Source organism: Leptodactylus fuscus, chromosome 5 (genome assembly GCF_031893055.1).
Source record: "Leptodactylus fuscus isolate aLepFus1 chromosome 5, aLepFus1.hap2, whole genome shotgun sequence".
Lineage (NCBI taxonomy): Eukaryota > Metazoa > Chordata > Amphibia > Anura > Leptodactylidae > Leptodactylus > Leptodactylus fuscus.
In genome coordinates, this window is record NC_134269.1 from 191,338,221 (window position 1) to 191,482,399 (window position 144,179).

At 43.0% G+C, this 144,179-nt stretch overlaps 1 protein-coding gene across 2 annotated transcripts; it reads right to left on the reverse strand.

The window, feature by feature from the left end:
* Positions 1-8,492: 8,492 nt before the first annotated feature.
* SYNPO (synaptopodin) lies at positions 8,493-99,497 on the reverse strand. Of its 2 annotated transcripts, XM_075274950.1 has the most exons (4): positions 99,390-99,497; positions 72,309-73,153; positions 21,562-23,405; positions 8,493-9,208 (listed from the first exon to the last, which is right to left on the reverse strand). In XM_075274950.1, the coding sequence occupies exons 2-4, from the start codon at positions 72,715-72,717 to the stop codon at positions 8,666-8,668; spliced, it is 2,796 nt and encodes a 931-aa protein (XP_075131051.1). In that variant the 5' UTR covers positions 72,718-73,153; positions 99,390-99,497; the 3' UTR covers positions 8,493-8,665. The 2 variants fall into 2 exon arrangements, 1 of the variants encoding a protein (XP_075131051.1); XR_012716124.1 differs by lacking the exons at positions 8,493-9,208; positions 72,309-73,153; positions 99,390-99,497 and adding an exon at positions 41,525-41,820 and having other exon boundaries at positions 23,276-23,405.
* Between the last annotated feature and the right edge of the window lie 44,682 nt (positions 99,498-144,179).

A 144,179-nucleotide genomic window follows, 5' to 3' on the forward strand; every position in this document is an offset into this window, starting at 1 on the left:
CAGCCATGATTGAATGGCACAGCCGGCACATGTCCGCAAAACCAGACAGGAATAGGAAGTTTTGTGACCCAGACTGTTGGCCTGAAAATGGGACTGTGTAATACATGATCGTCTGCGTGGGCTGACAGAATTGAATGGCTCAGTGTGCTATCCAGAAAAATTCCAGTTAGGACACTGACCCATGCCATTTATCTGAAAGGGGCCTTACTAGGGAGAGATTACAACCTTGGAGCCCGGACATGGACAAATCTGCCAGAACCAGAGTCCAGAGTAGGTGAACCAACATACCAGTAGGCAGGAAATATCAGTGACAAGCAAAGCCAAGGTGAGTTCCTAATCAGTACCGGCATCCCCAAACAATCCCCCATGTGAGAAGGACACAGAGGAGACAACCTTCCCAAATCTCATTGTGGAATGGACAGTTGTGATTGTTCTCCGCTGTAATCTTCAGATCCTGAGTCTGTAGGTTAGGTACAAGTTATGAGAAAAGTCATGCCCTCCACCCTCCTCCAGGTATGTGGCTATGAAGAATGACGTTAGTAATGTCCGTCTTTATGTATCTGCCCCAGTTGTGCACAACCCCTTCAAAGCATGTCAATGAAGATCACATGGGGCCGGGGGAACTCTTGGCTCTCTTATTTTGGGGGGTTAACTACTTACTATTAGTGACTGTGTATAATAAAAATGGTAGATGCAATAAAAGTGCTCATGCGCCCGTCCTGTACATCTCAAAGATGGGTCCCCAGAATATTTTCCTGCGGTGGTACTAAGGTATTTTAATCAAACACTTATGATGACCAGGACACCAGGACTTAAAAAAATAGATGACAGGGAAGGCGACACCTTAAAATATAAGGTGATAGTTGTGGTAGCAGTCATAACACAAATTTTATCAATGTCACTGATGTCTTGTCTGGTTTTGGTAAACTATGGATTTATTATGACTTGTGTGCCAGAAAACTGGTGAAGAAGTCATAAAAAGGTTACAAATATTAACTTTTATCGAGACCGACGTGGAAAATACCAGATTTCCATTGGTCAGTAGATTTTTTTTCTAGATCTTTATCAATTGTGCCACCAAGAAATTATTAAATAGACAAGGAAATTTCTTATTTTAGTGTAAGGCATGGCGCTTCTTAAAGAGGACCTTTCGTCTGACTGACCTCTATGGGTTACCTGATGCCCGGTTTTGGTCCCGTTATGGTGTACTCTTCCTTTCGGACCTGTATGAGCAGGGGGTCCTTGTTTCTTTTGACTCACTATCTTGCTCACACGAGATTCCCCGTCACCAGTTTTTTCAATTTCTTCAAATTCGTCACGCTCTCTCTCTCTCTGTTTCCTGCCCAGCCGAGTGTCATTTCTGAATACCCTTTGATTGGTGTGCTACGTCATCAGGGTCCGCGGGGTCGGACTTCTGTCCTTTATGAATATCTGATTTATGCTAAAGTGTCCTTGGCTGAGACCCCAGCCCTGACGCGCTGGCGCTCCAACATCCCAGAGCTGACGGACAAGACGTTCCAGGATATTTTGGAATCTCCTCTCTACGTTTCTCCCTCAGCTAACAATAAGTTGATCCAATTGTTTATCTTGCATCAATGTTACCTGACCCCGACCCCCCTTCACAAGATGGGTCGTTTGCCTGCCCTGAATTGCCTCAGGTGCCCGCACCTTTGTGCGGACTTTTAGCATATGATATGGAACTGCCCGATTGTACAGGCTTTCTGGAGGGGGGTGGTGGATCTCCTGGCAGACGTCCTGGGCCATCCTATCCCATTTTCTCCTGAAATTTGCTTATTTGGTGTCCTAGACGATGAGGCTTGGCACCGCACCGTCACATCCGGATCTTTCTTCGGGAAAGTCTATTCTACGCCAGGAAGACTATTGCCCTTCGGTGGATGGCCCCTCGGTCTCCGTCGGTGTCTCAATGGCGCAAACTGGTTAATTCGATCCTCCCCTTTAACCAAATTATATACAAAGGTAGGGGCTGCCCCCAGAAATTTACTAAGGTCTGGGGAGCGTAGTGCGCCTCCCCCGTCACCCAATATTCTGCCCCCTTCAATGCGCTCGGCATTAGGCGCTTACATACCCTGAGGTGTGACGTCTGCCAGGTGGATCCGTTGCCCCTTACTTGTTGGTAAAATTGTATACTTGCTGACACTGTAATGACTTTTGCTTTTGCAGTTTTCTCTGCTCGTGGTGGAGGGGCAGGGGTGGGATGGTGGCGTGGCAGTTCCTTGATTGTTTCTCTGTGTTGTTCTGTTTCTATGTTTTACCCTTTTTGTTGTTCTGTACATGTTTTTCTTGATTATCCTGTTTATTTTGTTGCATTTCCTTCAATAAAGCAAGTTTAAAAAAAAAAAAAAAGAGGACCTTTCACGTCCTCGGGCACATGTGGTTTTATACACTGCTAGAAAGCCGACAGTACGCTGGATTCAGCGCACTGTCGACTTTCCCGTTATGTGCTCCTGGTGAAAAGCTATTGGTGTAATTACTGACATCCCTTCACTGTCAGAAGTGCATTCCTGACAGTCTAGCTGGAAATATCCCTCCAGACAGTACCGTCTGTAGATCTATACTGTCAGAGGGGGGGTTCCTTACCTCCCAACCATGAATTCAGCGGACGTTGGCTTTCTAGCGGTATATGAAACCACATGTGCCCGAGGACATGAAAGGTCCTCTTTAAACTAGTCAGGCAGATTGTTGGCCTGTCCGGAGCTGTGATGCACTATTGCCAATATACCATGACATGCTGTCATATGTTGTAAATGGCTCAATGCAGGATTGAGACCAGCACCTGACGTCAGCCTACAGAAGAGTGATTGGTCCAATGTTTCCACTATTTAGTCATAACCTTGGTGTAAGGGCAGATGGCGGACATCCCACTGGTGTGAACTATGCAACTGCACATGGGCCATGTAGGGAAGGGGGCCCTGTTGCCTTTAAGGCAGCAAGCAACATCCTTATTTTTTCTTACATTGCATGGGCCTGAGCTGAGGCAATAATACTATAGCTCACACATACAGGTAATTTTTAGGGATGGTTATAAGTTGTTGGACAGCAAGGGGCCCATACACAGTATCTGGTCCCTGTACAGGGATCTTCTTCTGTCTGTTCGCCCTGGTAGTAAGTTTCCTGACATCTTTTTCCTTTTCTGTATGTCACCTGGCTTATCAGAACTTGCTGGCTTATGAGTACCCATGTACTGACCCCGACCTCCTAAACCTGTCTAGTGATTGTAAACCTGACTGTTACTAGTCATGATCCTACATCTTACTTTGCTCCACGACCGTGTATTGGAGACTATACTGGGGCTATGAGCTGGCAATCTCCACATGAGGATGGAAGGATACCTTAGACCCCATACTCCAGGGTAACCAGCTCCATCACAGAACATTTGTTGCTAATACTGTAAAACTACATTAAAACTGGCCACTATATAAATATATATATATATATATATATATATATATATATATATATATATATATGTCGGAAATATTTTGTCTTCTTTCCGATTTAAATATTCTTGGTTAGTCTATCAAAATTCACGAACAATGGAAATGAATGTGAAAAGAAAAACAGCAAAATCTGATTTTTATTTAGATTTTTTTTATGACAAGCTGACAAAAATGATTCCACAAAGTGAGGCCGATCTCTCATTTCTGAGCTACAGTAAACATGTGAGAATTTCTGCACTTGCTTCAATGCTTGTCAAGTCTTCACAATGGATGTCAGGTTCCCCACTGAGCCGCATTGCTGAGCGTTAGTGATGGATTCTTGTTTAGAGGAATTGTGACCGGAACACAAAGAAGACACAAGCGGTAAAGCATGAAATAATGTAGTTTATTCAGAAGCTGGCTATACAAGGTAAACACAATGATGCAAGCACATACATCGCATCGAGGGACATATACCAGGTGATCCCTTATAATATCGGCATTTAGCCAAGAAGAAGACACAAGACTAGGCCCAGAATGCATTGCAGGTCCAGCCAGCAGATTAATGCATACAACGTTGTGCTTGCCTGATGGGCTACGGATGTGTTTGGAATGGTGCTCAACATCGCTTTAAATAGAGTAACTAGTTCTTATGGGGGTTTTCATTCCCAAAAGAAATATTAGTGGATGGTAGTAAGGGGTTAATATAGAAATAGAAGTCGAACCCACCTGTCCTTTGCCCCATTATGTCAGCTGCGGCTCGCCTGGTTCTCACATTGAGCTCCAAGATGGTTGTGAGAATAAAACATTCCTCTTTTAAAAAATGTCCTCATTCCCCAGCAGAGGGCGCCATAGTTTGTTTTAATTTCTCACCCTGAGTAATGATATCCGTAATGAAGTAATACAGAGCGGTTTTGTCTAAAATCTGTTCTCAATTTTTTAACTTCTTTAGGTTCACACTTGCCCAGGGATCTACATCGTATGGGTCTGTCCGGGGACTCGAATGACGGAGACCCAGTTCACTAAAACAGTGGTTACTAATAGACTATAATGGTTACATCAGAGACTATAATATGGCCCCCAGGTTTCCATCGGGTTTCTGCCGTTTTTATACAGAAACCGTGCAGGATTTTTCTCTCTGCGGATTCTCCTATGGATGCGAATCTAGGCTTAGTTGACTATTTCAAGTAGGACAATACAAGGGTACAATATTACTCACCATATACATGACTTATAGGGTCTTTTATAGTATCTTGACCTAATTTCCCTAACATTAGTTTTCCTGGAGTTAGCAAGCACTCACTACACAATAAACATAAATTTACAGAGAAAGTCTAAAATTGTGCTGCAAATTACAGTAAATGTCCACCTTCTAACCCCATGTCATACAAATGCGTCCTTCCTTACTATACCTATTGGCTGAACATGTCCATATACAGTATATTTCACAAGATGCTTTTCAAAACAACATGACTTTGCTGTCAGGAGATGTCCATCCTATATGTGTGGCCACCCAGTGGTTGTGATGTGTATTACAGTTTAGCAAGGGTTTTGCTAACGTATTAAAATGATGAGTCTTTCACCAAACCTGAGCCAAAGTAATGATGGACACCTCTGTAGATCTGTGGGGTCCTCAAATATCACCAGATGTCCATATATATTTAGAATTCATTTGACACAAACTCCATGTGCTATTAAGTTACAATTCTCAATATTATTAATGTATACGTAGGTGGAAACAGTCCATAGAAAATTATGATCGGTATTGACATTTTTTGACTCTCCCGTTGACCCTCGTAGGTGTTTTATGTAGACATCTGTAATGCGTGCTGTCCAAGTATCCATGACCCAAGTGCCTCAGATGCTTGGCTCGGCCTTTAAAGGTTACAGTACTAAAATAGAATGAAGACATTTCATCATGGTGGAACATTGGCACCCAGAACGATTCAAGGGCCAGGAGCTACTTACATAATGGCTGCAGGGATGAAGGATTAGAGGGAAGTGGAAGTGATGACCGACACCAAGAGCACCAGCCGTGGCGGAAGTCACCGCTATCTATTACTATGTATACGTCTCTTACAGTCATGTACAGGGAATTGCCCTAATGTGTCCTATGTACCTCACTTAAAGGGAAAATGTCGCCATGAAAATTTTACCCAGTTGGCATGTTATACAGAAGGAGGAACAGAGATTGATAGATAATTTTGCAGTAAAATAAATTACAGAATTTGTGACTGATTGATATAAATCTCATTCTGGACTTAGGAGTCCAGTGGACTCAGAAATAGCTGTCAGTCACTGAGTAGGACTGCCCACTGGACTCCAAATTCCAAAAGGAGTAGAGATTTAGGTCAATAAAGTCCAGGTTATATTAAATATTCCCCTCCCTCCACAAAAAGATATCAGCTTCTCCTGCTCCTATAACTATGGCTGAAATTTCTAACATGACAGATTCTTTAAGTCAAGTAAAATCGGAAGGACCACCATCTTAAGAAGGCCACCACTGACTTACATCATTTATATAGGTTTGGAAAGTGTCCTAAATTGAAAAACCATCCTTAAATATCAGGCTTGTTTTCTTATTAATACAGAATTTAACATTTTTGTTAATTTATCGAGTAATATATTCTTTACAAATCCCCTTTTAAAAAGGAGTAACATTCTGGCTACCTGTCGCCACCACTAGAGGGAGTCTAGGAGCTTATTCCAGACTAAAGTTTACATTGAACTCAGTAATAAGTTGCATACAGTAAGCTCCTAAAGCTCCCTCTTGTGGTGGCAACAGGTAGTGCAAAGTACTATCAATTAGTTCTGTATCAAAGGAGCTCCCATCAGTATTACAATTTATTAAGAAATGAAGCTTCCTTAGCCTATTGCACTGGGCTCTATGTGTAGTGATGTTGAGCAGCACTCTGCATTATACATTCTGGTGACCTGTATCTGCGTCCACACAATGAAGATTAATAATAAGCACATCCCTTATGATACCGCATGGACCAAAATGGCGCAGTGCATCAAACTGCATCTCAGTGCATTGGTATAAACCTGCCTATCATACCCACATGTCTTTCCCACACTCATTTCCACTCTTCTTTTGAGGAAGGTTAAAGGACCACCAACTAAAGTGCAAGTTGCCAAAAAATGTATATATGAGTAATATAAAAGAATACAAAGTTCCCAGATATTATAATGGAGAAAATTTAATTGCAATGTAAATCAGTATCTTCACTTGTAAGATGCGTCCTGGGGCTGATCCTGACTATGGGAGCTTGTCCATACAGTGGGGCTGCACACAAGGTCCCTTGTCTTTTAAAGGGCTTTTCCACTTACAATTGTGACCATTTTTCATTTTATGTTTGTGGTCCTTTAAGCAATCCACTTAGCTACAGCTATTCCCAGTTTATAATCTCCTCAATGGAGGGTCTCTTGGGACAGGGCTAGGCTACAAGGCAGAATGTTTAAAAATTATAAGCTCAGGAACAGTTGGAATCTTCTCTCTAGACCCACCATTCCTGAGCAATCAGTGCTTATATACAGTACTTGATATACAATTTAGACTCTGTACTGTGAGAAGGAGGCGGTGTCAGGCAGGGGGTGTGATTCAGAGCTCCAATCAGAGGCAGCCAGTGACAGAGCTCAGAATCACACCCCTTGTCTACACCTGCCTGACACCGCCCTCCTGACAGTACAGAGTCTAAATCATATATCAGATACCAAAATTAACAGCACTAATTGCTCAGGAATGGTGGGGGCTAGAAAGAAGATTCCAACTGTGCCTGAGCTTATTCTGGAGGATTCAAGGTTTAGAATACAAGCTTTTTTTTTGAGAAACAGCTCAACCACCTCTTCTCAGGGAGTGATATCATATCTATTGGTCACGTGGCATTGCAGCAGCTTAGTCCCAATGGATGTAATGTCACTTACTGAGAAAAGAAAGTGGGGCTGTTTGTGAAAAAAAAAAAAAACAGGCATATTTTCTTATGCTGGATAACCCCTTTAAGGGGTATTCCCATGAACAGCAGTTGTCACTTATCTACGTGATAGTTGATATATGTGTATGTACATGGAGCCCACACTACACAAGATTGGGGTTCCAAGCCCCTTGTTCTGCATGGAGCAGTGTTTAGATATGCACATCATCAGGTCTATCTGATGGGGCTAGCCTACAACAGTCCTTGGCTACCTCTGACATTAGAATGGAGCAGCAGGACACATATGTGACCACACTCCTACAGAATGGGGTGCTTTGGACCCCTTCTTAGTGATCAGTGGCTCTTAGCATTCACGTACTTATTTCCTATCGTGTACATAGATGATGTTTTTGTGCACTGTCGCCTTTAGGCTGGGCCTACACAATATAGTGAAGTAAAGATCAGCCTTGTAGCTTATCCCATATAGCTGGCTAGAGATACACATCCTTCAATTCAGTGTTGTCACATTCACAAATCCATCTATTATTTTCCTTGGCGTTTCTTGTTTCCACTCAATTTAGTCTTTTACCCTTTCCTTGTCCATATATTGAAGCCTAGTATACTCTCCTGTTAGTGGAAAGTTATCCGCCATTGTAGTGCATTGATATATGCGCAGTGAGGAGCCTATGCATAGAATACTGAGAGGTTTATATCAGTGCAAAGGCAAATATCAAGTTCCAAATCTCAAGTCCATTCCATATCCCGAATATTGTCCAGCTACCAGGCCATAGATCACAACCTCCCGAAAGTAGAACAGTCCCTTGTTGTCATCTATCTCATCCTTTGACCAAGCGACTTCCAGAAGATCTGATCCCAGCCAGTCTTTGAAGAATGGAGTCATGATACAGTTAATGGTGAGTAATCTTAAGTATCCATCCGCAAAAATGATTCCGTAAAGTTCCAAACCTGATGCTGATATTTCATAGATCGTTTCCCGTTTTATCACCCTGAATATAACTATTACTTCTCACAAATGCAACCACTGGATCATAGAAAAGGACAAAAAGAAAAATAACATGAAAGCTAATTTAGAGGAAAAAATCACAAAAAATTACAAATTTTTCAATTTTTTTTTTGTCTAGTCCACATTCTTTACAAGGACATTTATTATACTCACAATGATATATGGTTTAGTATTTTTTGCTGATATTTGCTCTGTGGAGACTGATCTGAATATTTGGAATATTTTATTTTTGACATTTCTATTTGGCAGTGTGGGGCATCGTAGACTTTTTGAGCTATTCCAGACAGAATAATTTATGGGGTGTATGGGAAAGGTGAGCTGGAGGGTAGACTCTCTCTCTTCAGCCGCAGGCTCCCATACCATCCTTTAGGTGAGAATGGGTAACTCCGGAATCCGGGAGATTTGGCCCCAGAATCTTCTGACTCTATAGAAATGTCAGATCCTGTGGGAGATCTTCGGCCTCTTGGTGTTGCTGGCAGAGAAGATCCATTGCGTACAGTGGGGCTCCAAGGGGAGCTCATGTTAAGAGGGGACTGAGGACTCGTGGCTCCCCATGGTGACGTGCTCTTACGCTTTGCTGCATTGATGATATTACGAGCAAGTAAAGCTTTCATTTGCTTCCCGGCCTTGAGGTCATTCTCCATTCTTAGAGGCGATGGTGACTGGGAGCGGTCACTCCAGGCAGGTGACATGGAGCGTGGTGGTGGAGGACTTCGAATGACTAAACTTTCATCATAACTGTGTATGGATGGTGAAGAACTTCCCCATCCATCCAGTGATCCTCTGTGTTGAAGTGCTCTGTTGTATGAGGGTCCAGCCATGAATTCCCTTGGTTTCTGTAAAGAAAATAGAGATAATTTTACTATTTATAATGTAATTACACCAAGAAACGCCCCAGTTTGTAAGTAGTCTTAAAGGGAACCTGTCAGGGCGATCAGTTACATCTATATAATTATATCAGACTCATCTTTGATTCCAGCACATGCTCACGTAACCCCCATCATCACTGCGCATGCGCATGAGGACCTGCACATCTGCAGTGAAGCTGCGCCATACTTTCACTGATCCATTGCGCTTCGGGTGGATAAGTATAAAGGTTTTCTTTTTCAATGTTAGCATGGACAGCTTTATAACAGGGCTATTTTGGACACTGAACCCCATTTCCATAAGGCATAGTAGGAGGATTAGTGTCCCAAATCCCCCTGACAGGCAATTTAAAAGGCAGGAGAATATTAACACAGGATCAAGTTTTTATCTCTATTTTATACACCCTATAATCTTACTTGCTTTTCCTGCAGCTGCTTGACACTGAGTGCTACTTGTAACCCAGGTCTTTCTCCTGCTTCCCCTGGTTTTATACTCTTAAAGAAGGAAAGCAGTAAAAGACATAAATATCCAGATATATTTCCCCCAATAGCTAACCAAGGTTGTCTGACAACCTACTCAGAAGTGACAAGGGCTTACAGAACCCCTGCTGTGGCATAGAGTCCTATGGATGTATTCTCCCCTAGTAGCAATGCCCAGAAGACCAGATAGGGAGCCACAGATGTCCAGGCACTTAAAGGGAGTCTGTCAGGTCTAAAATGCATCCTAAATCGTGCAGTGTCAGAGCCTTTATATGGAGTAGAAACATATCTATGTGATCGAAAACCAATGAAACAACACAGAGACAATCATCTTATGGATATACAATACAGCCTACAAGTGCACTGGGGCTAGACCCAATATGGCAGATCTTCCACAAGTGTGCAGGCTCTCCTCTGGCAATGCTCACCCTTTAGCTGTGAATGACATTACACTTCTACCTATATCATAACTCTCGGTAAGCAAATTTGGCCCCATCCCCCGCGCACTTGCAAGGAGAGTAGCATGTCTAAAATATAATGGTCATCTCTGTATTGCTTTAGCTGTTGAGATGGGTGAACTGATTCATCACATGCCCGGTTTCACCAGAATATCCCAAATTTTTCCTGGTGAGGTCATGCGCCCAGTGATTGGGCCACAGCAGTTACATACGCACCATAGGACCAAAGGAGTTGAGGGAAAGTAAGTATAAACATTTTTATTTTTTACACCTTCACTGGGCCTTCACCTATTGTAGTCTGAGGCCTGGAGAGACCCCACAGTATAACAATTTCACTTCTGGTTCTCTCTCAAACTTGTTCTACCGAACAAATCAGGAACTCGAAATGAATCTTGAGAGGTTTGGCTATCTCTGTTGAACAGTTTGTGGCTACAAAGACATGTTTATGCTCCTAATAAAGACATTATAAGTTGCTGTGACACGTGCACCATACTGTATGGATAGGGTGTAACCTAAATACAAAATCTGAAAATTGGTCCTTGTGCTATTTAAAATAGTGTCATATTTTATGTGGCAAAGGTAACACACATATATATATATATATACATTTTTGCTGGAAATGATTCATTATATGGCTACATTTACATCTGCGTTGGAGACTCCGTCACAGTCTGTGTCCAAAATCTCAAGACAAAAAAGTACTGCAAGTCCGACTGTATTTAAATGTTGGTTTCAGTGTAAAAGAACGGATGCCCAACAGATACCATTATTGTCAATGGGTCCGTTAGTCTCCGTATGCAATCACTGTTATCCTACTAATATTATACAGTAAATGTGAAAGTTTGTGTGTTTGTTACTCAAATCATGCAAAAACGGCTGAACGGATTTGATTGAAATTTGGCACATAGATAGTATGTAACCTCGATTCACACTTCGGCTCCTTTTTATCCCGGTAAATGACATGGCTTTACGACTGTTATGAATTTCTGTTCATATTAGCCTCTGCTCACGACATCATCTGCATGTTGTTGGTCCGCCTATATTCAGCAAATTACTGCCATCGATGCTTCACTTGCTCCAGCATTTCGGCAGCGCTCAAGCTGTCCTCGCGCTGTGCCTGTGATTGTTCCGGCATCTCAGCAGCTGGCTGGGACGCCAAAAACACACTCATTATATGGCGTCCCAGCGAGCAGCTGAGATGCTGGAACAATCACAGGCACGGTGTGAGGAACAAGTTCAGCAGCAGGACAGCTTGAGAGCTGCCGAAACACCGGAACAGGCAAACCATCGACGGCAGCAATTTGCTGAATATAGGTGGATCATCGACCCCAACAACACGTAGACAAAGTCGCGTTCGGAGGTTAGTAGCTTATATCTTGTTATGGTCCTCTGATGGAACAGAACAATGGATAGGCTGATGCTAGTGTGAACATATGGCAAGTTCCCTTAAAGCAGCGTGACTTCTTTATAACCCCACCTTATAATGTCTGCACACAAAAGCTTGACCCTTACAATTCTGCCTTAAGGCATTACTTGGACTCCTTCATTGTATGTTGCTGCCAACCTAAGGAAAGGTCATTGCTGTGTGGGCAGAAGACTTTGAGCTATGTTAGCACCCTTTAACACCTGACTATTTGCTGCTGTAGCAGTCACAAGAGACAGGTATGACCATGTTGTTCACTCCCTCACAGGCCGTATACATTCATCCTGGAGCCTTGTGCTGTTTATTGACTCCTGGCAGGATCACAATGGCTTCTTCTACCCTCAGCTGATTCTGGTAGCGTTATATAATGAAATGGGATCTGTGTATAGTAAGACGTCATGGCCAGCACCACCCTCTCCATTACACCACATCATAATATTACACCATTCCATTGTCCGCTGTATTAATGCGTGAGTGAACTGAAGGGCCGTCAACCCAATGTGACAAGTGCAACAATGACGACTAGTCAGGGCAGGGGAATGACCTAATACAAATATATTACAGCAATGCTTATGATAGTCAGTTCACATGCAAAGAATCAATGATTCTGGAAGGAATCTCTGCCTGATATCGATACTACTGATTCTGAGAGAGTCTGACAGAGATACTGTATCTACTCTCTCAATGGTACATCTATATACACACTGTCCTGTGGATCATATTAGTGACATTTTTCATGTGATATACAATCCATTAACCCATTTGGGATAACTCTCTGTGTATATTGTACTGCTCATGACTCCACCAGCTCTGCGACTGAGATACTTGTGTGGCCATCTGCTGCTTCTGTAATAGGCTGCAATAGAGCACTAACATATCATACCACCTAAGAGTATGGACTGAAAAAGGGAAAAAATTTGTGCCATGGTGAGGTTTTATAAAGTAATCCACCCCCACTTGCAATTTGGTTCCACATATTCCCATCCGTGTCCCTTTGTGCCCCCACACAGTATAATTCTCCTACAGTGGACCTGACATGGTATAATGTCCCCTTGAAATACCTATGATAATATCCCCCAGAATATGCCACCACCATATAATATCCAATAACTGACTATGAAGTACCAGATTTTTAGAGTCTGGATTAGGGTAGGCCGTTACATGGTTTGGGGGTTGGTAGGCCATGTGCTCCAAAAGCTGAATGCCCTTAGGGTGCTAACAAGCCACTTTACTTAGCCATGGCATAAAGGTATAATGAGACCTGTATTTACCTCCATCTCATTAAGAAGGGAGATCTGGGCATTCACTTTTATTTCTTTGGGATCCCTAAAAGTCCTAATATCTGCATAATGTCTTCATTTGACCTATCCTCTGTAGATAAACAATATATCCTTGTCTGGATCATAGGATACACACATATATATATATACAGTCCTATGAAAAAGTTTGGGCACCCCTATTAATCTTAATCATTTTTAGTTCTAAATATTTTGGTGTTTGCAACAGCCATTTCAGTTTGATATATCTAATAACTGATGGACACAGTAATATTTCAGGATTGAAATGAGGTTTATTGTACTAACAGAAAATGCGCAATATGCATTAAACCAAAATTTGACCGGTGCAAAAATATGGGCACCTCAACAGAAAAGTGACATTAATATTTAGTAGATCCTCCTTTTGCAAAGATAACAGCCTCTAGTCGCCTCCTGTAGCTTTTAATCAGTTCCTGGATCCTGGATGAAGGTATTTTGGACCATTTCTTTCTACAAAACAATTCAAGTTCAGTTAAGTTTGATGGTCGCCGAACATGGACAGCCCGCTCTCAAATGATCTGAAAACAAAGATTGTTCAACATAGTTGTTCAGGGGAAGGATACAAAACGTTGTCTCAGAGATTTAACCTGTCAGTTTCCACTGTGAGGAACATAGTAAGGAAATGGAAGACCACAGGGACAGTTCTTGTTAAGCCCAGAAGTGGCAGGCCAAGAAAAATATCAGAAAGGCAGAGAAGAAGAATGGTGAGAACAGTCAAGGACAATCCACAGACCACCTCCAAAGAGCTGCAGCATCATCTTGCTGCAGATGGTGTCACTGTGCATCGGTCAACTATACAGCGCACTTTGCACAAATAGAAGCTGTATGGGAGAGTGATGAGAAAGAAGCCGTTTCTGCACGTACGCCACAAATAGAGTTGCCTGAGGTATGAAAAAGCACATTTGGACAAGGCAGCTTCATTTTGGAAACAAAAATTGAGTTGTTTGGTTATAAAAAAAGGCGTTATGCATGGCGTCCAAAAAGAAACAGCATTCCAAGAAAAACACATGCTACCCACTGTAAAATTTGGTGGAGGTTCCATCATGCTTTGGGGCTGTGTAGCCAATGCCGGCATCGGGAATCTTGTTAAAGTTGAGGGTCGCATGGATTCCACTCAGTATCAGCAGATTCTTGAGAATAATGTTCAAGAATCAGTGACGAAGTTGAAGTTACGCCGGGGATGGAGATTTCAGCAAGACAATGATCCAAAACACCGCTCCAAATCCTCAGGCATTCATGCAGAGGAACAATTACAATGTTCTGGAATGGCCATCCCAGTCCCCAGACCTGAATATCATTGAACATCTGTGGGATGATGTGAAGCGGGCTGTCCATGCTCGGCGACCATCTAACTTAACTGAACTTGAATTGTTTGTCCAAAATACCTTTATCCAGGATCCAGGAACTGATTAAAAGCTACAGGAAGCGACTAGAGGCTGTTATCTTTGCAAAAGGAGGATCTACTAAATATTAATGTCGCTTTTCTGTTGAAGTGCCCATACTTTTGCACCGGTCAAATTTTGGTTTAATGCATATTGCACATTTTCTGTTAGTACAATAAACCTCATTTCAATCCTGAAATATTACTGTGTCCATCAGTTATTAGATATATCAAACTGAAATGGCTGTTATAAACACCAAAATATTTAGAACTAAAAATGATTAAGATTAATAGGGGTGCCCAAACTTTTTCATAGGACTGTATATATATATATATATATATATATATATATATATATATATATTATATGTATCATTCTTTCTTTATACGGGGGATGAGTAAAATGTGACACCATTCTGTGCCAACCCTGACTGTAGTATGAAATTATCTACTTGTGGGAGTCACTTAAGGCTAGTCATTTTGAGGATTCAGATTTGTCCTATGAGTGTTCTGTGTGTTTTCTTTTGTGGTGCCCCCATATCCCCCCTGTAGTGAGCAGGATTTTACAGGATATACATGCACTGTACATTATATGAAATCCTTTGGGAGTACCTAGTTTTGCCTGTAGATGGCAGCAGCTTGAGCTTTTGCCCTTATGAAGTTGTAAGATGCTGTTGCTTTACATGATAGTAATGGTTAATTAAAGTGACCTCCAGATGTTATGTTTCCTTCTCCACTTACTAAGCTGTTCTCCTGATCCCTATTTTCAATCTCTCTGATTACATTATATCTATCTCTATATTCAGCCTTACATGTACAAGGCTATAGAGCAGGGAGGTGCTGAGCAGAATTCTCCTGCTGGTTAATTGTTTTGTTGCCTCATTCTGTGTATTATCAGCCTCTTATCTACAACTTAGTAGTGCTAGAAATGCAAGGAACATCAGAGTATAACGGCAGCAATTATATGAGTGTCTTTTCTATCCTACCTCCCCTTTCTTCCTAGACAAATATAGAGAAAGTAACTGCCTAAGAGGTGGAGAAAAAAATATATTTCCTCAAGATACATCACAAAGTTTCTTATTTTCATCTACACAATTCATGTATGAAAAGTTGTTTCTAACTGGAGGTATGCGTTAAAGTTACCCTCTGGTCACAATAAAACATACTTGCCAACTCTCCCACCATGTTCAGGAGGCTACCAAAAAAAGGGGGCATGGCCGATACATTCCATGCTCACATCACAAGAAAGATGATGTGGTCACTGGCAGCAGTGATTCCTATTATTGTGTGAAGGCAGCCAATAAGAATCAGTACAATAAAGGCATTTCTGGTCACTGAATACATTGGGGTGACTTTCTGAGAAAAGAAAATCAGGAGGTGACAAAACAAGTATGTAAACGTATAGAAAAAGTGGATGGGGTGGAGTTGGCGTCTGCATGAATGACTGTGGGCACGGGTCTTGCTCTTACGGTAGGTGAAGGGTGGGTCATCAGATACATATTGTATCACAGACCCTGTGGGCTGGTAATAAGTGTCTTAACAAGTTAGCAGGGAACTTCTGATCTAAATCATTGGGGGTCTTACTGCTGATCAAAAGAATGGGACTCTTGAGACCCCCATTTGAATAGAGCTGTGTTATGCATGCAGGGAGGTCTCCAGGTTGTGGCAGGCCCTTGGGCGACAGAGTCTCAATAGGCCTCCTGTCAATCATGGTAAGAGACCCAACCCATCAATTTATATTCACATCTGCTCTTTCTGAACAGTTTAGTTCTTTTTAACATTACAGTGAGTTTCGGTGGATACAAATGGAGGGCGCAGCGTCTGCAATTCTGTCAGAACAAAAAACTGAAGTGTGTGAACCTCACCTTACCATCCATACAATAAAAAATACAATCTGCGACATAGTGTTGGCCTCATATTACAGCAGATACCACCTTTGCCCACTAGATCCCATCACCTTACAATGTTGCTGCTTGAGTTTTATCATTTCATTCTTTTACACTATGATTCCTCATTACAACTACAGGATTAAAACTTTCCCTGCTCATGTATCATCTATGTGTGGTCAGTCACATACCAGGTGTCACAGAAGTACTATACATCACCTCAAGCTGACAGCAGCGACAGGGGTCAGAGATTGGAAATTCTACAACACAGGGGTTGCAGGTGGAGAACAGCAAGTTTAGCAAGGGTTGTGTTAACAAAAGTAGTGTTTTGAGTTCTCAGCTCTCAAGACTTAAACCCCACATAGCGGGCAGCGGAAAAAACCCGCTGCAGTCAGGCTCCTTGTGAGTGTGTGGTGCGAGCGCTCCTAGTATGGCCCCGGCCTTCACCTAAAGATATATGGAGAGATATTATATTGTCTAGATTATGGCACTTGGATAAGCCCTTTTTCTCACAATCGTGCGCATATGTTCTCCCCGTGTTTGCGTGGGTTTCCTCCGGGTACTCCGGTTTCCTCCCACACACCAAAGACATACTGATAGGGAATGTAGATTGTGAGCCCTATATGGGACAGTGACTGACAATATCTGTAAAGCGCTGCGGAATATGATGGCGCTATATAAGTAAGCATAATAAATAAATAAACAAATATTCCAACTCTATTTTTATACTAGAAATGTGCAGAACATTTTCCAACCTCAGAGACGTGTCAGATCACGAGCGGGTGACTATCAGGTCTATGTTTTTTGTTTTTTTTAGGAATGCAGAAGTTTGCAGCCATTACCCTGACAGTAATGGAGACATATGTAAGATTTAGGTCTTTGGCAATGTGACATCTAGATCTAGCGGTATTAATATGAAGATGAAATGTCTTTAGATTGTATATTAGCGTCATACCCGTTGTCTATGTAACCATTTGTGGTGATGATGATGGATGCTAAGTGCAGTTTTCCCATTGTGGGGAAGCCGAGAGTCTTTTTTTTTTAGTTATGCATTTTGCTCAATAACAACAGTTGAGGGGAGGATTAAAGGGGATGTCTTCTGGAAAAAAAAACACTGAAATTACTGGGGGCGCTGTAACATAAAATAATTATTACACGCCCTGCAAAGCCATATCTGAACTCCTGCATTGGACACCATCTTCTCTGCTCATTTCCGTGTTAGTCATGTGACGGTGTTGGCCAATCATCTTTCTTACTAATATGACTCCTAACACTAGGTTCACACTAGCCTCAGCTGCCCATTTCTCTGGTCCATTGTAACCTGAACTAACTACATTATAGTCAATTATATGTTGTTTTTAGACTCAAAGTAGCAGCTGAAAACACAGTGTGTGCTCAGGATTTCAGACAGACACTGCAACGGAGTCACTCTGACGCAAATGTGAACATAGCCTAAAACTAGCCATTGGTGCCAATAGTCCCATACTGGCTAAGCATTGCACCAGTTAAGCCGAGAGGCCCTAGACCCCTTTAAGGTTGTTTGATCCTTTAAGCCCCGGAGAACCAATATGGTGTGCACTCCCTTCCCTCACCTGGGACCCAGACTCCACCTAACCCTCTATTTCAGTCACATTGAGAGAGTGAGACACTTATGTATATGGCCTCACTACTAAAGATTATGCACAGAGGCAAAAAAACAAAATGCAGCTGACTCTCTTATACCCCTCACCAGTCACTTACTTAAAGGGGTTGTCATGGGAGTGGTTATTCACCTACCTGGCACTAGACCTAGGGGTTCTAGTGCCATCATGACCTCCAGGTCAAGGGATCGAAGCGTCGCTTTTCCCCCTTTTTTATCTCGATCTGACAGGTAACTAATTATATTTTATGGGGCTGACTATAGTAAAGTGGGTCGTGCGACCTGGGGACCGACCACTGCCTCTGATCAGATGACCCGGGGGTTGTGATGTTCCTGGAACCCCTGGGTATCCCAGGGCCAGGTATGTGAATAAATACTGCCCTGACCACCCCTTTAAGTACAAGCGCTGCGGAATAGGATGCCGCTATATAAGTAAGCAAAATAATAACGCCCTTGAGTGTGTACAAGTGTAATATAAAGTGACCCTGCCACATCTCTGGGGGTGTCTGTTTCAGTAAATGCTGCCTTTACCTATAAAGTAACAATTCTGGGGTATCTTTTCTTATAACCTAATTGTACTGTATCTCTGTTACTCCTCCTGGCCATCAAAAAATTAACAATTAGTTGTTACCATCCCCCTTGTGTGCTTGTGTATAAGGTTAAGCGTCTCTACTATAGTATATTATATATTCGCTTTCATAGGAATTCAGTCACTGGCTTTTTAATAAGTTAGTCTTACTTCTGTCCGACCATGGCTGTAACCCATTTATGAAGGAGTTAGAGTCGGAGCTGTGCTATGAAAAAATAGTCGGTGGTCGGGTCTACGACACTGCCAGTGCTTATTAACCAGTGTTTGCTCACATTTCATCTTCCCAAGTCACATATAAAATGCCTGCTAACCTGGACGTGCGGGAGATTTGTTTGCTTTGCGAGGAGTCCTGAAGGTCCCACCATTGTTGGGAGCTTTTCAGACATTACGGGAACTTTGGCAAGTATGTATTAGGGTGCATTCACACTACGTTTCCTGAAGCTTATTCTGAATGTAAAACACGTTCAGAATAAGCGGCGTATAAAGCAGCTCCATTCATTTCTATGGGAGCCGGCATACGAGCGCTCCCCATAGAAATGAATGGGCTGCTTCTTTGACTGCGAGCAGTCCCATTGAAGTGAATGGGAAGTGCCGGCGTGTACGGCTCGGCATGAGCAGAGCTTGCCGTATACGCCGGCACTTCCCATTCACTTCAATGGGAGTGCTCGCAGTCAAAGAAGCAGCCCATTCATTTCTATGGGGAGCGCTCGTATGCCGGCTCCCATAGAAATGAATGGAGCTGCTTTATACGCCGCTTATTCTGAATGTGATTTACGTTCAGAATAAGCTTCAGGAAACGTAGTGTGAATGCACCCTTACTGTGATAAATTCTACCTCTGCTTAGGCTACCTTCACATGGGCACCAGAGTCTCCATTGGAGACTCCAATGCAGAAACTGACAAAAATTGTCAGAGAAAAGTCCTACATGGACTTTCTTACTTAAACCGGTGGACACCCAATGGACAAATGGCGGACCCATTATATTAAAAGGGATCTGGTAGTATCTGTGTGTAATCGCTCTTCCGGCGGTCCGCATCTCCATCATTTCTGATCCTCCAGAAGACCCGAATGATGGAGACCCCAGTGCAGAAGTGAACCTAACCTTACAACTCACCAGTGGTCCAGGACAGTGACAGATGAGCAAGTGTGACAGGTTCAACACAATGGAGGTAGTGCTGACCTAAGGGTGAGACCTTTGTGTCTGTATAGGGTGCATTTGTTGCCCCTATCGAAGGGGGCATCAAGATGGCCTGACACTACAGTATTATGTCTTGTAGACATTGTATTGCTATTACATTACTTTATATATGAAATTTTTATTTTGTCCTTATGTTGGTCTTTTTTCAGCACTGTAGGGTGTAGTGAAAGATCTTTGAGAAGGCCATCCAAAATTGTATAAAAAGTGGGTTTTCTCAAAGAAAATTGCCAACATGCTTAATATATGGAGAAAATGAAAATCTGTCACAATTCTGGTCTAGGTAAGGGGTTCAGAAAGGTGGTCTTCTGGAGAAGAGTTACTGCATTTACTTAGCTACTGTGTGTGCTAATCTTCAGGCAGGGGAAATGTGTACCATTGTTATTTACTTATGAGGCTGAAGCCCAACGTTGCAAAAACTGACTAATTCTTCCACACATTGCAGAAAGAATCTGCAGTGGAAAAACTGTGTATTCGAAGACTCTGCCCCAAAGCAATGAAAAACACTGCGGAAAAAATGTGATGCATTTCCACTGCATTTTTTTCCGTACCGTTTTTTTTTTTGTGATGCATTACACTATTTGGGGCCTTAGGGATTGTATGGTCCTGTAAGTATCATGATTCACACCAGCACTCATTCTACATTCAAAGATTCTATCCCTGAATCCATTTTTCAGGAAGAAAACCGGTGGACCCCATTATAGTCTATGGAGTGTGCGTGTCTCCATGGGTAACCACTTTTTAATCAGATTGGGTGTCCATTTTTTGGGTCCTCAAGCGGATCTGAAGAACGGAAACCAGGAGCAGGTGTGAACCTAGAGTAACAAAACTTCTCATATCTTAATAATGGCCCCTGGAGAGGGTGATATTGGAGTTATATTGAATGTTATATGTATTATAGAAATTATTTTACCACCAACTCTACAGTCAGAAGATCCTTCCAAACAGTTCCCAATTTCTCAGCTTTTAGGACTTCTGTGTGTAGGTTGCAGATAATTGATCTGAGTGATAACACAACCCAAACTGTAGCACTGGTGACAAACATAAGGGCCTACAGATATATAGTAGGTAGAGATGAGCGAACACTGTTTGGATCAGCCGATCCGAACAGCACGCTCCCATAGAAATGAATGGAAGCACCTGTGACGCTGACTTTGCCGGCGGCCGGCCGGCATCACAGGTGCTTCCATGCATTTCTATGGGAGTGTGCTGTTTGGATCGGCTGATCCGAACAGTGTTCGCTCATCTCTAATAGTAGGATATATATAATATGAAATGTGACAATGTGTGTTCTCATCATGCCGGGTGTTCATCTGCTGCAGATCTATCTGAAATCACCGAACAACAAAGTCCTGCAAGTTAAAAATAATGGAGACTCAATGGACACCTAAAGGGCCCCATTATAGTTAAAGGAATCCCTTGGGTTCCATTGGTATCCGCTATTTAGCAGTCTGTTTTTCTAATCCTCTGATGGACCAGAATAATGGACACCCGGCAATAGTGTTAACCCAGTGTAATAATATGTAAAATTTTAAATAAAGGACAGAAAGACGCAAAGAAAAGAGGCAAAAACATACACACATATGAGAAGAAGTCTCAATCATACAGAAATATTCTCTTTAACATAGCCATAGCAAAAAGTGCATAAATGATTAAATAAAAGAAAGCAAGAACTCAAAGAGCCAAAATTATCCAGAAATGGTGCAGAAGATGTGAAAGATGAAGAAGGCAGGAGAACTTTAGAAGTCCAAGCAGTAGAAGGTCTTAGAGGAATATTTTACATATTTGTGGTTGCATGTAACGGTCTGGCTATGTCAATTATGTGTATTGAGTTTTTGTAGAGATAAAGCATCATCTGACCTACTTTGGTCTCGATGCCAAAGACATCACCACCACTCTTAGTAAAGTTAAAACAGGTCAACAATATTATTTGTAATATGGAGAAGGTTTCCACACCTGTGATTCCAAGCCTGCAGTTTTGGCAGAAAATGTTGGCCTTGGAGCTTGTATAACAGTCTTGTTTCGAGGTGATGAAACCATTGTGCTTGAGAAAGGAACTGGAGATATTGGAGAGACATGGCTAGTTGGTGTCCTTCTTCCAAAGCTGGGAGGTGGCTCAGATGCTGAAGATGGTGACATGTTGACAGATGAAGGTGATCGGATAGACTGGAAATATGATGGAGAATACATAGTAGGAGAAGGAACCGGAGGGGAGGTTGGACATGAGGTTTGTCTGGTAAACCGATGAGATTCAGCCACCATGAGTTTGGGTGGAGGTGCAGCTTTAGGAAGGCTGCTCACGGGATCTTTAGCTGGTGAGAGGATGAACAAAGATGACTGAAGTTGATATGGCTGACGTTTAGATATTTCAAGTTCCTTTTGGGATTGCACATTCTCTGAGGCAGTATTAGCAACAGGTGTAGAGACAGGAAGTTTAGGTGATCTTTGGTTGTTTTTGGGTTGTTGACTAAATGGAGGAGGTGGTGTTTTATTGGCATACTTCCAAGATGGTGGCAAAGACATCGTAGGAGAAGGAGATCGAATGGAGTCTATTGGTGAAGGGGATTCTAGCACAAAACGTTCCATTCTGGATTGTCTCCTTGCAAATAGTTCTGCACCTTTACCTTTATCCTCAGAAAGGGCTTGCACAGGCACAGGTGGTGGCTTTGGACTTATACCAGGTGACTTTAGACTGGAAGACCAGTCTGGCATTGCATTGGCTTGGTCAGCATTGGTTGCTGCATTAGTTGATTTATTCTGAAAATTGGAAGCTTCTGCTCCAAGAGCAAATGGCTCATCTTCAGTAGATACATCTCCACGTCCTTTATGTTTTCGTCTTTCATCTGCATTTTGCACCATGTTCAAGAGTTCCGGATTAGGTGCCATCTTTGGCTTTTCAATAAATGTGAACATCGATTTCTTAGGTCCCTTACGTGCCGCTATGGATTCAAGTACACCAGTTTTTGGCTGTGGAGTAAGTCTGGTTTCTCCATGGGTAATCACTTGTTGTACAGGAGTAATATGTGCGGGCTCTGTGGGATATAAAGCTGAGTAAGCAGGAGGAGATCGAATACGTGTGACTGGTGGAGGGCTCGACAGAGTTTCTGCATAAGTAGGTGGTGGAGGGAGGTCAATAGTAGGACTTTTTTCTGAAGATGACAGGTTTATCTTGGCAGATGATTTACCTCCAAAAGGTTTAGCTGTTCGGTTAGCTACAGATATTGGTTTTGATAAGGTTAGATGAACTTCACAATATTGGGTGCTTGGTGAGCCATTTTGTTCTTTTTTTACTGGAGGTTCTACTTCCTGGTTCGTTTCAATAACTAAACCATTAGTGTTTGAGTTTGATATTGTCAAAGTTTCCTTAAGATATGCACTAAGAGGTCCTTGATGGTCTTCCTCTGAAGCACTTGGGGAAGGTGCCCGTTTATCTATAGAAGGAAAATCAGTTTCTTTGGTCTCATCTCCCCACACATCATCTGTTTCCCCTGTGCTTCTATGGTTGGTTGAGGTCTCATCCATACTGTAGAAATGTGAGGGTTTCTGGGAGCCAAACTGAAATTCTGCCTTTTTCAAATCGGCAAGTTTTACTCCATGTTGGGCCTGGTCAGGCCTTTGTGCTCCAGATTGTTGTGCAAGTTTCTTCTCCTCAAGGGCTTTAAGTTTCTGACGACGTCGGTGAAACAACTGAGCCCCCCTCGAACAACTTCCTGAAGGGTTTAGCTGGGAAGCATCGTTGTCACTAAGCAACTGCGCTTCCTTCAACTCTTTCTCTGTAAGGCTGATGCTTCTTGGAATATCTATGGAAAAATAAGAGATAAAACTTACTAAACATCAAAGTAGAAACCAAAAAGAAAGAATTAGCAAATTTATAGCGAATCTTAGAGAATCCCAATACTCAAGCTCACTATTGTTATTTCAGGTTTGATTCTCCATTATAGAGTCAGACCCATCGCCTAATGGATATCAACAGACCCAACAAATCTGACTGTCTGTCTTCTTGTCTGATACTCCTACAATATACTGTAAAAATTCTGTAGTATCTTTATATAACTCTGTTTAGTGCTGTTCCTCTGTTATTCCTGCTGGAAATTTATGAATATTTTGACAAATGGGTAATATTATTTGAGGTTGTGTCTCTGATTGGACACACCCCTTTGACATATGGTAAAACCCAACTGACAATTTCATATGTTTTCAATTGGAACACCATAAGACAGAGTTCTAAGAAAATATACCCCAGAAATCTAATTTTATGGGGACTATAAGTATTTACTGACATATGTTAGCCTTCAGAGCACTTGGTCTTTATAGCTAGAAGGTAGAAGTAGACGACTTCTAAGACATCCATCCTAATATAGCTCAAGAATGAGTGGAATGCCAAGACAGTCAAAACATATATTATATTTCACAATATTATTTGTTTATGGCCTTTGTGTCTGGTGAGCTTGAAGGCTGTGGCGCTCTTATCTCGCTGATGTTGCTTTGTTTACAGGGCGCTCTTTTGTCTGCTCTTTGTTCTTCCAAAGAAAGGAGTAACCCGACCTACTGAAGACTTATCAGGCAACTCCATAGGACAGGTGGGATAGTATGGGCTATGAAGCAGCACCCGTAGAGCGCCCTACTTTAGGGTTTGTATATTTGTTCTATATACACCACTATAAAATAAAGATATTATAGATTGCAAATTGTGACCTTGATGGACAATAAAGCATTTCCTCTATAAACATGTCACGCACGGTATAGGGACCGTATATGGTGTTTATGGCAGATGATGTGATCCTGCTCATACAATTGCAATGTCTTTTTCTTTTTTTGTCTTTTAGTTGATGTGACTGTAATAAAGATCATTGTAACTGATCACTACGATTGACGTATACCTCCATTTTTGTCGGACATGTTGGTTGTGCCAGACACAGGGATAACTGGTATCTAAGTGCTTAACCAATGAAACATTCTGGTTTGCCTTTAATACACGTCATTGAGGATATTTACAAAACAGGCATTGATTTATAGGGTGCCGGCATTGATCTATACAACTTACAAAAGGTGGCGCTAGAGCAAGGTTTCCTTTTTCAATCACAATCTTATTTACATATTCTTTTCCCAGTATTTTTAGCAGAGCATGTATGATCTGTAAGACTTCAAACACTAAAAGCTGGCCTGCTAAGGTTGCCTCCTATGGTGCAGTTAGTAGTAGTGAAACACAGATAAAAAAATAAAACGGTGCAGAAAAAATGCTGTAAAAACTCAATGCACTTTTTCTTCTGCCGCTTCCATTAAGTTCTCAATTCCACAATGATCCCTGACAGTGATGTAACAATCGCAGTTGCAGGGGGTGCGACCAGGCTCATAGGCATAGAGGGCCAGCACCTATTTGGAGATGGTCAAGACTCTACAGTACCATGATAGCAGTTGGGGAAAGCGTGGTTCCTTAACTGCTAGACATCTAATATTATCACTCATCAGCGTTATGGGGTCCACAGCATTATGCGATGTGTGTACTTGCCGCCGGGTTCCTTTCCAATAGAAGCCTGTCTATGAGAGGTGATAAGAAATAAACAATTTATACAAACACCTCTCCTGGGCTTCTGATGGTCCCCAGTGTGCTCTTCCGGATTGGCGTGGGGCACACTGACGTCACAATGCCATGAGCACCCAATCACAAGCCCCAACAGTGAACCCCTGGGGTACAAGACATAAGTCGCAGGCAGGAGAGGCCCAAAGAGTATACTGGAGAGAGCCAGACAGAGCGAGGATACCAAGGAGAGGTGAGGCAAGTACTTGTTCTTTATACTTGCCTCACATGGAGACCCCAGTGTATAATAACAGCATCAAAACAACATGGAGGATGGAACATCGCGAATAAGTGAGGTTTACAAATATTTGCCATGAACAGCACAGTAAAGAATTGTAAGAAAAGATGCTCCATGTTATGGGAGATACAAGAATTTACTAAAACAGGCATGTCGGGAGACGGGAAAGGTCGGCTTTAACCGACTCCTGAGAGCTTTAAGACCTGAGCCACAGGGTGACTTGTAAATATGCGCAATATGGTACAATCTTGTCACAGGACTGTTATAGTTTCCTAAAATATAATTTTAGTTGTGTCCTTATAGTGGTCACTAAAAATCCAATTTAGTTAAATTTATGTATTTATTTGATTATTTTCTCGGTAGTGGTATTTCCGCACTACTTGCACATTTAACGGAATACAGCACAATTGTTTATCCGGATTTAAATGTAGTCAATGGCTCCAGGACAATATGGCGTACTTTATTATTTCCACATAGGCTAATTGACTTCTGTTGACATAGCGGTGCGCTCATTCCAATCTAAATTGTTACCGTCAGGGCACAGGAAGCCTGGACCTTGCTATGTCTACATACAACAAAAGTGCCATATACTGCCATTATCTCCAGTCCACTAGACGTCTATACGTCCTGAATAGAAGCAGAGGACGGCTAATTATTCAGGAAGTCACCAGCAGATTGTAAGGGCGATAAAGGGTAAAGGCTGAGGCAATGATGAAGAATGAAAACCTGACGTCACACGGGTGCCTGCATGGATGTCAACTGAAGTCATGCATCATTACGGTGGTGCAGACAGACTTCTGTGGGATATCACCCCAATAACAACATGAATCTTGTTTTTCAATCTAAAAATTCCCTAGGAAATGCTTGTTTGTGACAACTGAAGCCCTGTCACCAAGCGGCGCCCGCCATTATTTTATATGACTGGTTATCGCTTTTGCCAACTGATTCGGGAAGCTGCAAGTCTTAAAGTATGTCTTAGGAAGGTTTCTATTTTTTTCCCAAGAAAAAGTGCCAATCATTGGTAAGTAATGGCTATGTAGTATAAGAGTATATAAGCTTACATTTATATACTAGGGACACATGAGCCCTAGAGAAGGATGTTCACAAGGTCAGAATATGTGTACAACAAGGTTCATGTCTCTAGAGACCTTAAGAACCCTGACTTTTCACCTACTGAGGAGCTCTTCTTCAACCAGGAGCATCGCTATAGGGCGTGCATTGGTAGTAGTGAGTGAGGGGGCTCCAAAGGTCCTTAAGGGGATGTTCACACGGCAGAAAATGAAGAGCAATTGCTCTTCATTTTCCACCCAGTATTTGGCTGAGGTCTAGCAGCGATGGGATGCCGATTCAGGGCATCGGCAATCCATTGCGGCTTTCTGCTGATTTGGTTCACATATATGGGACTAATCAGCAGAGAGTTTGAAGCCGTGGAATCTGCGGCAAGATTGAGCAGGACGCTTATTTTTTCAGCCTCCTGCTGCGATCTCTACCTCTCATTGAAAACAAATCCGCCCCCAAATCTGCAGCAAATTCCTCTGTGTGAATGTACTCTCAGCATCATAAAATATACCACAATTCTGAATGACACAAGGTAGTAGGGGCCCCATCGCATATCTTGCATTGGGGCCAAGTTTCAAAGTTATGTTTCTACCTTCAACCTTCTACTTCTACTACTTAGCATTTTACAGTTTTTTTGTTTTAGCTACGACTTGTTGCCTACTTTATCTGCCCCCATGCTAAGTATCGTCGGCCTGTCGGCATAGTTGTGGCTATCAAACCACCGGCATGGTGTGGTTATTAAACCACTGGCAGGACTCCAGGCTGATGTCACCAGTGACATCCCCTTTGTGCTAGGTGACCACTTCAATCACAGACCTCAGTGGTGACCGCTGAGATCTGGGATTGGCTGCATCGGTCACCTGGGACAGACATCTGGGGGACCTGTATACAGAACATCTGCTGCCGCTGGAAACAGGGTCCTGGGGAGAGGTGAGTAAAGTTTTTGTCATGTTCAGCAATATAAAGAAACAATTTTACAGTTGGTCCAGGTGACTAGATTTGAGGAGGGGTCTTGATTAACTTGTTGAAAATCTATGCAAAACTGAACTGCAGTTTTTCTGTGAAATTTCCCTTTAAGGCTTAACCTATCGGTAGACTTTAGTTTCCTTCAAAGCAGCCTTCAATGTGTATCAGTGTCTTCTGCTGGAATTAATATGTGAAGAATAAGAAGATATATTATATCAAGATATATCCAACAGTAAGTAAAGCTAAAAATATAGATAAAGTGACACTTTTACTCCATTCTTCTTAGACTGAGCTGACATTTCCACTGGCTGCCTGAAAGTGAGTTTCTTGGAATATGGAGCTATTTTAAGGTCGGCTTATACGGATCCATAATTGGCACCATGTGCGAACATATGTGGCGGGAATGCGAGGGAAACAGGTCTGTGGTATAAATCTGCAATATTGTTACTGTGTTGGTAACATATAATATGATGTATACGGGCACGTGCATGAAATTCCTGGCTATTGTTTTTTCGTTTATCTGTGTCCACACGGACATTATGGCTCCTCCGGTAGATATACAATGTCAACGGGACTAGATTTACAGACATAATATATTTCCAATATGTTTAATACAGATCCATTATTCTAGTATTCTGGTAGACAGGAGCAATGGGCAATTTCATCCGTAAAATTCTACCCAGCTGTTTCTTACACTAGGTTCATGCTAGTATTACTAGTATACAGCGGTTACATTGGGAGCTAACCGGCCACATTGACTATAATGTGATCTATCGGATGTCCATTGTTTTTAAACTAAAAACGGCGGAGGCAGTGGCATACCTAGGAACAGCCGGGCCCCGTGGCGAACTTTTGACATGGGCCCCCCTCTTCCTGACCGACACCGAAGACCTTGACCGACCAACCCCCCGCCGCATTCCTGCGTGCTCTATTATGCCTCATAGTCGCCCCTGCACACAGTATTATGCTCCATAATGAACACCCATGAACAATTATTATACTCTGGGGTCTGTTCAGACCCCAAAGTATAATAATCGGAGACCAGGGGGAATACAAATGTAAAAAAGCCACTATTACTTACCAATCTCCGGCTCCCTTGCAGTCTTCGGTGGTGTCGGCCTTCTTTAATGACGTACTCACGTCACATGACCCGGGACGCAGGACGTTACACAACTAGGCCTGAAGCCTGCCCGGAACGTGAAGAGGTAAGTAACACGTTTATTATGTTCCTTTACTTTTCTGGGGCCTCCAATCATTATACTCTGAGGTCTGAAAAGACCCCCGAGTATAATAATATTGCTTGTGGGGCCCACGGAGTCACTTACTGATCCCGGCCTCTGCTAGGAACGCTAACTAAATAGGGCCCGTTACTCCAGTTGGTAACGGCCTATTAAAAAAAGAAAAAAAACGCAGGGGTAGCGGCTGTCGCCGGGACCCTAATGTGCCGGGCCCTGTAGCAGCTGCTACCCTGGGTGTTATGCCACTGGGTGGAGGAAAAAAAATCCTCCGTGCAGGACTTTTTCCTCCACAGATTTTTAGCGGACACTGCAACAGGGTCTCTAACAGATGCTCAGATGGGAACATAGTATAAGGCCATACATAGGAAAACAATTTTGCTATGTTTATAGTTTCATACATGTGGCCTTAGGCCTCATGTGTGCACTGTCTGCAGTCTCTCCACTGTCTCCACTATATACCAGGAACAGTGCCATACATAGTACAGTGCCTTTGCCTGGTATTACACATTTCCAGTAAAAGAGACTGAGCTGCAGAAGGAACATGAGAATTCATAGTCAGTAAGAGGAAGCCACAGTGCGTTCCCAATCGCTGCGACTTCTTCTATTAGCAGTTCGGCAGGGCTGTTGAAGTCAGCCCCTCCACTAATTGGACAATGATTAAATATCCTACGGGTAGGTCAATATGGAACTTTCCGAAAACCCCTTTAACAACTTAACTCAGAAGAAATGTTGCATTAAACTCAATGGACTGTCCAGATCACGCACAAACTTGTCAGGTCCTCCGGAACGAAAGACACTCTTTGTAACCACTATTTGCTCCAATAATATATACCGGTCCCTAAACATGTGCCCACCCCGTCTCCTCCACGTTTTTGATATCAGATGACCCATTATAGACAATATGAAGAGAATAATACATATTCTACTGTATATTTTCAACTCCATGACCCGTCATTTAGTGAAACCACGATCTATGGAGTATCCGAAGACAACTCGCACAGTTTTACCTCAGAAATGCGGCTGAATATTCAGGAATACCACAAGGAATGTAAAATACTGTACTTTATGTTACTTTTGAGACAAACAATTTTAATTCGATATCCGTCTCTTTTCCTTTTTGTCGTGGCCAAAACCAATGTATTTTTATTGGCTGCACGTGCAAGTAGAGAGACAAGCAAAACAGAATTGTGAAGCTTGGCCTCAACAATATGGCCGACATCTTAATCCAAATCCTGCAATTTGCTGGATGATAAAAGGGCGGGTGTGAGACACCGGTAATCGCACCCGCTTACAATAATACAGGGGTATTAGCGGGGGTTTTACAGCTGACATTTAATATTATAAATGTACAAATCATTAAAGTCTGTCTGCTGCTTTCTAACAATGGAGGCGGCCATTTTTAGCTGCCTGCTAATGTGATGCAGATGTCGTAGGGCTGAACCCAACCATTGAAGTTACTTATAACTTGTAATATTACGATTCCTTGAAACAAGTAGTTTGTAAAGGTTTGCTATGTTATTAAAGAGATTTTATGTAAATAATGCTTAAAGGGGTTGTCCAGGATAAACTTTGTTTTATATTTGACCAAGGAAGGTGAAAAAAAACCCCACTCAGCCGTCTCTGATGCTCCGGTGTCTCCCAGTGCGGTCCAGTCCTGCTGCGCTGGTGTTTTCTTCCAGTGGAAGTCCTCAACGCATGTGACCACTGAGACCTATAAGAGGCCTCAACAAAGGCAGTTTCCGACGCGTTTTTTTTCTGCTTCTTCCTAACGTGCGGCCCCGGCCTACAGGAGTATTTTGGTAACAACATATAATGATTTAGAAGGTAAATATGGGACAACTTCTATTTCTAGGGGTCTCTATAATGATTCGACATCTTGAGACCCCCTCTAGAGATCCTCTCTATAAGTCTAGGGCAGTAGTTAAGCATGTATATCACTATTCTATTCTAGTGCTATATTCAGGTTCTCCCCAATAGCCCCATAGAGGATCATTTGGAAGGACAAGGGACCTCTGTCCTCATGGTTAGGTGGGATGGGTCTCCAGATACCTGTCCATTAAACACTTATCACCTATCCAGTTGAAAAATTGCAATCTTGTTACAACCAGTTTGCATGACCAATTCGACTCTGCTACATCTGTACCCTCTCTCAGATCTCATGATATCACCAGGACATGACGCAGCTGTAGGTGACAGGTAACAATAGATACTGCACCCTGTTTCATGTTTATTTTTTTACATGAAAACGCGGTATTGCTTTCAATGGGGAGTCTAAGTTTGTTTTTCTCAACATAAAAATCGGTCTCGGCTCGCGAGGAGTTACATTCCACACCCTGCTGTACATTCCTCAAATTTTATTGGCTTTAACATTTGTTTGAATATACTATCACGGAAGGAAATGGGTTAAATCTGGCTTTATGTAGAAGGTAACTACCTAGTTCCTCCCAGTCTTGCTCAAACAAGAACCTGTCTGCCTGTGGTTCAGAGAAAATATCTGGGAAAAGGCTGAATCACTGACATCAGTATATACTGATCTACTGTATATACAGCCGTATAGCTATAGGTGACACAGAGGTAGCAGTGGCAACTGGGTCCTAGTGTCTCATGGGGTACAAAGTGCTTGGTAGGTAAGGGGTCTCAGGAGCAGATTTTGCATTGTGTCCTAGGAACCTAAAATTATATATATATATATATATATATATATATATATATATATATATATATATATATATATAGGAAATTGACATTACAATTGACATTTTAGTAAACTCTATGTGACAACCTGACTGCAGGTTTTCGTGTTTCTGAGCATGAAACCTGCCCCATAGAAGAAGGAAGCGACGTTCTTTCTTGGTGCCAATTCTACATCATAAACTACACAGAAAAAAATCAGCGTCTGGTAAAGTCCTGTGTCAACCAATATGGCCACTATCTCACTCACAGGGCATGTCCTGCACCTTTTCTGGAGTCCTGATACCTTTCTGGTTCCTCAGGGGTGTACACTGGATTTTGTCAAGCAGTGAACTGGTACAAGCACATAGAAATAGATGCACATGCACAATTCGGGCCCTCAATATAGTGTGAATAAATATCTCTATATAGTGTATGTAGACAATTCTGTATATATAATTAATGCTGCCATACTGTATACGTAACCAATGCTACCATACTATATACATAACTAATGCTGCCATACCGTATACATAACAAATGCTACCATATTATACACATAACTAATGTTTACCATATGTATACATAACTAAGTCTATCATACTATTCAAATAATGTTGCTCATTAGTACAAAACAAGCATGCATATGTATGTATAAGTATATGTATGTATGTATTTATGTATATGTATAAGTATAATGTATATGTACCTATTGTAGCAAAGTCTACACCATTGTTAAAAGGGCCATCCCAGCTTGCAAAGGGTCCCCATAAACAATGCTAGCTAAATGTCCCCTGTACGCAGTAACACCAGCTCAATGTACCCAAAAATAATGTCATTTGTGACCCCTGTAAAGAGTCAATAAAATCTGTATAAATATAACTGCATATAGCTCCCCGTGGTGTCAGCTGCAGGTATAGAAGCCATAAAAACACTTGATACAGTACCGTATTTTCCGGACTATAAGGAGCACATAAAAACCTACGATTTCCTCAGAAATCGTAAGTGCGGCTTATAGTCCGGTGCGGCTTATATATGGATGGAAGCGGCGGCAAAGACTGCGTGCCGCTTCCATACATACATAAAAGGCACCGTAAGGGTGCATTCACACTACCGAACGCCGGCGTGTATCACAGCCGTACACGCCGGCGTTACAGCAGGGCTGCCGGACACTTCCTATTCATTTCTATGGGAGCAGGCATGCGAGCGCTCCCCATAGAAATGATTGGACAGACACTTCCCATTCATTTCTATGGGAGCCGGCATGCGAGCGCTCCCTATAGAAATGAATGGAAAAAAGCAGTCCATTCATTTCTATGGGGAGCGCTCGCATGTCGGCTCCCATAGAAATTAATGGGAAGTGTCCGGCAGCCCTGCTGTCACGCCGGCCTGAAACAGAACGTGAAACTTACCCAGCGGTGCAGGGCGGGCGGGCGGGCATTCAGGCCTCCTCTGCCTCTGATGTTCCGTCCTTCTCCTCCGGCGCTCGCTGATAATGGCCGGGGCGCATCATAATGCTTCTACTGCGCATGTGCCCTGGCCATTATCAGCTTGCGAGCGCCGGAGGAGGACGGAACATCGGAGGAAGAGGAGGCCTGAATGCCCGCCCACCCTACACCGCTCGGTAAGCCTGCCTGCCGCCGCTTTCAATAAGATATAATGCGCACCGGACTGCGGCTTATAGTCCGGTGCGCCTTATATATGAACCGAGACGGACTATAAGGCGCTCATGGGCAATGCGGCTTATAGTCCAGTGCGCCTTATAGTCTGTAAAATACGGTAAATGAGGGGGGGGTTTAACCTCATGACCTTTTCTCCTTGTGCACACCCATGAGGATCGTGGTAAAGCTGTGAAATCCACTATAACACCCCCCAAAAGAAGGAGCCCATTTATAGCCATTTGTACTGGATCTGACTTACCAGTTTCTTTGATGAAGAAAATAAACTGAAGCAAATGTAAATGATATTAGGGGAAATGTGGTGACTCACGATGAGCCACAATATGATTCTCTCTCGGTATGTTTGTTTCCATTTATATCAACATCAGGATATTTCTTGTGCAATGATCAGCCTGCACGTCCCGGAATCCAGAGCGACTTGTCATTGATGAGTATGGAGCCCTGGTTAATGTCTCTAAAGGACGCAGTGAAAAAATGATTGATGGCAAAGGGTTAACCGAACTGAAAACCAGAAGTCTGCAGCTGACTCCCTCCCAAAGACCTGTGGCTTTCTGAAAATATGCACCAGAGCTGGCTGCTCCTCTATGTCCTGGCAGTCAGGCAGAGAGGCAGAGGCTCCACAGTTCTGCTGTGTTTCTATTTAATGCACCAACCCCCTCCAAAAAAATTATTCATTAGCCCCTTTGCTAAACGGGTCTGAGGCTGCAGCCTGAGCCAACATGCCCGCCGACATTCTGATGAAGAATACTTATACATTTTCATCATGCATTCATAGACATGGGAATATCTCTGGAAACTTTCGTAAAATCACATATACAATTTCCTGTGGTGTGTGAGCGTGTCTATGAATTAATATGGAATGTTAAAGGGGTTTTCCAGTTTCTCAAACGGCTGGCATATCACTTCAATGTGTCAGTAGATTAAAGCGGTGGGGGTTTGGGAATGCTAGGGGTCCTGGAACTTTTATGATAGGGGGATCTAAGTTATGGAGGTCTTCAATCTAACCAGATTTTTCTATATAGTGGAGTGTTTTTGTCTATGGTGGATGATAGTCTGTTCTTCTAGACCACCACTAATGTAGTCCTCTGACATGACAGTATAGGATAGAGTCATATCTGCATCAGGGTCCTTCTGGTGCAGATTCCATGTACGAAATGGACTGACCGATGATGTCTCCTGGTGACCAGCTGATCCTGGGTTTCTGACACACCACATGCTAGAGAAAGTTGCTGGCATCTGCAGATTTCAGGAAAAATGAGTTCTTACATGACACCCATTCCATGGCCCAGTAAGTTCTGAACAATAGGGGTCTACTCTGGCTGCTACAAGTGGAGCATCCATGACATCTTCCTCCACCACTGCAACAACTCTGACCAACCTGGGGTCAAGGTACAGCACATATGATCTCCTGATAACTGGAGCTTTAAGTATGACACGTAAGGTGAGACAGCTAGTCTATCCTCACTATACTGCCTGACTGTGGCACCCTTTATTTCTCATGCTATTGGTGGGTACTAACATGTCCAAGGCATAGGGCTCCAGTTACTATACATAGTTCCAATATAAAGTTAGACTAACTCCACCCAATGGAAAGTTTTTTACTCCAGACTAGAACAACCGCAGATAGGACAAAAAAAAATATTCAGACTCTAGACCAGACTATATACATGGTATACCATGGCAGCTGTTTGGCTCTTGTTTAGGCTTTGCTGCATAGGTGTCTGATGCTGGACATCTCATGGCCCTAAGCATGAGCTTAGAGGATAAGACCCTTCATACACACGTCTATGGGATCGGTAGTCTAAGCCACCGACTCCAACTATTTCTCCACAGCCCGACTCTCTAATGAATCGTCTTATTTTGAGTCCATAACTGTTTATCTAGTCCATTCACAACTGGATGTGATCCCAATGATCACTGGACAAAGCCACATTCCTAGGAAGATCCATTCCCAATCATTACCCCTCTTGGTCAGCTCACATGGAAGGTTCCCTAAGTACACATTGATTCGGTGGGTATAAATATATTACGGGGGGGGGGAGGAGTGCGAAGGTTTAAAATTAAGGTGACTCCCAGTATATCTGGATAAGATGACATGTACAATTTTGAGAAATACCAATCCAATAGGACTCGTAACCCAAAAGTCATATGCCCCAGAAACCTATAGTTCAGGGCTTTGACACCCAGAAGTTTTAGGTGACACCTCTACATCAATAAAGAAAGTTCCATAAATATACCCCTATGGCTCATTTATTGCAGCCCATGGTAATATGAATGACAGTCTAGCGTAGCTTATGAGAATTGGAATACATGACTCGGATGTCTCATCGATAGCGCCACTTCTCCAATATTCCATACATAAAGCTCATATTGGATATTTAAGTCATGAACCATCTGTCAGTCATTGCTGTGCTGTAGCCTGATGATATAGTCAGTGGCTAACAGACTCCCTGCCGCTAAGCTGTCTGACCGTAAACCTTTTATAAATTTGTCCATGCTGCATTGTGTGTGCCAGGTGGTGACAGGGGGATCATCGAGTGCTGACTAAGCAGAATGCTAGCCGTCCCTTTCTACCTCGCCCCCTCCATCCTATCTGCACTCTCAGAGGTCAGCTGGAAAAGCCATAAGTGACTGGAGGTAATATTATATAGCAAAGTCGCACTACATCACCCCTGTTATATAACTGGATGATGGACACATAGAGCTTGCACTTATATCTGACACTTATTACTGATGCAAAAGCTAAAATGGAACAGAAAGCCCCCCAGAAGCCAAATATCTGGACACACAAAATAATAAAGGTCAAGAGTAAATAACGAAATGGGCCCATGTTATAGTGCAGGATTTGCTGCATCAGGGACCGGGTGTTTTTCTGTTTTCATGAGCTATCAGGTAATCCTTCACCCCTTATACGCAAACAATGTCTTGCATAGATTCATACCACCTAAAGCCAAAGAGACTAGGGCCCCAAGGGCCCCCAGAGCAGCTACTTGGGTTGTCACACTTGTATGTACCAACTTCTCATAAAAACCACCTACATTCAAAATACACAATACGGGCGACAGACACCACCCGGTTAAGCGATGCTTCATCCATAGTTTTGGCTTCAATCTAATAGGAACATTTGGAATGTCTCTTGAATTAATTAATATAACATGGACAAATATGGTAAAGAAATACATACTGATCCATAAAGGAAGGATTAGCTAGCAAAGACCATGGTGCGCATTCCTGGACAAGACATTCATACGCAAGAGTCACCACAAGTAAACCCATCTCAAAGTTCAAGCATAAGCAGACATGACGGCTCGACAACAGTGGCTCATATAAGTATCAGCTAAATAATGCAAATTCATCACCTAAATACATCAGATGTTTCTAAAAGATCGTTTCTATTCATAAATACCAGAGAAACATAAAGACCTACAGTATATCATCCTGTCCTCGCCATGGAGTCATGATCATGAGCCTTCTATAGATTGGACTTGGTCACTGTTCTCCATTATCAATGTAGTGGTTCTCACTACCCACCAAATAATCTCCTCTGTCAACATCAGGCAACCTGATGAAGGATAGCTAGGAACTACATGGTGGACATCTCGATTATAGGTTCCAACCTTATCCTGCTGGACAACCGCTATGCCTAGAACACGTATATACCTTACATATTTCATCATACTTTTCTTTTACACCAAGGTCTATACATCCAATAAAACCTTCTCAAAGTTCTTCTGCCTAAACATTGTCCATTGAGTAAACCTCAGGCATCAGGTTCTATAGTATACGTCCTTGTAAGTTCTCCATGATGTATGATGCTTAGCATTGATGTTGCATGTTCTCCTTTCAGTCCTATCTGTTTCATGCTTAGGTTGCCGGTTATAAAACTGTGTAACTGTAAAGTGGTTCTGCAACTTACATCTATTCTCCAAATAGCAGGTATTTGGGATGGTCAAAAAGTTGGGGTTCCTTCTGCATACATAGGGTGTCCAATATGCAAAACAGAGTCTAGCTTGGAGATCATGTATCAGCAACCGACCTTCAAAGTCATCCAAATCTCTTCAATAAGACATCAGCGACCTCCTATGTAGAACCTATCCCTCAAGTCTGGTCCTTAATGGATCCCAGCAGGGTCCAATACCAGACAAAGTCCATAGACAATAGTGACAATAGTTGATTCCCTTAAAAAAAGTAACCCTATGTAAGATCAGTTAACAGGCACCATTTTTTTTTTTTTTGTAAAAATATTTTCCTGCTGTTTCTACACAAAAACATAAAAAGTTCATGCCAAAAACTGGTAGCAAAAACACTTTGTAACTGTTCATACAACACGAATGATGAATTGTGCCAAATACATAAGGCTCTGTGGGCGCACTTGGGGGAATTGTTAAGAGGCTAGAGTCTCCTAGGCTACAGTCAGAGTGTCAGAGTCTCCTGACGGACCCCACAAACCCCTTTATAGTCAACGGGGTCTGCTGGCTGCTATTTTAGTGGTCCAGCTGTTTGTTGTTCTGGTCCTTGGATGGACCAGAACAACGGACAGGTAAGGTTAGTGTGAACTTAGTCTTAATATATGAGGTGCACTGCAGTGGGTCAAGATTGAATAAATGCCAGTCAATAAATGGCGTAGATTTCCTATGTAACTCATTGCAGAAAACTAATTTGTCAGGCCGGTGCGCCCATGTCTATGGTCAGCAGTCTGCCACATCCTCAATAATAGGTGAGTGAAGTGCAGAAGATGGGATGTGGTACATCTTTGGTGAAAGAAAGTATATCCATAGGCCCCAACTCATCACATGGAGGACAAAAACGTTTCCTGTACATTTTCCTGTATATTTACTATTGGAGTCTATGGGTGATGTATATCATTGTATGCCTATAGTGTAGCATACATCGAGACCCTCTGTAGGAGATATAGGACAGAATATCTTCCTAATATATACCCTCAAAAGACTGCTAGAGCGAAGAATAACTAGACTCTGCTACTACTACTTTAGCTCTGCTATATCTCTATCAGCCATCATCTAAGCAGCCACTGCCTAAGACTTTGACAAGAACCAGATTTCACCTCCCTCCTAAGAGCAGGTTACTCCATCTGTATTCTCCATTCACGTTTTCCTTCTGAAGTGCACACGGGGAGTTTTATGACCTGCAAATACTAAGATACATTTTATCCTTGCAGTAACATCCAGCCCATAGAAACAGATGTTGAAGCTCTTCTACCAGGCTGTAGTGGAAGCATAAAGTGGCATCTACAGGGACGATGTGTAACAAACAATGTAAGACGTATATAACGTAAATCTACAACAACATTACATGGTAAATTGTTCTGGGATTTCACCTACCACCAACAGCTGAGACTATTAATGAGCCAGATGAAGGAGCCGCTGCACATCCTAAGAAGTCTTAAGACTGGCATCCTCACCGCCTCGCCCACGCCTCTTACAGATCCTCGGGCTCCCAACAGAACAACCACAACAGCTGCCTTTGCTCCCTGGCCATGCCCAATTTCCACTGCCTGAATTACATACACAACCAAGTACATACTGCTATCATCTTACCAAAGACACAAAAAAAAGCCAAAACACATGGAAAACAGAGGCAAAAAGCCTTCCAGGACCACGAGAAGAGGTTTCAGGTATAGCATTGAGATAGAGACAAAATAATACATTATAGATGAAAGACATCGCATATAATAGACACAGACAACTGGAAGGAAGTTCCTCATCTGTGATCAAGGTAAAGAGGTTTACATAAAGCAGATTATAAGACTGGTGAGTATTAGGCGGTGAAGAGGCGGAACAATGGGAGAGATGTTATACGTCATGTAAACTACAATGGTAGTAATACTAAGAAGTAGAAATGAAACATGAATAAACTGTACACTAGTGATGCCACCCATTACTTCCATCATACAGATTGTAAGACTAAGGGCTAGTTCACACGTGAGTATAAGGGGAGGTTTTTGACAGCGGATTTCGCGTCCAAAACCTCCCCTTATAATGGTGGTCTATGGAGACCGCCGGGCTTCTGTTCTCCGCTAGCGGCGAGCTGCTGCTAGCGGAGAAAAGAAAGGACATGTCCTTTCTTCAGGTGGAAGCCGCGCAGGCTCAGCCGCGCGGCTTCCGCCCCCGGCAGCTCCCTCCTATGGAGCAGAGGGTTAAGCCGCGACAGCGATGGTCGCGGCGGGCGGGTTTTGACAAGAGAGAGACGCGGCTCGCCGCGTCTCTCTCTGTGTCAAAACCCGCGCGGGCAGTTCACGTGTGAACTAGCCCTAATACAACCACTAGTGATGCCACCGATTACTTCCATCATACAGAATGTAAGACTAATACAACCACTAGTGATGCCACCGATTACTTCCATCATATAGAATGTAAGACTAATACAACCACTAGTGATGCCACTGATTACTTCCATCATACAGAATGTAATACTAATACAACTATTAGTGTTGCCACTGATTACTTCCATCATACAGAATGTAAGACTAATACAACCACTAGTGATGCCACCGATTACTTCCATCATATAGAATGTAAAGACTAATAATACCACTAGTGATGCCACCGATTACTTCCATCATACAGAATGTAAGACTAATACAACCACTAATGATGCCACTGATTACTTCCATCTTATAGAATGCAAAACTAATACAACCACTAATGATGCCACCGATTACTTCCATCATACAGAATGTAAGACTAATACAACCACTAGTGATGCCACCGATTACTTCCATCATACAGAATGTAAGATTAATACAACCACTAGTGATGCCACCGATTACTTCCATCATACAGAATGTAAGACTAATACAACCACTAGTGATGCCACCGATTACTTCCATCATACAGAATGTAAGACTAATACAACCACTAGTGATGCCACCCATTACTTCCATCATACAGAACATAAGACTAATACAACCACTAGTGATGCCACCGATTACTTCCATCATACAGAATGTAAGACTAATACAACCACTAGTGATGCCACCCATTACTTCCATCATACAGAACATAAGACTAATACAACCACTAGTGATGCCACTGATTACTTCCATCATACAGAATGTAAGACTAAAACAACCACTAGTGATGCCACCAATTATTCCACAAAATGTGATACTACTACACACGCTAGTAATGTCACAATTAAGTACTATGACATAAAGTAAGATACTTCTGTGCACACTAGTAATACCACTAATAAATACCATCATGTGATACTACTATACATGCCATTAATACCACCAATAAATACTATCATATACAGTATAATGGAATATTACTATTTACACTAGTGATGAAACCAACAAATTTTGTCATATACAATGTGATACTAATATACACACTAGTGATGCCACCAATAAATACTATCATATATAAAGTGATACTTCAATACACGCTAGTAATGCCACCAATAAGTATTTTCATATAGACTCTGATATTACTACATATACTACTGCCATCAGTTATTACTATATAATAAAATATAATACAGTGACACACACAAGTGATGACACCGATACATAATGCCATATAGTATGTGATGTTAATACACACTAGTAATACTACCGACAAGCACAATCATATAGATTGTGATGCTTCTATACACACTAGTGATCCCACAGATTAGTACTAACATAATATGTGATACTATCACATAGAAATTACCAGTGCTCTATATACTGTCATAATACTCCTCACATGTATAAGTGCTCTATATACTGTCAAAATACTCCATATCAATTACCAGTGCTCTATATACTGTTATACAATGCCATGAAAATGACCTGTGATTTATATACTGTAATATTACTCCACAACAACTACTAGTGCTGTATATACTGATATCCTACTAACAGCAGCTAATACTATCTGTCCATTTGTGATAGTATCAATCATTTAATCAATACGCTCATATGGAATGAGACACATGGCGATATGATACATCTGGTCATACACCACTAAGGACTTCCATGTATACACTAGCACTGCCATCAATCCATACTGTTAATGTGACAGCTGTACAGACATACCTAAGTAAATATACCGCGTATCTCCATCTGCCCTGCAGCCATTAGCACTGATAAAGTTGGGATATAATGATCGCTCTCGTGTATCTGCCCTCGGGGTGAGACTATAGAACCCATCAAGTACATAGCAAATAAAGAAATCCTAGTAGACACACTGGGGATAGTTACTATATATACTGTATGTTATTATTACACATGTATACGCTCATATTACTAGGAAATGATAATAAGAGTGGTTAGATCTTTTGGGTTATTTCGGACATCAGTAATCCCAAGGGTGGCGGAGATTAACGTTAGGAAATAAACCTCCTGCTGGGAGTTGTAGTTCCCCTCCAGCTGTAGATGTATACAATGTATCCCTAACTTCTAGTAATTCCTTGTGTTTTATAGAGACGTCTTCTTCCCTCCAGTCCCCACACCTGTTGCATCTGTACACAGCAGCAGTCTCACCTCTCGCAGAGTCTCTGTGATCCGGGGCTGTCTCTTTGTCAGTCTGTGCTTGCAGTCTTTAGACTTGCTCCATTTAACAGCACTCCCCTCCTCTGCTAAGCACAGACAGATTGGATGTCCTGTATGTGCTCTGCAACTGGCTGTGTCTGTCAAAATACCTCTTCTCACCACAGTGATCCGGGCCTGCTGACGCAGTCTTCCTGCTCGATGCCTCCCTCTCCTCTGCTTCCAACTATCCTGAGCCTCTCACTAGGCTTTCCCCTCTGTTTTGGAAATTTCCTTCCATATTCGAGCAAACTTTTTAAAGTGCTTTTCTTTTCAGGCACGTGCACATCTAGCAATTTCTGGATGGAAAGAAGGTCGGGACTATCATAACTTCAAAAATGTTCTTTTTACCGATTTCTGGACCCGATACATTTTTTTGTACATGCGGTTTTGAGGACTAGAACATTTTTTTTGTTCAGTTTATTCAAGTAATTTTTTTCCGTGATTCATATGGCTTTATATTTATGTGATTTTTTTTTTTATGTTTGCATGCAATTTTCAAATTTTTTTGCATTTAGGTGAATTGTGTCTGTTATTCACGGTTTATGTTTTTGTTTTCTAACAGCACAAAGTTTTTAGGTTAAGTCCCCACATAGCGAGCCTCAGCTAAAAAACACTGCAGAAAAGACTGTAGAGGAAACTTATCGCTTTTTTTCTGGTGTGGGTTGGACAGATAGTCTGCAGAGGTTCCCTCTGCAGGCTTTCTGTTTCTCTTAGGGTGCATTCACACAATGTCTTTTGGCTCGTAATTTGGCACATAGACGCCGTGGGAGCTTTTGCGGGCCGTATACGCTCCCATTGATTTCAATGGGAGCCGGGACCGTATACGCGGTGCTATTTTGCTATTTCCGTGCCAAATTACGAGCCAAAAGACATCGTGTTAATACACCCTTATACCTATATGGAAAATGGCACGCTTGTGTTTTTGAACTTCTAGTATTTTTGCTGCGGATTTTTTTCTGCAGTGTGTGGATGGGATTGGCCAGAATCCCATCCACAACACCTGAAATTTGGTGATTTTTTTAGCTGTGACATCAGCTGAAATCAGTGTGGATCTCCTGTAACGTTCAACCTTAACAGCAGAGGTGTGTGGTTTGTTGCCCTCTCCACACTGAAATAACATGGACTCTCAGCCAAACCAGCATTCATGTATATAGGAGGTGTAGCTTACAGCCATGTAACATGTTTAATAGGGCCCTACCTACTATAGTGGTAGCATTTTGTTGCAGAAGTACCTTTGGGGTACCCTTAGGCTGAGTTCATACGTAATTTTTTGGTCAGGATTGCTCAGAATTCAATGGGAGCCGGCCAGTTCTTTTCTCAGGGAGCCGTTTGTTCTGGTTCCCAGAAAAAAAGAAGCGAGATGCTCATTCTTCAGGCGGTATCGCCTCGCAAATCCGTCTGACGACAATCCCAACTAGGCCCTTTCATTTGGCCTAATCCGGAGCGGAGTGCGCACTGCACCGGCATCAAGTCGCAGCTACCCGTTTTTTGGTACGGAAACTGAGGCTGCCTCTGCCTCAGTTTCCGGACCAAAAAACCCCGCGTGAACCCAGCCTAAGGTCCAGGTCCTGGTAGTGACTGCTGGTGCAGCACTTTCTATAACTACGGTCACATTGAGTCACATTACATAAAGACCCCATTTCTCTAAGAAGGTACAGTGTCTGTGTTTGTGGGGTTACCATGTGGCAGACATGTTACTGTGACATTACTGCTTGCATTATTTCATGTTACGATTGGCGCCCACACAGCTACATCTATAGTGTGTATTTTTCCGATGGCCAGTCTCATCTTTCTTCTTTGCTCTGAGACACACCTTTGCACACCTCTGCTTCGTCTATTTGTCTCACACACAACAAAAGCTCTCACATTCCATGGGAATGTTGCAAATATGAGATATTGGCGTGTTACAAGTAGCCAGCTGCCAAAACCAGCTTACAGAGATATTGGAGATTAAATGATAAGGGGAGTTTACGGGCATTGTCTATGGGTTATGTTCTGTTTGGAAATTCCCATATCAGTGAGATTATAAATTGAGTTAATCAGAGACATAATGAACAAGCTTCCCAAATTTCGAACTGAAATTTTCATATTATAAACCATGCTTCTAGCCCTGTCCATACTAAATGGTCCTTTATTGGTCCCGACATGGTATCATGCTTTGTTTTTGTTTTTTTAAATGTAGATTGTGAGCCCCACATAGAGCTCACAATGTACATTTTTCCCTATCAGTATGTCTTTTTTGGAATATGGGATGGAAATCCATGCAAACATGGAGAGAACATACAAACTCCTTGCATATGGTTTTTTTGCCCTTGGTGCAATTTGAACACCAGGACTCCAGCGCTGCAGTACACTGAGCCACCGTGTGGCCCCTCATGGCACTGATCATAGAGGGATTGTATGGTCCTGTAAGTATCATGATTCACACATTTCTTACCCTTGGTGGAATTTGAACACCAGGACTCCAGCACTGCAAGACTGCAGTGGTAATCACTGAGCCACCATGTAGCCCATGGTATCATGCATTTTGTGATCCCCACACGGTATAACGTCTCTTTGCAGCCTAGTTGCAGCTCACAGTATAATGTCCCCTTGATATGGTCACAGCATTATATATAATGTCCCCTCACTTTATCTCCACTCTATAAGATACAAAAGGAAAGAAAATTGTACTCAACCCCAACCAACCTGGCCCCTCAAAGTCCACTTCGGTCTCTACTACTGTCACTTCGGGTGCAGCAGACACCATGTAGTGACATCACTACATCTCCCCTGCCTCCTTCCAATTGTCAGAAGAAGAGACAAGGGCTGGGACACACCTTTGAAGCCCCGGACAGCACCCGAAATTAAGAAGGTGGACAATGATCTGAGCACAGACAAAAATTATTCATTTCCGATTCTTATGTCTGTTGTCCTACAATGTTTGGTTCTGCCTGTTGTCCTATTGTCCGACCCACTACGTATCCTTATTTCAGTAGATGCACATCTATGGTAGGCTATGCTTCTTGCTCCATCCGGTGGAAGGTACGGTAGCAATCTTAAAAGTCAATGTCCAGACCATTACTCAGGCCTTGGATATACAGTAAGTCAAACCAGACAGTCATCTGCAGACAACTGATACATAAGTGCAGGGCACAAGACTGGTTCGGCTTCATGAAAGGTCAATGTGGGAATTGTACTGGTTCTCCTTAGCAAGAGAATTATGAAGGCATAAGGACTGGAGTCTTAAAGGCCACACAATGCTACTATGAATAGGGGAGTAGCTACTGTATATTATGTGCAGAAGTAGCAGTCACTAACACATGTGGACCCTGAGGTGAACCCAAAGATTGCTCTGTCCCATAAAATATACCTGTATCCTAAATAACACAAGATAGGTAGGGGATCTACTGCAGATTTTGTATCGGGGCCCAAGAGCTTCAAGTAATGCCTCTGGCTCTAGCGCCATCTGGTGATAGTTGACAGTCCTAGTCAATATCTGACCTTTTAAAGGGATCCTGCCAGGACTATTTGGTATACCTCCCAACTGTCCCGATTTCCGCGGGACAGTCATGATTCCGGTGACATGTCCCGCGGTCCCGGTTGGAGGGAGGTATGTCCCGATTTCAACTCAGATCTGCGTCCAGAGGACGCAGATCTGAGTTGAACACATACGCGGCTGAAGCAAGGAGCTGACACAGGTCAGCTCCTTGTTTCGCCGCTGTACACCGCCTACTGGCTTGTAGACGCAATGTGATGACGTCTACAACTGTGCGCCAGTGAGAGAGAGAGGCGCGCAGAGTGCAGTGGGGGAACGAGGAGAAGGTAAGTTTAATGTGGAGGTGGAACGTGAAACTGGAGGCAGATGAAGGAGAGGACGACATGACACTGGGGGAAGAGATGTGGGGACATGAATCTGGGGGCAGAGATGTGGGGACATGAATCTGGGGGCAGAGATGTGGGGACATGAGTCTGGGGGCAGAGATGGAGAGGACGGCATGACACTGGGGGCAGAGATGTGGGGACATGAATCTGGGGGCAGAGATGGAGAGGACATGAATCTGGGGGCAGAGATGGAGGGGACATGAATCTGGGGGCAGAGATGGAGGGGACATGAATCTGGGGGCAGAGATGTGGGGACATGAATCTGGGGGCAGAGATGGAGAGGACATGAATCTGGGGGCAGAGATGGAGGGGTCATGAATCTGGGGGCAGAGATGGAGAGGACATGAATCTGGGGGCAGAGATGTGGAGACATGAATCTGGGGGCAGAGATGGGAGGACATGAATCTGGGGCAGAGATGGAGGGGTCATGAATCTGGGGGCAGAGATGGAGGGGACATGAATCTGGGGGCAGAGATGGAGAGGACATGAATCTTGGGGCAGAGATGGAGGGATATAAATCTGGGGGCCGAGATGGAGGGGACATGAATCTGGGGGCAGAGATGTGGGGACATGAATCTGGGGGCAGAGATGGAGGGACATGAATCTGGGGGCAGAGATGGATGGACATGAATCTGGGGACAGAGATGGAGAGGACATGAATCTGGGGGCAGAGATGGAGGGGACATGAATCTGGGGGCAGAGATGGAGGGGGACATGAATCTGGGGGCAGAGATGGAGGGGGGACATGAATCTGGGGCAGAGATGGAGGGGACATGAATCTGGAGGCAGAGATGGAGGCGACATGAATCTGGGGGCAGAGATGGAGGGGACATGAATCTGGGGGCAGAGATGGAGGGGACATGAATCTGGGGGCAGTGATGGAGGGGACATGAATCTGGGGGCAGAGATGGAGGGGACATGAATCTGGGGGCAGAGATGGAGGGGACATGAATCTGGGGGCAGAGATGTAGAGGACATGAATCTGGGGCAGAGATGTGGAGACATGAATCTGGGGGCAGAGATGGAGGGGACATGAATCTGGGGGCAGAGATGTGGGGACATGAATCTGGGGGCAGAGATGGAGAGGACATGAATCTGGGGGCAGAGATGGGGTGCATGAATCTGGGGGAAGTGATGGGGGGACATGAATCTGGGGCAGAGATGGAGAGGACATGAATCTGGGGGCAGAGATGGAGGGGACATGAATCTGGGGGCAGAGATGTGGGGACATGAATCTGGGGGCAGAGATGTGGGGACATGAGTCTGGGGGCAGAGATGGAGAGGACGGCATGACACTGGGGGCAGAGATGTGGGGACATGAATCTGGGGGCAGAGATGGAGAGGACATGAATCTGGGGGCAGAGATGGAGGGGACATGAATCTGGGGGCAGAGATGGAGGGGACATGAATCTGGGGGCAGAGATGGAGGGGACATGAATCTTGGGGCAGAGATGGAGGGGACATGAATCTGGGGGCAGAGATGGAGAGGACATGAATCTGGGGGCAGAGATGGAGGGGACATGAATCTGGGGGCAGAGATGGAGGGGACATGAATCTGGGGGCAGAGATGGAGGGGACATGAATCTGGGGGCAGAGATGTAGAGGACATGAATCTGGGGGCAGAGATGTGGAGACATGAATCTGGGGGCAGAGATGGAGGGGTCATGAATCTGGGGGCAGAGATGTGGAGACATGAATCTGGGGGCAGAGATGTGGAGACATGAATCTGGGGGCAGAGATGGGAGGACATGAATCTGGGGGCAGAGATGGAGGGGTCATGAATCTGGGGCAGAGATGGAGGGGACATGAATCTGGGGGCAGAGATGGAGGGGACATGAATCTGGGGCAGAGTTGGAGGGGACATGAATCTGGGGGCAGAGATGGAGAGGACATGAATCTGGGGGCAGAGATGGAGGGGACATGAATCTGGGGGCAGAGATGGAGGGGACATGAATCTGGGGGCAGAGATGGAGGGGACATGAATCTGGGGGCAGAGATGTAGAGGACATGAATCTGGGGGCAGAGATGTGGAGACATGAATCTGGGGGCAGAGATGGGAGGACATGAATCTGGGGCAGAGATGGAGGGGTCATGAATCTGGGGGCAGAGATGGAGGGGACATGAATCTGGGGGCAGAGATGGAGGGGACATGAATCTTGGGGCAGAGATGGAGGGATATAAATCTGGGGGCAGAGATGGAGGGGACATGAATCTGGGGGCAGAGATGTGGGGACATGAATCTGGGGGCAGAGATGGAGGGACATGAATCTGGGGGCAGAGATGTGGAGACATGAATCTGGGGGCAGAGATGGGAGGACATGAATCTGGGGCAGAGATGGAGGGGTCATGAATCTGGGGGCAGAGATGGAGGGGACATGAATCTGGGGGCAGAGATGGAGGGGACATGAATCTTGGGGCAGAGATGGAGGGATATAAATCTGGGGGCAGAGATGGAGGGGACATGAATCTGGGGGCAGAGATGTGGGGACATGAATCTGGGGGCAGAGATGGAGGGACATGAATCTGGGGGCAGAGATGGATGGACATGAATCTGGGGACAGAGATGGAGAGGACATGAATCTGGGGGCAGAGATGGAGGGGACATGAATCTGGGAGCAGAGATGGAGGGGGACATGAATCTGGGGGCAGAGATGGAGGGGGGACATGAATCTGGGGCAGAGATGGAGGGGACATGAATCTGGAGGCAGAGATGGAGGCGACATGAATCTGGGGGCAGAGATGGAGGGGACATGAATCTGGGGGCAGAGATGGAGGGGACATGAATCTGGGGCAGAGATGTGGGGACATGAATCTGGGGGCAGAGATGGGGTGCATGAATCTGGGGGAAGTGATGGGGGGACATGAATCTGGGGGCAGAGATGGGGGGACATGAATCTGGGGCAGAGATGGAGAGGACATGAATCTGGGGGCAGAGATGGAGGGGACATGAATCGGGGAAGAGATGGAGAGGACATGAATCTGGGGGCAGAAATGGGCATGAATTTGGGGGCAGTGATGGGGGGGCATAAATCTGGGGGCAGAGATGGGGGGACATGAATCTGGGAGCAGAGATGGAGGGGACATCAATCTGGGGGCAGAGATGGAGGGGACATGAATCTGGGGACAGAGATGGAGGGGAAATGAAACTGGGGGCAGAGATGGAGGGGGGACATGAAACTGGGGCAGATGAAGGGTGTATATGAAACTGGGGGAAAGATAGAGGGGGGACATATAATTTACGGGTGACTGTAGGAGGATTATACTGTGTGCGAGTACATGGAAAGTTAATGAGAATGGGCGGAGTCAACACAAAAGTGGGTGTGGCTAAATCTGTCCCTCTTTCAGTTCTTCAAAAGTTGGGAGGTATATATTTGGGTTACCCACAGGTCATGATGAACCAAGGGTTTAATGTCCTAAATATCCCTCTTTTAATACCATCTGTACCCACACAATAAAAATAATTTATACTTACCTGGTTCTCTGTGCCGGTGCAGTTCTTAAGTAAACCCGGAGCAGAATGGCTGGACCTTGGGCGCATGCGCATTAAAGCCATGGTGTATGTCCCTGTCTTCACTGAAGAATTGTACAGGCGCTGGGAGCACCAAAGAGGAGTCCGATATTACTCAAAAGACTCTCTAGGTAAGTATAAAGGTTTGTTGTTTTTTTGTTTTTTTTTAATGTGGGCATGGATGGTGTGGTCTATATGAGACACTAAACCCCTGGTCGATAAGAACCTGTGGGTGGTTTACATGGTTTGACATCATAGATGTCTATAGACACTGACAGCGGTGTGTGACAAGCGTGACATTTCCATTGATCTCTATGGAGGAAAGAAAAAATTCTATGACTTGAATAAAGTAAATGTCATGTGTTGATCGAGACTCCCCCGGCTTCTACCATCAGTCTGTTCACACGTCCTCTCATCTTACATCTGCTCCATTGATGTTCTGTCTCCATAGAAGCTTTCAATCTGGAGAATGTATATCAATTATTCATACATATATACAGTGCACCTGAATGCTGAGTTACCTGAGAAGTGTGAGGTCAATGTACTCAGACTCATGACTGCTCTGTCATATCTCACATTACCTCACTAACCTGCTGTACAAAGTACTAAGTGACATACCGCTGGAGCAAATAGGACACCGAAAAGAGTATAATGTGCCCTAATAATCACATATTACAAATGGGGTCTGCAGTATGTCTCAAAGATTGGAAATCAGCTGCAGTATCAGATACAATGTAAAATGTTAGTGTACCTCCAAATATAAAAGAACTATACAGAAATAGTACAAGAGTATATAAAAACTGTGTAATACATCTAATTAACTAAATCTATTTCCTTCTCCACTTATCAGACTTCTCTCCTCCTCCTCTTCATCTTCACTCAGACTGTTTGTTTATATAGAGTCAGTCTCTGTATTCCCCTTACACATAGAAGTCTATGGAGAGCAGAAAAGGAGGCTGTTAATTGGTTTATTGCCTCATTCTGCGCAGTGGTAGAGTCTTATCTTGAAACATAGCAGTGTTAAAAAGTTGTCATACAGAATAGTAGAGTGCAGAAGTTATTTATATGTCTTTCCCAGCACTCTTCTTTTCCCTTCCATAGATTTCTATGTAAAAAGAAACTCATCCTGATAAGTGGAGAAGAAAATAGATTTCCATAATAAGATATATTACAAAGTTTCTTATAGTAATCTGTACTATTTAATCATTAAAACTTGTTTTATAACTGGAGGTATACTTTAAGCAGGGGTGGGGTTTATGGTAATTTGCTTCAAAAGGCCTGTTCTTGGGTAATGTTGGGGACAATTGTATGCCAGAATTTTGAATTCAAATTTTGATAGTTATGTACAAGAGCTGCAACTGACAAACCACGCCCCCTAAATTTAGGCCACACCCCTTTTAAAAGAACCCTTTTTTGTGTGTTCCAATTGTCATTAGCAGGGTCATAAGTTCTCATTGTTTCAAGGCTTTATACATTCACCTGTTGATCAGTTAACTAACATTGCACCGCCTTTCTGAAGCCCTCAGGTGTTAAAGACAGAGGAATAGTTTGTAATTTAAGCTCTCAAGGGAATGGAGCAATGTATTTAGGAAAAGTCTTATATCCACATAAACTAGCAGTATAGATAGGATCCTTGTTATGGGACAACCCCTTTAATAGTCAACCACTTGAAAGTTTCACAGCTTCTTCATCTGTCAGTTCAGATGCTAAATAGCCATTACAGTGTGAAATTGCTATTTATGGTCTTTGAAATTTACAGTAAAATTTCAAACAATACCAGTTTTACCCCAAAATACTGCTGCTTTCCCTGGATGGAGAGGTGCATTATTATGAAACCCCATAGAGACCAAGAGGAACATTAACTACAGATCACAGAGGAGGGAGCAGCTGTCAAGTAGCAGCTACTCCATCTAACAAATCACCTTTTAATGGACCTATCACTCTACTTAAACTACTAAACCCAGTATTTTACAATATGACATCACCCACCAAATATTTTTACATTTCTAATTTGATCAGTAATTAAAACTAAAGTTCACTTTTAATAACAGTGGATCAGATCTATGTTAATAGACGGGACTAACATATCCATTACTATCCTATTATCTGCAATAAGACATGAGGCTGCCTAGCAGTATTCCTGTACCAGACGCTGCCCTGTCACTGTGACATCCAGCCTGTATCAGCAGAGTCTAGGGTTACATCAGGGCTGCACATGTGATTGATGGTCTCTGAATGCACAGAAGAAGCTCTATCTTCTGTATTCACAATGAAAGGCCATTCTATAGCTCAGTGTTGGCTCAGTTTTTGCCCGGCTGACCACTAAATCTAATTGAGAGGCCTGAGAGGATATTTAGGAATTTGTGTAGCTAATTCATTGTAGATAAAGGCTCAGTAATACATCATATGTATAAATGTGTACGTTGAGCTACAGATATCAGGCTTGTATTTGAGAATCCATCATTGTTTTTGAGAGGGTTTCTTATAAGAACACTCTAGGGATATTTTTTTAACTCAATAGTATGACTTCTTATTTCTAGCATGGGTTGCTGTGTCATCAGGAGGTCTCTTTCTATGCTCCCTGTAAATACTATTAAAAACTACCATGTGAAATATACATGAGAAATTCTGCCCCATGTTTTTCTGTCATAATGCCTCCTTGCTACTCCTCTGCTCCCCATAGATAGTTTGTAACCTTGATTAACACATAGGCTACTTTTTATCCTGGTAAATGACATGGCTTCAGGACTGTTATGAATTTATATTCACAAACTATATTACACTGCTCTTGCAGCACCTTATCTCAAGTTATCTCAACCAGGTCTGTTATCTCTCTATGTAAACACTCAGCTAACCCTCAGTGGATTGTGTATATTTGCATTTGTATATTATTTGATCTGCTCCAGGCAGTGCTAACACACTGGATGGGAAAACACCTTTAAACCTTTTTGATGGCAGCAATTTGCTGAATATAGGCCAACGACACGCAGACGAAGTCATAGGCAGGCTAGTCTTACATAACTTACAAAACAAACAAATGCTAGACCATAACAATAACTGTAAGAAGCACGTATGTGTTATTACTACCAGTCAGATGTTAGTGTTACACAAGATATTCATGGGGTTCCTTAGCAAAATGAGACAGGCCCCCACCTCCTGATGACAGATACCTGAAACAGCAGCGTAAGTGGCCGTAACATTTTAAGGTTTGGATACCAGTGCCATACAGTAGTGCTAGACAGCAGAAAACTACCACCTTATTATTCTTTACAATTTTGTTGTACCTGAGTGTGCCCAGCTTGAGCCCCTAAAGAGACTGCTATAGTTATAGTTACAGGACATCCATCTCTGGCGTGTTAATGGCTTAGATTTATATGCTACTGGTAGAAAAATTCTAGAGGTAGTGTTACATAGTGTTATCTACTATTAGACGTGTAGTGGGTGTTCATCTCAGGTTAGCCCCATGATGGTATTTATGGGTGATGTGGACCTATCCAGGGGCCCCTCTAATCACTATATTATCATTATTATAAGTTCTCAGGGAGATAACTTGACCAGCTCCAGTCCCTCCTGAACTATTATGGGGGTAGAGTCAGGAACCTGCATCATGGAGGAGGCTTTGATTTTCTCTAAAGTACGGTACTCTGTGTTTTAGACAAATGATGGAAAAACTGCACTATTCGGCATGGTGGGAGTGCACACAATACACAAAATGCAAAATGTTAAATCCCACCAGAATCTAAATTTTGTTCCGATTTGACATCTTCATTGAATAGAATGTATAAGGGCCTATATTTTAGGTTGAGCCCCTGCTCAGGATATAGTGCAGTTACTACAACTAATACTGAATTATTGCCAACTGCAGGTCTAGAGACAAGACGGCAGTCCCGCTGACCTACGGGACCAAGTGTCATGACCTCCATCAAAAACTGCTACTGCCAAAATTGCCTGTGATAGTCTTCAAAGGAGGTAATGACTTCAGAAAGAACTTGTCTAAACTGGAGAGTACAGTAACTATCTCCTTCAACTCTTCGAGTACCAGGGGGTATATTAAATACTTACACACCCCTTTGGCAATAAACTTGTAAACCTTCTCCTGCCAAAACATTACAAATCTGCAGATAAATATAAAAGGGAATTCACATTAACTGTAAAGTAATTAAATAGACAATTACAGAGAAAATCCCCGGGTGCCCAGTCATGTGGCGCCGTATGAGGCAATCCGCACAGAACAACACACCCCTCACGGGGTCCTTTCCAGAGTAACACAACACTGGTAATGCACAGGAGGGCCACAGAGGGTCCGTGCAGGGGTAAAGTAACTTCCAGCTGTGTCACACACCGCTTATTAAAATCAAATGTTCCCTAAGGCTTTGCTTATGATACATAGATGTTGTATGAACAGATGGTACATATGGTGGTTCACACACGTGAAGGCAAAGGTCAACGTTAACCATATCCAAAAAGTCCAAGTTCAAGTTATAGAAAATAATTACTTCTAAGTGATGAGAAAACAGAAGAGAATGTTTTATATCCAATGAGGGCAGAAGTCAGGATACCCCAAATTTCTTTACACTAGGGATCAGACAATATATGGTAGTCACGAAGGAAATGCACATTTGGAGCAATATATAATTTTTTTTTAATGTCAACCTAAGCTTTCTTTAAAAAAAAATAAAAAAAAAATTGATTGGCTGGACAATCCCTTTAAGAAAAAAATTGTAGATGGCTGCCGATGTTCTTCTCCCCATTCCTGCAATTTTGACACTTAGAAGTTACTCCATACAGTAAAGTCCATATTGAATGGTCACCCGCTATCTACACCTGCACATAACATGGCCACTTACTTCCATAAACAATGGCACCCTTCTCCATCAGTAGTGTCTACAGCTCAAGTCCATTAAAATCAATGGGGCTGATCTGCAGTACCATGCACAACCTGGGGATAGGTGTGGCGCTGTTTTTGGAAAATGGTAGCCATGTTTTTTGTTTATTACTGTATAAACCATTTATCCCAAAATCATACTGGGTGAATGGCCAGACACATTTTTGTGCATACGGGGAAACTCATTCGACCTTCTAGCCTCCTTTTTCCTCACCAGCTGCAGTATAGCATGTAGCACTTATGACATTTCAGTTATGTTGTTGTATTCCCTCCCTTATGTACACATCTACAACTGGCCTTGACTGCCAAATATAATTCCATAAGCAACACCCAGTTACTGTTGTCAGTTTATTTATTTATAAACCACAAGAGACATGGAGGTCTGAAAGCCTTGGTAGATAAAGCTTCAGGATAAAGACCTTGGTAGTTGCATCTGATGGTGCAAATAGTTTAGACTTCAAAAGAAGCCAAAATAAAACTATAAATAACTAGAGATGAGCGAACAGTGTTCTATCGAACTCATGTTCGATCGGATATTAGGCTGTTCGGCATGTTCGAATCGAATCGAACACCGCGTGGTAAAGTGCGCCATTACTCGATTCCCCTCCCACCTTCCCTGGCGCCTTTTTTGCTCCAATAACAGCGCAGGGTAGGTGGGACAGGAACTACGACACCGGTGACGTTGAAAAAAGTAGGCAAAACCCATTGGCTGCCGAAAACATGTGACCTCTAATTTAAAAGAACAGCGCCGCCCAGCTTCGCGTCATTCTGAGCTTGCAATTCACCGAGGACGGAGGTTTCCGTCCAGCTAGCTAGGGCTTAGATTCTGGGTAGGCAGGGACAGGCTAGGATAGGAAGGAGAAGACAACCAACAGCTCTTATAAGAGCTAAATTCCAGGGAGAAGCTTGTCAGTGTAACGTGGCACTGACGGGCTCAATCGCCGCAACCCAGCTTTCCCAGGATCCTGAATGGAATACACTGTCAGTGTATTCCCGTATACCCGATATATACCCCGATACCCGTTCCAACGGTGTGCCCCCCCACCTTCACCCCAGAAATACCCTGCAAGTCCCCTAGCAATAGAATTGGGGCTATATACACCCACAATTTTTACTACTGGTATACAGTGCCATTGTCTGACTGGGAATTCAAAGAATATATTGGGAATACAAATACCCTCATTTCTTGCTACTGCCATATAGTGCCAGTTTCTGACTGGTAATTCAAAGAATATATTGGGGTTACGTGCACCCACAATTTTTACTACTGGTATACAGTGCCATTGTCTGACTGGGAATTCAAAGAGTATATTGGGAATACAAATACCCTCATTTCTTGCTACTGCCATATAGTGCCAGTTTCTGACTGGGAATTCAAAGAATATATTGGGGTTACGTGCACCCACAATTTTTACTACTGGTATACAGTGCCATTGTCTGACTGGGAATTCAAAGAATATATTGGGGTTATAAATACCCTCATTTCTTGCTACTGCCATATAGTGCCAGTTTCTGACTGGTAATTCAAAGAATATATTGGGGTTACGTGCACCCACAATTTTTACTACTGGTATACAGTGCCATTGTCTGACTGGGAATTCAAAGAATATATTGGGAATACAAATACCCTCATTTCTTGCTACTGCCATATAGTGCCAGTTTCTGACTGGTAATTCAAAGAATATATTGGGGTTACGTGCACCCACAATTTTTACTACTGGTATACAGTGCCATTGTCTGACTGGGAATTCAAAGAATATATTGGGGTTATAAATACCCTCATTTCTTGCTACTGCCATATAGTGCCAGTTTCTGACTGGTAATTCAAAGAATATATTGGGGTTACGTGCACCCACAATTTTTACTACTGGTATACAGTGCCATTGTCTGACTGGGAATTCAAAGAGTATATTGGGAATACAAATACCCTCATTTCTTGCTACTGCCATATAGTGCCAGTTTCTGACTGGGAATTCAAAGAATATATTGGGGTTACGTGCACCCACAATTTTTACTACTGGTATACAGTGCCATTGTCTGACTGGGAATTCAAAGAATATATTGGGGTTATAAATACCCTCATTTCTTGCTACTGCCATATAGTGCCAGTTTCTGACTGGTAATTCAAAGAATATATTGGGGTTACGTGCACCCACAATTTTTACTACTGGTATACAGTGCCATTGTCTGACTGGGAATTCAAAGAGTATATTGGGAATACAAATACCCTCATTTCTTGCTACTGCCATATAGTGCCAGTGTCTGACTGGGAATTCAAAGAATATATTGGGGTTACGTGCACCCACAATTTTTACTACTGGTATACAGTGCCATTGTCTGACTGGGAATTCAAAGAATATATTGGGGTTATAAATACCCTCATTTCTTGCTACTGCCATATAGTGCCAGTTTCTGACTGGTAATTCAAAGAATATATTGGGGTTACGTGCACCCACAATTTTTACTACTGGTATACAGTGCCATTGTCTGACTGGGAATTCAAAGAGTATATTGGGAATACAAATACCCTCATTTCTTGCTACTGCCATATAGTGCCAGTGTCTGACTGGGAATTCAAAGAATATATTGGGGTTACGTGCACCCACAATTTTTACTACTGGTATACAGTGCCATTGTCTGACTGGGAATTCAAAGAATATATTGGGGTTATAAATACCCTCATTTCTTGCTACTGCCATATAGTGCCAGTTTCTGACTGGTAATTCAAAGAATATATTGGGGTTACGTGCACCCACAATTTTTACTACTGGTATACAGTGCCATTGTCTGACTGGGAATTCAAAGAGTATATTGGGAATACAAATACCCTCATTTCTTGCTACTGCCATATAGTGCCAGTTTCTGACTGGTAATTCAAAGAATATATTGGGGTTACGTGCACCCACAATTTTTACTACTGGTATACAGTGCCATTGTCTGACTGGGAATTCAAAGAATATATTGGGGTTATAAATACCCTCATTTCTTGCTACTGCCATATAGTGCCAGTTTCTGACTGGTAATTCAAAGAATATATTGGGGTTACGTGCACCCACAATTTTTACTACTGGTATACAGTGCCATTGTCTGACTGGGAATTCAAAGAGTATATTGGGAATACAAATACCCTCATTTCTTGCTACTGCCATATAGTGCCAGTTTCTGACTGGGAATTCAAAGAATATATTGGGGTTACGTGCACCCACAATTTTTACTACTGGTATACAGTGCCATTGTCTGACTGGGAATTCAAAGAATATATTGGGGTTATAAATACCCTCATTTCTTGCTACTGCCATATAGTGCCAGTGTCTGACTGGGAATTCAAAGAATATATTGGGGTTATAAATACCCTCATTTCTTGCTACTGCCATATAGTGCCAGTTTCTGACTGGTAATTCAAAGAATATATTGGGGTTACGTGCACCCACAATTTTTACTACTGGTATACAGTGCCATTGTCTGACTGGGAATTCAAAGAGTATATTGGGAATACAAATACCCTCATTTCTTGCTACTGCCATATAGTGCCAGTTTCTGACTGGTAATTCAAAGAATATATTGGGGTTACGTGCACCCACAATTTTTACTACTGGTATACAGTGCCATTGTCTGACTGGGAATTCAAAGAATATATTGGGGTTATAAATACCCTCATTTCTTGCTACTGCCATATAGTGCCAGTTTCTGACTGGTAATTCAAAGAATATATTGGGGTTACGTGCACCCACAATTTTTACTACTGGTATACAGTGCCATTGTCTGACTGGGAATTCAAAGAGTATATTGGGAATACAAATACCCTCATTTCTTGCTACTGCCATATAGTGCCAGTGTCTGACTGGGAATTCAAAGAATATATTGGGGTTACGTGCACCCACAATTTTTACTACTGGTATACAGTGCCATTGTCTGACTGGGAATTCAAAGAATATATTGGGGTTATAAATACCCTCATTTCTTGCTACTGCCATATAGTGCCAGTTTCTGACTGGTAATTCAAAGAATATATTGGGGTTACGTGCACCCACAATTTTTACTACTGGTATACAGTGCCATTGTCTGACTGGGAATTCAAAGAATATATTGGGGTTATAAATACCCTCATTTCTTGCTACTGCCATATAGTGCCAGTTTCTGACTGGTAATTCAAAGAATATATTGGGGTTACGTGCACCCACAATTTTTACTACTGGTATACAGTGCCATTGTCTGACTGGGAATTCAAAGAGTATATTGGGAATACAAATACCCTCATTTCTTGCTACTGCCATATAGTGCCAGTGTCTGACTGGGAATTCAAAGAATATATTGGGGTTACGTGCACCCACAATTTTTACTACTGGTATACAGTGCCATTGTCTGACTGGGAATTCAAAGAATATATTGGGGTTATAAATACCCTCATTTCTTGCTACTGCCATATAGTGCCAGTTTCTGACTGGTAATTCAAAGAATATATTGGGGTTACGTGCACCCACAATTTTTACTACTGGTATACAGTGCCATTGTCTGACTGGGAATTCAAAGAGTATATTGGGAATACAAATACCCTCATTTCTTGCTACTGCCATATAGTGCCAGTTTCTGACTGGGAATTCAAAGAATATATTGGGGTTACGTGCACCCACAATTTTTACTACTGGTATACAGTGCCATTGTCTGACTGGGAATTCAAAGAATATATTGGGGTTATAAATACCCTCATTTCTTGCTACTGCCATATAGTGCCAGTTTCTGACTGGTAATTCAAAGAATATATTGGGGTTACGTGCACCCACAATTTTTACTACTGGTATACAGTGCCATTGTCTGACTGGGAATTCAAAGAGTATATTGGGAATACAAATACCCTCATTTCTTGCTACTGCCATATAGTGCCAGTGTCTGACTGGGAATTCAAAGAATATATTGGGGTTACGTGCACCCACAATTTTTACTACTGGTATACAGTGCCATTGTCTGACTGGGAATTCAAAGAGTATATTGGGAATACAAATACCCTCATTTCTTGCTACTGCCATATAGTGCCAGTGTCTGACTGGGAATTCAAAGAATATATTGGGGTTACGTGCACCCACAATTTTTACTACTGGTATACAGTGCCAATTTCTAACTAGGAATTCAAAATGCGCAAGGCTCCCGGAAAGGGACGTGGACGAGGCCGTGGGCGAGGTCGGGGGAATGGTTCTGGGGAGCAAGGTAGCAGTGAAGCCACAGGGCGTCCCGTGCCTACTCCTGTGGGGCAGCAAGCATTGCGCCACTCCACAGTGCCAGGGTTGCTTGCCACATTAACTAAACTGCAGGGTACAAACCTTAGTAGGCCCGAGAACCAGGAACAGGTCTTGCAATGGCTGTCAGAGAACGCTTACAGCACATTGTCCAGCAGCCAGTCAGACTCTGCCTCCTCTCCTCCTATTACCCAACAGTCTTGTCTTCCTTCCTCCCAAAATTCCGAAGCTTTACAGAACAATAACCCAAACTGTCCCTGCTCCCCAGAGCTGTTCTCCGCTCCTTTCATTGTCCCTCAACCTGCCTCTCCACGTCACGATTCCACGAACCTAACAGAGGAGCATCTGTGTCCAGATGCTCAAACACTAGAGTCTCCTCCATCTCCGTTCGATTTGGTGGTGGATGACCAGCAACCCACCCTCATCGACGATGATGTGACGCAGTTGCCGTCAGGGCATCCAGTTGACTGGCGCATTGTGCGGGAGGAGGAGATGAGACAGGAGTTGGAAGAGGAAGTGGTGGATGATGAGGACACTGACCCGACCTGGACAGGGGGGATGTCAAGCGGGGAAAGTAGTGTGGATGTTGAGGCAGGTGCAGCACCAAAAAGGGTAGCTAGAGGCAGAGGCAGAGGTCAGCAGCTTAGGCGAAGCCAGGCCACACCCGGAATCTCCCAAGATGTTCCAGTTCGTACCCAGCCCCGAAAAACTCCCACCTCGAGGGCACGTTTCTCGAAGGTGTGGAGTTTTTTCAAGGAATGCGCCGAGGACAGATATAGTGTTGTCTGCACAATTTGCCTCTCGAAATTGATTAGGGGCTCTGAGAAGAGCAACCTGTCCACCACTTCAATGCGCCGTCATTTGGAATCCAAGCACTGGAATCAGTGGCAGGCAGCAACGGCAGGACAAAGGCCGCCTGCCGTTCACGCCACTGCCACTGCCTCTGCCTCTGCCTCTGCCACTGCCACTGCTGACTGTGCTGGCGATGCACTCCAGAGGACGAGCCAGGACACCACTTCATCTGCCTCCGCCACTTTGTTGACTTCTACCTCATCCTCCCCTGGTCCTGTCTTATCTCCTTCTCCTGCACCATCAAAGGCACCATCAGGCGTTTCTTTACAACAACCCACCATCTCTCAGACATTGGAGCGGCGGCAGAAATACACTGCTAACCACCCACACGCGCAAGCCTTGAACGCCAACATCGCTAAACTGCTGGCCCAGGAGATGTTGGCGTTCCGGCTTGTTGAAACTCCCGCCTTCCTGGACCTGATGGCAACTGCGGCACCTCGCTATGCCGTCCCTAGCCGTCACTACTTCTCCCGGTGTGCCGTCCCCGCCTTGCACCAGCACGTGTCACTCAACATCAGGCGGGCCCTTAGTTCCGCGCTTTGCACAAAGGTCCACTTGACCACCGACGCGTGGACAAGTGCATGCGGACAGGGACGCTACATTTCACTGACGGCACACTGGGTGAATGTAGTTGAGGCTGGGACTGCTTCCCAAACTGGCCCGGTGTACCTCGTCTCCCCGCCTAACATTCCTGGCAGGGACACGAGAAGAACACCCCCCTCCTCCTCCTCCTCTACCGCCTCCTCCTCCGCCACCGCCTCCTCCTCCGCCACCGCCTCCTCCTCCGCTGTTAGATTGACCCCAGCTACGAGTTGGAAACGTTGCAGCACTGGCGTTGGTAGACGTCAGCAGGCTGTGCTGAAGCTGATCAGCTTGGGGGACAGACAGCACACTGCCTCCGAGGTGAGGGATGCCCTCCTCGATGAGACGGCAATATGGTTTGAGCCGCTGCACCTGGGCCCAGGCATGGTCGTTTGTGATAACGGCCGGAACCTGGTAGCAGCTCTGGAGCTTGCCGGACTCCAACATGTTCCATGCCTGGCCCACGTCTTCAACCTAGTGGTGCAACGTTTCCTAAAGAGCTACCCCAATGTTCCAGAGCTACTGGTGAAAGTGCGGCGCATGTGCGCCCACTTTCGCAAGTCGACAGTAGCCGCTGCTAGCTTAAAATCTCTCCAGCAACGCCTGCATGTGCCACAACACCGGCTTTTGTGCGACGTCCCCACACGCTGGAACTCAACGTTTCAGATGTTGAATAGAGTGGTTGAGCAGCAGAGACCTTTGATGGAATACCAGCTACAAAACCCTAGGGTGCCACAAAGTCAGCTGCCTCAGTTTCACATCCATGAGTGGCCATGGATGAGAGACCTTTGTGACATCCTACGGGTCTTTGAGGAGTCCACAAGGAGGGTGAGCTCTGAGGATGCGATGGTGAGCCTTACAATCCCGCTCTTGTGTGTTCTGAGAGAATCCCTGATTGACATCAGGGATAACTCAGATCACACAGAGGAGTTAGGGATAGCATCCGATCCGTCACAGCTGGAGAGTAGGTCCACACATCTGTCCGCTTCACTGCGTTTAATGGAGGAGGAGGAGGAGGAGGAGGAGGAAGAAGAGTTGTCCGATGATGTGATGGTGATACAGGAGGCTTCCGGGCAACTTCGAATCGTCCCATTGTTGCAGCGCGGATGGGTAGACATGGAGGATGAGGAGGAAATGGAGATTGAACTTTCCGGTGGGGCCAGAGGAGTCATGCCAACTAACACTGTGGCAGACATGGCTGAGTTCATGTTGGGGTGCTTTACAACCGACAAGCGTATTGTCAAAATCATGGAGGACAACCAGTACTGGATCTTTGCTATCCTTGACCCCCGGTATAAAAACAACATCTCGTCTTTTATTCCGGTAGAGGGGAGGGCCAATCGCATCAATGCTTGCCACAGGCAATTGGTGCAGAATATGATGGAGATGTTTCCAGCATGTGACAGTGGCGGCAGGGAGGGCAGTTCCTCCAGTAGGCAACCAAGTTCTCACCGGTCCACACAAACGAGGGGCACACTGTCTAAGGTCTGGGACACCTTGATGGCACCCCCTCGCCAAAGTGCCGCCACGGAGGGTCCTAGTGTCACCAGGCGTGAGAAGTATAGGCGCATGTTGCGGGAATACCTTTCCGACCACAGCCCTGTCCTCTCCGACCCCTCTGCGCCCTACACGTATTGGGTGTCGAAGTTGGACCTGTGGCTTGAACTTGCCCTATATGCCTTGGAGGTGCTGTCCTGTCCTGCCGCCAGCGTCCTATCTGAGAGGGTGTTCAGTGCAGCCGGTGGCATCATCACTGACAAGCGCACCCGTCTGTCAGCTGAGAGTGCCGACCGGCTCACTTTGATAAAAATGAACCACCACTGGATAGAGCCTTCATTTTTGTGCCCACCTGTGTAAAGCACCCCAACATGAAACTCCATGTCTGTACTCAACCTCTCCAATTCCTCCGCATCCTCATACTCATCCACCATAAGCGTTGCACAATTCTGCTAATACTAGGCTCCCTCCAACATGATTTCCCCCAACTCTGCTGGTTAGAGGCTCCCTCCACCCTGATTTCCACCAACTCTGCTGGTTAGAGGCTCCCTCCACCCTGCTTTCCCACAACTCTGCTGGTTAGAGGCTCCTTCCACCATGAATTTGCCCAAACTGGGCTGTTTAGAGGCTCCCTCCACCATGAATTGGTCCAAACTGGGCTGGTTAGAGGCTCCCTCCACCATGAATTGGTCCAAACTGGGGTGGTTAGAGGCTCCCTCCACCATTAATTGGTCCAAACTGGGCTGGTTAGAGGCTCCCTCCACCATGAATTGGTCCAAACTGGGCTGGTTAGAGGCTCCCTCCACCATGAATTGGTCCAAACTGGGGTGGTTAGAGGCTCCCTCCACCATTAATTGGTCCAAACTGGGCTGGTTAGAGGCTCCCTCCACCATTAATTGGTCCAAACTGGGCTGGTTAGAGGCTCCCTCCACCATGAATTTGCCCAAACTGGGCTGTTTAGAGGCTCCCTCCACCATTAATTGGTCCAAACTGGGCTGGTTAGAGGCTCCCTCCACAATTAATTGGTCCAAACTGGGCTAATTAGAGGCTCCCTCCACCATGAATTGGTCCAAACTGGGTTTTTTAGAGGCTCCCTCCACCATGAATTTGCCCAAACTGGGCTGTTTAGAGGCTCCCTCCACCATGAATTGGTCCAAACTGGGCTGGTTAGAGGCTCCCTCCACCATGAATTTCCCAAAACTTGGCTGTTTAGAGGCTCCCTCCACCATTAATTGGTCCAAACTGGGCTGGTTAGAGGCTCCCTCCACCATGAATTGGTCCAAACTGGGGTTTTTAGAGGCTCCCTCCACCATGAATTGGTCCAAACTTGGCTGTTTAGAGGCTCCCTCCACCATGAATTGGTCCAAACTGGGCTGGTTAGAGGCTCCCTCCACCATGAATTGGTCCAAACTGGGTTTTTTAGAGGCTCCCTCCACCATGAATTTGCCCAAACTGGGCTGTTTAGAGGCTCCCTCCACCATGAATTGGTCCAAACTGGGTTTTTTAGAGGCTCCCTCCACCATGAATTGGTCCAAACTGGGCTGGTTAGAGGCTCCCTCCACCATGAATTGGTCCAAACTGGGGTGGTTAGAGGCTCCCTCCACCATTAATTGGTCCAAACTGGGCTGGTTAGAGGCTCCCTCCACCATTAATTGGTCCAAACTGGGCTGGTTAGAGGCTCCCTCCACCATGAATTTGCCCAAACTGGGCTGTTTAGAGGCTCCCTCCACCATTAATTGGTCCAAACTGGGCTGGTTAGAGGCTCCCTCCACAATTAATTGGTCCAAACTGGGCTAATTAGAGGCTCCCTCCACCATGAATTGGTCCAAACTGGGTTTTTTAGAGGCTCCCTCCACCATGAATTTGCCCAAACTGGGCTGTTTAGAGGCTCCCTCCACCATGAATTGGTCCAAACTGGGCTGGTTAGAGGCTCCCTCCACCATGAATTTCCCAAAACTTGGCTGTTTAGAGGCTCCCTCCACCATTAATTGGTCCAAACTGGGCTGGTTAGAGGCTCCCTCCACCATGAATTGGTCCAAACTGGGCTGGTTAGAGGCTCCCTCCACCATTAATTGGTCCAAACTGGGCTGGTTAGAGGCTTCCTCCACCATGAATTTGCCCAAACTGGGCTGGTTAGAGGCTCCCTCCACCATGAATTGGTCCAAACTGGGTTTTTTAGAGGCTCCCTCCACCATGAATTTGCCCAAACTGGGCTGGTTAGAGGCTCCCTCCACCATGAATTGGTCCAAACTGGGCTGGTTAGAGGCTCCCTCCACCATGAATTTGCCCAAACTGGGCTGTTTAGAGGCTCCCTCCACCATTAATTGGTCCAAACTGGGCTGGTTAGAGGCTCCCTCCACCATGAATTTGCCCAAACTGGGCTGTTTAGAGGCTCCCTCCACCATGAATTGGTCCAAACTGGGTTTTTTAGAGGCTCCCTCCACCATGAATTGGTCCAAACTGGGCTGGTTAGAGGCTCCCTCCACCATGAATTTCCCAAAACTTGGCTGTTTAGAGGCTCCCTCCACCATGAATTGGTCCAAACTGGGCTGGTTAGAGGCTCCCTCCACCATGAATTTCCCAAAACTTGGCTGTTTAGAGGCTCCCTCCACCATGAATTGGTCCAAACTGGGCTGGTTAGAGGCTCCCTCCACCATTAATTGGTCCAAACTGGGCTGGTTAGAGGCTCCCTCCACCATGAATTGGTCCAAACTGGGTTTTTTAGAGGCTCCCTCCACCATGAATTTGCCCAAACTGGGCTGTTTAGAGGCTCCCTCCACCATGAATTGGTTCAAACTGGGCTGGTTAGAGGCTCCCTCCACCATTAATTGGTCCAAACTGGGCTGGTTAGAGGCTCCCTCCACCATTAATTGGTCCAAACTGGGCTGGTTAGAGGCTCCCTCCACCATGAATTTGCCCAAACTGGGCTGGTTAGAGGCTCCCTCCACCATGAATTGGTCCAAACTGGGTTTTTTAGAGGCTCCCTCCACCATGAATTTGCCCAAACTGGGCTGGTTAGAGGCTCCCTCCACCATGAATTGGTCCAAACTGGGGTTTTTAGAGGCTCCCTCCACCATGAATTTGCCCAAACTGGGGTGTTTAGAGGCTCCCTCCACCATGAATTTGCCCAAACTCTGCTGGTTAGAGGCTCAATCCACCCTGATTTTCAAAACAAATGTTGGTGCCAACCTCAACTTACTACAAGGGCCAAATTCACTGCTGGTGACAAGCTCTCCTCACTGCAAGTGCCAAATACACATGTTTCAAGGTGTTTTCCTACTGTCAGAGAGGTGGTATTGAGTGTGTAAAGTGTGTAGTTGTTAGGCTGTGATGTTGGGGTAATAGAGGGTCTTTGGTGTGTTAGATGCCCCCAGACATGCTTCCCCTGCTGTCCCAGTGTCATTCCAGAGGTGTTGGCATCATTTCCTGGGGTGTCATAGTGGACTTGGTGACCCTCCAGACACGGATTTGGGTTTCCCCCTTAACGAGTATCTGTTCCCCATAGACTATAATGGGGTTCGAAACCCGTTCGAACACACGAACATTGAGCGGCTGTTCGAATCGAATTTCGAACCTCGAACATTTTAGTGTTCGCTCATCTCTATAAATAACCATTGATAACAACGATATTTCACATAAAACTGGTTAAATCCTACAAGTTAATAGTCCTGGGGGCCAAACATTACCACAAGTTAAAGGTCATTGGAGAGCAACTCCATGAGACATCAGTTTCATGTTCACTTTCCTTCTTATACATACAGTGAAACCTCAGCCAACTTCTTTGAAGGGACCTCCATAGCCAGTACACATTTTCCGTGATGGTTTTTTAGTTTTCCATACTGGCCATCTTCTTGGAGAAGAACACATCTCTAGAAGACAACTTTTTCATGCAATTTTGGGTGGTCATCTCAAAGAGGTTTTTCTCTAGAAGTGAATGGGAAAACATATCTACCCCAGAATGCTCTCATAGACTGTGCTAAATTTAGTCATAGCTCTAGATCAGAACTATTGACGGGTGGTCATGTGGATTATGGGGAGGAAGCATGAGGCTTGTGCTCAAGGATTTCCCTCAACTTGGTCACTCTCACCCAAACTTCCCTGATGCCAACAGGTAAACCAATCCAGCCAAAACTAGGCAGCCATGCATTCTTCTAGCTCAGGGGTAGGGAACGTACAGCTCTCCAGCTGTTGCAAGACTACAACTCCCAGAATGCATACTTGCTCTGCTGTTCTTGGAACTCCCATGGAAGAGAATGGAGCATGTTGGGAGTTGTAGTTTCACAGCAGCTGGAGAGCCGAAGGTTCCCTACCCCTGTTCTAGCTCTTTCTTTTTAGGTTTAAAGGTATTCACATTAACATTGTAGGGCCAGACTACCAGATAAAACAATAAAATGGATCCATCTAATGACAGATATAACAGATCCCACTGGATCCTACTGACTAAAATGGGTCCATCAAGTATCCATTATTTTCTCCCTACATCATTAGACAAAAAAATTGGATTTGCAGGGGTTTTTTTTGTCTTTGATTTTAGATGGGCTCCATGTAGCACTGATGTCATCAAAGATTTCAATGTATCCTAAGGGAGTTGTGGGCTCGATTGTCTTCATGGCTCCCATACAATGTTGTAAAAAGTTCATGTACGTTTTACAGTTATTAAGAGATTGGCTATGGGTAACATCTTGATCTTCTCCATCCCCCGTCCAACACCCTGATGTTAGATTCACATTAGCCCTGGGGAACCTGTCTTTTGGATCTGCCAGGGGACCTGAACGATGGAGAGTCGGACCACTAAAACAGGGGTTACACATGGTCACTGGCGTATTGGGGTTTGCCAGGTGTCCACTGCTTTAAATTTTTCAATTTCTCCATGCGGTCCTTTTCTCACCAATTTTCAGTGGTTTCTGCAATGGAGACTCAGCACAGGTTTAAACCCAGCCTGAGGTGAATTTGGGTATGCATTGACCAATGCAAAATGTAGGGGAAAAATAATAATGCGATTGTTGGTCTCCATACTGATGGCAGCACATCAATGAAGACATCTGGTGCCAACAATATGCAAACTGTTTGGGCACAAATTGTATTAATGTTCATTTGCCCCAATGCAGTTTACATTGGCTTATATAAAAGCCCCTTTAGAGCGCTGATCTACTTGTTAAATGCATCGCTGCTTGTCCGAACATCTGTCTTATATATCCAGAGTTAGACACCATGTCAAAATCAAGATATTCATTATGATATTATCAGTATGGAGTTTATGGAACAATCTCAAATTGACTATTTGTCAAAAACAATGATATGGTTGTGGTTGATGGGCTTTTGTGTCCTCTTGGACGCTAAATAAAAATCTGCTTCTAGTTACATCTTTAGAAGATATTTTATATATTTTATATTTTTTGGAAAAATATTTACTTAGAAATGTTCGGTCTATCAGAATAAGACTTGAAGCTCTATGGCAAGGGATTAAACATTGGCCGGGATTAAACACACATTAAACTATTACATTTCGGTAACATGTGTATGCCAGGTGCAGGGAACATTTTGTAGAAAATATGCATAGAAATTTCTAGGCAGGAAGGTAAATAAAAAGTAATTTCATGTGTCCACCTACGGAATACTGTCTTGAGTTAAGAGATCAAACAGATTTGTTGACATTACAGTAACAAAAATCCATCGCCTGGTGGTCTCATGTTACTGAACTAGTAACCGATATACTATGTGACGAGTAAAAGATGCTCCTGCTAAGATTATATTGGTTCTGTATGTGGGTTTATATGAATTTTATCTATTACATTACAAATATAGTATATGATAGGAATGTCTAACCGATTGTTCAGCACTCCCACAAAACCCCAGAATTGGTCACTTGTGCCAGTCCACACCACGAGGATGTCATCAATATATGTCCTCTGGATAAAAAAACCTCCTGTAGCCTCCTGGTTTCTTGTAGTTGGAATATTGGGCAATATAATGATAATGAGTCGAGAAAACTATGTACAGATGTGCATGGATATTTTGTCTCTACCAGAAAACTATAGGATATTAACCACTGACCTGATTCCACAGTATTCCATCAAGCTGCATAATATCTTAACTGAGGGGAGAGATAGTAGCTTGATCTCAAGAGGGGAATTTGACTATATGTGTCCGGGTCTCCACGTCTGGCTATCTTCTACTGCCTCCCCAGGGTGCATAATGGTTATCCACCATTGAGAGGGTGTCCTATTATCTTGGGCATCGGCAGACTATAAGAAGGAGCGAGTACATACGTTGATCAGATCTTACGTCCTATTGTCCTCGCCCTGCCGTCGTATGTCCGTGACACCATGGACATCCTCTGGCACCTTGAGGAAATGCAAGTGAGAGAGGATACCTTACTGGCAAGTCTAGACGTGGAGGCCCTTTATAGTTCTATCCCCCATGAGTTGGGTGTTGGGTCAGTTGAACATTTTCTGAACAAGAGAGGCAATCAGTTGGTACTGCACAACGACTTTGTCATTCGGTTTCTTATGTTTATCCTGATAATGAATTTGTTCACATTCAATCGGCGTTTTTTTCATCAAGAGCAGGGGACTGCCATAGGCAGCCCTGCGGTTCCCACCTACATGAATTTGTATCTAGGGTGGTGTGAGCAACACCTTGTGTTTTTGGAGCCATGGGAGGAGTGGATGCGGCACATCCTCCTATGGCTACAAATTATTGATAACATCCTCGTGGTGTGGACTACCACAAGTGACCAATTTTGGGGATTTGTGGGAGTGCTGAATGATAATCGTGAATGTCTAACCTAGTAGAAGTTCTGGTTTAGTCACTTCAAGGTCTACAAAAGACTTTTCAATGACATTTTCATTCATGTAAATAGTATTGGTATGGATGGTAATAACAGAACCGTCCCTAAGAATATTTTGTCAGTGTTCATGTTAAATTGTCAAGGCACTATATTCTTCACGTGAAGCCACAACTTCAAGTTCTGTACCTGATGAATAAGGCACAGACTTCTCCCCGTGAAGAAAAAGGCTCCAAGTTCTTCACCCGAAGAATAAAGCTCCAAGTTTTGAAGAAAAAGGTTCTAGGTTCCTCACGAGAGGAGCATGACTAAATTCTCTTGATAAACTAGAATACAAGTTCTTCAGTTGTAGAACAAAGCACCAAGTTCCTCACCTGAAGAACAAAGCTCCACATTCTCCACCTGAAGAACAAAGCCAACTCAGTGGTTAGCACTGTAACCTTGCTGTGCTGGAGTCCTAGACTTGAATTTGACCAAGGACAACATCTGCAAGGGTTTGTAAGTTATCCCTGTGTTTGTGTAGGTTTCCTTCAGATTGGTTACCTGCCTACAAAGTCCCCCGGAGTCATCATGATAGCAAATGTAGATTGTGAGCCCTATATGGGACACTGACCCACAAGGTCTGTAAAGAGATGTGGAATATGTTGGCTCTTTACATGCAAGCAAAATAAATCTCTACCAAAAGAACACGACTCAAAATTTCTGTTCTGAGTGGACAATGCTATGATTAGTCTCAATGGTAAGAACAGATACCGTGTTTCCCCGATAGTAAGACACCCCCGATAGTAAGACGTAGTGGGACTTTTGGGGGGTGGGCTAATGTAAGACATACCCCGAAAGTAAGACGTAGCTCGGGTAGTCAGTGACTATAAACAAGTGACATTACCGGACTGCCGCACGGACTGCCGCACTGTCTGCCGCATGGGGAGGCTGGAGCTGTGTAATGTTGATGGGACGGGCCTGAGAGAGGACGTGACGTAATGCAGCACCGAGCCAATCAGAGATCGGCTAGTCCCGGAGCGACGGCAGAGAGGCGTGGTCGTGTCGCTTCATGGGTACTGTGAAGAGCGTGTGGTAAAGATGGAGCAGGGCTGGGGGGGTGAGGTGAGCAGAGGACGGGCAGGAGCCTGAGGGGATGGCCGGGACTGGAGGAGTCACGAGAGCTGATACCGGTATGTAAGAAGGGGGTGGATAGCTGGAGTGCGGCCTGCGCTGTTATTGCATTGTTGCTTTAGGTGTCGCATGGTGAGGTCATAAGGGCGCAGCAGGAACCACGTGCGGTGATTTCTACAGGTGACATGTAAACTATGTATTACCCCCTATAAACTGGCTGCACAGTGTGAATACAGATCTGATACTTCTGAACCATTTTTTACCAATAAAAGACAATATAAGACCCCGAAAGTAAGACATAGTGGGACTTTTGGGGGTAAAAAGAATGTAGGACACTGTCTTACTTTCGGGAAAACACGGTAAAATCAGAGTCTCATAGTACAGTCAATCCAGGTTATACTTTGTTTGATATTTTTATAAATAGTATTTTTAGGTGGAGAATCTCTGAAAAGAATTGTTTGTGGGATCATACCAGGCAGAATCTCATCCACATCCATATCAATAGATCACTGGGTCCACCAACTACCTCAAATGTACAGTAAATATTGGAAAGCCAATAGCCTAAGGCAGTGCTAATTCTTGTAAATACTTGCAATTAGACGTCTAAGCATCTTCCCACCCACTTCACTAAGAAGCTGCCGACTGGAAGACCAACAAAGACTAGTTATATACGGTAATTATTTTTAGCACCCTATGGTTGGCATATGGGGAGCCAATCACCTTCACTAAAAAATGTGAGTGGTTTACTGTATGGAGGATGCTATTACCTACTAAATTGGAATGCATGCTATCAACTGTAGCATATATTGGCCCACATTTGCTACGACACCTTGTATGCTATTTATTTAGGAATCATTCTCATAACTGAGTATATCTGAATTTTTGAGATGTATCCCATAGGCGTTGGCCAGAATGTGGAACGCACTTCTGTTTTTCTAGCAACTGGATGTTTTCAATATCCAATAAAAATACAGAGAAATACTACTTCCAGGGTCATGACTTGAAGTTGACTTGGTATTGAGCAATCTGATGCTTGAATCTCTGAACTCTACTCTACATACATTTTACGACTTCAAATGAAAAGCTTGTGTTAGATGAACACACTGAAAAAAATGAAAGTCTCAGATAGAAGAACAATTGATTTCTGTTACATAGAGACAAGTCCTCAGTGAAGTTAATACTAATAAATCTACCCAGGATATATGTTAACATACTGATTTTTCTATGAATGCATTGGCAAATAATAGATCCTTGATGGAACCATATCTCAGGCCCAAAGAGAAGGTGGTCTAGTGCCAGCCATTTGCCTTATTTCACATAATTAGTTGAACTTAACATCAGGGGGTCTGAATTCTTATTTACAGTGAAATTATCAGATGAAATACCTGACTCTATATGACAATAGGATATAATAATGGGAAAGAAGCTGAGCTCAGTTATATATACATTTATATGATAGAGGAAGAGAAAGAAGCTGAGCTGTGTAATGTGTGTGTTTATATGATAGAGGAGAGAAGCTGAGCTCTGTGATATATAGGGTTATATGATAGAGGAGAGAAGCTGAGCTCTGTGATATATAGGTTTATATGATAGAGGAGAGAAGCTGAGCTCTGTGATATATAGGTTTATATGATAGAGGAGAGAAGCTGAGCTCTGTGATATATAGGTTTATATGATAGAGGAGAGAAGCTGAGCTCTGTGATATATAGGTTTATATGATAGAGGAGAGAAGCTGAGCTCTGTGATATATAGGGTTATATGATAGAGGAGAGAAGCTGAGCTCTGTGATATATAGGGTTATAGGGTAGAAGGAGAGAAGCTGAGCTCTGTGATATATAAGGTTATAGGATAGAGGGAGAGAAGCTGATCTATGTGATATATAGGGTTATAGGATAGAGGAGAAAAGCTGAGCTCTGTGATATATAGGGTTATAGGGTAGAAGGACAGAAGCTGAGCTATGTGATATATAGGTATATATGATAGAGGAGAGAAGCTGAGCTCTGTGATATATAGGATTATATGATAGAGGAAAGAAGCTGAGCTCTGTGATTTATAAGGTTATATGATAGAGGGAGAGAAGCTGAGCTCTGTGATATATAGGATTATATGATAGAGGGAGAGAAGCTGATCTATGTGATATATAGGGTTATAGGATAGAGGGAGAGAAGCTGAGCTATGTGATATATAGGGTTATATGATAGAGGAGAGAAGCTGAGCTCTGTGATATATAGGGTTTATATGATAGAGGAAGAGAAGCTGAGCTATCTGATATATACAGTAGGTCTATAACTCTATATATCACAGAGCTCAGCTTCATCTCCTCTATCATACCCTGTACTCAGATAGGAGAGCTCTAGTGTTATATTTTGTGAGGATCTCAAGGTTATATATATCTGGATTTTAGTAATTGAACTTACACATTCTCCTTGACTGTTGTACAGAAGACACCACTTTGGTGTTTGGCACAATTTTCCATTGAAGGTCATTTTCATGTGTCTTGATAGGAACAGGATCCAATTTCACAGGAACTTCAGCTTGCTTAATGTCTTCTTCATTTTCAATATTTCCATCTTTAGTAAAGCCATTTGTAGGCTCATTGGGTTCTTCTTCAACTATTGCCCAGACAGCTGTTGTAACTTCTACAACCTGGTTGTTCTCCTTAGCTTCTCCATCATTATTATTTTCCACCTCGGGGGACTCATCTGAAGTATTATTCCAAGATTCATGCCCAACTGCATTCTGATCCATGAATCCACATGGAAGGCCATGAGCTGCTATCGGCCCACCTATGGTGCTCTGTGACACTGTACTGGACTTCAGCATCATGGCTTCTTCCTATCAAATGCCTTTCTTTGCTAGAAGATTTACCAATGAGGAATCCTTAAGGAGCTCTTCCACATTGTCTTCCAAGCTCAACTACAAATGGTGAACAGGTCACCTTTATAGGGACGTATTATAGGATTTCTTCAGTAACCAGGCAGTTACAGAGACTCTTCGTCCATATATATATTTTGGGCTACTTCATTATTTTCCACTAAGATAGGCTACCATTAACAATTCATAAAGCAGTTTGCAAATGTAATTAATGTTTTTGGAGATAGGGCGGAAGAAGTTACACGTAACCGGCAGTCCTCCTAAGGAAACAGTGACTTAAAAACAAATCTATGGAGGTTGGCCACTAATGGACAGCGGTTCCTGTCGCTTTAGCACTGCTTGGCATTCTTGCTTCTTCCTCTTTTCACAGTTTTTCCTTTCCTGTGTCCTAAAATGAAATACAATTCAACAGATTATTATAAAACATTAACCCTTTAAAGAGCTGTTCTACAAATTTCAGAGTGATGGTGTTTTAGCAACGTCAAATAACTTAGTATTTAAAATCATGTTCCCCCGTTTTTCTCTCCTAACTATGCCCTAGCTCAGGTTCTCCACAGATTACATGGATAACCATTCATCTACTGAAGGCCACTTCTCTGGCTAACCTTCCCAGCAAAGCAAACTGGATCCAATCCGTCCCCAAACTTCTCACGGTCACATTTTAGCTTGTTTGGTACCATTGGTACCCTATCAGAATATGTACACATGTGTGGTGTGTATATAGATACAGAATTAATTATCTGAACCAATGCTGTGAAAGACAACAAAGATCACCCATGATCCCATGAGCTTCATAGTACGAAAAAACCTACAGCACGAGAAGGTTTATTTAGATGTTAAGACCTATAAAATTAGACAAGAATTGACTCCAAAAACTTTGTGAAATTAAATAAAAAAGTAAAATTTCCATATATTTACTTTTAACAAAATCAATGTTTTTATTTAAAACCATTATACACCAGCGGTAAACTATATGGGGTCCAAAATGATGAAAACTTGGAGCCTGAGTGGTTTAAAGGCCCTTCTGCCAGGTAAGAAGACACCAGTACAACAGATGGAACATGGAAGGGGGTGTTAAAGACTTTGCAATGGGGCCCAGGAGCATACACTTATGCCCCTGGGTATACAGCTATCAAGGAACAAAGAACTGATGCCTTCAGACATGGAAGCTTTGAAGACCAAAGCTTTTTGCTACAAAATAAGACAACGCAACAGCAACATCATGGAAAAATTATCATGAAGAAAGGAATATGTTTGATATGGATTAAAATTCGATAATTGTGAAGAACAATTTCTCCGACTACTTTCATGCCTCAATCTGCAGATTTCTTCTCTGGCGTCTATTAAATTGTCTGTGAAAGTTGAGTCAGGAGAAGCTTTGATGCTTCTCAATTTCACCATGAACCGATCAGAGGTGTAGGAAATCTGACGGACTTTATGGTGTTTGTAGGAACAAGACTCCAATTTAGAAGAAGGAACCTTCAAAGCAAAGTAAACTCTAAATTCTCTATGATGGATGAATGGAAAATTGGCTACAGGTACATCATATGCTTATGAAATCCTTATTTTCAGTGGGCCGGAGAATGAGGTGAAACAATAGACGTTGTGAACTCAACATCTGAAGCCCCTTACATACCTCATTTTTCTAAACTTTTTTTTTCCAAATTGTATACAAAACTGATCCCTGGACTGTTCCAGAAATGTGTGTGAGCAAATGCGTCCTCTTTCGGCATGGTGATACATTACATTTACCGCTATTTGGTGGCCCTTTTTAAAAAGTCATATGACAGCTGTATACTTTCATAGGATTTGTGTTTAAGCCCAAAACCTCATAGATTGTAAGCCCTCGCGGGCAGGGCCTTCTACTCCATTGTGCCAGTCGGTCATTGTTAGTATTATATCTACCTGTATATTCTGTGTATTGTATGTAACCCCCAAATGTAAAGCACCATGGAATTAATGGTGCTACATAAATAAACAATAATAATAATAATAACAACCTCAAAAACAGTGTATCCTTAGGCCTCATGGTCATACTGTGTGCATTGTCTGTGTGATAGCTGTGTTTGTATAGCTAGTACAATGACCCAGTCATTTCTATGGACACATGGTCCAATGTATTTTCACTGCCCCGCTTATGGGGCCATGAGCCTGCGGCAGTGCCATCCGTGTGCCATCCGTGCTGTTTAACCAAGGCCCAGCTACACACATGGTGCATGTCACCTTAGGGTAAGGACACACATTCAGGTTTATTTATTAGGTTTTTGAAACCATAACCAGGAATGGATCATAAATGGTAAGAACCTAAAAAGAAACAGAAGGCGTTATTCTTCTTCAATCCACTCCCTATATTGGCTTCAATAACTACATTGACAAACCGGAACTTGTTTCCTTATCCTAACAGAGTTTGTCTAAGGTTAGAGAAAAGTGTGTGCTTAGGCCTAGGGACACATGGGCTGCAGGATTTTTGAGAAGCAGCAGTGTGAATTTAGAGTTAACAAAAAAAAAATCCAAAAACAATCGCAATGGGCTTTGATATTATTTACAAAAATTTTGCCATCTGGCTTGAGTTTACAATTCACATCAAGCCAGATGAGGCTTGGAGAGGAGACTGTGGAGGAGAAAGGTTCTCTCGACTTAAAGAGATCAAATGTGACTTTCACTTCCCCCCATTTTTTTTTCCCATTTTTTACACAGATGACATTGACTGCTTGTACAGTAATATAAATGATATATAAACAGCTTTCTCTGGGTAGAAACATAAGTGCTAACTAAAAAAACTGCAAGCTCCAAAGCAAAATCTGCAAGTAGGTTCCCACCTACCATGTGTCCTTTACAAGACGGGGGCCTTCTTATGTGATAGGTCAGTGGTTGGGTCCCACAAGACACCAGGATCTGGATGTAAAGGTTAAAGGGATTGGGGAGAATCCAAGAGGTGAGACCCCCACTAGGGTTGGAATATCCCTCCATTATACATGTTCTCTGGAATATTACCAAGTGCACATCTGGCCAACTGCAGACATATGATGGGATCCCACCAATGTAGTCAGTGACTAAACTCTTGTATAAACATGTGCTGGTCTTCGCCCTGGGAAATGATAATTGGCGCAGGTCAAGATACTTGCATTGAATTGGGCCTCATTCACTCTATTTTCCTGACTTGAAAGAAATTATTTGTGAATGTGTATATTTATACAGATGGCAAATTACATCGAGTGGACACAAGGGACGTCCTGGTCAGGTTACAATCCCTCTTATCCAGGAATGTCAATTATGTCAGGTCTACTTTACCATTTCTTCACTTACAACAACTTTATCCTGGCTGTAACCCCTTGTTTACCAGAGAGGACAATCTATGTATGGGCATATCTTGAGGGAATACTGAGGGTGCAGTCACACGAAGGCCCAATAGTTGGTCCATAAAGTGTCATTTCCCAATATGAAGAGACCATTAGTATGAATGATAAACTCTTCATGTATAATGTATCCCTCTGTCCATATCTATCTACAATATCTATCTAGCTACACAGCTCACCATATTCTATTATTTGTTGGTACTTTATATATTACTTATATAATCTAATATTGATCTACGTTTGTCTGTAAATCTAACATTGGTCTATCTACCTGTAAAACAGCCAGTACTTGGGGTCTTCCGGGGGAACGGGAGGGAGGTGGACATATTAAAAGTTTACCATGGAGCTCCACCATTCCTATTTACGCCACTCTATCTATCTATCTATCTATCTATCTATCTATCTATCTATCTATCTATCCATCTATCTCTCACTATCTATCTCCATATCTATCTACCTCCCTATCCATCTATCTATCTATCTATCTATCTATCTATCTATCTATCTCTTGCTATCTCCATATCTATCTTTTATCTGCCATTGCTAATCTGTCACTTTATCCTTTATATATCTATACACATGATATTTATGAGGATAAATAAGGATTAAATAATATTCCCTGCAGCTGTGGAAGGGTTAAACATGGCAGTCACCTAACAGTGCTGTTTTTACCAAGTCTCTCTGCCTTCTTTTGATCCTATTCCTGTTTTCTAACACTGGAGTCGTAGCCTCAGGCGTGAATAAAATGGCTGAGTCAGAGTTCACCAATTCAAGGCATGCGACAACTTGCACTGGACTGCTGGATTTGGCGGATGCTCATGGAAAGGAGTCACACAGGAGACGTGCTATGTCATCATGCTTGTAGCTCTGTTTGGGTTTGGGAATCTATAGAACAGAAGCTTTCAATCACTGCGGCTTCTTGTTTTCTAATCCTATGAATGGAAACTTTCAGACCATGTGAAAACAATGTAGAGATCTGTATGGAGACTTTCAGATTCAACCTTGTCCTTTATGTTGTAACATTGCATAACGTCATCCGTATTGGTTGGTGAGAGTCCAACTTATGGAAAAACAAAGGCCCTGTGTACCCCATTTACATGATAGAGGTGTCATCACTCCCACAGTTACCCTCCATTAGAATGGACGGGAGATATAGAAGTAGCTGAGCATGCTCCGTCCTTTGTGGTCACCTGTCCATGGCAAACTGGAAATGTGGACCATCAGATATAATGTACAGCACCCAGATGAAGTGAAAGAACACATCTGCCAGACCACCACTGTGCTAGACCATAACAACACAGCAAGATCTGGGGATACCTGAAGATTATGAGCCTAGGAAACCATAGCTATGTATATAGCAGTGTCAAACAACATATATATCTTAAAAAGTGTTCTTCATTTCCCAAAAGTAAGATGAAAAAATAAGATGAAAATGAACGTAACCTGTTCTAGACATGTGTCCTTCCATGGTAACCCTTGGGCGATGGTTCATGAGGTCACCTATCATTAGAATGTCATATACACTCCCCGGCCACTTTATTAGGTACACCATGCTAGTAACGGGTTGGACCCCATTTTGCCTTCAGAACTGCCTCAATTCTTCGTGGCATAGATTCAACAAGGTGCTGAAAGCATTCCTCAGAGATTTTGGTCCATATTGACATGATGGCATCACACAGTTGCCGCAGATTTGTCAGCTGCACATCCATGATGCGAATCTCCCGCTCCACCACATCCCAAAGATGTTCTATTGGATTGAGATCTGGTGACTGTGGAGGCCATTGGAGTACAGTGAACTCATTGTCATGTTCAAGAAACCAGTCTGAGATGATTCCAGCTTTATGACATGGCGCATTATCCTGCTGAAAGTAGCCATCAGATGTTGGGTACATTGTGGTCATAAAGGGATGGACATGGTCAGCAACAATACTCAGGTAGGCTTTGGCGTTGCAACGATGCTCAATTGGTACCAAGGGGCCCAAAGAGTGCCAAGAAAATATTCCCCACACCATGACACCACCACCACCAGCCTGAACCGTTGATACAAGGCAGAATGGATCCATGCTTTCATGTTGTTGACGCCAAATTCTGACCCTACCATCCGAATGTCGCAGCAGAAATCGAGACTCATCAGACCAGGCAACGTTTTTCCAATCTTCAATTGTCCAATTTCGATGAGCTTGTGCAAATTGTAGCCTCAGTTTCCTGTTCTTAGCTGAAAGGAGTGGCACCCGGTGTGGTCTTCTGCTGCTGTAGCCCATCTGCCTCAAAGTTCGACGTACTGTGCGTTCAGAGATGCTCTTCTGGCTACCTTGGTTGTAACGGGTGGCTATTTGAGTCACTGTTGCCTTTCTATCAGCTCGAACCAGTCTGGCCATTCTCCTCTGACCTCTGGCATCAACAACGCATTTCCGCCCACAGAACTGCCGCTCACTGGATGTTTTTTCTTTTTCGGACCATTCTCTGTAAACCCTAGAGATGGTTGTGCGTGAAAATCCCAGTAGATCAGCAGTTTCTGAAATACTCAGACCAGCCCTTCTGGCACCAACAACCATGCCACGTTCAAAGGCACTCAAATCACCTTTCTTCCCCATACTGATGCTCGGTTTGAGCTGAAGGAGATTGTCTTGACCATGTCTACATGCCTAAATGCACTGAGTTGCCGCCATGTGATTGGCTGATTAGAAATTAAGTGTTAGGCCGGGTTCACACGGAGTTACGTGCCGCGAGATTTGGCACGTAGACGCCGCGTGACCCTTTGCGTGCCGTACACGCTCCCATTCATTTCAATGGGAGCGGGGAGCGTATGCGCCGCGCTAGTTTGCGGCCGTGCATTTATTCACGGCCGCAAACTAGCGCGGCGCATACGCTCCCCGCTCCCATTGAAATGAATGGGAGCGTGTACGGCACGCAAAGGGTCACGCGGCGTCTACGTGCCAAATCTCGCGGCACGTAACTCCGTGTGAACCCGGCCTTAACGAGCAGTTGGACAGGTGTACCTAATAAAGTGGCCGGTGAGTGTATCAGCGTGACCATCCATCTATAGTCTTTACGGTATTATCTGTAGGGCCTTTACATACCGGAAGACATCTTAGTAACTGGTACTGTATATGGTAGACATCAGATGACTGACCATCTAATATCAGAAGATATCAGGGGAATTAAGCTGGACACGTTATATTGAATTTTAGGTGATTGATAGAGGCTACCTCTCAACTGTACTGGATTCAGTAGGACAGTCCCAGATCTCCTGGTCCAGTCAGCAGAAGGTATGTCCCAGATTCTGGAGGAGGCAGATGAGTGTCATACAATTGTGAAACAAGGTTCTGTCCGTTCCCTGCTTCACTATTCAGCCTCTGCAAACTGAAAAACAGCAGGGGAGCGAGGACAGGTGGGTATTTGTGGTGTTTATGTTTGTTTGACACTGTGGGGAACCAGTAGAGGGACATAATACTGTGGGGGCAACTGCAAGGGGAATTTATTCTGTGGAGGCAACTGAAAAAGACATTATACTGTTGGGGTAGGAGTAGGGGACGTTATACTGTGGCAAGTAAAGTATGCTTTAGAATAGGGTTGGTTGAGTAAAATAGCTGTTGGTAGAACAAGTGATATCCAACAGTGTTTGCCCACATTTAGACGGTCCCTAGACTAATCTCCACCTCAACCCTGATATATGGCAGCAAACGACCAGGTATTAAGTACTTGAAACTAAATCTAAGATCTACAGTCTATGGGCTCGTTCACATCTGCACCCGGGACTCCGTTTTGCAGGTTTCCGTTTCCTGCACAAAACAGAGTAGGATACGGAAAGCTGCAGGACTCTTTCAAACCCATTCATTTGAATGGGAATAGGTTTGAAAGGTGTCCGGCTGTGAGCGCCGGTGAGCGTTTTATGCTCTCCGCCGCGAAACCATTTTTTTTAAACGGACACAGAGTCGGACATGCAGTACTCTGTGTCCGGTTTTAAAAAACCGGTTTTGTCGCAGAGAGCATAAAACGCTCACCGGCGCTCATGACCGGACTCGGAATGACAGGTTTCGGAAACCTGAGAACGGACTGCCGAACGCTGGTGTGAACCAAGCGTCAACTGTCAGGATCAGGGAGAGATTTTGACCACCATCAGCCCCTATTAGAGCTGTCTTATATGATATGCTCCATGTTAATGACACATTAATCCGCACAGAATATTTTATCTATTTATCTATAAAATAATCAAGATAAGATAAGATAATCCTTTAATAGTCCCACAGTGGGGAAATTTCAGTATGTATCTATACTACATATGGCAGAACAGCATGACCCAATAGACCTGTATTACTACTCTGTAGTACTCAGCCATGTGTATGATGCCTAAAGTTCAGATTCTTTGCCTTCTCTGCCCTTTGCAGATCTACGTCAATATCAAGGGAGTGTGCTAATCCACTCCCTATTAAATATGTGAAGGTATTGAATCTCTTGGGGCAAGCAACATCACATATCATTGGAAGGGTTACGGTGTAAATAGTAACACATTTAGGTCAGAATGAAAAACCATAAATATGACAGAGCAGCTTATAATGGAAAACCATATCTACTCTATTAATGTGACAGAGATAGGAAGCTAAAAGTTATAGCCCATGGGCCCTTTAATGTGGATGTATGTGATGTGTACGAGATAGGATCTAACCATGTGCTAGTCATTATAAGAACTATATTTTAATTGCAGATGGAAGACGCCATGATCTGCTTATACGGTCAGAACACATTTTGTACGTGTTATATAAATTTATCACCTTGGTTTTATCCTATAACAGTAAATTTCTCCAGACCTATTGCAGAAGTAGATGGCAGCAGGTAACAAATGATAAACCTTCCTAGGAATCTGTCGAATCTGACACACAGTTTTAGATTTAAAGAAATTCTGCTCCGACTTTGGATTCTTGAGGGATCACCGGACGACATCAAAGAGCGTGAAATCAAATGAATGATGGCTTCATTTTCCTCTTTCCTGATAATCTGTTCCCAAGTGAAATGTAAAGTTAGGTTGAGTAAATGGACACAGAGCCTGTGGTCTAGTTTAACTACATTTGTTTTAGACTGGGGTGAGCCAGATTGTAGTTTTATTCAATAGGATTATTCCTGCCCTGTACTCCTTTAACCCCTTCCCGACATTCGCCGTAATAGTACGGCGCTGCAGGGAAGGGCTTCCCGCAAACCGCCGTACTATTACTGCGGATGCATGGTGCGCACACAGAAACTGTGTGCGCACCATGCACAGCGGGTGTCAGCCGTAATACACGGCTGACAATGCCCCGTAACACCCACGGTCGGAACCGGGTCCGATCGCGGGTGTTAACCCCTGAGATGCCGGTGATCAACATGACCACCGGCACCTCCGGGGTTACAGTGTCAAATGGTGGCGATCGGCACCCCCTGCGCTGGTTTCGGGGGGTGCCGGTGTTCGTAGGGGGCAGCCCGGGGTCTGATCAGTGACCCCGGGTCTGCCCCTTCACTTACCCCGTCCTCGCGCCTGGCCGATCCTGCCGTAAATGAAGCTGTCAGTCTGTGCGTCTACACAGGCTGACAGCTTCCTATACTCTGCAATACACGTGTAACACGTGTATTGCAGCGTATCTCTATTGAAGCAGTGATCAGCCGATCACTGCTTCAATTCCCCATGGGGACAGAAAAAAAAAGTTACAAAAAAGTAAAAATAAAAAAGTTTAAATAAGTTTAAAATAAAATAGAAATAAATAAAGCCCCAAAAATCCCATTTTCCCCATATAAAATGTTTTATTATGTAAAATAAAGAAAAATAGAAAAAAACATTACATATTTGGTATCGCCGCATCCGTAATAACCTGAACAATAAAATTAAAACATTATTTAACCCGAACGGCGAATGTCGTAAAAAAAAACCCTAGAAAACCGCACAAAATAATGATTATTCACCACCTTTCCCTTACAAAATGTTCAATAAAAAGTAATCAAATGGTCAGATGAAAACCAAAATGGTACCAATAAAAAGAAGAGGTCTTCCCGCAAAAAATAAGCCCTCAACCAGCTCTGTCTAGCGAAAAATAAAAACGTTATGCCTTTCAGAAGATGGCGATGCAAAAACAATAGATTTTTTTCCCCGAATTGAATTCTATTCTGCACAAATCGCAACGCATTAAAAAATCATATAAATGAGATATCACCGTAACCGTACCGACCCGCAGAATAAAGGTAACATGTTACTTATGCTGTACACTGCACGGGAAAAAAAAAATGCTAAAAAGCAATGCCAGAATTGATGTTTCCTTTTACACCCCACCCAGAAAGAGTTAATAAAATGTAGTCAATAAGTTACAGGCCCCAAAATGGTGGCATTGAAAAGTACATCTAATACCGCAAACACCAAGCCCTCATATGGCCACATTGCCAGAAAATAAAAATAAAAATCTACCTTGTACAATGTGAAGACAAAAACCCCAAAAGTCGCCAAATCATTAGGACATAAGTGGCTGCGACTAGAAGGAAATGTGTAAGCGGTGCGAGCGTTTTCAGGGGACACCCCATATTTAGAGCTTATGAGAGAGAAGACACCAGCGCTGATCCCCCAGAATGCCCCTCTTCCCCGTCCGTGTCATAGGAGCTAGTGGGAAAATAGAATGGGATTTGGTGTGCCCAATTTACTCCGCACAGCTTACATATTCACTTCGGGGTTACTAATGCTCACTACATCACTTGATAAATTCTTTGAGGGGTGCGGTTTTCAAAATGGGGTCACTTTCTAGAGGTTTCCACTGTTTTGACTCCTCAAGGGCTTTGTAAATGCAACATGGTTCCTGAAACTGATCACAGCCAGATCTGCCCTCTAAAAGCTCCTTGGCGCGCCTTCCCTTCTGCGTCTCGCTGTGCGTCCATATATTAGTTTACACCCACAAGTGGGGTACTATGGTAGTCGGGAGAACTTGCCTAACAAATTGTGGGATGCGTTTTCTCCTTTAACCCCTTGTGAATGTTCAAATTCTAGGGCTAAACGAAAATATTAGTAAAATAAATTCAAATTTGAAAATTTCACCTCCATTTTGTATTAATTCCTGTTAAGCACTTATAGGGTTAAATTACTAGGTATATGTTGTTTTGGCTTATTTAAGGGGTGCAGTTTTGAAAATGGGGTGATTTATGGGGGGGCTTTAATACAAGGGTCTTTCAAAACCCCTTCATAACTGGATTAGGCCCTTTAAAAAATGGGTTTTGGAAATTTCTTGAAAATTTTGAATATTGTTGTTTCACTTGTAAATCTTATAATGTCCGTAAAAATTAAAAGGGCGACTAAAGTTTGATGCCGACATAAAGCAGAGATCTGGGACATGAGATTTATTATATAATTTTGGAGGTCTGACTATCTGTATGTAATGCACATCATTTCAAACTTTATAAAATGCATATTTTTCAAAATTTCCACCAAATTTCCAATTTTTTCATAATTAAACACAAAACATATCAACCAAAATTTACCACTAACATGAAGTACAATGTGTTACGAAAAAACAATCTTAAAATCACTTTGGTAAGTTAAAGCGTTCCAAAGTTATTGCCACATAAAGTGACACATGTCAGTTTTGAAAAATCGAGCTTGGTCAGGAAGTCAAAAGGGGTTAAAGAGGACCTTTTGTCACATACGCCAAATCCAGTTCATTTCATCCTTTAGTAGGCACTGCTCCACTGATCCTGGCACAGTTGGAATTTTTCCTCTAATCCCCACCATTCCTGAGCAATCAATGCTGTTAGCTTCCATTCTGATATGCTAATAGACTTCCTAATGTCAAGTGGGTGGCATCAGGCAAGACCAGGCAAGGGGGTACCAATCAAAGGCAACTAGTGTCAGAGCTCAGAATCTTGCCCCCTTGCCTGCTACTGCCTGACACCACCCACTTGAGATTAGAGAGTCTAGTTAGCCTATCTGGCACCAAAAGTAACTGCACTGATGGCTCAGGAATGGGGAAGACTAGAGAAAAAATTCAAACTGCACTGAAACCGGGGTCGGCGTCTATTAAGGGATGAAGGCTTGAGTTGGTGGAGGTGGTGAAAGGTCCTTTTTTAGGTAATAATGGCATATATAGTCCTGATTCTGAGTGCCCTCCTGTCATGGTGTCCTGTATCCATTGCTGTCATTGTTATTTAGATCCTCTATCTGTTGCTTCATAGTTTTGTCCTCATAATTCTTGATATTACAAAAATTCTCCTTGAGGAGTTTCCCAGAAAATCATTCCATATTTGGGTGTACAATGTTAAAAGAATGCTTATAAAAGCCTTTTAGAAAACAATAAAGTGTTATACTTATAATCACAATCTTTTAACTATCCACAGGGTAGCTGGTAAGAGACTGCTGGGACTGCCACCGATCATGAGACTGTGGGTTCTATGTCCTCTGAACAGAACAAGGGTTGTGACTGTACAGTAACGCTGCCTTTAAAGTCTATGAGACTAACAAATAGAGTGAATGCTGTACTTTGCTCTTTCAATCCTATAGTCATTGTAAAGATGGGTAGGTCATCAGTGGGGTCCAACACCTGAACCCTGCAGAGATCAGCTTCTGCAGCAGCCATTCAAGCAATAGGGGTGGTACAGCAGCCATGTCCATTATATAATGATGGCTTTGGGGTAGTGCAGCACCTCTACTTGCATAGGAGCAGATGCCCAGAGGCCGCTGCAGAAGCTGATCTGTGTGGGGTCCAGGTGTCAGACCCCCACAGATAACATTAGTATAAAAACTGATTTGGGGCCAGAAAACCCCTTAGGACCCATGCTGCAGAACTTTGATGCAGATTTGGTTGAGGTTTTTTTTTAACTAAAGCCAGGAGTGGATTGAGCAGAAGGTAGAAGTATAAGAGCTTCTTATACTGTATATTTCCTATTACTTTTGTAGCCATTCTTGGCTTTGGATCAAAAAAACACAGAGAAATCTGCAACAAAAAAGCTGCATTTTTGCAATATTAATGTTAAGGGGTTCAATGAGCGTTGCACAATGTCTAATTTCCACTTGGTGGGCTGCATGGAAACTGATCGCAAACTGTTGGGTTACATAGTTACATAGTACATGAGGTTGGATGAAGACATCAGCCCATCAAGTCCAACCTATAACCCTACAATCCCCTACAGTGTTGATCCAAGGGAAGGCAAAACAATAGATCACGCTGGATTACCACGGATCTCATTTCAGAAATTCTATAATTCGGTGCAATGTGGGAATTTCTCTCAGTGGGAAGGCCAGAAGAAAGAAGATATCATTTCCAATCCCATTAAAAGCTGGGACATATATAGACTTGCCTAATAGGGGTGTTTGGGGGGGTATCTTAGCGACATATTGCAAGGTATGGAGAATGGTTGGGAATAGGAGGAGAGAGAAGTGTTGAACAGTTTGGTAAAGCAGACTACAGTCACTATACCAATGTAAGTTCACCTTATACCTCATGTCATATATTGGTGCACCCAACAAAATGGCTTCCTCCATGCGGTGCAGACAACAGATGCAATTCATTTACAGTATAGTCGACTTCACAGGCCTGGCTATTTGTAGAAGAATAGAAACAGGCTCTGCAATCGTTTCCACCTCCACAAATATTTCCAGGACTTCTCTGCCAAGTTGGAAACTGGACACTCAAAGTAGTCCAGGCTTCTCTTAACCCCTGTTATGCCTGGGGATTACACATATCTTACTTTCTCCCAGAGAAATAAATCCTTTGTATATCCACAGTGGCCACTAAATAAAAATCCTTTGCCTTGACAATATACTTTATATCCACTGAGTACCATAAAAGCGAGTGTTAACTCCACAATGTGAACCTGATACTAAGAATACACATTTCGGTATAGACGCAGAACTACCTATACATGACTATTAATAATCCGTTCCAGAAATGTTATTTCTTCAATTACCCAAGAAACTTACCGGTAAATCTTCTGGACTCGGTGGCCTTTGGGCTTGTCATTGTAAGTGGTTAAATAAAAAACCCAGCCATTACATAATCTCCCAGTGGAGACCCTACAGGATGCCACAGATGTACAAGGAGAATGTATATATCCTATATCCTTTATTTTAGTTTGCTAATGTAATTCTTTAGATATTTTGTCTAGTTTTTCTAGTGCACTGGCAAATTTTTCTTGCTGGCCTATGTCCCTTTTTCGGCTTACCCAAATTTTGGGGCCATCGCTTTATGCCATGAGGCTCTCCTCACTGAATGAGTATTAGGGCGCGGGGGTGATATCTAACGTTGCAGTGTCCCTGGGACATCATAAGATGTCTTGCCAACTCTTACTATAGTTCAGGAGGTTTCCTTTTCTGGGGACCTTCTGGTCTTTCTGAATGAATGTAACTACACAATAATGCAGATGGCGTTTGGGTTCTGTAGATGGATAACAATGTCTGACCCATAGAGGAGACTTATGTGCCCAATGAGTGGGCACCAACAAGTCACCTTGCTTTCACCAAAGTAATAAGTTAAAAGGTTCGGACCGCACAAGAACTCAACGTTGCTGGATGTGCACTTGAGAAAAGAAAACTATTTGGTTTGGGTGGAATAAGGGCAGAACCTTGTCCAAATGTCATGCCTTCAGATACTATGTGATAATCCTCTGACAATGTTATAGCCCCGGAGCTGGCCGATGGCAAAAATGTGTGAGGTAGTCAGGGTGTGGCACAGACAAGTACAACAATATCAGCAGAGGGAAGAGGAACAATAGGTAGTGGACCTGATTTTCTACATAGTGAAGGGATGAAACAAACCATATATATCATATACTGTATATAACATTTTAAAGTGAAAGCTCCTGTTTGAGGCCACTTAAGAGATCTTATAAGAGAACTTCATGAATAGCAATTCCACCAGGTAATACTATTCATGGCATCATGGCAATGCTATCTGACAGGCAAACTCAGTGCTGGCACAACACGAACTTTTGTTCTTTTGATGACCTATAGAGGGCAGTAGTGGAAAAACAAGCAATTCCCAGTGGCTGTATTACACGCCTCTTCATAGGTCAGAAAGAGTAATGTCTCATTAGGGAGAGAGAGGTACAGGGATTAATTAGACCATAGGTGCCATGCTAAGAATTCTGGCTAAGGAGTATGCAAATAAGGCCTGATGGAGACCTCTCACTCAGCCAGGACCCTGCTCTGCGACCTCAAAACAGCTGTCTGTGGATGGGAATCTCTTCATCTTGGGGGAGTTATACTGGCTTGGCTTGTCCACAGCTCTTTTTTTCTGCAATATGTGGATGGAATTAACAAAAATCTCATTTTTTTTCTACTACCAAATATTCTGTGTTTCCATTTGAGGCTGCACATCTTGGACATCCAGTGAACATCCTCTGGGTTTTCATCTTTTGCTATTGCATATATAGGATGCTTAGCATAGACATGCTACATAAGATCAACATAAGATTGGTGGGGGACAACACCCAGCACCCACATAATTGGTGGATATCAGCAGCTACCAGTGCTGGGACTACACTGTGTATGGAGTCAGCAGCAGATAGCTCAGTACACTGTGTAGTGGCCACAGTCAGTTATTACAGAATTGCTCTCCTTCACTTGTATGGGAACTGAGCTTCAGCAACCCACCACATCCCCTGCAGTTTATGTTATGTTCATATCTGCGCCTGGTCCAGGTCTGTCCATAGTGAATCCGCCTTAAACAACAATGGAATCATCACAAAACAAACAGTTGCTCAGGACATACCATAATCCATCAATGGGTATCCATCAAAAAAACTGTGTCCGTTTTGGTTTTTTCCCCCTTCATGTTCACTCTCAGCATGTGCAAAGAAGAATGAAGAGGTAAAATCGGATCACTATTTATTGGTAATCCATAGACCTCAATATATTTAAAAAAAAGTATTTGTTGCTGTCCATTGTGTATCCTTATTTTTTGATGGAGAATAAATGCTGCGAGTCCGACTCCATCTAAAATAATGGATACACAACGAAAATGCTCCAAACGGAAACTGGACGATGGGTCCAAAAACTCATTCCAATGAAAGGGTTTTATAAATGATCCATCAAAAGATCATTAAAACAGATTAGAATGGACCACAGAAACGGATCCCATGTAGAGACACAAACGCAGCCTTACAGAGTTGTCTACTTTCGACTCCATACATTGCATGGTTCCAGCGATGATGCTTCCTAACATGTACATATCTACCACTCTCAGGGGTGAACCTACCCCTTTCGCTGCCCGAGGCGAACTACAGAAAGCCGCCCTCCCCCCGGGAGGAGGGGGCGGAGTGGGCGTGGCGCCATGAAGGGGGCGGGGCTTAGCGCCATTCGCAGGCAGAGAGCAGGCACGGAGAGGACCTGCTATCTGCCTGAGCGTGAGGGGAGGCTGCTGGAGCAGCGCTGCTCCAGTGGCCTCCCCAAACCACCTCTCGGTGCTAAGCCAGTCCAGGACAGCTTGTCCTGGGCTGGCTTAGGTAATCAAAAATGCCGCCCTCCCTGGGGCCCTGGCATAGCGCCGCCAGAAGCGGTCGCCTCATGGGAGGTGCGGCGCTGACCACTCTATAGCAACTAACAGTCCCGCTGCCTTACAGGGGCTCAGCTATGTTCCCATGGATGTTCCCATTGTTGACTCTTTCCAATGCCAACCAGTTGAACTATTACTACAGCTCTGGGATATCATCATTAAAAGTAAGCATTCGTGTTCTGGTTCCCTATAAACAACATTTCCGTCAGTCACAGACCACAGACATAGTTTTGGTGTTATGATATCACAACCCACAGCCCATACAGAGGATTACATCATTACTACATCAATAAATGACTCCAGCGATAATATTTATACCTAGGCCGCAGCTATTGATATCTGTTTGTGTAATGTCACATTCCTTTTATATGGATTTTCTTAAAGATTTTCACACAGGTAAAAATAATCTTCCGTAAATATTAGATGTGATTGTTTTTGTGTTATTGGACATCTACCATTAATATACTGGCCAACTGATATTGTTTTCAGGGTAATAACATTAAGAACAAGTGTCCAATTGTCAAGTGCCCTACAGAAAATATTAAGGGGTTATCTGTAGTCTTTGAATAACAGCGCCACACCTATATACAGGTAGTGTGGTGTATTGCAACTCAACCCCATTCACTGAGATGGAGATGAATTGCATAAGATGGAGGGACTGATTTTGGAAGTAAACAGTCTTACATTTCTAAGCCTCCTCCACACAATTGTAGGGGAATTACTGATCTGCAATCTGCATCAAAACATGTCCACATTGCACCAGTATGTCACCCGCACTCACGGATCTTATAGGATTCCCTACACTCTACCTCTGTATTCTCCTCCATGTGGCGGTACACAGAGTGCCTGCAGCTCAGTAGTGCCGAGCAGGAGAAGCTGTGTTTGCTATAGTGTGTGTATGACGCCAAAGGCCAATTTCATAGGAAGCCAATTCATATGTTTTTTCAGTGTGGGAGGAAAACAAAGTACCCAGAGCAAACCCTCAGAAACAAGAGGCGAGCATACAAACTCTGTACAGATGGTGCCCCGGGTCACATTCAGTGCCGCAGTCATACTATAGAATATTCAACATTTGTTTGCAGCCCAAATCCTCCATCTCTGGGGTCGGGGTGTGTACACATATTCCAAATGTCAGTGGTCATGCCCTATGTGTAACCATGACTTTGTACATCTCTATGGAGAATGTTGGAATTATATGATGACGGCATTATATTATTTGTAATGTTACTTTGTAGCTTGCAAGCCTCAGCACATAGACCCCTATATAAGTAAAGCCAGTCGGAAGATGTGGATAGAATGGGAAGGCAGCAGTTCAAAGCCAAGGCAATGTAATGATGTGATCTCAGAACGTCACTTAGCGATGAGGGATTGACATGGTATAAGGTTTCATTGTTATAATTACAATTTCATTGCACCTAATCCTTCATTGCACCTAGTCAGCATGACCTCACCCTCCGTCCTGCGTGTAAACTCACCACTTCTAATGTAGACGGTGCAGGAAAATTATTTTAATCTGGCAGCAATGGAATATTGATAAATACAGGATTATCATGTTTTCTGGATTATCAGATTATCCCAAAATGTAGGGTTAGCACAAATTCTGCTAAATGTGTTTATTACTCTACGAAACTACCTAATGGATTACCTAAACTCGGTCTCATGTTGTAAAATGACATATTATGTCACAGCTCTGTCCTGGATTATCAGACTTCCTGGATTACCTAATACCAGATTAGAAGGTTCAGTTTGGTTTACAATGTGCTCAGTCCATGGTGACCAGCATTGGAGGCCGGCTTCTGTGTGGAAAGTACAATCTCATAGAAAGTCTATGACAATGTCTATGCACTTTTCTCACCAAGGGACTCCGAGCGCAGGGAGCATTGTAAAGTAGGGGTTGTCAGTGGCTGCCCTACAGGCGCGCATCCCCAACACCCACAAGGGTCAGTTGTTTTATAGGAAGCCAATTTAACCATCAGTATATTTTTCGCATGTGGAAGGAAAGTGAAGTACCCACAGGAAACCCACACAAACAGGGGGAGAACATGCAAACTCGGTGCAGATGTTGCCCTTGATCGGATTCGAACCAAGGATCGCAGCACTGCAAGGATACAGTGGTAACCCAGATTTACTATTGTGGTTATGATTAGACCCTGTAGTAAACATGGCACGTCTTTGGTGCAATTTGGTGCATCTTTGGGGTAACGTGACATCTTTGGAGCATCTTGGTGTATGTAGTTTTTTTCACCATATGGGAGAGGATTCTCAGGGTGAATGGCTTAAATGCGCCATGATGTGCCAAAATTGTGTCCAAAAATTCAGGCTCAAAGTAAGCCAACAAAAAGGTTCCACAAGTGTAGACTAGACAGTCACTGTGATAAATTTGTCAAATTTTCAGGCTGCCTGTCCAAATTTACACTGTTAAACTATTAGTAAATATGGGTCTATGAGACAGTCCGCCAGTTACCCTGCCTCTCCATGGCAATATAGTGTACCTACCATACTGATTCGGTACCGCCATGTAACCTTGGTGAGGATGACTGCAGTTGCAAGCTGTTATGTCAAGCAACAGCGATCACCACCGAAGTCACATGATATCGTGCTACAATGTAACGTTGGTAACCAAAGTATCTACTGTTGCAATGGGATAAATATATCTACAGTTACAATGGGATATAGTGCATTGCCATGTATCGCCATACATATGGCATTGTGCCAAAGAAGGACAAAGCATAAGGAACTCCATCTGTAGAGATATCCAATGACAGGTACTCTAGTATAAGACGCAATATGGTCAACACAATGGAATGTCTTACACAATATTTGACAGAAACCAGACATATTACACTAAATTATGGCTTCTTCAGGATCCCAAGTGCATTTCAGGCAGTGGTTTAGGAGTCATTTAATTGATCTTACAAGTTGGGGCATTTGTAGCATTCTCAGACTACACCCAGCTGATTTCCTGCACAGTAGACAGATTCCCAGACCGGGGTGGCATAGCTGGATTTACAGTTGGGGTATTGCACGAAAAAAATCCAACCCATTAACCTAAGAATGTAGGGCACAAGGAGGGCAATGTGTCTAGAAGCAGTACCAGCTTGCTAAATATGTCACATTGGAGCTGGCCCATCCCTGAGTAATTCTATACACAGAAACTTTAGCCGCATGCGATTACCCAACAGAAGGATCATTATATATAATTATAAGTAATGCCGAGGCCTAATAATACGAGACTGTCAATAATGGGGGTGCACCATCAATGGTTATGTTATGGGTTGTATATAGACCTCTATATGATTACATGGGACGCAGTGCACACAGCATAAAGTTACATTATGCAGAATTGTAGATGACCAGCATGACTGACTAGTTGTGATGTGTAATGTCATCCATCAGTCCTGGCTCAGAGTATGGTGTATATCACAACAAGAATTGTATCCAGGGGCCACATGGTGGCTCAGTGGTTAGCACTGCAGCCTTGCAGCGCTGGAGTCCTGGTGTTCAAATCCCACCAAGGGCAAAAAACCATCTGCGAGGAGTTTGTATTTTCTCCCCGTGTTTGCATGGATTTCCATACCATATTCCAAAGACATACTGATAAAGAAAAATGTACATTTTGAGATCCATGTGGGGCTCACAATCTACATTTAAAAAAAAAAAAAAAAAGAGTTGTATCTGTCCCCTCCATATTAAAATGCAAACACAAATGCACTTAATATTGAAGGGCTACCCCTTTAATTCTGCCACCCTGGGCACCCACGTCATATACTGCCCTGAGTAACTGTATATTCTGAGTAATTGTATATTTTGAGTCACTTTTCTTGCCTTGAGGCGACACTCACATCTCTTTTTCCCTCTACTAGGACTCTTTCTCTGTAGAGAAACTTGAAGGATCCATTCACTTTAAAGGGGTTTTGTCATTACAGATATTTACCCCCTATCCACAGAATAGGGGATAAGTGTCAGATTTCTGGTGGTCCAATAGCTGGGATTCCCAGCATTCAGGAGTACAAGCGGACAATCCACTCACTTCTGTAGGGATTATGGAGACTGGAATGGAATGGAGTGTCAGTCAGGCAAATGCACTGGATCATCATTGACATGGAGGATGCAAGGGGACTTTTGGGTCCCAGTTTTCATGATCAAGGGGGGTTCCATTGGTTGACACTTATTCCCTATATTGTGGATAGGGCAAATATATCCATAGTGCCACAATCCCTTTAATGGGGAAAACTATTACTCTTCGGAGCTTGCGTTTTTTTTTCTGATCTTTCCTTTTTTAGCTGAATCCATCACCAAACAGCCTTGGAGGTCCTTTGTGCAGGATCTCAGTGAACGCCGTACCCTGTTATTGATGCCTTCATAGTGGTTGTGTCTATAAACAACCCCATCAAGTGAGCACCCTAATATAGAGGCTTTTACTGGGGTTCCATACACACCGATTGAGAACTGTTAAAAGGTTCTGCACATGGGCGCTAGTTTCTGTTCTTTTTCTTTTTGTTTGCCTTAGTTGCTTTTAGAGAAGACAAAAACTAGCTTGAAAAATTTAGCACGTTCCCTCCACTGTATTTTTTAGCAGATTCTTCTTGTTGTGATGTTTAACGTCACTTTAGCGTCTTTAATGCCTCCCACAAATCCTCTAGTGTTGGGCTCACCATTACGGCCTCTTCATGTAATGCAGTCTGACATGTGACTTCCCAATTACACAATTATGAGATAAAGGTGCAAAGGTCCCGATTTAACAGTTTAACCAACCCCCAGTAGATAACTTTGGGTGTGTGCGTCCTCTTCCCTAAGCTATCTAATACTATATTACTGTACTAGTCTATATACAATATTATCAGTGTTTACTTTTGTATATTACTATTTATGCTGTTCCTTGGTAACCCAAGTTTTTGATAAGAGAACAGGAGAAGAGTTGTAGAACATTTCTGGCCTGCTGTGATTTATCTGCAGTATCGTCCTCTATCTGTATGCCCTGACACCAGCGATATGGCAGCAATATGGAGAGAGCGATAGTATATGGATCTTATAACTATCTATGCAGAATGCAAATAAAATATCTCACAAGGAAGTGAATGTTAAAAAAATAGAGGAATATCTCTCTGAACATTGATCCTCTAGACCAGCGATTTCCAACCTGTTTCTCTCTAGCCATAGAGAAATTACAAACCTGTCGCTATCAGGGCATGTTGAGAGTTGCAGTTTAGTTAATACTGGAGAGTCTACGGTTCGAGGTCACGGTTTTAGACCCTAGTTACAGGAAGGCAGTGTTGTTTACATAGATCTCATTGCTGTAGATGAGACCTATCTGTGGCGGTCTATGTATTGTATATATACCATGACACATAAGTAAACAAAGTTTACTCTGCCCTCAAGCTGTGGGTTTGGGATCATCTGGTAGGAGTAACTTTATATAACACATGTGTATTAAGAAAGGAAAGCATGTTCTTTAGTTACAGTTTGAGATTCGTGAACAATTATTTGTATGGATTGTCTCATTTCGACATGCCCTGTCCATAGGCCACTTTAGGATATATTGACGACATTCATTGCAAAGGTTAGAATGTAATACTACATTTATCCTGTAGTGGCCACTGTAGGAAAAATGAACAGATCATGGCATTTTCTGGAAAAATCGGCTCTTTGCTTGGGGTCTTAAAAACTGCACTTCTGGCTCACTTTTAGGACATTGGGGTATATTGATCAAGCCATTCTGAAATAGTAAATGTCATTCATACAGAGAGAGGTCAACGCCAAGAAATCCACCTAAAACATAGCCCAGATTTGTACTATTGATGCACATTGTGTAAACCCACAATCCATAAGAGGACCCAGGCAGCCTACAGGGATTAACTTCCGGAAAAATTTTCAAGGCATTCAAGAATGTTGTAAGACACAGCACAACCCATATAGTACATAGGCGCTAACTAGAGATAAAACGCATCTTAAGGCCAATGCTTAGATTTCTGCCACAGATGTGCATAAGGCATATGAGCAATGTAAACTTAAATATCAGATCCTGAACATGTGAATAAAGCCTTACGCTGTCACTAAACTGTCACTATAAAGTCACCATTTCTATAGTACAGAAAGAACTATCTTTCTTAGCAAACCTTTTTGGTATTTATTTGGCAATAAGACAGTTATAAAATACTTAGAATTACAAGAATCCACAACCTATTACATGTAATGTCAATTACAGCGATTGTCTTAGTATTACCATGGTAAATGTAATAAAATGAAAATATTATGTTGTCTGCATTTACCAAGCAGTTAAAGATTTATGTCATTTATATACTATTAACATGCACACCTCAATCCGGGCAATAAACGCGGAAATATGTCAAAGTAAAAATAGCATACTTCTGATATTCAAGAAAGAACCTGTAATCCCCCAGATACCTTTGATACTATGATTTGATACTTTATCCAAAACGGCTTTAAAGGGAACCTGTCACCTTGAAAATGCCGTGCAATGTGCAGGCAGCACATTATAGAGGAGGAGAAACTCAACAGGTTAATATATAGTTTCATGGGAACTTGCATTTTATTAACTTAAAAGGGTTGTACCACTCCACTATAAAAAGTTGCAAAATATTCACATGATAGATCACAATTTGTTGATTAGTGGGGGTCTGTCTGCTGGGACCCTTACCAATCCCGAGAACGGGTCTCCATCTCCATTGTGTGACTGGAGCGACAAGTCACTCTGCTTATTCTCTATAGGACTGCTCTGTACTTGGCATTTTCCACAGATAGGTCACACCTTGCTATGTTGGCACAATGCCTTCAGATCCCTTCTCTCCATTCTCAAAAGTCCAATGGGCGGTCCTACTCACTAATCGATAGACTTCTTTGTATGAGCTTGCAAACACAAATGGCCTCACCAAGTAAGACCATCCAGTCACTGGGCTCCTAAGTATGGCGAGAGTAGGGAATGAATAAAATATAAAGTACTCTAAAAGTAGTAATGGATGCTCCGGAAAGGATTTGTGGGAGATTTTAGGTAGATTCAGGTGGGGGGGCTTAGTAGGTCTCACAGATTCCAGTGTGGGGAGGAATGTTATCTATAGCTCATACATGTTTGTTCAGTAGTGAGGAAATCTTTAAAATCCTTACAGACCAGGGATTAAGTGTCCCAAATTATCCTGGCAGGTTCCCTTTAGGGAAAGGCCCCACATAATGGGCTGCAGCAAAAAAAAAAATCACTGCTGAAAAAATCGCAATGGAAAGACATTGCAGTTTTTCACATAAAATCAGATGTTTCCATAGGTATAATGGACACGTAATGGTTTTGGAAATCGCAGTACTTCCACTGCATGTATTTTTCTGCAATGTGTGGATGGGAATCACTAGAATACCATCCACTTTGCAGTGACTGTAAAATACTGTGGTTTTTGCTGCAGCGTTTACACCACGTGGGCCATGGTCTAAAGGTGTATATTGGGCACTTAGGATAGTATGTTGGACCCCACTGATCAGCTAGTTGAGGAGTCCACAGCATTCCGGGAAGTGCTGCAACCTCTACACTAAATATCAAGCATTACCATACATATCAAAGGGTCTGTGCTTGTATTGCAGCTCAACCACATTCACTTGAAGCTGCTCCTGTACCATGTGTCACTGGTGCAGGGAAGATGGTGCAATGCTTGGAAGCAATATGGCGTCTGCATACAGCTGACTGGTCCAGGGTATCTGACTCCACCAATCCCATATTGATGGTCTATTCTTATGATGTCATCGGTATATAAGCACAGATCTGCATCAGTAATGAGAATCATTGATAAATTATTTACAAGATTATCTTGTTCATGACATGGTTATAGAGATCCAGCCTTCTAATAGCCAAAACCACTTGGGCCCAGGACAAAAAAATTACACCCCATAACATATGTGTCCTGACACTCTTTTTGGACACGACAATTTGGGATATTGATGGGGGTTGAAATACTTCAACCTATTGTAATAAAAATGACTGACAATATAATGTATAAACCTGGAATATATCCCAATAAATCCGGACTATAAATGAGTTTCTACATGTCCTTTAGTAAGGAGATGTCGTGTAGGTAGGTGTTTTGGATACACAGTGCAGAGAACATGTGTGCGCCCAATTATTAATTTAGGGCGTATGTGCTAAAGTCTGTAGATGTGCATGTACAGTAGCTGCAGTGCTGGGTTGTCCTGTTTATTATAAATAAAGCTTATTGAAAGGGACACTGTATGTGCGGTCGGTGTGTAATACTCTGCAGAGGAGATCTCCGGGTACCATGTATGGGGTCTAGGGTGGGCTCTATGTATATAGGGCCTTGTCTATGTGAACAGTCAAGGCCTTACTGATTGGTAGCTATGAGCAACAAGTACAAATTGAGACAGTTGCTATATACAAGGCCCAAACAGGGACCAGGCCTTGTTGCCCATAGCAACTAACCAGACATCTCCTTTTTGTCTTAAAACTGCAGAGAATATGGAACCTGCAATGTGATTGGTTGATATAAGCAACAAGGACAGATGGCTTGTGAAGAAAGTAGTAGTTACAAAGCCCATGGTTTCAATAAACTTTATTAACAATACAACAAACAGCACTATACAATACATGTAGTCATCACCACCATAGTGATAGATATGACATTTATGTACATACAGCATCAATTACGTAAATTGACTTATGTTGATAAAACCAATAAATTTCAGCAAGCTTCCCTGAAAAATGAAAGGGGTTTATTAGGATTCTCGACTGGCAACCAATTCTTAGGAGAGGTCCTCCATCATCAGCACCCCCACCGATCCAGTGATACAGGTGGCACCGCTGCTAGAGCTATACAGTGGATGGAATGGGAGTGAGCCGCCGTAACATAATACTGCCGCATATATCCTATGACAACACCCCTGAGTCTGATCCCATTATGTCCCCTCAACATAAGCAACACTAATGGGGTCTCACAAGTACTTGTATATCCGGCCAAGCTAATGGGAGCTCTGGCTTGTTGGCCAAGCCATTATTCAATCAACACATCGAATGTCTGTGACCAGCTCTGGCCTTGGGGTGAGAGCATAAGAAGGAAGCTAATGATCCTATAATCCATCATGGAGTCTGTAGATATACCTCCTTCTCATGTGACAGCACAAAGAACACCAAGATAAAGAGTCTCTATAGAAATAATACACCCTAATACACCCCATATACATACATAGGTACATAGCCATCTATAGAACACCACCACTGACTCCAGTATCTGTATGTGGAGTGTTTACCATCAGCTCCTCTATCTCAATTTCTGACATATTACATTCTTCTCAAGATAAGGCACTGAAAACTTCTCATGCAACAACCTATAGCACAATAATGGTGAAGTTGAAAGGTGTTACTAAGACCTCTGATCACTTCTGCACTAAGGTTTCCCTTCATATGGACCCATTGCACAATGGATCCTCGCTGTGCCCTATGGGCCCCATTGACCCTATTAATAATGGTCAGTAGGTGTTCTGTCAAGGCTTCTGCCATGCTAAGACTATACTCTTCTCGTCATTAAAAGTAATGGAAAGGAAATGGAAATCCAAATACATAACATATCCTTACATATTATAATCTGGATGTACAGTCAGATCTCTCAAAGAGCCATCAACATGTCAGTCAGCCCCACAGACATTGAATGAAGAGAAGTGCGCATGATCAACCACTGATACATTCAGGGGACACAGGATCCCAATTCTGGCCACTACTGGGGATCCCAACAACGCAGCTGAGCCCCATTGAATGTGACAAGTATAATTGCTTATTACTAGAATATTCATTTAAGCCCCATAAGCAAATTGTAAGATACATTGGCTTTGGTCATATGCAGTACGCTTTCCACCACCTGGGGTAAAAAAAACCCCATCTAAATACACTGGATAGGGCAGTGTGCCTTCTTGGTGCTCCATAGTGGAGCTGAGTTTGTTGCTCCACACTACCCATGTTATGTTATGGTAACCTACTGATACATTTACTATGTTATTTTAACTCAGTTATTACAATGTACAAACAATGAAAACCCAATCAATTACAATGACCAACTCGGCTCTGCTATATTGGCATTCAGATAACAGTACTATATAAATAGCTATCTAAATATATTCAGGTACAATGAAAACATAAAAGGACTTTGCATTCAATTCATTGGTGCAGATATCATGATTTATCCTAAGGGCAAACCCCATAACATGAGAGCACCTGCAACCCTATAGCAAGTCCTAGCTGTAAACATTGAAGGCTGCACTTGTACCGTGCTCCATCCTCTCACATATTGGCTGAAGATTTTACTTGTATCACAAAAAACGTCAATAGAAAATAAACATATAAAATAAATAAAAGGGCAAATAGGAAACGTGGAGCTGAGCATCGTGAGAAGATAATATAGTAAGTGCTCACCCTGAAGTCATGTATGTCAAACTCTGCTATATGTAAAAGTTCATTATAGGCTGTAGGCACATATAGAACCGTCATAATTTAATGAGACATCACTTTGCATGTAAGGAATAATTTAGTTACAAATTCTGCTCTGCTACATATAACTATATAACTATATATATATAACTATAACTATAACTATAACTATATATATATATATATATATATATATATATAGTGTGTATATAGTGTGTGTGGATTAGAATGCACAGCTGTATCTTTGCACATCACACACACCCAGTAAGTTTTGTGGACACTCCAGGACTCCCATGCTGCAGCCCCCCAGGTCCCACCAGTGTGATGCATCTGCAGGCAGGATCTTACCTTCTATATAGGACTCTGCACAAGGCACTCAGTGTCCCTGCATCCTCCTATCCACAGTGAAGAGCAGGGCAGCTCATACACACTCTCCCTGTGTCACTCAGCAGCCCAGGGCTCAGGAAGAAGGCAGGGAGAAGGAGCACTGAGGAGGAGAGAAGGGGGTGTGGAGAGGGGAGTTTATTAAACAGAGCACCTATTGTCTGCAAAGCCCAGCATATGGTATATTTCATACATATTGAATGCATTAGGCGGCTACAGTTAGAGATAAGTGAGCGGGACTGAGGTGTAGAAGTACATTATGGATGATGAGGGGGAATAAGTCCAGATATCTCCTAAAATGAGCCCTAAGTCTTGACAGAATTGTGAACTAAGTAGCTGCTTATTCTGGCAAGTTTCAAGTGAACTGGTCGCATCAATAAAGGAGGTCTCAGGGCTAAACCAACAGAGTTGTTAGGAAATCCATGTTGGAAATGGGTCCCTAGAAGCATGTCTAGGGCAATACAGGCTGCTTCAGATGATGCGGATAAACAATGGCTGCATAGGATGACATTATTGTATGCATTAGGTTTGACTCACATCATGTCTGTGGGTCACCATCATCAGAAGCACTAGGACAATATATGTGCCCATAGACTTTAAAAGAGTTTTCCCACTTATTCTCTACCCACAAAATAGAGGGTGCAGCTGATCCTGGTTCTCTGTGTGAATGGGGCAATGGTGCACACACACAACCACTGAACCATTGTCTTATATAGGACTGACCCAGCATTGTACTCAACTATCCCTGTCAGTCCCATAGATGTGAAAGGAACTTTGGTTGTGCATCAGCAATAAGATGATAATCTCCAAAATATGGATATGGGTTATGTCGTCTTGAGAAAACACTTCTTGTTTAATGGCAGAGTATGGCAATGAATAGACATGCACTTGCATATATGTGCACCAGTGGTGTTTTTTTGGCGCATGGCCATATGCAGTAAAATATAGCAAAACTGCACCATGGTCTCCATTTTTGAACCTGCACACCACTTTTGGGTTGACATATTTACAATAACTTATGTTGGTGCGCATGGGCATAGCTATAGAGGGTTCAGAGGTAGCAATCGCTGCTGGGCCCAGAAGCTTCAGGGGGCCCAAAAGCCTCTCTACACATAGGAAGACACCAGTAGTATACATTGCACATGGTAAGTGGAGGCCCCATATACAATATTGAGACCAGCCCTTGATGCGCTAATTTTAATAAATTTGTTCCATTTTGCTATGGGACTTTTTCCACTAAGGCTGTGGAGTCAAAGTCGAGGATAGTTTTGGGTAAAGTTGGAATCAGAAAATATTACCAACTCTGACTCCAGCTGCAAACTAAATGATTCTTTTTAATATTATACAATTATTGATATTGTATTAGTTATAGTTTGGTAAATATTTCCTTTGCAATTGACTCTCTGGCCTCTTAAGGAATTAGAGACCTTTACTGCATTGGAGTCAGAGTAGGAAGTTGGAGTCAGACTGATTTCCATCACTCATGTAGTCCTGACGAACACCAAAGTTTAACACTGTGTGAATTTAGCCCTGTAAACCAGTACAGAAGAGCTTGTAGACACCTTGACCAACATCCACCCCATGCAACATATGTGCCAATGTGCCCCCAATTTTTTTTTTTTTTAACTGCAATGTCCCAAATGAGATGTGGACTTTGCCTTAGAGCAAACACAAAAATATAGACAATGCTTACAGCAGTCCGTATTCTGTCTGCAGTGCTGACAGTCTGTTGGCACTGTGCTGACAGGTACTGTAATTATGTCAGAATTACACTGACATGAGACACGCCGCCTGACAGTACAATGTGTGTAGACTAGTGCGGTATTCATTGCCATGCTGCATTTTGATATCAAAGTCACATGGAATTGCTACTTACGCAATTCCCTTATATCAAAGTGGTTCCAAAGCCATGGGATAAAGGCGATGGCACATTACAGGTAATACAGGCTGTTACAAACTATAACACTTGTACTTACACAAGACACTCGCACTCCAAAAGAGAAAGTAATAGCACAAAGCCTCCACACCCAGTGCACTGACACTGCCAGGGTGATCACAGCTGGAGGGGAGGACTCTGCTCTCTGTTATTGCTACGGGTCAGAGGGCGGCACAGGCAGACACCATAATAACACATCTGACAGATGAAAAAGGACATTGTGCCTTATCTGCCGCAACGTGAATTATGTAACTGTGTAATATGAGCTTTATATTACTTAGATTGCAAGCTCTGGGGAATAGGAACAGCCAGGGAAAGACAGTTCTGGATAGACTTAGAAAATTGTGGTTTGTTTATCTGCCTAGGACTGCTGGGACCTATATACCTTTGAAACCATAAAATAGACAGAAATCCCCCCGCCCCTCACCACAAATTAGACGGACACCGTCATATTTGGTTAGTGGGATTGGCCACAGCTTTATTAAATTAAATTAACAATTAAAGTAAATATTCAACCGACTTTTAACTTGAACATCAAGGAATGAATTTTCTGTGTCCCTGTTGACCATGATCTTCTTCGTTATGACAACCGCTGACCATCAGCTGACATGTAGACCCTTGTGTACCTTCATGGGACATGGACCAAGCCCCGCCAAGGAGGAGGAAGTGTACCCCCTACACCTGACCCCGACCAATCCCACCTGCCAGAACCAAAGCACGCTCCAGACCATCCCGAAGGCCTGACAAGAAAACATCAAGACCAATGGGATTCAAGTGAACTCCGTCAGCAAGAAGAAGGTCCCTGTTGTCCCCTTTCAATTCAGTATGTCTAATCGTTACACCCCCCCAAGGACCTGACAAATCTGGACATTCTAACATTTAAGACGCGTCTAGCCCGCTCGATGGCCGCAGGCACACGGGCGCCTCGCCACCGCACCCGTGGACCATACCACGACCACTCTGCTGAAAAACTCGGGGAAACGGGAGAAGTCCTGTTTTATGATGGATATCAAATCAGCAAGATTAACCTTGCCAAGGTCATTACCGCCGGCGTGTATCAACAGTACCACAGTACCAGTGACCGACCTGCTAAAATTCGCCACCTCAGCCAAGACACGATTCACCTGAATCCTCTGATACCAAGCCAATGCACATCCACGAGAGACCCAAAGACACTGCCCGGGCGCACAGCCGCTCTCCTCTCCATCCAGAATATGTAGGAGTGCCCGAGAATCCAAACCAACACTGGCAGACCTGAAAAAGAAACAAAAAAGAACAAAAAACAACAATAATACTCAACACGTAAGCAAATCAGGGCGGATATATGAGTGATAACTATTTGACTTCCAATGCCCAAGGCGCTTTACCCCGTCCTCGCCCAAGTCAGCCGCATCAGCAGTAGTCGCCGCACCTATCCTGAAGGAATGCGTACAAAAATCATGGGGCTCCAAACCCAGATTCTCTAAACACATACAGAAAACAAAGGTGAATTGGTAACACCAGTCGGACGGGAACGGACAAACTCACCAACAACCTTAACCGGACAAAAAGGGGAATCAGTAGGGCGGACAGACAACCACGACCCATGGTCATACATATCGGTTTTAGATTTGCGCACACAAACTCTAATTTCAGTCTCTGACCACAACACATCACGCTCCCCTAAACCACCCCCTGACTTAACGCTCGACGGAACTAACTCACCAATGCGCAGCGCGCAGAAAAAGGCTAGAGAGAACACCATGAGAAACAAACAAAACTCACTCTCTTCCGCACACATCACAGGCAAAACAAATATTAACGGCTCCAATAACGAAAATGACACTGGGCGACGCTGGTCCCTCCGCATACTACCTGTCTTCCAACCTTTCAGAATCTGATGAACAATAAAAAACGTAGTCACATCCGTACGACCCCACAACTTCAACATAAAGGCAACCCCCATAAATCCTTAGCAACAGCTGATGCCGACAACCCCTTAAGCCGTTGCTGCTCTAAATAAACTAGCATGATCTCGAGCAAAGCGTTGTACTCTGCGGGTGCACTTCCGCCAGAGCAGGACAACCAAGTCACCCAAGCCTTGGAGCTGGTGCTATGGACTGCTGCAGAAGGGCCCTCAACTCCTCTCTATCAGGTCCCACAAGAAAGCTGGGCAAAGATAGCCCCCCTCCTCGGCTGTCGGATGAAGAGATCTGAACAGCTGAAATTGAGATCGAGACATCAGCATCAGCAACAGTATTGTCTACGCCCGGAACATGCCTAGCGCGGAACCATATATTAGCTTGCAAGCAGCGCAAAACCAAGTGACGCAACAAGGACAGAACCTCCAGCGAGGAGGAAGACTGGCTATTAACAGCCTGCACTACTGCCATATTATCTGTCCATATTATCTGTCCAAAAACAAATCCTGCTATTGCTGAAACATTGTCCCCACAATTCCACTGCCACAATGATAGGAAAGAGCTCTAACAGGGCTAAATTTTTAACTAATCCCGCACGAATCCACTCCACAGGCCAACTGGCCCTACACCAAGCAAAGATAGCCCCAAAACCATCACTGCCAGCAGCATCAGTATGCAGGGCCCACTCGGCGCTAGACACCTCCGCAGATTGGCAAACCGCCCTTCCATTAAAAGAGGACAAGAAGCACTGCCAGATCCGAAGGTCCTCCCACAGAGTCCTTGTGACCCTGATGAAATGGTGCGGAAGCAGAACGCCCCTAGTGGCCAAAGAAAGAGGCCTGCAAAAAACCTGACCCATAGGGATGACTTTGCAGGCGAAATTCAACAAACCGAGGAGAACCTGCATCTGATTCAGCGTAACCTTTCTAGCCTGAACCACCTCGTCCACAGCCTGACCTAAACGCTCCAGCTTATCACTAGGCAAGCGACAAACCATATCCACTGTGTTGATCTCTATACCCAGAGAAGACAAACGGGTCAGCAGACCTACCCTCTTTTCCGCGGACAGGGGAACCCCTAAGCGCTCCATCAAGATTCTAAAAGTAGATAAAACATAACTACAAACAGGGGAAGCAGCCGGGCCTACTATCAAAAAATCGTCCAAATAGTGCAGGATAGCCTGATGGCCTGTTTCAAAACGGACGATCCACTCTAAAAACGAACTAAACACTTCAAAATAAAAACACGAGATGGAACACCCCATTGGCAAACACATGTCGATGAAAAAATTGCCGTCTAATGCACAGCCAAGGAGGTGGAAACAATCCGGATGAATCAGCAATAAACGAAATGCTGATTCGATATTGGATTTGGCCAAGAGAGCACCTGGACCTGCCCAGCGAACCACATCAACTTCCCTATCAAAAGAGGCGTAGGAAACTGTCGCCACCTCTTTTGATATGCCGTCGTTGACAGACTCCCCCCCAGGGATAGGACAAGTGATGGATTAAACAAAATTTCCCAGCCTCTTTTTTGGGAACCAAACCCAGAAGCAACACATGCAAATTGGGGTAAGGTGGCTCATCAAAAGGACCAGCCATCCTCCCCAATTCGACCACCTTCATCACCTTGTCCCAAGCCAGGGCAGGATTGTTAACAACCGATTTCAAATTACCTGAGATGACCGTCACCGGGGACTCAACAAAGGGGATAACAAAACCTGCACTGAACCCCTCTTCAATTAGCCTTGCTTCCCGTTTCCGCGAATAACACTATAGCCAGGGACGAAGCAGGTCCTCTCTCACCGGTGTTCTCGACGCCGCCGTTAGTACCCACTCTAGTTTGCTGCTGCTTCCCCTTCCTGGAGCACTTAAGTGCGAGATGGGTCCCCCCACAAATTGAGCAGTCATGCCTAAACTTGCAGGACGAAAAGAACCGACAATGGCCCTCTTTGTAGAGCCAATAAGAGCCAGTAGGTCTCCGAGGACCTGAGGATGGAGAGGGAGCTGCTCCCCCTGTGCTAGCTGGAAAAAGCCGCTGAGGCCTTTGTGACAGGATAAGCTGAGTCCAGACATCCAAAGCCTTAGTCGCCCAGCTAATGGCCGGGGTCAGTGTGTCTGAACTCCTCATCATAGCGCCACCAAGCTGCACCTCCGTGCAGCTTGTAGGTGCTATAAATGGTATCCAGGTAAACAAAAATTGACCTCTAGAAGCACAATGCTGGCAAATAATGTGCGCCAGCACCAAAAATGCATGGACCCAGTTGCCAAACGTTTTGGCCACTTTCAGCTTACGATCGGCCCCACGCTCAAAGGACTATTCCTTGTTGACTGACATATGGTCAGGAGACAGAAGGGACCAAATATTCCCCTTTAACTATTTTGTATCAGGTCTTCCCCGGCACATGCATGCCCAAAGAGGCGACCCCATAAAAAATTGTATCCCTAAAAGCTAAACCTTGCAAGGGGACCACGGGGGGAGGGAGGGGGGGGGGGAGGGAACCCAGGGAATGAATACTAGACCTATTTTCTACCTGAGCAAGCGCGTGCCTAAGAACAGCAGCAAAATCTTCACCAGGGAGTGGGTTACAAAGGGCAGCCCAAGAGGGGAAGCAATCCAACTCACCGGCTCTCGTGCTCCCAGTATCCGGCCCCGACACTTCAGGCGGAGGGACATCAGATGGCGGGTCGTCCAAAGGGCACTGATCCACTTCCGGAGTAACCGCAGCACGGCTGTGGGACACCGAACCATGGTGATCAACGAGTGAAGAAGGCCTTGACTCGTGGCGGGGTGAAGAGTTGTTGCCATGATGAAAAGACGTCCGAGAAGATGAGTTGACGGTTGACCAGCCGCTCTAGAGCAATGCTGGCTGTAAGACCTGGAAGGAGCTCGGTGTCTGCGGTGTCAACGACGACAGCGATGGACCCTGCAAGGGGAACGGTCCCGATGTTCCCCCTAGCTGCGAGAGCTGTGGTGCTGATGACAACTCCGACCTGAAGAAGAAGAACAATCCGATAAGTACGGCATCCTAGAAGAACGGGGCGACAGTGCCGGTGACCCACCTTCCTACCACCAGACCTAAAGTCAGCTGACCCGTGGGTTGCATATGACGACCTCCAGAGCGGCCATAATCATCAGAGACCACGGAGGACCGACGAAAGCAAAAGAGAGAACCCCGTGTAGCGGATCCCGCACTGGTACCAGCAGCCCTGATGGAGCGGCCTGCAGAAACCTGGCCCTGCAGGACATGGCTGAACAGGGATGCGCTTGTAGCCTGTGAGGCTGGAGATGGGACATCCCTAATACCACCCACTGGGGCCGGACCACCCTCACTCAAAAGAGCACTCATTGGGCTGTGTATAGAGCAGGTTCGGCGGGGCCTCTTTTATCAGCTATGCTCCCCTCCTGCTTTCCAAATCACCACTTGTCATTGGGGCACCAGACATTACTCAAGAAACTCCGCTATTAGCTACCAATCCTATTAGAGCCAACTCATCTGTTCTCCTAAATTGATCATCACATTACACCCCATGTGCCATTACACACCTGATCACTATTGAGCATGCTTGCTAACAGAATAATATAAACCACAAAGCTCCTACTGAGCATGCTCCTGCACTTCTGTCTCTAGCAAATAGTGTCTAAGTCCCTTATTGCATGGTCGCCGACTTAGAATGAAATTAACTTCAAGGCTCCTACTGAGCATGCTCCTACTGAGCATGCTCCTGGACTTTTGTTAGTAAACAGTCACTTTTGCACACGCTCCTCAACTACAACCTAATAATTAAAGGAATCCCTCATTATTACCATTTGGGATTTGAGCGTGCAATTTATGTATCTACCATGCCTCCATTTCTAATCATTTTCTATCCAAATTCTCTCCTCTTGGACCTTCTTAATCTGACTTAAGCCACAGAATCTTAACCCTTTCCCTCTGTAGGCATTTTTTGATTTTCGTTTTTGACTCCTCCTTCCAAAACCTGTAACTATTTTATTTTTCCGTTCATAGAGCCGTATAATGATTGCAGGACAAATTGTTCTTTAGAATGGTACCATTTAATATTCTGTACAATGTACTGGGAAACTGGGAAATAAACATTCAGAATGGGGTGGAATTAGAGAAAAAGTGCATTTTTGCAACTTTTTTTACAGGCTTCATTTTTATGACATTCACACTGAAGCCAAAATGATATGTCACCTGTATTCTATGTTTCAATATAATTTCGGGGATACTAAATTTATATAGTTTTATTTAGATTTTAACCCCTTAAAGAAATCCAAAACTTTCAAAAAAACAAAAAACAAAACCCTTTTCCTATTCTGACACCTGTCACTGTTTTATATTTCTGTGTACGGGGATGCATAGACATCTTTTTTTGCACGGCCAGATGTTCCTTTTAGTAATACCATTTTGCGGAGTGTCTATTTCTTTGATCTCTTTTTATTAAAATTTTAGATCAGAGATGAAACAGTGGAAAAATATTGGTTTGACATTTAATTTTTTTTACCTGCTAGTGTTCATCGTACATGAAAAATATATTTAGAAGTTTATAGACTGGGCATTTTCAGACACAGGGATACCTAATGTGTATATGTTTCACAATAATTTTTTTACTTTTATATGCATTCTAGGGAGGGACGGGGGTGATTCAAATTTTCTTTTTATATACTTTTTTTTTTTTTTAACCTTTTTTTTATACTGTGTTTAATAAACCCCTTGGGGTTTTGGACCTCAGGAGGTCTGATCTCTAATACAATGCATTATAACACTAATACATTGCAATTCATTGCAATATACTGCCATTTGTATGACAGTTTGCATAGAGTGGAGTGAATGGTGCTCCATGTGTTCCCACCGACCCCTGGTTCACATTAGCGTTTGGATTCTGTCCAGGAAAGTCCACATGAGGACCCCCCTGAACGGAATACTAACACAACTGCAAGTTCTGTGCAGAAAAAAAGCACACAGACCCATAGACTATAATGGGGAACGTGTGCTTGCCACGCACTGCCCACACGAATCATTTGTGCGGGCAGTGCGTGGCAAGCAAATGAACCGCATTATAGTCTATGGGGTCCGTGTGCTTTAACTGCACAGCACTTGCAGTTGAGTTTGTATTTCATTCGGGGGGGCCTCATGCGGACTTCTCCGGACGGAATACATACGCAGATGTGAACCGACCCTGAGGGATTCATGAATGGAATATTTTCCCCTTGTGTGGAGAGTGTGTAACTCCATTTGTGATTTGCAAGTGCGGCTGATTCATAGAATCAGGTTTAATTTTGTCAATATAAGGGGTTCCCCATGTTCCTTTGAAACAGAGATGGCAAATAAGGATGATAAAAAAGGAGCACCACTGCTGTGGGGGGATTGACAACCATGTATTCTGTCAAAGGGAAAAATATATATCTCTGTTTATCAGAGTAATTACTATTTATAGTAATTACTATGTTTTATAGATAAGTTCCTAGGAGCCCTGACAGTATTCTATATTATGTTTCATAGATAGGTTCCTAGGAGCCCTGACAGTGTCCTACACTATGTTTTATAGATAGGTTCCTAGGAGCCCTGACAGTGTCCTACACTATGTTTTATAGATAGGTTCCTAGGAGCCCTGACAGTGTCCTACACTATGGTTTATAGATAGGTCCCTAGGAGCCCTGACAGTGTCCTACACTATGTTTTATAGATAGGTTCCTAGGAGCCCTGACAGTGTCCTACACTATGGTTTATAGATAGGTCCCTAGGAGCCCTGACAGTGTCCTACACTATGTTCTATAGATAGGTTCCTAGGAGCCCTGACAGTGTTCTACACTATGTTTTATAGATAGGTTCCTAGGAGCCCTGACAGTGTTCTACTCTATGTTTTATAGAAAGGTTCCTAGGAGCCCTGACAGTGTCCTACACTATGGTTTACAGATAGGTCCCTAGGAGCCCTGACAGTGTTCTACACTATGGTTTATAGACAGGTTCCTAGGAGCCCTGACAGTGTTCTACACTATGTTTTATAGATAGGTTCCTAGGAGCCCTGACAGTGTCCTACACTATGGTTTACAGATAGGTCCCTAGGAGCCCTGACAGTGTCCTCCACTATGGTTTATAGACAGGTTCCTAGGAGCCCTGACAGTGTTCTACACTATGTTTTATAGATAGGTTCCTAGGAGCCCTGACAGTGTTCTACTCTATGTTTTATAGAAAGGTTCCTAGGAGCCCTGACAGTGTTCTACTCTATGTTTTATAGAAAGGTTCCTAGGAGCCCTGACAGTGTCCTACACTATGGTTTACAGATAGGTCCCTAGGAGCCCTGACAGTGTCCTCCACTATGGTTTATAGACAGGTTCCTAGGAGCCCTAACAGTGTTCTACACTATGTTTTATAGATAGGTTCCTAGGAGCCCTGACAGTATTCTATACTCTAAGACAATGTAAGTTGTGGTTCATACCAAACAGGGACACAAACGGCCAAACCTAAACTGAAACCAATTCTGAGGAGTTTGCCCATCTCTACTGGTGAATATCAACCCTGCATGTTGTTGCAGCGGTCCATGCTGTGCAGAAGGGAAAGACCATAGATAGGAGGAAACTATCCAAGCAGATAAAAGCTAGTGAAGTATCAAGTTAAACGGATTTGAAAGGCCCCTTCGCCATAATCCTAAATCCAGCCTTTACTGGTGAGTACATAAGGCTCTGCGTATTGACTTCTCGGAACACCTACACAGAGTGTTCCCTTTTGTATACCATCCACATCTGGATCTTTCCATTCCGCTGATTATGTGCAATGTTTATTTCTCGGAAGCTGACATTATTACGCTGCAATGTTGTTACTGCCATCTGTCAATAAATTAGCTTTAATTGATTGTAAATTTTCAATGAAGCAGAAAGCGGTTAACACTTCGCTCAACAAATATTAACAGCTTCACAGTTAGTTGTTCGAGTCTGAGACTATAGACAGTATGGAAAAAGTATAAAGCTTTGTAACAAATTATGGTTTGTTCCTTTCATCTTTGTGAAGCTGGAATGTGCCACGAGGCTAGTTTATTTTTGTAAAGAGATGCCACACCTGGAGCTGGGCCTGGAATGACGGGAAGACGAGATGAAGCATCCTCGGGGGCAGCGGTGCAGGAAGGTTTAAGGGAGTCAAGCCAACTCTGAACACAGTTGGGTTTTCATCCATGTAGATGAAGAATTTGTGTTAGGTCACCATTTGGCTGGCACAAAGATTACAGATTCCACTGCTTTTCCAAGGCTTGGGTAACATCAGCTAAAAAAACCCTGAGACTCTGAGACTTCCGGACAATGAGCCATGTTCATCTTTCGTCCACTTGAATAATGTTCCCAATATTCAAGGCTAGTAACAGATGTACAGGTTAAACAAATTATTTCCCCCAAAACATGATGAAATCAATCAGCCTAATAGATACTGTAGTCTAATAGTCCACCTCTGCACTGACACAGTTGTAAGCTAAGTGTAGGTCAGGTGAAGGCGTCTCACAACTAAATGGTGAGGATATTGTCTGGTGTAGCAGAACAATATTCTGGATATCAGAAGTCTAATGGTGCAGCCTTTTATGGGAACGTAAATGTATGGTGCATGGCATTTACAAAGAGATCCATAAATCTAAGGAATCATCTTGCCACCAGACCGCATATGCAATGTATGAAGAATTACTCAGGCCCTAGGCAAGACCACTTTAACCATAGGTGCAACTGTGCATCAGCATTGGGCCCTATGGTCGTGGGGGCCCCCTCAGCTGCCCTGGATTGTGCAGGACAGTCCCACATTTTGGGTGCTGTCCCTCTGTTCCGAGCAGCAGGCCACAGATAGAGGTGGCTATCAGCTCCGTGCTCCATTATTCAGCCTTCGACTGATAATGTTTGCAGCAGGGAAGTGCAATAAGCACCGAGCCGCAGACATTACAGCCAGAGCCTGCAGGTCCGTGGGAACGAAGTACAATGCGTATTTATTTATTTTTTTAATATAACATTAGTGGTTGAGAGGGCAGGGGAAAGTAAGTTATGGGGGGCAGGCATTGGGGGCCCACTTTCAAAAAATTTGCACTGGGCCCCCCCATGCATTAAAACGGTTCTGGCCCTAAGCTTATTAATGATTCCTGATGATCCCTCATGCACATTTTTATTTGGCTTGCTTATATAGTGCCAATATATTCTGCGGCGCTTTACAGTCACTGTCCCATACCTAGACATTTATAGTTACTGTCCCATATAGGGCTCACAATCTACATTCCTTTTCAGTAGGTCTGGAGAGTGGAAGGAAACTCACTCATAAAAACTCCTTGCAGATATCCTTGGTTGGATATGAACCCAGGACTCCTTGCAAGACAACGGCACTAATCAGTGAACCAACGTGCCGCCCAATGGGGTGAGGGTGAAACACATATAGTTTTAGTGGTCTAGTGGTGAGATGACTCCCTAGATATCACTTATGGATTTCCCTTCGGGCTCATGGCATTACATTAGTTGTGACAATATGTTTATTTTTTATTCTATTATGTATTAATAAAGGCTAAGTTTTATTACTGAGACCCAAGGAGAGGTGAGTACTGTCATGTTAAAGGGCTCCTCAACAGGAATTCTAAATAATAAAAAAAGGAATTGGACAACCCTTTTAATTTTCCCAGTAGCGGTACCACAGGAAAACAGAAACTGTAGGGCCCGTTCACACGGGCACAGAGGGGACAGATTATGGTGCGGAATCCACGTCATAATCCGCACCCTCACAATGGGGGTCTATGGAGACTGCTCGCCTTTTTATCAGGCGGATTCCACGGCAGCAATCTCTGGAGTCGGCCCATTCATTTGAGCCTACTCCGGAAGGAAAAGCCGCCATTGTCGGAAGCCGCAACAGTCGTGGCAGGTGGATTTTGGCCCGAGAGTGCCGCGGCTCCCCGCGTCTCTCTCGGTGCCAAAATCCGCCCTTAAGCTCCCCGTGTGAACGAGGCCTTATTTCGCCAGTTCTCATATTATAGATGATCAATAGAGATCCCAAAAAGAGGACACTTTGTACTTGGCGTTTTGCCAAAATGGAAAACCCTTTGAGTTCATGTATGGCCTAAAGTACATGGTAGAGTTATTTGCATGGATCTTATAAAGAAGCACATAAGGTCCTTATAGCTCTATGTTATGGAACCATAAGTACTCTGTGTACTACCATACAGTTCCTTCCTCCTGCACCATATTGGAGGGGAATTCTAGGAACATCCATCATATTGCACCTACAGGATTTGTTCCCATGGGGGGCATATACGCCTTATTAAATTTCCAAACCACTGAGATCTGTGAGATGGCCATATGTGCAAACCTTATGCGTGTGAATCACTATACAAGTTGTGTTCCTATACTTAAACAACTTTGCTTCTGTTTAATGACTACATTAACATCAAGGCATTTCCAGGTCTCTAATTTTGTAATTTGGGAATATTTTGGCATGTAAAGCAAAAACCAGATCACAGCCTTGCAACTATTTTATAGTAACAAATGAAAGAACACAAAACTAAAACCCCAAACTACATACAAACATAGCCCGTAGAGCGTAAGCGCGGCCGCGCCATCCCCAGCTAATTAGACCTATAAACAGAGGCCTCGTCCAAGTCTTAATCAAAACATGAAGTTCCATTTTTAAGACTCTGTCGAGCCCATCAAATTTATTCCTTTTCCACTGGATGTAGATACAGTCCAGGTCTGCCGGAGAGTATTTACTGCAGGTTAAACAAATACAGCATTGGATAAGGAAGTGACTGGGAAGTATGGGGGCGTAATATTATATCCCTGCTATGGAAAAAGAACGCAATTTAAAAGTTTAAAATGGAAACTATGCTCAACTCCCACAAGCTGGAGAGGGATCATCATTTGTTAGATTAGTTACATTTGACACATGGACTCTACTGTATGAAAACTGAGGTTTGCCGTTTTCTGCCATACATTTGTGATATCAGATGTAAAGTCTGAATTAGACTGCTTTCACACCAGATATCTGCTTTTGCAGACTAGAAAACTATGGACGTTGTATTCCTAGTGTATTTCCGTGAACCATCCATGTCCATTCTGCGTGACAACATGCACCCGGAGTCACTGTCTCTGCTGCGACCAGCGATTAGGCCTCAGCGGTGACATGGCCATGCCAAGTACTATGACATGACACTCGACATGCCCATGTGATGGCTGTGGCCCTATAACAGGCCTCAGCAGTGACCTGGGTGCATGATGTCACCAAGGAAACCGAAAGAGGTGAGGATAGGCAAGTACTCCTCCCCTAGGCCTCCCCCATTATACTGTGGGGTTTGAAAAGTCCCCAGAGTATAATAATTTTCCACAATGCATGTCGTGGTGACCATTTTAATTTGCCCGAGATGAATCCTCAATTGTTCAGTTTTGTTAAAATCTAGACAATTTTGGATTTTCGGGTTGAACTGTCTCATACCAAAGCAGCTCTCCCATCTCTAGTCTGGGTCAGTATAATGAGTGTCAATGCTGTGACTTCTTTATACATTTCATTGTGGTTTTCCGGCCTTGGAACTACCATTCTGAATTACTAGGATAATATTGTACTCACAATAGGAGAAAGTCCAATTTGTTCTAGACATTACCTTCCCAGCGTGTCTACTCTACATATGAGCACACGACTGTCTACACTGGAGATTGGTCTTTCACTTAGAATTAACAAGTAGTATTATGACTGGGTCACCTTGTCATTTACTTTAAGATCTTCCTTCCAGCTAAGAAAAAACCTTTCATCCTTCTAGACTAAATAGAAAGGGATCCTCTTCCTGAGTTCTGTGCGAGGCATATGCCTTAAATAAAAAGATATCTTATAAATACTTCTAAAGTAGCACAAACCTTATAATATATTTCCTACCTCAACTCTATGACTGTGAGACATTGTCTTCTTCACATAGCCGAGAATTCATGAGTATCAATGAGACCAGTGACTTGTACGTAAATGAGGATTGGCATAGGCTCTGTCCACATGTGGTGCTCTGTGTAAGGGCATCATATTAGAATTATAGGACTGTTCTACTTATGGCCAGATGAAGCCAGAGTTGCCTCTAGAAGGCCATTGCCTAAAATAGCGGACTGCAGCAAAAAAAGCGCTGCGGGAAAAACTGTGGTGGCAACATATTGTGGTTTTACCAGTAGTACTTGTAACAGAAAATCTGCAGATGTTTCCTCAGAGGATTTTCTGCCTCCAACCACCGGCGTTTCTGTAGGTATAATTGACATGCTGAGATTTCCAAAATTTCAATGTTTTTGGAAATCACAGCATATCCACCGTATGTATTTTCCCGCAGTGTGTGGATGGGAAGAGGACCTTTCACCACCTCCAACAACTACTGATTTTCATCCTTCAATAGCTGCTACACCACTGACTCTGGAATCTTTTCTCTAGCTCCCGTCACTCCTGAGCAATCAGTGCTGTTAGTTTTGGTGCTACATATGCTATATAACTATAACATATAACTAGACTTTCTAATGTCAAGTGGGTGGTGTCAGGCAGGAGCAAACACGGGGGCGTTACTGTCCACCTCTAATAGGAGCACCATTATAGACTGAATGCTGGATGTGGCTAAATAATTTTAAAAAATACTTTCACTTATTAAATTTTATGGTCACAGCATCTAAAATGAAAGGCATTATTTTAATTTTTATGCTATACTTATCCTATTAATATTATAAAGGTGAAAGTTTGTGAGTTTGGATGTTTGTGGGTTTGTGTGTTTGGATGTTTGGATGTTTAGATGTTTGTTCCTCAATCACGCAAAACCCGCTCGACCGATTTGACTGAAATTTTCCACAAACATAGTCACTACACTCGATTGCGCAATAGGCTACTTTTCGTCACAATAGCGCACATACGTTTTTCCCAGGCCCCCCACAAAACCCAAACTCACATCACTATTTCTGCAATCTCACACACTTTGGACCATACGATTTGGCTGAAATTTTCCACAAACATAGTCACTACACTCGATTGCGCAATAGGCTACTTTTCGTCACAATAGCGCACATACGTTTTTCCCAGGACCCCCACAAAACACAAACTAACATCACTATTTCTGCAATCTCACACACTTTGGACCATAGCAAGCCACAAAATTCATATTACCCTCTACAGCAGAGGTCAGCAACCCCTGGCACACATGCCAAGAGTGGCACTCCTGCCATATTTCACTGGCACACCAGCAGCACAGGACCTGCAAGAGTTAAATGAAGTCCCTTAAGTGCTCTGCTAGAGCTCAAGCATAAGGACACTCCCCTTTGAGAGGGGTGCAGGAAACCCAGGGGGTGGAGCTTAATCGCTCAGGTCTGTGCCTGCTATAGTGGTCTGCATCCTGCAAACATTCCCCGAGGAGAAGAGGAAGCTGCTAGCAAAGTGAAACTGAAAAACACACAGGTACATAGGATTACTGTTCTCATTAATGTCAGGCATTTGGGGTTATTAGTTTAGTCTTAGTAACTCCATGTACCTCACATTAATAGGAATAAACCCCATCATGTCCCTCATATTAACCCGTGTGCCTCACATTATTAGGAATAAACCCCATCATGTCCCTCATATTAACCCCTGTGTGCCTCATATTAATAGGAATAAACCCCATCATGTCCCTCATATTAACCCCTGTGTGCCTCAAATTAATAGGAATAAACCCCATCATGTCCCTCATATTAACCCCTGTGTGCCCCATATAAAGGTTACTAATATGTGAGACATATGGACGTACTAATAAAAAAACCTCAATAATGAAGATACTTAACTATTACCTCCAAGTCTCTCACATATCAGTAACTCTTACACAAGGGTTAATGTAAGGGACATGATGGGGTTAATTGGTATTAATAAGAGGCGCATGGAGTTACTAAACTGTCATGCACAGGGACAGACTTTATGTGGCTGCTCGAGAGTATCCTGTGCCCAAAACTTACATGTACTGGCGGAAAATAACAAATCATACAATGTCGTATATTGAAGTATATTAACCTGTAATCCCTCTGTCCCAAAGACACTATGTACAGTTTATACCAACACCGTATAGCGGCTGAAATACAAATTACATTCATCACAAAAGTCTCATGTGCTCTCAGAATTACAGCAAAAACAAGATACACAGTTACATTTCATATCCCATACCTTATACACAGTACGAAAACCTTACCCACGCCTGTATATACCCACTGCTACAATCACCGCAGACGAAGTCGCGGGTACCAGCTAGTATGCTATAAAGCTGGATGCAGGTCCTGTGATGGTTAAAAATACTTTAGAAAATGGCTCCTGGAGGATTTTTTCACCCATTTGGGGCTGCACCTAAAAATTAAAAAACAAAAATTACAAACTGTGTCATGTTTTCATCCAGTTCCCATTCATTTCAATAGGTTATGCCAACTTCCAGAAGATAGGTCATGATGCCTTTTCTTCCTCTAGCTGAAAAATCAAATCTTTCTCAAGACAGATGCAGGCCCCGGAGATGGCAGGTACTGAGATATACTCATATACTCCTTGATTCCACCAGTCCATGCAACACAATTCACATTGAGGCCGCTTTCACACTGCACTGCTTCTGGTACATTTTTTTTTACTATATGTTCTTTAGCAGTGATCTGCCATGCCATTACTGTGAATGTACCCAAATAAATTGTGATCTCTACACAACACACTATAGTTAGCTCTTAAAATATAATATAATATATAAAAAATAAGAAAAATAATATATAATTAATTTAATAAATAGAATTTCATTTAATTATTCAAAGAAATAGCCATTGAACAACGACAACTCCTTCTTGCTTGGATGTACATTATCTGCAGACCCAATGCAGTAATACAGAATAATCTTCTTGTTTTCTTTGATTTTCAGCAAATTATTTATATAACCAGACAGACGTATCTATTTCCTCTGTATGAGGATATGACACAACCGCTGTCCTCCCTGCACTGGATAGATGGGATCGTAGCAGGTAGCAACTCCGTCATATTCCATGGTAACAAAACAGTAACAAAAACACCGTAGAGTACAGGTCATGTAGACCCTATGCCCCGACTGAGGGTCTGCAGCCACAGTTATCTCCTATTGAATTTAATGCTGCCATACAGTGCCTGCTATGACACGACTGTGCAGCACCAAAACTGATATTGCTATTTAGTGCTCAAAATATGGCTGCTATGTCATAGCTTTAGCTATGTTAGTGAATTTACAATAATATAATATTAGCCTATGCTGTAGAAAAAGCCATATCTACGCTTGTGTTGTAGGAGCAGCCATATCAGCACCCATATAAAGGTACTAAACACATTACATGTACTTTGGGGAACACTCAAGTCATTGTGATAGTAACTATGATAACCCATCGGACTCCTGCACACCAGCTGTTTAACATATTGATGGCCTATCCCTAGAATAGGTTGTGAATATCAGAGACCTGGAAAACCTCTTTAACATTTTTAGACGGGGGAGAACAGATAGAGACAGAACCGTATTTGTGAAGAGGATGACGGTGTTAAGTCAAGGCACCTAGGCAAGACATAAAGCAATGGGGCACTAGTTAAGGCCAACAGCGGTAAAACAATCTAGAACTTCTACTATCCAAGACCTCTCTTGTTTTAATGCTGTACCTTAATTTTAATCATATTTTTGTAAAAGGTCTTAAAGGGATACAATGCATAAATAAGTGTCAGTCCCTTTATCCATTATGTTGGGTGCTTATGGACTCCACTGCAAAGTCAAACAGAATATCCACTAATGTCAATAAATAATGTTAAATTAAAGGGCTTATCTGGGGCGTAATAAAGCTTGCCAGTGTATTCTCTGATCCCCCGAAGCCCCATCTATTACCTTGGTGGAGGGCTGCTGGGGAGGCTTTTCCTCTGTCCCTGTCTTTTCCTCTGCAGCTGCACAGACTGTCAGTGATGTCACCGAGTCCTCTTTACTCAGCTTATAGGCCGCAGAGTGGAATCGGTCATGTGCCCGAGAACTGGAGCATCAGTAGGGGAGGAAGAGAAACAAAAGTTCTAACCTCCCTCGCTGCCCTCCACACATGTAACTTCGAAGCTGTAGGAGATTGGGATGTATATTAGTAATAAAGTTTAATCAGTACAGGGAAAACTATAGTAAGCCTTATTACTCCTTAGATAACCCCTTTATTGCCTCCTGCACATGACCTTCGTGGTTCTTTACTGTCCGCAAATACTGATCCACAATCCACAAAAACATATCCACATGTCATTTCCAATCATAGATATGCAAAAACACTTGTATGATTCCCTATACTTGTCTGTGCCGCAGACCTAGGCATAAATGGGACATGCTTAAAACAAAACGAAAATAGGACAGAATCCTTCAGAATTTGCAGTCCTTGTGTACGGCACGGATGTCATAGATATTAATGGGTCCATTCACAATTGCAGTTAAAAACCACAGTAGTGTAAGGAAGCAATATTGGACTGGGGTTCCTTGGACCCACCAAAGGAGATGATTCTAAGGTCCAGCCTTCATCTGTATAGTGGATTAACATCGACTGTTAATAGCATCACGATTTATGTTGATATTAGATCATGGGTAAGATCTGATATGTTGCCTGTGAATGATCCCATATGAAATATGTCCCAGCGATAAGCAATTGGCTCCAAAGTCAGCTCAAGTTGGCGTTGTCTTCTGCTGGACCTTTTGCGGCTGTTGTATTAGGAGTCTATTATTGTGCCAAAGCCTAGTTCACCTAGGTCCTTTCATGATGTCGGAGTGACCCTGTAGGGACTTTTTTTTTTTTAAGATTATGCAAAATATAGTTGAACCTATACTATAGCAGCCCTGCACAGAGTACAATCCTGTCATACTGCGGACTTGTAAGATCTGCCAGTATATTATGTGATGTGACTTGCCTTAACAGGTCTATATGTGATAGGCAGCAAGCCAGCATGGGGGCTGTGAGCCAAGGGTCACACAATCCCATTTACAACTGTCTGCCTAATCTGACAGCTTTGAGTTACTGTGGGTTTCTTACGGGTGGAGACAGATCAATTGGCAGGTTCTCCGCATTTTTTGGGGACAATCCATCAAATATTTATCTCCAATTGTTCATATGGCAGCGGCTGCAGCCAGACCGTGATACAGGGGTTAAGAAATGATCCTATACTTGGCTCCTTCTTCCTACCCTGCACTAGAGCAGGAAAGCTGAATGTTTACTTACATGTCCTGAGCTGCCAAATAAAAGGAAATGGGTAATAGTTGACTAGCTAAACCCATCCTCTTACTAAGTGTTTTGGCTGTGGGCTTTGTGCCTTATCTCTGCAGAGGCTTGTATGTAAAGTGCAGGAACGACACGTCTCATGGCGAAGGGCAGAGTGGTAACGTGGTTCCTGGGAGAGGGGCTCGAGAAGAATAACAAGAAATAGGTTTCATCCATCAATACAAGAATATGGGTACCATAGAAAGAAATAACTCATATGACATATTCATTACTCCAACAATAAGGGAAACAATGTGTAATTTATAGCATGGCAGTAAGACTGTGTGAACACCCTCATAGTCTAGATTACATGTCTGTATGGCCAAGGTATGGCCAGGCTGGTATAATGGGTGAGTTGGGCACTGAAGCCTCAAATAATCTCAATACATTACTTTGTGGCTTGTCCGTGTTATACAAATAGTCACTACACATGATACACAATACATAATGGAAAGTTATGGGAGAAACATTAAAGAGCCTTATCCATTTGTTTAAAGTGGTGACTTGTTAGTAATACCGTATCTTTTTCTGAAGAACCTGGCACATTATATTTCCTTTACTGCAGGGGAAAGGAAAACTTCCTGATGACAGTGGGTCCCAATACAGTGTCCCACTGGGAGCAAAAAGTTTGCACCTTTAAGTTTGCCTGTAAAAATGGCATTTGCATTGTTACCTGCATAATGAATGTGTGCTGTAAAACAGACCAAAGCATTGGAATCAGTCAGGAGATGGGATTTATCCCTGCTGACCTTGTGTGAGAGTGTGAGGATAAAGTTATATGAGCCTCATAACTATGACCCTGCCTGCAACCTCAGATCAGACAGAGCAACCTTGATCATCTACCCATCTAGGAACTTGTAGAAAAGTTATGAATTTTGAGAGACTATCCAGGAAAGGAGACACAGACTGTCAATGGGAATACCATCAACCTAACCCTAAGTGGATGCTCTGCAAGACCTGTACCTCCTGTATCTGGATGCCATTCAGTTTACCCTGTTTTATCTAATTTTTATCTAATTTCTACTCTGTCCTACTCTGTGAAAACCCTGTCTTCTGAATTTAACTGCTACACGGCCATCATGGCCACTACAACCACCCTCAGGTTCATGAAGGATTACAGCTATTAAGATGTGCTACAGGAGAAAAACTACTAGCACCATCAGATACCCTGCAGGTCCCCTCAACACTGCAACAGCCTAGGAAACAGATCTAGAGGATTTGGTCAAGAACCTTGCCACCGTGACTACTACTACTACTCCCAACCTCCTCGTTTGCTGCACCAGCATGAGACTATATCAGATCATGGCATGAGCCTCATGGGGTTTTTTGCCTTCCCCTGGATCAACACTGTAGGGTTTGTAGGGCTATAGGTTAGACTTGATGGACTGTTGTCTTCATCCAACCTCATCTACTATGTAACTATGTCTATGTAAGGTGACCCTTCTAGCCAAAATAAAGAAAAACATTACTGGTGCCCATTTAGGTTGGTGAAACAGTCAGTAACAAGCAGCAGCCATACAAGGCAACAGAATCGCTATGTTTACATGGAGCATTCATGGTTCCTTTATCAACATATTATTTAATTTCACAATAGGCAAATAAGCAATTTGGAGCACTGAGGGCGGCTCCATTGCTCCAAACTGCTATTCCTCATGCTAGTCTAATATGCCCTCATGTCACCTTCCTTCTGTGAGTGACCGAGCCAAGGAGCTATGCTGATATCTCACCTGACCCTATGTACATTTACAGTCCTATGAAAAAGTTTGGGCACCCCTATTAATCTTAATCATTTTTAGTTCTAAATATTTTGGTGTTTGCAACAGCCATTTCAGTTTGATATATCTAATAACTGATGGACACAGTAATATTTCAGGATTGAAATGAGGTTTATTGTACTAACAGAAAATGCGCAATATGCATTAAACCAAAATTTGACCGGTGCAAAAGTATGGGCACCCTTATCATTTTATTGATTTGAATACTCCTAACTACTTTTTACTGACTTACTGAAGCACAAAATTGGTTTTGTAACCTCAGTGAGCTTTGAACTTCATAGCCAGATGTATCCAATCATGAGAAAAGGTATTTAAGGTGGCCAATTGCAAGTTGTTCTACTATTTGAATCTCCTCTGAAGAGTGGCATCATGGGCTACTCAAAACAACTCTCAAATGATCTGAAAACAAAGATTGTTCAACATAGTTGTTCAGCGGAAGGATACAAAAAGCTGTCTCAGAGATTTAACCTGTCAGTTTCCACTGTGAGGAACATAGTAAGGAAATGGAAGACCACAGGGACAGTTCTTGTTAAGCCCAGAAGTGGCAGGCCAAGAAAAATATCAGAAAGGCAGAGAAGAAGAATGGTGAGAACAGTCAAGGACAATCCACAGACCACCTCCAAAGAGCTGCAGCATCATCTTGCTGCAGATGGTGTCACTGTGCATCGGTCAACTATACAGCGCACTTTGCACAAATAGAAGCTGTATAGGAGAGTGATGAGAAAGAAGCCGTTTCTGCACGTACGCCACAAATAGAGTTGCCTGAGGTATGAAAAAGCACATTTGGACAAGGCAGCTTCATTTTGGAAACAAAAATTGAGTTGTTTGGTTATAAAAAAAAGGCGTTATGCATGGCGTCCAAAAAGAAACAGCATTCCAAGAAAAACACATGCTACCCACTGTAAAATTTGGTGGAGGTTCCATCATGCTTTGGGGCTGTGTGGCCAATGCCGGCATCGGGAATCTTGTTAAAGTTGAGGGTCGCATGGATTCCACTCAGTATCAGCAGATTCTTGAGAATAATGTTCAAGAATCAGTGACGAAGTTGAAGTTACGCCGGGGATGGATATTTCAGCAAGACAATGATCCAAAACACCGCTCCAAATCCTCAGGCATTCATGCAGAGGAACAATTACAATGTTCTGGAATGGCCATCCCAGTCCCCAGACCTGAATATCATTGAACATCTGTGGGATGATTTGAAGCGGGCTGTCCATGCTCGGCGACCATCTAACTTAACTGAACTTGAATTGTTTGTCCAAAATACCTTTATCCAGGATCCAGGAACTGATTAAAAGCTACAGGAAGCGACTAGAGGCTGTTATCTTTGCAAAAGGAGGATCTACTAAATATTAATGTCACTTTTCTGTTGAGGTGCCCATACTTTTGCACCGGTCAAATTTTGGTTTAATGCATATTGCGCATTTTCTGTTAGTACAATAAACCTCATTTCAATCCTGAAATATTACTGTGTCCATCAGTTATTAGATATATCAAACTGAAATGGCTGTTGCAAATACCAAAATATTTAGAACTAAAAATGATTAAGATTAATAGGGGTGCCCAAACTTTTTCATAGGACTGTATGTCGGCATATTAGAACATTATAGAGTGCAGTAGTTTGGAGCAGCAGAGATGCCCTCAGTGCTCCAGACTGTCTATTTGTATATTGTGAAATACACAGAGACACAAATTTTCATGGGGAATAAAGTGCAACATTCATGTGAGTCTGATCTATCTGACTGTATTGCTGGTTTCATATGCCTCATCCTGGTGACAGACTCCCTTTAAAAGAAATGTTGTGAATTCCCCCAAACATAAATGTAAAGAATGTGAATTTTTGCATGTAAAACAAGGTCTCATACAATACATCCTCATCAATAGAAAGTAATAAAAAACGGAAGCTAAAGCAAATATAAATGAAGTTTGTTATTAGGGTCCAAATAGGACTAGTCATTAAGGGGTTAACCTGACGTGACTACATTTTTGGTCACAATCCCATGCTTTGTCCCTGTTACGATTCAGTTTATTTTGATAGTTTATTGGAAGGTTTCTAAGTTCTAAATCTTGAGTTCTTGTGCTGGGAGTCTGTGCAGGCAGGATGAGCGGCGTACTCTCAGGTATTCGCACTCCAGTTCTAATTTAGGAAAGACAATAAACAAGCTGTACATAGGAAGCACATTTTCCTACTGGCAGGGGACGGCTGTATTGGTTTAATGTTTTCATTCTTCAAAAATTCCAGCACTGCATTAATTTGTTTGTTTTATTGTCCTGACTATTCCCTAAGGAGCTGATATGTTCTCAGGAAAGCTCCGTGATCAGAACATATTTCTTGACACCTTCTAAATACGGGGTCATTATAGGGAATAGACTGCACAATCTTAATAAATTGCTGATATTCACATACTTGGGTGCAAGCTTGGACTGACCCACCGAAGGAATAGAAGATGCTCTACTGGACTCTGGTTCTGACACAGGATCCTATAGACACAGACTGTCTGGTCTCTTACATTCTGCCAACCAAGTAGGGCACACCTTAAGGAGGGCCTCTCACCACCTCCAACAAGTCCAGCTCTTTACATAATTTAATAGCTGCTTCCCCACTGATTCTGGCACAGTTGGAATTTTCTCTCTAGCCCCCACCATTCCTAAGCAATCAATGCTGTTATTTTTAGTGCCTGATATACTATTTAAGCTCTGTATTGTCAGGAGAGCGGTGTCAGGCAGGAGCAGACAAGGGGTGTGATTCTGAGGTCTAACTGGCTGCCTTTGATTGGAGCTCTGAATCACGCCCCCTGCCTGACACCGCCCGCCTGACATTACAGAGCTTAAATAGCACATCAGGCACCAAAACTAAGTGTTCTTGTTGCTTGAGAATGGTGGGGGCTAGAGAGGAAATTCCAATTATGCTGGAATTGGTGGAGCAGCGCCTATTAACAATAAGGTAAGAACTAGAATTGGCGGAGGTGGTGAAAGGTATGTGTTCGGAAGTAAAGGAAACCCCTGTGCTTAGCAAGCATTGGACCAAAGGTATCTCAAGTTCACAACATTGCAAAGTGTATTGGTCTTGTTGAAATCCTTGTCATTCCAAGGATCATCTAAATGTCTGTATATTTTTGTAGCTGAAGTGACGCCTGATATTTTAGGCCTAATTGCATCTGAAAGTTGAGATGTACTGAAAAGATGACCCCTTCCCTAGAGACATTTCCCAGATGGTGGATTCCCGACTAGTTCCTTAGATAACTGGTGATAATGTCAATTACGTTTACTCCTAATGAGATGTGGTCTCCACTTATATTCTGAAAATAGTTCTTCTGAAGACAAATGCTGCATCATATAAACATGCCATCCATCTTGGAGAAGTGAGTGTGCTAAAGAATAGAGATGAGCGAACACTGTTCGGATCAGCCGATCCGAACAGCACGCTCCCATAGAAATGAATGGAAGCACCTGTGACGCCGGCCGGCCGCCGGCAAAGTCAGCGTCACAGGTGCTTCCATTCATTTCTATGGGAGCGTGCTGTTCGGATCGGCTGATCCGAACAGTGTTCGCTCATCTCTACTAAAGAAGGGGTTTCAGATATTTGTAATCTTGTTACCTCATTTTTTACATTGACTTTTTGCTACAATGATCTCCCAAGAGTATCCTACTGTTGGGACCCTAGTAATAAGTTGAATTTTGAGGGGGAACGTGGGAGCCAAGTGCTTCAATTTGCTGAGACAATACTGGGTACCATCCCGCAAAAGTGATGAAGTTTACGGAAGCCATGTCCAAAATTGGGTGGTCCCATTCACGTATAGAGGTTGTCCCAAGAGCACTGCATAAATGTACTAATATTGCCATTCAAATGTTGGTAAATATGCTACAGTGAGAATTAAAGTGGACTTCCAAGGGTGTTGTCTAGCCTAATTTAACAATGGACATAGAGAGACTCTACACGCATTATGGTACAGTTGCTGATAGGTCCTAACTTCAATACTCATAGGTCATTGTGTCTCTCCACACTCCACATCACATTAAAGTCACTGAGCTGCCTTAGTAATAAAACCTAAAGCTTCCACATACTGGATTTTCTAGAGAAGGTAAGGCTTTGTAGTCACTATCTTCTCTGCTTAACTAATGGAGGTCACAAAAGAAGGACCCCTTAGAATTCCTAAGTAGAGGCAATTTGAGAGAGGTGAGAGAGTCAAGTGCATCATGGGTCAGGATCATGTTCCTGTGGTGCTGTCCATGGCCTCTTTTCTTGCTTTCTTCTAAGAAGTTTAATGCCAGATGTTCTCCTGCTGCTGGAGTAGATGCCAGATGCTGCACCACATAGGGTATCAATCATTTATTAGGAAAGCTATACCAGTCCAGAGATTGTTCCTGATGGGACCTGATAAGGATAAAGGAGATCCATCCAAGTTGCTCCATTCCAAATAAGACTTTGGATGCAGAGTACCATACAGTACTGTTCATAAGTTTTAGGTGTGGGAAACAATGCTACAAAGTAAGAATTCTTTAGAACTGTTGGATAGCAAAATGCAAATTGAATGAAAGAAAAAAAGGAATCTAAATGAAATCACATTTGTTGTGACCGCCCTTCCATACATCTTGGAGAACTAAGCTCAGATCTTCTGTGGATGTAGGCTTACTCCAATCCTTCTTTCTCTTCATGTAATCCCAGACAGACTGGATGATGTTGAAATCAGGGCTCTGCGACAGAAATATCATCACTTTCAGGACTGCCTTAAAAGGAGTCTATCCTTGCCTAGATCATTTTTTAACTAAGCAAATCTTTACATAGCCTTTAAAAAGGTTATTCTAGGCATACCTGTCAATTCTTGATCCTTGCATCCATTTTTGAATGAAGCCGGTTTTCTTCATATGCAAATTAATCTTCAGGGAGCAATGGGGGCATTATCCCTGTGCCCCGCGCACCCCTGTGTCATCAGCTGTCTCTGTTTCTCATTGCCCCCTTCTTTAAAGACGATCCCTCCTTCTAAACCTCTTCACTGCTTCCAGAGCAGCCAGTCACGTATTAAAATCTCACACATGCGCTGAAGCAGTGAAGAGGTGTAGAAAGAGGGATCATCTTTCAAGAAGGGGGCAGAACCCTGACAGTGTTCTACACTATGTTTTATAGACGGATTACTAGAAGCCCTGACAGTGTTATACACTATGTTTTATAGATAGGTTCCTAGAAGCCCTGACAGTGTTATACACTATGTTTTATAGATAGGTTCCTAGGAGCCCTGACAGTGTTCTACACTATGTTTTATAGATAGGCTCCTAGGAGCCCTGACAGTGTTATACACTATGTTTTATAGACGGATTACTAGAAGCCCTGGCAGTGTTCTACACTATGTTTTATAGATAGGTTCCTAGGAGCCCTGACAGTCTTAAAACCTTAGCTGGCCATGTACAGTAATATCCCATGAATGATCTGCTATGGAATATATACAGGTAGGTTAGGAAGTGCAACAAGAGCTGCCTTTTGTTAGAGGATCTTTATCCTGGTTCACACAATGGGGACCCAAACAGAGAACCTGTAATATGATGTCTTTCTTTCCTAATAGGAAATACAGAAAGGGGTTCAAATCAAGTTTATTGTACAAGAAAATGAGTATAAATGGAAACATTAATGTCTATTGAAATGCAAGGTTAGAAGATATGGGTGCACTAATTCTTAAAAGGTAATAAATATCGATGTACAGTAAATGTGTCACATAAAGCTAGAATGTAAAGGTTAAAATATCACTTGTAATACGAATGTGTGCAAAGTTAAACATTACTAAAGGGGTTTTCCCATAAGCATCATTTTATTATGTATCTGTAGGATAGATACTAAATGTACGATCTGCAGGGGTTTGTCTGGAGAGACGCCCATAATCACAGGAAGGCAACAAGCTTGATGGTTAAAGGGGTGCTTGCTCCAAAGAGGCAACATGCTTAATGGTTGCAAAGTTCTTACAATGGTAACTTACATGTGGTCACAGTTCTCACAGAAAGGTAAAATCTTGAACAAGAATCTGAAGGTGACAGCATGTAAGGCTCATTAACTCTTTGTAACACTTAGCTGTAATCTCAATCATCATACAATAATAGCTTTGGCTTAGCACTACAACGTTCTACAGTCTATATTACACAGACCCTTACCTTTCAGGTCCAGTACTTCAGGCTTCAGTACTTGGCTGGTGTGAAGCCATCTCATATATAGGTCTATTGACCTCCCCTCCCTCCCCCATCGCTATGACTAAGGGGCAATCGCCTTGAAACACATCAGTAGTTCATTGCACTATGTCGGTCTAACTTTGTCGTCTTGGTATGTCTTTTTGAATTTTTATTCTATTTTTCACACTTGTATCTTGTGATGCTTTTTATGAACTATGTTTGTCACGGGATGGTTAGAGTCTATACTATAGGCAATGTGTAATATATATTTCATGTGGAATGTATTCTCTAACCTGGTATATACATCAATGTGTAGTTGGCTGATTAGGGTCTAGTGTGTTAGCACATTGTATGCAAATACCTCTAACTAGTGAGGACCAGTGAGGACAATGGGTGGAGATAATCTGATCAGTGTCTCCAAGAAGATGTTGGATGGTGCATTGTCCATAGTAGACAGGGAGTCTGCTCTCCTTGGTATAGGTGAGGGGGGAAGGATCTGTGACTCAGCCCTTCCCACCCACAGATATAGGTGTAACAGTCTTAGTATATAGTTGTAGCTGTAGTTAGTATGTGTTAGCCGGCCTGTGCACAGCTCTGCAGAGAGCCAGGATTTAGTTACAGGACCAAGGAACCAAAGTTATCATTGGATTGTGACTTCTGTGGACTTATTGTTATTACGGTTGATGTGACCGCCGCCGGCTACTAACTTTGTGGATTACAATAAATTGCTGTTGTCTCCCGACCTCTTGCGTCCGTGTTGATTCAAAAGACCATCCGGAGGAAGACGTATACCTTTGCTCCGTGACAACTGGTTGGCAGCGGTGGGATCAACAGCGGACAGCGAGATGGACTACAGCAGCCCAGCGATTAATGGAGCCACAACCTCAGAATACAGGAACTGGACTATGGCAAGTCTACAAGTAAGGGCCCGGGAACTAAACCTGAGTTATCAGGGAAGAACGAAAGAGCAACTGATCGAGGCACTGGAGGAGATGACCCTGCAAAGCAACCATGAGGAGGGCTGCCCCCAGGAGACAGTAGAGATACGGGAGTGGCAGGTACAGACCCAAAAGAGCAGATGGGTTGTTTTGTATGAGGAGGAGTTGGCAGTGCTGGGGCTAGGAGCAACTGCAGAGCAAAGGAGTAGAGCATTACAGAGGGCTCAGGAAACGGAGAAGGAGGAACAGAGAATGGCGCATGAAAAGGAAAGAATGGCGCATGAAATGCGAATGGCTGAGATAACTACGCGGAATTATAATCAAACGTCGACCCCCAGCCCAACAGTGAGAGAACCACCATATGTCTCCCATAAACACTTCAAGACCTTTGATGAAGCGGCTGGGGATGTTGATGGATATTTTCAGGACTTCGAACACCAGTGCCACCTGATGGAAGTCCCAGAGAAGGAGAAGGGTCCGGTATCTGGTGGGGCACCTACGAGATGGGGCTGCGGAAGCTCTCAGAGCCATGGACCCTAGTGATCAGCGGGACTATGAGGCCATTAAAAGAGCGGTGCAGAAGTATTATGCAGTCACTCCAGAGACCTACCGAGTTCAGTTCCGCTCTTTGTCTTACAATGGGGGAAGCTCCTTCCACATGTTCGCCCACAAGTTGAAGCAAGCATGCAAGCGCTGGCTAGAAGGAGAGGAGGCTGTCACAGTCGATAAGATCCTCCAAGTCATACTTAAGGAACAGTTCTTTTCCCAGTGCCCCGCTGAGATCCGTGAGTGGGTGCTGGAACGGAACCCAGCCACAGTGGAGCAAGCTGCTTCCCTTGCAGATGAGGGCCTGACCATCAAGCCGCAGTGGAAGAGGTTGTTTGCAGAGGAGCGGAAAACTACCACAGTCCGCCAGACACCCTTCATCCAGCCACCCACCTTTCGTGCCCGGCCTCAGGATTACAATTCCCCCTCTACCCCTGCCCCAGCCCATCGGCCTCCAGCTATGAACAACCCTGTCCCTAGACAACGACCTACTGGAAGAATGCTAGAGCGCAGATGTTTTGGGTGCGGGCGGCCTGGACATTTGCAAGCTAGTTGCCCTGTTAACATGGGGGCACGGGCCACCGTGGCATCCCGGCCTATTCACTACCTGGGAACCACCCCTAGGACTGAAAGTTTGGCCCCATTTCCAGATGACTCCATGAATGACCCATCTGTTCCACCTCCAGGGGTCTATGGGATTCAGCCTTCCGCCACACATCCCGCAAACCTTCAGCGGAAGCACTTGCAGGAGGTCCTACTGGATGGCCGAACAGTTGTTGGATTCCGGGACTCGGGAGCTTTCCTAACAGTAGCGGACCCCCGAGTGGTTCGACCCGAGGCCCTAGAGGAGGGCCCTGGCCTTTCTATCGAGTTGGCAGGAGGTACTCGGAAACGTATTCCTAAAGCTACCGTGGAACTCGACTATGGTTATGGACCAAAACGATGCACAATTGGTGTGATGAGCGGGCTGCCGGCCGATGTTCTGTTAGGCAACGATGTTGGAAATCTATAGTGCCACTTTGTGGGAGCAGTGACCCGAAGCCAAGCTCAGAGAGACGCCAACATGGATCGACCGGATTTTCTGCCAGATGCCAGCCCTTCAACTCTACAACTTTACCATTCAGTACCGCCGAGGGAACCAACACCAGAACGCAGATGGGTTATCCCGGCAGGAGGACATATGAGCTATAGAGACTGATGTGCATTCCCCAATTTACCTGTGTAGGCCAATTGTGTCATGCACATGTTTTGAGAGGGGGAGGGGTTGTCACGGGATGGTTAGAGTCTATACTATAGGCAATGTGTAATATATATTTCATGTGGAATGTATTCTCTAACCTGGTATATACATCAATGTGTAGTTGGCTGATTAGGGTCTAGTGTGTTAGCACATTGTATGCAAATACCTCTAACTAGTGAGGACCAGTGAAGACAATGTTGGATGGTGCATTGTCCATAGTAGACAGGGAGTCTGCTCTCCTTGGTATAGGTGAGGGGGGAAGGATCTGTGACTCAGCCCTTCCCACCCACAGATATAGGTGTAACAGTCTTAGTATATAGTTGTAGCTGTAGTTAGTATGTGTTAGCCGGCCTGTGCACAGCTCTGCAGAGAGCCAGGATTTAGTTACAGGACCAAGGAACCAAAGTTATCCTTGGATTGTGACTTCTGTGGACTTATTGTTATTACGGTTGATGTGACCGCCGCCGACTACTAACTTTGTGGATTACAATAAATTGCTGTTGTCTCCCGACCTCTTGCGTCCGTGTTGATTCAAAAGACCATCCGGAGGAAGACGTATACCTTTGCTCCGTGACAATGTTAAAAAGTTTTTTCATGAATAAAGTTTTACTTATATTGGATCACATCGTTGCATTTTGGTTTCTGTCCGGAAGACAGTGTCCGAGCACTGTTGGGATCCTATACAATATTTTTGAATGCTGGCTGTGGACATATTGTAATTTTTTCATTATAACTCATAGACCTTAGTGGTGACCCCAGGCACATGATGTCACCAATTAGACTGAGAGACAGTGCCTGATGTCACATAGAAAACCAAAAGAGGGCATGTGAGTAATTTTACTTCTGTGTCTACCTGAAACGAATCAGGAACTTGAGCCACCCGAACCCAAAACTGAATGAATCTTGTGAGGTTCACCTATCTCTAGTCAAAACTAATACCCATGGAGTACAGGAACTACTCTTTTACTTTTTACTACACTCCATTAGATACTTTTCTCAAAGCTAGGATACTAGCTAAGTGGTTCTGCTCACTTGACACCAGTAGACACTGCTAGTGGCTGCACTTACTTGAGGGTATTCTATACAAGTCTATAGGTTCATGATGACATTAGATTTTGATGATGATGGATTTAGGTTTGTGTTTCCAGGTCTAAACCAGGTCCATTTGATCTCAGTATCCAAGAGCAGCTGAATTATTGGTGCTTATGTGCATGGCTGGAGCTTAGCCCAAACATTATAAAGTATGCTGTGTTTAGCAACACACGCCATACAGTTGTTTAGTCTGCACAGCTCAGACTTGGTACCATTCCAAATATCCTCTAAACAGGGGTCCTATTAACCCATTTGTGTCAAGAAGCTGGTATTCTTGCAAAAACCTTAACTGAATACTAATACAAGCTATAGTTCTCTATGTAAAAATAAAATAATACAATTAATTCTACAATCTGACATCGAAATCTGAAAAAATGGATATAGTGTTATAAGGTGAAAATAGAGATAGGAGGGGGCCACACGGCGGCTCAGTGGTTAGCACTGCAGCCTTGCAGCGCTGGAGCCCTGGTGTTCAAATCCCACCAAGGGTAAAAAACCATCTGCAAGGAGTTTGTATGTTCTCCTGGTGTTTGCATGGATTTCCATCCCATATTCCAAAGACATACTGATAGGGAAAAATGTACATTGTGATCTCTATGTCGGACTCACAATCTACATAAAAAAAAAATAAATAAAAAATAGAGATAGGTGGATCTGACTGGGGCAGGATGGGCCGGAAGGTGGGGACTTGCCATTGCAATGTTTTCCTCTAAAAGGTGTTGAAGCTAAAATCACCCAAAATTGGGTAGTTTTGCTCTGGTTACCTGCTAGAATTCTGTAGGTCTTCAGTAACTTTCAACCTTTGCTTTGAAAACCATGGTCCATATGTCTCCATACAGTACAATAGCCTTCTTATGCCCCTATATAATTCCCCCATACAGTACAGTGGCCCCTTTTTGCCCCCATACAATGGCCCCTTTTGTCCCTATACAGTACAATGCCCCCATATAATGGTCTGTTATGCCCCTATACAGTACCCCCTTATTTCCGCATGGATGTTCCTCTTATATCCTCATACATAAGACCTTGGCAATTTATGGTATAGATTTTCACTACAGCTTTTACCCTTTGCAATGTATAGGGTGTAATCTGTGGCACATCTGTACCAAAATACACAACAAAATCTGCCAGAAACATTTGCTCTGGGTTTCATTGCAGATCTCACACTGTAAATAATGTCCCGTGTGGAGCTCATTTGATGCCCTGAATTAGGTCTTCCCTTTCGTACTGTTTGCCTCCTGCTTTATTTTGATCCCTAAGGTGAGAACATGGCACCAAGGTTACCATTGTTAGGGTAGGCATGTTGGCTAAATAGTTAATACATTGCTAAATCTGTGGCTGACCACCCATTCACAGATGAAAATTTCTGTTACCTATCTGCTTTACTCGGAGGGGACATGTCTGGAAGGGTTTAGGCTCACTGAGCTCACTTTAGAGTAGCATCCAGTCTTCTTTGAATCCTATCCACCATTGGCTTCACAGAAACCTATTCCTACTTGGTGTAGAACGCTGGCCTCAGAATGCTGGGAGTTGTAGTTTTGCAACAATTGAAGACCTAGAAGTCGAGGCCACTGCTGTAAAATATAATAAGAAGGTTAGGAAGGTGACATAATAAGTAGACATATAGTAGATAACATCATCTATGACATTAGACAGCCACTTAGGCTGGGTCTACAGGTCTATATTGTTTGTGACATTGCGTGAACCGAGATCATTGTGTTGCCCTTTATGTAAATGTGGTTGCATTGTGACCCTAAGGTTGCAGCAAGCACAACTCCGTGCGCAACTTTTTTGTAAAGTTGTGTAACTACCCCCATATTAACTACTTCAACGACGTTGCGATCTTTGGTCCCACAACAAATCCAGGCACAAAAATCGCTGTGTAGTCCCAGCCTTAATATGAACTATATTGACTCCTAGGTATAGACCAACATCTCTGCACATTCACCTTATTACCTGGGCCCGGCCTATTCCATTAATAATGGTATTAGGAGATTCTAACAGTGATATAATTAACGTAATTGTAGCATATAATTATCAGATCTACAGCAGTTGTGGACGCCCCCTCAGGGGTTAACATGACAGATTCAGAATAATTTACTACTCATGGCAGTCGGACCTCCCTGAATGCTATCATACTATACATGTTCTCTCCTATCAGCCCATACAACAGATTCCCACCTGGTTCTTCTGAGTGAGAAAAAAAGATGCCAAAGTCAGTTACAGGAATTGGCCAAATCCACTAAACACTGAAATGGAAGAAGTGACACTGAAGATGGTTTCCTAAGTCCCTGGTAATCCCCCGACATTGTCAGTGTGTGGCCAGATACTGCTCCTGACACGATGGTTATTCTGATGACTGACAGTCCCTCTATAGGGCCCCTTTGTAAAGTTCTGACTCTGAAAGAAGACCCAAGGGGAGGACACCCTGCTATAACAGCCATATGCTCTAATAGGGAATATATACATAGACAATCCCTCAAGGAATGGACCAGTTTAGACAACATCTTTTCACACTGTAGGAGTGAGCAATGGACAGTGGTGTGGCATGTCCTCGTTTCTTTCTGTGCATATTCACTTCTTGTTTCTATGACAGAGGAGAGAAGCTGAGCTCTGTGATACATAGTTTTATATGACAAAGGAGAGAAGCTGAGCTCTGTGATATATAGGGTTATATGATAGAGAAGAGAAGCTGAGCTCTGTGATATGTAGGGTTATATGATAGAGGAGAGAAGCTGAGCTCTGTGATGTATAGGGTTATTTGATAGGAGGAGAGAAGCTGATCTCTGTGATGTATAGGATTATATGATAGAGGAGAGAAGCTGAGCTCTGTGATATATAGGGTTATATGATAGAGGAGAGAAGCTGAGCTCTGTGATATATAGGGTTATATGATAGAGGAGAGAAGCTGAGCTCTGTGATGTATAGGGTTATATGATAGAGGAGAGAAGCTGAGCTCTGTGATATATAGGGTTATTTGATAGGAGGAGAGAAGCTGATCTCTGTAATGTATAGGGTTATATGATAGGGAGAGAAGCTATATATTACAAAGCTCAGCTTCTCTCCTCTATCATATAAGCCTATATATCACAGAGCTCAGCTTCTCTCCCATAATCAGATAATTCTATATATCACAGAGCTCAGCTTCTCTCCTCTATCATATAACCCTATATATCACAGAGCTCAGCTTCTCTCCTCTATCATATAACCCTATATATCACAGAGTTCAGCTTCTCTCCTCTATCATGTAAACAGATAGGGCAACAAAAATTACCTGCTTTAAAAAAAAGTTAGAGAACACAGACAGATTTTTATGAGACAAAAAATGAGGTTCAAGGATGGACATTCTCATTAAAGACAATATTTTTCATATTTATCATGCACAGCCTTTCTCTAGTCACTGACAATGGTTTCCTCACATGGTTTCAATATATTTTTCACCCAGGAAAGTTCAGGAATTAGTGATAAGTATCAGCCATTCATATTGCTGGCTCGGCCATAGATAAGTAATGACATGCTGGATTCTTTAGTACAAGAACAAACCCAGATCTACAATAACTTCCTTTATTACTTTTCACCCATAGACGCAAATTAGCATATGACAAAATAACTGACCTATGTCCCTATCACAGTGACGACATTACACCAAAAACAGGGCAAGGACAAGGACAAAGTTCTACTGTAAATACCCAGTATAACAGCACAGTATAATAATGCACAATAACCCAAATAACCCCAAATCCCCTACAGCACAGACTGAAAAATAGCTATCAGCTGGATACATTTCTTGTTCACCCTCCATTCTGCCCTCTTGCACTCGAGAAGCAAACAATGAGTTATTTCTCTACCCACGACTGCGTGAGAGAAGTGGGGATTAGGTCAAGGGTTCCCATCCTGTCTACATTCAGAAACCTTATGAGTTTTTGCATGTGATTTATCTGCTATAAGGACATAGACAACGCCTAAATATGCAGAATTCCATAAGAATATACTCTTAAAGGGAAACTCTATACAAATGTTCCCTACTGGGGTCATCTATTATGCCAGGTCCATTAATTGTATTCCATGGTCCTAAATGTTTAGAACAGTTCATACCATAGATAATAAAATAATGGCAGCATGTTATTGCCTTGCAGCGCTGGAGTCCTGGGTTCGAATCCTACCAAGGACAACATCGGCAAGGAGTTTGTATGTTCTCTTTGTGTTTGCAGGAGTTTTCTATGAATTCTCCAGTTTCCTCTCACACTCCAAAGACATACTGATAAGGAATGTAGATTTTGAGCCTTAAATGGAACAGTGACTGAGAATAGTCCTCTCTACATCTAGCTGATGAGATGCAAGTACATCGAAACGGCCGTCCTCGATTGAGAGACTATACCTGGTAATAATCCCAGCGTCATTGCAAAACAAAGGCCTCTTGGAAGGTCGAGCATGATGTTAAAGGGAGCAGCCTTTATTGGGTTATTTCACTGGAGTACTGTCTTCCTAACTACATCAGGGAAGACAGGCTTGCACATTCCAGTGAGCGCCCTCTATTGGTTTGCAACACTGAGGCAGCAGCTGACTTCCTAATTACATCATGGAAGACAGACTTGCATATTCTTCCCTTGAGAATATATCTTAATGGATGTGGAATATGATAGCACGATATAAACCAGCTAAATAAATAGAAGAATTGTCAAAAAGAAGACCCCTTCTCTAACATCACTCAGAGCTCTGCAGTTATTGGTGGAAGTTGTACCTCGCAGACTTCCTGCTCTTACCGCCACCTACTGGCACCCTTCACATACTAAGTACAAAGAGCTCTTCACTTCCTTTCAGATATTTCCAGGTCCAGTTTAAAGGGATCCTAGCATTAAAATGCAATTTTTTCTGACTAACACGTAGGAATAGCCTTAAGAAAGGCTATTCTTCTCCTACCTTTAGATGTCTTCTCCGCGCCACCGTTCAGTAGAAATCCCATTTTTCTTCAGTATGCAAATGAGTTAAATAGCATTTTAATGATATGATCCCTTTAAGGTGTTTGCAGGCCCTTGAAATGAGGTAGGTACTTAGGTAATAGAGTCATAGAGGGCCCCTTCTACTTCAGCATCTTTCATCCACCACCCAGTATAATATAAAACAGTAATGTCTTCAGTGATGTTTTGGTCATGTTTTTTGTGCCACTTTATTGCAAGTGTTTGCTTTTATGGTAAAATGACATAAAAACTTTTCCCTGTTATTTTTACCAAACAATATTTTGCTCCACTTATCTGTATGAGATCTAGTTTTCAGTGCAAAATGTAGCTTCTTGGCACACCATCTTAATATACTTATAAGTAAGTATTTCATTTACATTAACTTTCATTATGCGTTAAAGGAGTGTTCCATACCTTAAATGACTCAGATAGGGGATCAGATGGGGATCCAACACAAAAAAACTGACCCTTGAGCTGCTCTTCTTCAATCCTTCCTGTTGCCTCTCTGGTCTCTAGTTCCTGGTGGCTCTGGTGTCCCTGGAGTACATTATTTCTGAATCCCCTAAAATATTTTACATTTTTTGGACAAAACCCTCAACATACAGTGCCTTGCGAAAGTATTCGGCCCCCTTGAATTTTTCAACCTTTTGCCACATATCAGGCTTCAAACATAAAGATATAAAATTTTAATTTTGGGGGAAGAATCAACGACAAGTGGGACACAATTGTGAAGTGTAATTAAATTTATTGGATATTTTAAACTTTTTTAACAAAGAGAAAACTGAAAAGTGGAGCATGCAAAATTATTCGGCCCCTTTACTTTCAGTGTAGCAAACTCACTCGGTTCAGTTCAGTGAGGATCTCTGAATGATCCAATGTTGTCCTAAATGACTAATGATGACAAATAGAATACGCCTGTGTGTAACCAAGTCTCCATATAAATGCACCTGCTCTGTGATAGTCTCAGGGTTCTGTTTAAAGTGCAGAGAGCATCATGAAGACCAAGGAACACACCAGGCAGGTCCGGGATACTGTTGTGGAGAAGATTAAAGCTGGATTTGGATTATATAGAGCACCCGCATGCTCTGATCATCCCAAGGTCATCCCCCTCCTCAGAGGAGCCCAGCAGTGGGCCTTCTCCCATCCAGTGGGCCCCGATATCTATCTAATCATCCAATCTTGCTAGGTGCTGACGTGGACCCTGGGTAATTCCTTCTGCTTTCAGGATCACCTGAAGCTAAAATGGAGAACAGAGCTTGCAGTATTATCATGTGCAGAGTACACATAGGGGGCGAGGAGAACAAAAAGTCTCTTAAGTCAGTCACTACAAATCAGGAAGGTATTGTGGACCTATAGGGTACAGAGCATCAAGGAAATTGGCATTTGAGGGACCAGAGCAAAATTCTTAAGGAATTAAGGTCAAGGCCATGACCCTATTCCAGACGTTGGACAATGGGATGAACATCTCACGTGGGTTTATGTCTTTTTATACACATCATTAAGACAGCCATTAAGATAAGAACTGGGGGATCTGGCAATTGATTGTTTGTTGTTATAAGTATATAGTAATAAGCCTCTTCCCCCCTCCCTCCTGTAATCCTATCCCTATGTGTCCTGTTGTACATAAATATGCAGCCTCTAGAAAGTGTTTTTTAGTTATATCTGAAGAAGAAGCTCAGAGGAAAGCTTCGAAACGTCATATTCTGTCATCATTATGAGTTAGCCATTAAAAAAGGTATCACCTACTGAAGACTTGCAAAGTTTTTTTTTGTTTTTTATATTTGGTACAATTGGAAATACATGTGTCTCTGCACCTGGGGTTGGGCATGAGATCTATGTAACCATATGTTTTAGCTAAAAGGTCTTAGTGCTTGTACATATGGCTGTATTATGTGTATTTGGTGTCATATCCGTATTTGTTCCCTCTACTGTACTTCTGTATATTTCTGATTCCTTTAAGATTTTTGATGAAGGATTGTATACAAAGTCATCATAAAAACTATGGCATGTCCTGGAATTTTTTTAAGAATGCAGCTTTAAAGAATATTATATCTGTGGAAGACACTGAAGGATATGATGGATTACGGTGTTTGATGTGATCTGGATTAGTAGGACGCTGGATCTTCTTGCTGAACAGCTCGTGTTCTTTTATTAGACAGACGTGTCGTGAGATGGACAACCGATACGTGATAGTTCTAACCAAACTTTTTATTCTCTGTGCAGGTTATTCCATGACCACGTCTGAACTGCCGAGTTCAGCAAGAACAGAATAGTAATTATTATTCTAAGCAACAGGGAACATGAATACTGGAGATGAGAGAGTTAAAGGGGATTTAAAAAAAAAAATGGCATAAAAAACTTAAAATGAAACTTCTACCATCGACAGACTGAGTGCAACGCAATTGTGTGTTGATAAAGACAAGGAAGCATCGGCATAGATTTCATGTTTAACTCACGCCAGTTTCTTTGCGCGAGTAAGAACAAATTTGTCATGAGTTCAAAGTGTCTAGCAAGGTGCAGAATGAATGATGAGGAGAATCTTAGACGCGGAAATGGGCCATGCGCCAAAGATGAACCACATTAAGGCCAGGTTCACATGATGTATTTTTGTACGTAATGTGGCAAGTAGATGACGTGGGAGCTTTTGCGAGCCGTATAAGCTCCCATTGATTTCAATGGGAGCGTGGATCGTATACGCGGCGCTATTTTGCGGCCGTGATTTTGCGACGGCCGCAAAATAGCACCGCGTATACGGTCCCGGCTCCCATTGAAATAAATGCGAACGTATAAGGCCCGCAAAAGCTCCCACGCTGTCTACATTGCCAAAATACATCGTGTGAACCCGGCCTAACACCCATCTACACAAAAAATAGTGGTAAATTTACAAATGTTCCAATATCACCATTCAGGTTTGCCAGTCTGAAAAAAAGCTTTATTACAATGCAAAACACAAGGCTATAAGTTCCCAAATATGCCAGAGTCTCATACACAGAGCAAAAAAATGGACACAGCATATACCATAGTCAGTCTTTTTTGAAGGATTAGTCAATGAGTATCCATAAATGGGTATCCATAAATGAGTATCCATAAATGAGTATCCATAAAAAGAAACTGTCCGTTGGTGTCTATTTTTGGCGGATCCTTTTTATGTTTTTCCTCTTCTTCATTCTGAGCATGTACAGAGAAGACTAAGAGGTAAAATATATTACTATCCATTGGTAATCCATTTGTGTCCGCCTTCCCTAGACCTCAATGTTAAAAAAAACGAATATGCTAAGACGCTCATTGCTCTCCATTGGAAAAGGGGTTTCTCTCCTACTGGCCCTGACCTTATTGCTCGGATGAAGGATGTGCGCAGTATGGAATACCGGACTGCCTCCCTCAGTCACATGCTGGACGCCTTCCAAGCTATATGGTCATTGTGGGATGCATATTGTACTTTGCATGGTCTTTGACTCCTTCCTTCGCTCTTCTCCCTCCTTTCCCCCCCTACTCCCTCTCACCCCATGCTTTGTATTACTTGTCAATGGATTTTTACTTTGACTTGTACTTTTTTTGTTCTTCTTTTCTGCTTGTTCAATTTGTAAAAATGTTCAATAAAAATTACAGTTAAAAAAAAAACAAAAAAACCCGAATGTGCTGTTGCTGTCTGTCGTGTATCCATATTTTTTGGATGGAGAAAAAGTACTGCAAGTCCGACTTTTCTCTACGTCCAAAAGAAAGAATAGTCAGATCAACCCATTGAAAAACCTTTTCTAATCAGTTTTTATAATCTATAGATTTATCTCAGAAACTGATTCCATGCGGAGACAACAACACAGATGTGAACACAGCCTTAGTGGATGTATTTGTGAGTTTCTTCTGGGTTGCGTTTACTGGATAATATACTGTAACACATTTTTACAAATGTTGAGCCAATTTTTACAAATTTTGTGCCAAATATGCAGACACCACAGGAGGCTGAAGGTCTGCTCATGCCAGGGCTGATTTATAATCCCAGACCTGGGCAAGCTACATGGAATGTCAACCATTCTATACTAGTGGATAGAAGCCGAATTATTGTATATACATATATGGCTAATGAAAATGTAGGTGCAATCAATATAATAGAATATACACACTTGTATCATTGATCAGTTCAGACACCAGCTCCTCCATATTGCCAATGTGCATAGAGGTCTTCTCCATACAAACACCTGTCCTGTCCACAAACAACACGAGTCTGTCTTATTGAACTAGCAGTGCAAATGTGCAGCCATCGCTTCACTGAAACAGGAACAAGGGATCGCCATTCTCAAGCTGAGAAGAGTATCCAGATGTCCAAGCCCCAGCAATGATACATTCATCTCCTATCCTGTAGACAGGTGTTAATATTCGTAGGCTCATCCCATTAAAGGGGTTGGCTGTTTTCTGAATGTATTTCTAAATATGCTGGAACTAGCACTCCATGTTATGCAATAATATAGTGTTGTTAGAGTCTTTGTCCTACTTGCCAACACTTCCAAAACATCCAAGAGGGGTGATCTTACAGACTTCCAGAAGAGCTGGTAAATCTCCCGAAGTAAGCGGGCTCCCAGTCATTTCACACATGATCTTCATGTTCCAATCGTGTCCCACAAAATGGGCATGGCCAGTGCAATGATTTGCGCACATCACAAAACCGGCATATCATGACCCCTCCAAAAGGGGGGGGTCTATGTCAAAAGGGGCACAGGCTCACTGAAAAATTTCACAGAATGTGACCCCCCCCAAAAAAAAAAAAAAAAAAACAACACCTGAATGTTATCAAGTTCTGTGTGCCGTTGTCCTGGTCTGTGTGATCCTACAGATCAAATGTTTATGGCGTATTTGCTTATTCTATGGATGGGCCATCATATTTAACTTTTATAGGAAGTAATTTTTATTGGTATAGTCTACTTCTGCGACTTTACGGTGCTCTGGCTATTCCATCATAGCCACCGATAGAGGGGTAGGGTGACAATACTGTCCATCAGCTACCTCCACTGAATAACATTGTGTATGGCAAGGGAAAGTATCAAAAGAGCAGTGCTATGTACAAGGTCATCCATAGGAGGCTGCTGATGGACAGGATGCTCACATACCCCACAATCAGCAGTCATGATGGAACTAGAGTGCCGTACAGTAACAGAAGTAGACTGTACCAATAAAATTTCTCTAAAAGTTAAATATTGATGGCCAATACTTGATCGGTGGGGGCCAATCTTTGAATCATGTGAATCAGCACAATGAGGCGCATAATTTCAGTCCCAAGCATAGTTACACTCATATATTTGGGTCTGTGTCAGTATATACAATTGCTGGAGATCTCATTGAAGCTTGATGATGGTTTTCATGTTGCAGCGGAAGATAAGATAAAGAGCTCAAATAACCCAAAAGTAATAATTTACATAAATTGCAAAAATTTTAATCTGCAAATTGCATAGATAAATATGATCAGCAAGGGATCTTTACCTTACTAGGATAAGAATATTAATGTAGCAGTTTCTAATCTTAAATCCTGGTTTTTGCCTCCTTGGGCAGAATCTATGAGGCCAGACCCGAGCAGTGACACCCAGGATTATTATAAGCAGTCTGGGATCCATTTCCATTTAGGTGGGTTGTTTCATGCATGGGGTTTAGGCTGTAAATGGATTCCTGGAAGTCATTAAACTGAATCCTTTGGCTCCCTACTCTGTCTCTAATTTTATTTTTTCCTCTTATAACAAATATTTATATCCTAGTATCCGTCTTTGCAGGACGAGCGCATCTACAGGTCACGTCTCAGGTCAATGCAGTATGCCTTTAATCTTCTCTTAATAGTTTGCACAAACATTACATTAATCAATTTACATGTAAAACCTAAAAACAGATGCTGCAGCTCTGAAGACACGTAAAATTACAGGCACAAGGCAAGTCCACATAGTGAACAAGTTCATTGGTACCAACATTTTATATCCCAGAATGGTATTTTCATATTTCATATTATAAGTGTACCTGCCATCTGTCCTGAGGCTATGTTCACACTTGCGCCGGGCTCTGTGATTTCGGTTCACCGGGGAACCAAAGCAATGGATAGCTCGTCCACTAAAACAACAGTTACCCACAGACCCCATAGTCCTCCACGCAGAACTTTTCTCTCCAAGTAGGAGACTCCGATGCTTATGTGATCCTAGCCTTACAAGTCATGTTAGGAAATACTTGAATTCTTCATAAAACAAGCGACTTTCCTCCTAGAAAGTTCAGAACAAAATAACAACTGGGTGTTACTAGCTGGGGCTTTATCCTACATGCTCTGAAATTGTCTGATCATTGCTATGTAGTCCAGGCCCACCACTTTGGCAAAGAGCATGGTGAAACACCGTTGTCAATTTATTCAGAAATTTCGAGGAAAAACAAAGGAAAGGTGCAATGCAGAGAGATTTTAATATGGAAGGTATCAGGGCCCTAAATGATCATGCCAACAGATTGTTCTAAGCCAAATATACCCCTAACTCCAACCTTGCCAGATCTCAATTACTTGAGTACTTCTAGAGACATGGCCAAAGAAACACATTCAATGTCCACGAGGTTTGTTGTTACCACTGTTTTATGAGCCTGACCACATGCTTCAAAAGTTTGGAGTGCAGTATGGCGCGCACCTGGCAGCAACCAGTGCTGTGGTCCTTAGTGGCTGACCTTCTGCTCATCTGACCAGCATTTAGAGAGCGGCTACTCAGTCACACTGACTCCTTCCCTAGCAGGTCACCTACCAGAACTCTTTATGGACAGAAGAATGGAGGCACACAAGAGACATCTGGATATCCCATAACATAGTTCCCTACTGGTTGGTACAGGGTTAGGTAGGAAGGTATGGATGATTAGAACGTGGCGCCACACAAGGTGGGGATAACCTTCATGGATAAAGAGTGGGGGTATCTGCTCGTCCCGAACCGCCATTTCAGTAGCAATGGAGACGTGGTCGATAGAGCATCATGTGTTTGTGTAAACACCTTTATTGAAACGGGCCGTTCTGTCATTCAAACACAGAGACGTTTCCGGAATTTCAACATTGACCATCATGGTCATTTTTCGAAATGACCAAATGACACGATAATGAAATGGGTGAATAACTTTCAACAAACAGGTTCTTTGAGACCCAGAACTGCACGAGGAGGTGACCGAACCATACAAAGGTGCGTCAAGCAGTTGAAGCCAGACCTCGGCGTTCGGCCATAATCAATGTTTTAATTTCTTTTTTTCTTTTGTTTTTCTTTGATTTCTGTAATGGCAACATCCAAGCTACACATTGAAAAAATAAAATTAGAGTTTCGGTGAAAAATGAGTGTGTAACCGTTATTTCAAATCATCCATACCTCCCTGCCTAACCCGGTACTTGCATCTGACTGTTGTTGTTCCCTAGTCCCTCGGTAACAGATACAGTCCTATGAAAAAGTTTGGGCACCCCTATTAATCTTAATCATTTTTAGTTCTAAATATTTTGGTGTTTGCAGCAGCCATTTCAGTTTGATATATCTAATAACTGATGGACACAGTAATATTTCAGGATTGAAATGAGGTTTATTGTACTAACAGAAAATGTGCAATATGCATTAAACCAAAATTTGACTGGTGCAAAAGTATGGGCACCCTTATCATTTTATTGATTTGAATACTCCTAACTACTTTTTACTGACTTACTGAAGCACAAAATTGGTTTTGTAACCTCAGTGAGCTTTGAATTTCATAGCCAGGTGTATCCAATCATGAGAAAAGGTATTTAAGGTGGCCAATTGCAAGTTGTTCTCCTATTTGAATCTCCTCTGAAGAGTGGCATCATGGGCTACTCAAAACAACTCTCAAATGATCTGAAAACAAAGATTGTCCAACATAGTTGTTCAGGGGAAGGATACAAAAAGTTGTCTCAGAGATTTAACTTGTCAGTTTCCACTGTGAGGAACATAGTAAGGAAATGGAAGACCACAGGGACAGTTCTTGTTAAG

Excerpts from the sequence above, each read along its gene's own strand:
- SYNPO (XM_075274950.1), bottom strand. The coding sequence starts at position 72,717 with ATGATGCTGAAGTCCAGTACAGTGTCACAGAGCACCATAGGTGGGCCG. Across the intron at positions 23,406-72,308 it reads ACAACAGTCAAGGAGAATGT|ATATTCCAAGAAGCATCAGC; the intron begins GTAAGTTCAATT and ends ATTTTTCCATAG. Across the intron at positions 9,209-21,561 it reads CTGCAGGCTTGGAATCACAG|AAACCAAGGGAATTCATGGC; the intron begins GTGTGGAAACCT and ends TTTTCTTTACAG.